Here is a 144,179-nt window from a genome sequence, read left to right as displayed (position 1 = left end):
CCAATGGCGGGCATGTCCTTTAAAAAGGAATATTTGAATGTACGCTTACATGCGGGCAGTGCTCTCCGCTAAGAAATGCATAGCAATATAGTTAAGAAAGGAACTGATCCATCCACCACAAAGTAGTGGCTTGTCACTTTCTCCTTGTGTTTTTTGATATATATATATATATATATATGGATGTGCTTTATATGAAGGAATATGTAAACCTGCCCTCTATTTTAAGCATGTTGAGCAATACACACCAGCTTACAATTCAATTCAAACCTAAGTGTTTAGGTAGTATGGAGCTTGAAGGTTAATTTGCAGCAGAAAGCGCCAGTAGCTAAATGCTGAAAGGAACATTAGTTTTTGCTTTCTCCTTCAGTGGGTACTAAGGAAAAGCCTGGCAGTTACATAAATTGGTTTTAGGGTGCAGATTCCAAATTTGGTGATTTTGGGTTCCATTCTTTTAGATTTAAGCATATTATACCAGACCTTGGAAACGTTCAACTGGTGCTGATTTATATATATAAGGATCAGGCTTGGGACACATAAGCATCCTAACTTGTACAAATTCCACTCTATGAAACAGTTATCATCAGTTCCTATATTCCTGTGTGGACTAACTTTTGTTTTTCATAGTGCACTGCAGCTGAAGTGTAGTTCACAATTAACCCGAAGTCAGTTCTGAAAAACTGTTTTCACAAGTGAGGTTACTAAAGTTTGAGAGATACACAGGCATTTCGAAGTGGCCAGTAAATCCCTCACTGCATTTGAAAAATGCATTTGGTGCTTACTTCCTGTTAACATCCATGGAATTTGAGCTTGGTTTTGCTTCTAAAAAATCCCATGTGTATTTACATGCATCTTTACGCACTTAACATTCAGCCTGTTTACAGTTTTGAAAGTATCATCTGATGGCTAGCAAACTGGAGAGCTGATTAGTATTCCTATCCTGAATTTCACTGATTTCTAACGGGGTCTTATCCACTGGGCTGAACTTTTTCTTTTCATTTCTTTGAAGATTACTTTCTGGCAAACACCAATTCATTGATTTGTTATTTATTTTGCATTTACAGTATTTTTGCCACTGTGTTTTAAGGTGTTAGCTGCATGGGACAGAAGGGATTTCTGGGCCTGGAAGTTCAAGGCATGCAATGGAACACAGTGTTTACATATGCAGTTCCTGTTGCATTGAGCAAATTCTCACAAAACCAAAATCTGACCTTTAGAGTTGACAGAACTGTATTAGATGTGCTTGCAATGTAGTTGGAGCATTCACTGATTTTTATTTTAGCTTTTAATATCTGACAGAGTCTTATTACCAGGAGATCTTGCCAACAGCAATCTGAACCAGAGATGGAAAGGAAAAGATGTACAGGAATCTGCCTTCACTGTTCCTAGAAAATCTGTATGAATGGAAATACAAGAAATATCCCTAGATTGAGAGATTTGTAACTTTTTTATAGAGAGCCAGCTCACACATGTCAAAATAGTATTCAGATCTTTCTTTTCTAAAGGTCAAGTAAATGACTTCATAAGGCAAAATCCACCCTGCTTTTCAAGTGTAGCAGCAAAGAAACCCACAGATCATAAGTCATCCAGCAAAACTGAGTTGAACTTGGGTGATTAATGAAAGTTACAGACAGGCTAATTTATTCATTCAGTGCTGGGAATAAGTAGTGGGCATGACCGTTTGTCTTGCTGCAATGACACTTTGCATGAACAGGCAGCCAAAGCAGAACGGGCAATTGCAGCTGACCCTGGCTGTGTGGTGAAGGAGCTCAGGTGGGTTTTAGCTCTCTGGGTAAAGTTTGCTTTCTGCAGTTTGATGCCCAGAAATGCTTTGAGATGGCAAAGCTTCAGTAGGAAATGTAAAGTCTCAAACATAGCAAATGGAGGAAGACATCACCTGATCTCCTACTAGCCTTTCTAACAGGGAAGTTCTGGAGGCCTTGGAGCACAACAGAGCAGTTTTTGTGCCCGTGCTTTATCTGATCACAAGGTCACCCAAGCTTTTATTATTATTGGCCTTTTGGCCTAGATTGTCATGTCTCTTCTTGTCTCTTTAATATCTGACAAGTCTCTGCTGTGAGTACGTCCTACTAAATAGCACTTTGGAGCTGGGTTATGGCCTGTGGCTTGCTCCGTCTTCCCCCTGCACCAAAACCTGTTAGAGCACTGCTTTCCCATATGTTCTCCCACCCTCCAACAGTTTGCAGGTCACGAATTTCCTTAACCAATGGTGTTATCCTTGTGGTTAGCTCTTGATGGAATCTAATATTAATTTTATCTCTTTGAGAAGCTAAGGAATACATGTGGTAATTAAGAAAAATATCTTGTGCTGGCTTTTTCCCTGGCCCTCAGTGGACTGCCGAATTGCAGTGCTCAGAAACATCTGGGTTTTAGGAGCTGACAGGAGCAAGCTTGAAGATGAATTGTACTATCTGTCAGAGGCTGTCAAGGACCAGAGGAGTGGATGGGAGGGAGCTGCCTCTAAAACACAGTGTGGCCTGGCAGGTCTGCCTTTGAAGACTGCAATCCCAAGGACTGGTTGCAGCAGAGCTGCCAGTTTATAAAATTACATGTGGCATGAAGCAAGAAGTGAGCCAGTGGTACACAAGATAGCTGTGAGTAATGGGAAGAGTGTGTGAGGATTGTGGACAAGCAAAAAGGCAAGAAGTGGAAGCTGGGTCGCCTGTTACCTGGAAAGAAAACTTGAATGGAAAAAGGAAAAAAAAAAAAAAAAAAGCGTATCTGATGGATCCCACATCAGGCAGTGTTGCTGATTGAAATGAGGGGAAGTTATTTGGCTTCAGAGATCAGTAAGTCTGTATGAATACAGAAAAACAGTGCTGGAAATGGAATTTCTGCCAAATTCAAAATTAGCAAATGTGAGTGACAGTTGTTAACAGATGTCAGATTTCTATTTGTTTGTTTGTTTTCTGGAATATTTATAGGTTTCATTTGCATCTTTTTTTGTATGTTCTTTCTGTTTTCTGAGGTGAAAAGAATTTGTATACTATCTCTGCAATGTGGCAACAATGTGACAATCTCTGGATGAGATTATACATGACAAGAAAAAATCTTTTTATGTTTATTGCTGCTGTAGATCTTATTTGGTTACAGAGTGGAATGTTATTAAACAACCCAGGTGATAGCAGAATAACCCCTCTACCCTCTTTGGACTAGTGTAGACCCTCATCACCCACCTAGTCTCTTTGCAGAGCCTGCTGATAAAATTTGTCCCTTCATTACCTCCAAAAGCTAAATAACTGTCAGAAAAGCCTGGGCCCTAGCATGACAATGGCAAAACCAGTCCCCTTTCCTGGAAGAGCCGGGGACTTTGAAGAACTTGCAACTTAAACATGTCACTGAGCTGCAGCAGCTCTGTGCTTCTGGATCCTTCCTGCAAGCTGACAGCTGCAGTGCAGTTCCAGAACTCTGCTTGGTGTCTCTACTGATTCTCCACATTTTCAAGGAAAGCACCAAGGGAAAAAGAAGAGCTGTATAGTTTTGCGTCCAAGGTAGTCCTTTCAGTCCTGGCTGTTGACACCGTACTTGGTGCAAAGAACACTGCAGAAATCCGTGCTAGCGGCTGTTTTCCCTATCAAAGCATTTTCCTTTGATGAAAGTGTCAGCTGGCTGAAAACTGTCTCCAGCTGTTAGACTTTCCACAGGGGAAGGGAAGGTGGTGTTACTTTTATCACCAACAAAATTTGAGAGCCTTCGGATGTGGTACTTAACTGGCTTCCTGACACATCCTAGTAACATTTCCAACAGCTTTTTTTTTTTTTGTGAGCGTCAGCTTAACTCTAATCTCCTAAGTTTTCTGTGCAGGGAAATAATACAATACAAGGTGAAGGGTGGATTTTAATGTGCTTCTTCCCCAAAAGGGCAGATAGTGTGTGCCCAGGGAGGGGGAAATGGAATGGGAAACAAGCTTACTTGTCTGTAGATTCAAAGGAAATTTGAAAATTGGTTCTCCATTTATGTGCAATTTCCTTGTGTAGGCAACTAGACCCTTGGCAAGGACATGTGCTTCGCTTCAGGACTCTGGAGAATTTTACTTGACTCTCTGGTTTCCTTCCTGGAAATTTCATAGATGGGGAGAAGAGTAGTATACATGGATACTGACCAGAGAGTTTTCTTTCCATTTTAGAAATATATGGCAGAGGGTGTTGAGACAAAATGGTGGAATTAACATTTAATAAATCTCTTCTTCCATCCAAGCAAGACCGCACAAGATCTATCAAAGACTTGACTGAGAGAGGAGCTTACCTTTTGCAGTAAGATTTAAATCCGAAGAAGAAATCTGGACTTGAGGCTTCAAGCCACTGTCTGCAGCTACGGCTTATTCTGCTTAGTCAATGCTCTAGTATTTTGCAGAAACTGGAAGATAGTCACACATTTTTCAGTGTACAGATACTCAAAAGCCTGTCTTCATTTCAGTGCTGAATTTCTCTCAGCTGTGTGCAGGCAGGGGTGCCTTGCATAGTGCTGACTGCACCTGGCCACAGAACCGCATTTTCCATGTGTGCTGTCAGGCTGCTCTGCTTAGTTGACTCTGGAGGTTTCAGTGGCCTCCAGTGAGTTACGACAGAGATGGACTTTGTCCAGGGATTCAGCCTTAATTTTAATTTACCACCTCCACTTCCAGAAGCTAGACTCCAAGGTTATTTTAGGAGTGTCTATGAATGTGTGATAATTCCTGTGTGTTTGTCTCAACAGGGTCTGACAGGCTTTTTTTTTCCCCTCCCTATCTTTGGCATAATGAATTGGAGTCACGATCGCATAAAGCTATCTACTAGCTAACTTTTTCCAATGGTGACTTTGTTTTTCCAAAAGGTCATGAACTACGCTGCTGCTTGCTGTTTACTTAAAGCAAAAGAATGTAGTCGCATATGTTCACAGATGTAAACCATAACTGGTCTGATACTGTACTGTGTACGACACTTTTTTTAAAATAACTGAAAACAGACTAGCACACATCACTTCAAAAGTTGAGTGTACAATGAGGAGGAAAAAAGCTGAGATACTTAAAGAAAAAAAAAAAGACAACTTTTACCAAGCTTTGCGAGTAGTGTAAAGCAAATAAATGGATAACTTGTGTGAAGGTTCTGCCCAGCCAGGGCATGGCTAATTGATAAAGCTGAAACCCTGTTGTAAACATTTTGAAAGAGAAGCATACTGACATGAGGTCCCCTGATACAGTGTAACTGGAGCATATCTACAGCCAGTGCTTCTGGAAAAGGCAGGAATGACTTTACAAAGTTCTGCTTAGTTGGTGATTCTTGAAGAAAATAGATCAGATTCTTGATGGTTGTCTTGTTTAAGCAGCCTGTAGTGGCTGAAGATAATTTCAATATGTAGCTGAATGGGGTCTGTCTTCCTGCCAGAGGAGGCATGGCTTTCAAATTAGAGTGAATCACACCAGTAAGTGTTTTCTGAGGTCCAGTTATGACAACTCTGTTCCAAAGGCTGAGGAGCACAAGACACTTCCAACCATCCAGCTTTCACTCCAGAACTGTCAAGTAATTTGGATAGTGTGGTTTCAGGGACCTGGATGAAGTTTCTGTTTAAAACCTGCAGCAATCACTTTTTTTTTTTGTTTGAATTGCAGGACTGTGCTGAAAAACATCAGATTCTGGAGAAGACACTGAGCAGACAAGGTGTGGAGGAAAATAAGCTGTGAAACATTGTAAAAGAGTAACATAGGCTAAACCTGGGAAGTAACGTGGGAAGAAAATACTGTGGTGATCTTTGCCTACCTTCAACAGAACATTGGTGTTGAGATATCAGAGCCTGACCCTGCATTTTAGCAGCAGTTTACTCCACGCATTGTGTAATGCTCAAGGGGACATAAACCATGTAACCCCAGGATACATGTGTTTTTTGCGAAGGCTTCTGAAATGTCTGGCTCCTCTTCTGGTAATTCACAAATTGTCTGCACATGCAGATCTTGCTGCTTACATCATATTTTTTTGAGTGAACTCTTCTTGTGTACTATCAGAAGGACATGATTTCACCTTTGAGCATACGAAATGAGGTTTACAGGAGGAAATAGGAGACCTAGTACAGGCCAGTGATTAACTTCCATTTCTGTTTTTCCTAGGTTTATTAAAGATACTTGTATGTTGAGATAAGCTAGGTACATAGGTGTTGTTGCAAGTGAATATAACAGCATATCAATGACCATAGAAGTATGCAAAAATTCTCCACTCACTGTTGAGAATGCACATCACTAGGACCATTTCCCCTGGCAGTAACGTACATTTCCTGCTAAATTATGTCCTGCTTATGTCCGTATTTACCTACGTGGCTTAGTGTTTGCTTTGAAGCTATGGGGTTGCATTTGCAATTGTTTCCCTGGACAAATATTATGTGTTAGACTTGTTTGACAGGCAAACCAGCTCATTAACAAAGTGTACTGAAGAGAAGTTGGCACATTGATGTCCTCTGAGCACTCATCTTCCTCTAGATTGAAGGGCTGTGCTGTTAATAGTGAAGACATGTAAGGAAAGAGAATGATTAGCTACAAATCAGCTTGGAGTAACTTATAAGATGTAAGAATGCTGTGCTTTGATGTTATTTAATGATAAACAGAGAGGAGTCTGTTGTTGGACTAAAAACTATGCAAAGAAGCTTGCTAGATGTGAAAGATGTGAACTGCCTTTCCTCTGGGGGGTGCCTATGACCAGACTGAACTAAAACTTTTTCTTCTTCTGAAGACCTGAGATCAGGATGAGTAATTAGCATAGGATTCTTAAAAATACCAGAGAAGAACTAATAAAAAAAATTAAAAAAAAAATACCAGAGAAGAACTTTAGATAACCCTCAAAACTTGTTGAAGGACAAAGGGCCCTTTAACAGAGCAAGACCCAAACTATTGAATTCCATGAAAAATAGTTTCCACCATAGCTGCTGCCACAGGTCTGTGCTGTAGGGCTCTGTAAGATACTTGTTTATTTTGTTCTTCTCCTGATTTATACGCTGTACTTTCCTCTCGAGTGTTTATTTTAAGTCGTCCATCACACAGAATTCTTTGTGACTAAATAAAATAGATTGAGGCTCCTTTGGAGCTCTTGGCTGTCTCTCTGACCATAAGGGAATTAATTGAAAAATTAGGCCCATCAAGCCTCAACCTTTCTTTCTCCGGCCCCAGAACTTTTGTTCTCTTCTGGTCACTCTGCTTGGCAAAAGTATTCTTGTGGTGTTTTTTAAGGTATTTCAAGGAGGGTTTCAAACCAAGGACTTTTCTTAAAATAAATAAATAATATACTTACAAAGCAGTTCCTTCACTCTGCTGTGAATGTTATGTCATTGAGTGTAGCAAGAAAAATATTTGTCCATTTAGGGAAGTAAAAAAGAAAAGCATTTAGCAGGAATCCATTTGAACTTAGAAGAAAATAGAAGGAATTTCTGCTTTGAAACAGGGATAATTGTGCTGACAGAGAGAGGCTGACTTATTATGCCTGACTGGCTATTGTGATTGCATTACTCTATAAAATCTATTTCACAACTGTATGCAGTATAATGCTGCAAATGCAATCTGTTAGTTTCTATATGCAGTGTACTTAGCGGCATCAAAAAATGCAGCAGATTTCATGCGAAATAGAGAATAAGTAGAAGACTAAACAACGCTCACAGTGTCATCCAAAGTCCACTGAATTTAATATCATGATTTGTATCAGACCCCAAAGTAAGTAACTTAAATTTATAGATGATCAGCATGTTAATTTTCATACTGGGTTTCTAATAGAGTAGTAGATTTTTCCAACAGAGCTGAAAACTGACCTCATTGTTTTCCTCACAAGGGGGGGAGGGAAGAACCTCAGGTTGCACGTTAATTTCTATATCCATGATGCTACGTAGTCATTTGAAATTACTAAATATTTTCCATAGGAAAAGTGCCATTCATATGTTTAGAAAGTAAGGCATTTCTAAAGATAATTTAACTGCTGTCAAGTTTAAAGAAGAAATCCACAAATGTTGCCTGTGAAAAAATAAACAGTGGATGAAAAACACTTTATAAGTACATTATTCCTATTCCAAATCATGAGCTATAGTTGGAAAAGACTACTAAAACAAATGTGATTTCTGTAAATGTAAACCAGCCGTCTCACAAAACATTTTTCAACTGCAGTTTGTAACCTATTCTTAGGCACAGTTAAGAGACTGATTTAATAGTAATGTAACTAAGGTTACACCATATGTGTGTACATAGGCACTAGATTTGTAGTAATCTGTGCTACATACTACAGCATGAATTACTGTGAATTTAGCAGCTATGAGGAATCTAGCTTAAAATAGAAGTGCAAGCATTGTACTGGGTATGTGCATCCGTGACCTTTGCGACAGTTTTGCTGGAGGACAGTGAATTGTTCAGCTGCTGTAAATCCACTGCGTTCCAAAACAGTCAGTGGATACACATTCTTTCGCACAAGCTGATGCTCTCAGAGGATATTGTATTCTCTTATCATAATACTAATAGCAAAAGCATGTAAGTTGATTTATGAAGGGGAGTAGACTCATGAAAAGAACTGCTGGATCCCATTCTGTGAAATGAACTTCAGTTTAACTGGAAAAAAAATAGGTCATTGTTTGCCAAAGAGGGTGCTTAGCAATAGATTCTGATATTCATATTTGGGTGCCTCTGTGAAAGAGGTACCTCTGTGAAAGAAGATCTTGATAACTGGATTGTCCTACTCATACTTGTGATCTGATTTGCAAATTTCTACCAGGCCATCCAAAAGAGTGCACGACTTTCAAGACAAATAAGAACTGGACTCTCTCAGTCAGTGTAAATCCTTAAGTTTAATTCATTCTCCTGACATAATAGGACAACTGCTGAAGATTTCCATTTGCTTGGACTTGCAGCTTGTAGAAAAGAGGTGAAAGGAATAAAGAATTTGCGTAGGATTGAGTCTGTGGAAACACAAGTGTCCAGAACGCACACATCCCTGGGAGCAATGGTGCTAATCAGCAGCCTGTCCTTGCACTGGCCTCTGCTTGTAGCAGCAGGTCGGTGGTACATTTCCTGCTATTTACCTCGGCTGGTCAGGGATCCTGTGCCACTCGTGTATGTTTATGCTACAGAGAGACCATGTGCTTTCCTATGTGCTTTTACATACTGACACGATGTAGGATCTGGCCAGTGGTACATCAGAGATGCAGTTTGATGTTTTATGTAGCCATTTGGACTCTGGTGTGACACAAACTTTCACTCATCTCAAGAATGATAGGAAAATATTTTGCTTATTGAGGAGACCCTGCTTTTCCCTTGTGCATATGTTCTCCCTTTTCCCCCCTGCCCCATGGCAGTTTCAGTGCCAAGGCATTACACTGTGAATAGTTTGTTTATGCTGTGGGAAGCATGGGGCAGCAAGTCATTCAGGTATTTGTATTCTTGTTCTACTAGCATTAGTCATGGTGTCAAGTCATTTCACATTCACGTGAAATAACACGTAGTTCTACAAGAAGTACCAAGTGTCTTATGCTACTGTGAACTGCAGCCTGTGAATCTGAGCCTGATACCTGAAGCAGGAATGTGGTAGGAATTTGAGAAGCACTGAATAATGGATAGTTTATGCTGCGGTGAAACAAGGAAAGTACTCCTGACTCTGTCATCAAAGGGAGCTTTGTCTGCATAAGCAGCCCTGAATCCTTTTGTATGGGATTTGGTGCTCTTTGCTGCAGTGGAAAGGCAGCAATATTAGCCCTTTCAACAGCAGACTTCAGCCAAGTCTATGACTTCCTCCAAAGCTGATTCCTCCCTTGTAATTTTTCACTGAGAAATTTCCCAGAATATTGTAGTCTTTCTTGCCCAAGGAGTACTTTGAACTACTATTTATTTAATCACATTTTTTAATCACTTAAAAGTAACCTTGAGTGGCTTCGTGGTGTTGTGCTGAAAGTAAGTTGATGCGCTTTTTCTACCTGCACATTGCAAGCCATGTTGCAACAGAGGTAAAACCAATGTGCCATGAAGACAAATTAAAGTACTGCAATAGGGTATAACACTTGCTGAAAAAGGACTAAAAACATTTGCTGCAACTATGTTTTCTGTTCTGAAATCTCATTAGCCAATAGGACTTTCAGAAAATATCGCACCAAGCTATGTTTAGCCCACCCATTGTGCCCTGGCCTGAGAGCACCAGTGGTTCAATGAGCAGAGCAGTCAGCTATGAAATACAAAGCTTTTCTGTTTGAATGTGGTCTGTGTTGACAGGCAGGATGTGCATGCTGTAAAGTAATCCACTGGTAAGCAGTTCTGCTGAAGTGTTTACAAACATTATGGTGTTCTCCTATCAGCCAGGTATGTAGAGACTCCATCACTAGGAGCTGGAGCATGCAGAAGGAGTGACCCTATGTGAGAACAAAGTTACTGTACTGGAAAATAGAAAGATAGTCTGGTTATGAAATGATGTGAGTTGTTGGGATATGAGAAGATTTGCATAATCATTCACAGTGACATCAATTCTATCTGTAGTAGATTGCAATTACAAAATATTCTCATTTTGATTTATGTATTTTTAATATATAAAATTCATTTGGTTTATGTCATAAGTACCTCTCCAGGAGTATCTGCATATTCCATTACAATTCATAGTTTTCCACTAAGATAGCCCCAAAGTAATCAGAGCTTTACAAGCTAATCATCTCATACTGTCACAAGTGGCATAATGCAAGTAATTATGCTTTAATTCAACTTCTAAACAAGGAGGAGAAAAAATCAGGTTGAACAAAACCAAGCTTATCGTGAGCTCATGAATTGATAATGATGATTAACAGAGGATCTCTGGGAGAAGATGTGGTTAGATCTCTTGCCTGTCACGCTTTCATTGGGCATGGTGGAAGAATGAGCACGCATGCTCCTGTGGTTTGTTGACCTCGCCAGCAGCCAAGCTGCCACACAGCTGCTTGCTCATTTGTGCACCTTCACCCCAGGGGGATATGGGATGAAAATAAGAACAAAATCAAGAAAACTTGTGGGTTGAGATAAAAACAACTCAGTAAGTAAAGAGGGGAAAAAAACAAGCTTCGCGAGGGAAATCACTCACCACCTCCAACAGGCAGACCAATGCAGGTCCTGCATCCTCTCCTAATCAAATCTGTTTTCATATCCGTGTATTCAAAAATATTTTCTATCTGAGGCAATCTCACTATTAAATGTGTCCTGTTTTTCTATGTATTATGCACACATTTGTAAGGGAATGGACAATGTTTATCTAAAAGTATATAATAACAGTGAGCTATGATTGCCACGTTACCTTTTTCACTGCTACTGGCTTATGGTAAATGTATGGACAACAATTGTTTAATATTTAAATGGAGATATGGAAGGGGAGATAACATAAGCACAACATAGTTTTGCTAGAGAAGCTACCTTTTAGTAGAGATTTATTTTAGAAAAATGCTTCTGTAATTTGGCTGACAGTTCAACCAGACTGAAGGAGAAAATCTCTATAACTTTGCCAGTCAAGCCAGGTGAGAGAGGAACATTTGAAAGTAAAGGAAAGTAGTAAAAGCTCCACCACTGTGTTATAAATCGATAAAATTGATGATATAGTGCCTACTCTATGTCAGATATCACAAACCAAGCAGACTCGTTTCCCTGGAAGGTACAAGAATATCAAGGCCAAAGTACCCCTTTATTTAACACAGGTATAAATTATTTCTAAGATGTGTCCATTAGGCTACTTAGAAGGCAGTCACTAATTCTGTTGAATTAAAATTTGTTTCAGGAATAGATGTGTTAGGTTTCACTCGTATATTTGATTTTGCTGTTCTGCAGAAATAGTGAAGGGCTTAAAAAAGGTAAATTGGGATAAGACTCAGGTGCACGCAGTCTGCTCAGCTCTGCAGTTTAACTTCCTTGGAAATGAAATTGAGATCTAATGTGCCAGAAGAGAGCACATCTGGGTTGTAAATGCACACACTTTCCTATTGCTCTGGACAGAGCCTATTGTAATACCAGGATTTCTCCCTATTCCAAGAAATTCTGAATGCTACAGGACTTTTAAATCTTACTATTTTTAGGTATTTACCTAGTCTGTAAATTAAAAGAAAAGAACTGTAGATGAGGCTGAATATATCTATATACAATATAGATATTTTAAATCAGTAAAAGTATGCTTTTATATACTACATAGTGTCCTTTGGCAATGAGTTCCATCAGTATAAGTCCCAGACATTAACAAGATATAAAAATCATTAAAACTGTTACAGAAGCTTTTTAAGAGTAGGTTATATACTCCTGGATTTTTAGCTGGAGGATATGAGAAGAAGTATCAGGTCTCCAGTGAAACCAACTGCTAGCTAAATGTACTAGAAATGGGAGAACTTGGTTTGTTCTTCAGGAGTTGGCAATTTACAATCTGAATATGAAATGTGCTCTCTAACGTGCTGCAGAACTGAACACCAGCCTCTGTTTGCTGCGTTAGTCAAACAGCTGTAGGCTGGCCCAGGGTGCCAAATGGATGTGACCTATATTAGCAGCCTGAAAACATTTGCTGAAATGAAATGTAAGATATTGAATATTTTCACAAGGGTTTATTTGAGAGTATTATATATTCTTTTGAGAGTGTTATATGCTCTCAAAGAAGGAAAATGGTAAAACATGCATTACTTCTCAGTCTCCTACTATTTAAAGGATTTATTACTGTTTGATACCTTTCCCCCCCTTCTTTAAATCTTCCACTCTGTCTTTTTTCTTCCCCTTTTTGTTGCCAAATATTTATCTGTTTAAAGTATAAATACTGTATTTCTTCCTTCTCAGCACTAAAAGAATCCCTGGTGGCTCTCAACCATGTCATACTGTGTTATTCTTGTTATAAATGTTTTTCCTTCAATTGGGTCATCGTAAAGAACTTTGATTGCATGTGAAGGACATGAGCTACATTGCTGAGATATTTTTGATATCTTATTAGTCTTTCTATATTTGTGGATTCCCTTATTTTCCTTCTATACGAGTGATGCACTCATTGTTTTTATGGAGAATATGTGAAGCTAGATGCACCACTGGAGAATAATTTGTTTTGCTGATTTATCTCTCAGAGTTTTATAATAGGCATATGTGTAGGTGAAATGCTCCTAAAATTGCGCAGTATGGGATGTTGAAGGATTCTTGGAAATGGGTGAAGAAAAATCCAGGCAGGTTCCCTTCTACGTATAGTGATGGTTGCAGGTCTGGGTAGTTGGAGTAAATACAGACACTATTTTATTTATTTATTTATTTTTGAGAAAAAGCTCGGTTAAATAAAATACTAAAGAGAAAATAAGAAGAACAAAATCATGAAAACTCATGGATCAAGATAAAAACAGTTTAACAGGTGAAGGAAAGAATGGGAAGAAAAAAAAATCAAAGAAAATCACTCACCACCTCGCACAGGCAGATCAATGCCCAGCCAGTCTCTGAACAGCAGCCAGCTTGGAAGCCCCACCCTTCTTCTGCTACTGCAGTTTTTACTGCAGAGTTTGATGGTACTTGGCATGGAATATTCCTTTGGCCAGCTTGGGTCAGCTGTTCCAACTTTGTCCCTTTGCATTTCTCTTACCCACCTCCAGCCTAGTTGCTGTGGGGGCAGAGTGGAAAAACAAGAGCCCTGACATTGCAAGCAATAGCCAAAACAGTGGTGTGTTATCAGCACTCTTCTAGCCATAAACCCAAAACACAGCACCGGATGGGCTGCTATGAAGAAAGTTAACTCCATCCCAGCCAGACTAAATACAGCCCTGAATCATACTGCTTTTTATTTTAGTTTATCTTTGTGTATCTGAGTTTACAAACTACAATTTCCTGTTTCCTTTGGGATAATTTTCTTGCTGCAAAGGCATTGAATGCTCAGTTTTCCATAGGTGATAACCACATCTCATTGCTGCTGTTATTCCTTGGCCTATTCACTTGCCATATTTATGTTTCTATACTGTTTTCCTCTAGCGTGCTGGGGCTTTTATTTTCTTATGTTAGCAGCCAAATTTGTTTTGCTCAAACTGGCTTACTTTCTTCTTGTTGTACGTGATAGCTCTTCACAGCTGCTTCAAAACTGGTCATTTAGGGCCAGTAGGAAGGGTTACTAGTACTTCCCTTAGTTTTATTCAGTCCCCAAATGTCTCTTAAATCTGTCTCCTTTATGGTTGCTTATCTGTCCAGCATCTCCAAATGATCTCCTTTAAAACAGACGCAGGCCTGTGGCTTGGCTTGGGCTTACAGGCATAGAGAATATGCTCACGCTATGCTACTTGTCAAAATCATTATTATGAGATTCTGTGACGATGTTGCATCCCCATTCAAGTTTGCTACCAGACAAGGTGTGTCTGTTTTTTAATCAAGATGACATGTATAATGTCTAGCTCTAGACTTTGTTTTGTTGTATGGTTTGCATGTCCTCATTTTTCTTGGGGCATTTGTAAGCAACTAACTTTTGCCTTCACTGTCATATTTCCCCATGACTGGAACCCACTTAATTCCTTCAGTTTCTTGATGTCTTTATTTAAAAGGACAGCCGACGTCCATGGTCATCTTTGCACAGCAATTCTTTCAGATTACTGGTTTTAGCAGCTGGATACCAATTTCACTCTCTAATTCACAGTACCAAGAAGTATTTGTAACCTTTATTTGCCTGTGAGAACGGCCCCAACCTTGCATTGACCCACTTGTACCTATTGCTCTGACAAGTTCTCCTTTCCCAGCTTCAGATGTTTTCATAGCTCTCAAAGCGACAGTTGATTCCTTGTTCTCAGGTCAGTTACAAACTTCTCTGCAGCTTTTCTCCTTTTACTTTCTTTTTATACTTTTAGGTTAGAAAGATTTATGTTCCATTTTACATAGATTGGAAATAGTCATAGAATTTGCACCGTTCTCCTGCATTGACTGAAAGATACTGTATTCAGGGAATCTGCAAAGAGGCAATCTTTAATCTGTTTTCCTTTCCTCAGCATCCAGGATTTTGAGCTACTCCCTGGGCTTCTCTCCGAGGGGAAAACATTTAGGTTTGTTTCAAATTTCATCACCTTTATGAGAAAATGAAATGTTCCAGTTACTTTACAATGTTTAAAATTCAAAGCTGCTATTGAACCTGTGCATGGTTTTTGTATGTTGTCTTAAGTGTTGAAGGTGCATTACAGAATAGACATCAATGAATTTCCTACCCCAAATCTGGTTGGAAAAAATACTGCAGTACAGATAAAACATTGTTGTAGAGGGATCGTGAATCTTTTGGCAATGAGGCTGTTGATTGATAAGTTAATTTATTTATTTAATGTTGTGGTATCGTTTGTAGGTGCACTTTTATGGGTATTCATATATAAAGCAAGTCACAAGATTTTGTGAGAACTCTGTAGAGAACCTGAGCCTGTGGAAACTGAGATGATAATGAAAGCTAAAAAAAAATACTGCTTATGAGATAAAGTGGGGGAGGGCAACTTTTTAGTCCAGGAAAGAAAAAGCTGAGTGAAGATAAACATTAAAATATTAGAATCATTCGAAGGAGAACAGTGATAAGTTGTCCTTGTCCACTGGACATGGGGAAATTAGTTTAATATACAGGAAGGAAAATGGAAGTCTGGTATGAGAAAAGATCATCTAATTTTGCAGGCTTTGAAATGCTGGAGTATCCAGAGAGGCTGAGCAACTTCCCTCAGCGATGTTGGACAAAGACATGCCAGGATAGACCAGACCTGTTCCGGGAGCCCATTCTGCCTCCCATCTCTCCAAGTCTGTTATTGTTCTCTTTTCATACTGACACGACTTGTAATGCTACACTATAAGCAACATTATTCCTGTTAGTTTTTGCTCTTACACAAAGCTGATTCTTAATATAATTATTCTTTGAATAATAACAACAGTATAAATCTTCTGTTTTTTTTAATTTGCCTAATTTTATTATTATTTATTTTTGGATGCCTAGCTTGGGGATACTCATTTCTTTGTTGTTGTTGTTCAGCTGATTTTTTTCCTGAAATTTTGTCACAATTCATTCTCGCAATTTATTTTGACTTTTGCAGTATCTTGTATTGTTATTCAAGTTCCAGCTCCTGGCAGCATATGATCAAGTGAAAATACTGCTTCTGATTTTTCTAAACTAGCATTTTTATTTCTTGTGGTGGTACTGTGAATCACAATGAAGATTCAAAAAGCAAAATCAAAGGTAAACAAATTATTTTTAAAACGTATTATGGTCTGAAGGCAATCTCACAGTTTTGACTGTGCTCACATCATGATTTTGATGTAGACAGTGCTGAGCCTGTTTAGGCTATGCTCAGAGTTATTTTGATGTATTTTCCCAGTGTTTCAGATAGGAGAGCTGATGTGCATATATGTGAGTTCTTGTTTCAGTTCCTATGTAGCAAACAGGAAATTCTCTCATTTGTGCAAATGGCAAATGTGCGTGCTTTTGTTAAGCAAAACAAAAGATTGTCAGGACAAGGATTTTGCAGATGGAAATAACTTCATACTGATACAAGTTGCTTTCGTTGAAATCTGCTGAAAGTTGCTCTGCATTTGATTTACATCATTTGGCTTTTTAAGTTGGACTGTTTGTTTGCAGCATACTGTCTCTTCTAAGGAGCATTCTCAGTGGATAAATAGCAGAACTGGATTAGAACTCCCTCTGCTATATTGGGGTTTCATTTTAGGGGGAAGAAAAATGGGAGAATACCATGTTTTATATATGTATAGCAAATTGTTATGAAATATTTCTGCCTTGCATATGAGAAAAAAAAAACACCTCATATATTCAGCTCTTTCCCTGGAATTTGGATATGTAATAGTTGTAATTTTTTTCTTTATTTCTGTCTGTCCATATTTTAGGTTGAAATAGAAAAGCATTTCTCCCATTCATTTATCTCATACTCAGAACAACAATTTTTCTGATTCATTTTACTGGTGGTTTTAAAAACAGGTATTTTCTTGTGCGCAGAATATTCTGAGCCTCAAACTTCTTGTCCCTCAAATCTGAATTCCAAAAAACCAATGCAACAGATTATTATTCATTAATTATTAAATATTTAGTGTGTTCAAGAATTAGGGATCAACTTATCCCCTATTAGAGTCACTTGCCTTCAAAGGGGTTAGATTTGATCTAAGAAGCTGGGTTATTTCCTTTCCGTGGATTGGACAGAGAATGTTTTCCCCATACATTTTATTTACCATAGGCCGAAATATTATAATACCTGTGTAAAACCTTGTTAAAGTTCTCCTGAGATCTGCAGAAGTCGAATGAAATAAGATCTCCAGAGTTTGGCTCAGTATTTCTCCAGAATACACCTTTGGGTAAAGATGTCTTTTGTAAACAGTGAGAATGTAACACAGTCTAGGTTCGCCGTCTCTCATGTTGTGGCAACCTCAGAGCAAAATCAGTCAAGATTGAAAAACATGCCTGTCTTCTCATTGTCTCTCAACCTTTAATTTTTCAGTTCTGCAAGTGGTATAGGAGTCTGGCCTTGACCCAGGCAACTTTTTGGGCTTTGTGAGTTGTCACCTGTATAAACACTCAGGTATGGTTTGGCATTTCCTGTGTTCAAACTCTGAAACATTAAGATCTTGCTCATAATCATTTCTACTATACCAGAAAAAAAGGTGCCTAAGCTGAAAATTTCTGGAAACTGAAAAGGCGTTTTTTTTTTTTTTTTTTTTTTTTGGAAAAGCACCTCACTCTTGCTCTCTCATCATGTGATTTCTTAACCATCAGTTACTGACTGTGACTGAGAGATGGACCTGTGACCTGACCTTGTACCACTGACGTTAAAAACTTCAGGCACTCTTTTTCTGGCTGAAATGTCACTTCCTCAGCTGACAGGAGCAAGTCTTTCCATCTTCAAAATCTAGAAATGAGTATGTAGCATACTTTACCTTACCAAGCAAATAATTTCTGAAAACCACGAGGCTGTCAAATATACCTTTAGTCTTGGTGTAGCAAACTGCCAGGTTTCCAGCACACAGAGTAAAATCCTGGTGGCACTAATGCCAGTGGCTCCATGAATTTATCTTTATTATTTTCACGGGATTAAGTGTTTTAGTTAGGTTCAAAATTTTAGTGTCTTGCTTGTCTCTAAATTCAATCAATTCCAAATGATAAGTAGGAAACAAATACTTCGATAAACAAATTGTAAAGGAGATAGGAAATAATAAGAGATCTACTCATATTAATACAAGGAAATCTCTCATTGCTTTAAACCACTTGAGTATATTTAATGGCAGTGCCATATCTGATATGATGGGAAAGGATCTCAGTGACACCTTAAAAATGTTGTTGGTATACACACAGTTAATATTCTTAGGATATGTGTTTTCTTCCGGAGTTCATTTCTGGAGTGATCATGGTAATTATTGTTAAATACAGTCAAGAACTAACAGTAATTGTAACTGTAATGAAGGATTGTTTCAAGAACTCTCATAGAAACTTCCCAGTTCACTCCACTAGAGATGAGCAGGTTGGCTGGCAGTAAATCACACTTTTTAAGTAAGGGTTGAATACCTTTTATTTGTAATGATATTTAATCAGGTAAGAGTAAAAAAAGTCAGAGAACATTACATTTGATTGATACGTCAAATGATTAATAATGGATGAAATTCGGAGGTTCTTACTGGGTTTTTGATTCAGTGCTCCACTTCGGTGGAAGTTTGCCTGAATAAACATTAAGTAACAACTGATCCTGAACCTCAAAATGTGACCCAGTAATACTTACCACTTGTCTGGTGCTTTAAACTTGCAGAGTTCTTCTGTGGGTCAGATCTTGAACACAAAGGGGCTATTGAAGTGAGTCTAATTTGTTCAGTTAACCTGTTAAATCTGTGCATGCAAGGCAGTCAGAGGCCCACTGTGGTTTTGGAGAGGGGTTACTCAGATCCAGCAATTTACAGTATGTTGAGAATCCCATGGAGTTTATGTCCAAGCAGGGTACTTGTTGGACCCCTACTCCGTATGGAATAATAAATCACATGGTGCTATTTCAACTGGAAAAATGTATTAACATGTCCGCTGCTCCAGCTGGAGAGAATAAAATCATAATGAATTGTGATAAATTGCTTATATTTCCATTTGTTAAAATACCATTTGTGAAATGTTTTTTCCTCTCAAGTTGAAACCCCAATGACACTTGGGAAGGGCTCTTTATAATGCACCATCTATGCAAACTGGAGGAATATTAAAGGTCTAATTAAAAGTATAAGTCACTAAAGTTGATTAGAATGGAAACTAGGCCTAATTTCATGCAGGATCCATTAAAGGCGGCCAAGGTTGTAGCAGAGACAAAAAGGCTGAAGAGCTGCTATATTTAGATGGGGGGAAAAAAAGGTACACTAAAGCAAGAGTACCATGGAAAGGAGGTAAAGCGTGAAAATGACAAAGGGAAGAGGAAGCAGGAACTAAAGAGGGGATTACTGTTTCTGGATTCCTGTCACATTGAAGACTTCTCTGAGGTGGGGGTAAGCTAAGCAGGGTTTGCCCAGAATCATGGTGAGTGATGCATTGATCCTGTTTTCATGGAGGCAAAAGTGCCAGATGGCTTCTGCAACGATGATTCAAGTAGTTCTCTCACACCCTGTCTAGGAGGCAAGATGGAGCCCGGGTGCTACCAGTGGCCCCAAGCAAAATCGATTTTGCATGACAGTGGTATTCTTATTGTCCACCTGGGAAGGCAGTTTTCAGTTAGTTTGAACTGCCCAGCAGGCTGATTCTTCTGCCTGGCACTCCCATCCTGAACGTCACCTTGAGACTGTAGCTGCCTGGCTAGTTCCTGTGAAAGCAGTAGGGGCAGAGCAGAGATGGGGCAATTGCTCCCATTGCTCTGTATGGACTGGGAATGGAAATTTGTTGTTCTGCCCATACCAGGTGAAGAGATGTGTAGAGCTCTGCACACCTTTTTTTTGAATTGCAAGCAGCAAGCCTAAATATTTCTCCTTCAAAAATCAGTGACACAATTGGGTTTGTTTTCAATATCTCTTTTGATATCATTCCAGTATTACTGTTATTGACAGCTATCATGCTGTTTTCCCCTTCATCCAGAGATTTCTACATGCTGACAGCAGCTTCACATATTAATTCCTAGCAGCATCCCTGCAGCCAGCTCTGTCGTCACAATTGCTCAGCCATTTGACTTGCTGTGGTTATTGGTTTGATGGATTACAATCAGGATTTTGATCTCAGAGCAGCTTTGCAATAGCAATGCTGAGCATGACAAATGATATCTTCCTGAACCCACAATCTGGAAAACTGCTAGCATTTCATCTTACTTGACCATTGTGCAGCTTTCTATTTTGTTAATCACAACACTTTGATAAAGTGATTGTAGCCAATTGATGGTATTCCCAGAACAAGTACCAGAACTGCATTTTACTGTACCTCAAAGTCCTACCTTAGATTTTATTCTAAATCTGGTGTTTTATCCTTTCATAGAGATATTTTTGAAGAAATATGTGTAAGCCTCTCTTTTTTCTCATTGCTTCTCTTGTTTGGGATTTTGTTTTTGAAAATGCAGCTTATTCCATTACATAATTTAGTTGAAGTTAACTGCTTCCTAGCCTGCTTCAGTACAGTTCAATACTTCTTGGACTTAGGGCTTGGTATCGCACAAAGTTTGCAATCCGTAATTTATATCTGTTGCTTACAGAAACACAAATACACAGCAGGCATTTGGTGTGGTCCTTTTCATCATTTGTTAATGTACAGTACACACAAATCTCTTATTTCTCGTTTGGAAGATAAAACTTCAGCAATTCTGACATAGATTTAACAAATCTACAGAGTCCTGGAGATCTCATAGGCAACAAGGGTGAACCCTTTAAGTACTGAAGCAAGATCTACATAGGAGAAAAAGAACAGTGAAGTCCTCCCATTGTTCCCTGTGGACGTTACCCATCATTTTGAGAGGTCTGTTAGAAATGCCTCCTATTGTTCAATTTTCTGTTTTTAACAAAATAATAGATTATGTGGATTTGATTTGCGAAGTTGCCAAACCTCTTCAGGTGTCTCAAGTATGGAACTTTTGCAGACTTACACTCTGATGAGAAAGTTATTTGCACTTCTGCTTTGTATTTATAGTCTAATTACGTGAGGTGTAGGAGGCAGAAGAATGGTGACTGCTTTGAAACTCAGCTTGGCAGCCACAGCATTTATTTATTCACAATGGCATGTTCTCTTCTGTAGTTCTTAAAGATCGTGTTGACAAGTAAAGTTCACAAAGATAGTACATTGATTTTTTTTTTCTGTAGTTAAGTCAGACTTGTTAGTTGTGGAGTTATACCACTGATCCCGTGGTTTTTGGGGATCAAGATAAAGTTTCTGAACTATGCCTGCAAAACACTGTCAGCTGTTACTGTAATGCTACTGCTGCTGCTAATAAGTGTTGAATGCAGCGTGGGAGCTGTAGGAATGTTGGGGGTCTGCACATAAATTTTCCAGTATTTTTTTTGATACTGAATATCCAGTTTAGAGTTCAAGTGGAGTCATTTTTGCAACCATAAACAATGATGCATACTGAAAAGCAGTTTATTTTAACATAAAAAACCTGTTCCACTTCAAAGGGCGTATTTAAAGCTGGGAATTGAATGACGTAACTGCTGCAGCTTGCAGCTTCCTTATGTCTCCTCCTGGCTCACTTTCTCTCTTTCTCTCCCTGTTTCTACTGGGTGATTAACTCTTACTTTGCTGTAGACAAAACACAGATTGTCTGGTGTTGTGACATAGTGGGGAGAAATAGCTAAATACTTTGTTATTGTGTGGCAAATGCAGCAGGGTAAACTCACATGACATGATGAGTTTTACAAGAGGGATCAGGCCATTCAGGTAACTGTTTCCTCCAAGACCTACATGAGCAAACTACACTCACTGTTGGATAGAAAAGACCATCTAGGTCCATCCAGATCTTTTATGATGCTCCTACACCCACAAAGGCTTCACAGTACCACCAGGCATGGTGATACCACTAAACCTTCTGGGGTATATTGTGGATAGGGCAAGGGGCCCTTTTCCTTCCCCTCCCAATAACTCTTTTTTTCCCTTAGATGATTTGATTTTGCTTTGGGGCAGACTTACCCTGGTTAAGGCATCTCTGTTTTGCTCTAGCCATGTTTTACTCCTGCAAATACTTGTTCTAAGTTTTGTCTGATTATTTTTATGCGTGTTATAGTGCAAACAGTGTAATCAGCCTCTTAATGTGCAGGTGATCTTACCAAAGGACAGCCTTTTGTTCCACCTTTCCTTTTCATTAAACTTCATATGAGATTCAGCATGTAGGACACAATGAAAAATCTGGCCTCAAACATTCATATCTGTTAGGATTCTGAGTTTGAAAGCTGATTGGCAGCTTTGCTGGTGGATGAATGGGGCAGAACAGAATGGTCTTTGCATCTGTCTCTGCAGTAGTAATGGCAGTGAAGAGCTGAAGTAACGTGCACGTCTCTGTGAGTTACCTCCTTACATATCCTTCATGGAGAAATACGCTAGAGTATAATAATATCTTTCTCCTAGACTTTTGAAGCCAGCCTAATCATTTTAATAAATACATTTATTCTTGTACAATGAAATGTGTCATAAATAGGACATGTTAATTACCTTCTAGTAGATTTGTGGAGCATGACTACAGAATTGTTGTCTGAATTCTGTTACATGGACAGCACCTGTATGAAGAATGACCCACAACTTTTATTTTTTTGTAATGTGTAAAAATATATATACACACACATATGTCCCTTTGTCAGTTTTGTCCTCTTTGTCTTCAGCCTTGTTTTCCTTTAGTGTCAGCTCTGTCATCTCCTTAGCCCATAAGCTGTGCTTTCTGGTCTTTGAAAGCAGCAAGCAGTGTTTGTGCATTAAATCAAATAATTGCATAGAGACAAATTTTGTTCTTGTTTTAGCCAGAGTGCTGTGCTAAGCAGATTCAATATTGTGTAACTTTCAGCAGCTGTTACAAGGTAGGTTCCTGTGTTCAGCCTTTAGTTCTCACACAGCTTTTCTATGCAGATGTCTTTGAGGCACTTTCTGAGGTGGGACTCCCTCACTTTTAAATAGAGGTACTGTTTTTCTGTTGCTCAGAGGTGTGGGGACACTTTATTTTTGAGGAATCTACCTGTTGAGCTTCACTCGAGTCTCTTCAGAGACAGGATCAAAATCTGTGTTTGCCTTAAGTGACCTTGGTCGTTTCTGGATCACACTGCTGACGTTTTCTGTCATGATCATTGTACTTCTGAAGAATGCTGTTTATTGATAAAACCTTGTTTCCCCTTGTCTTTTTAACACCTTGTAGTTCTTTCTGACGTTATTACATTATTAATTTTTTACCACTTTCCTTTAATTCACTGCCCATTGTGTAGCAACACTAGAACTCTAATCCTTGCATATGTTGTTTTTTTACAACTTAATTATGTGTTTCCACCTGTTGGTCAACCCTTCTTTAAATACTACATCAGACATATCACTGTGTCAACAATAGCCTGAACCACTAAACTCCTCAAACTCCTGACTGCAGTAGTCAAATCATTATTTAAATGTGCCACTTCCATTATTAGTTTTGCTTCCCAGATAAGTTTCATGTTCAGTTTCCTGAGCTGAAACCACACTCCAAAGCACTGAATATCTTTGCTCTTCACTTTTTCCTTCTGGCTAGGATTATCTTGTGCAGATGACTTTTTTTTTTTTTTTAATGTGAAGGAGACCAGATTAACATCCATATGCAAAGCCAGTCCTCAAGTGGAGTCCCTACTTTGTGTTTCCCTGTTACACACATTCATCTCCTACTAATGTGTCAGTTAAACTCCCATACATCTCCAAGTTGGCAATGGAATACTTTAGTAAAATAGCCTCTGTGGTAAAAACTTCCAACTTTTGTAAATCATGCTTGTTAGCAGAAAAGGGAGGGTAAGGGCTAACGTACCATTTTGTACACCTGCTAGGACAGAACTCTTATGTAGGAATCAGAATTGCAATACTTCTTGTAGAACTTTTTGTTTTTTCCAGTTGTATGGGAGGAAGGATTGTAAATAGTTTCTTCTATAGATCATCTTGCATTGCAAAATTTGGAAGCAGATTATATCTTTTAGATGTCAAGTTTTTTTCATCTGCTTCTGCCTTTAGCTCCCATGTGAGATCTGTCAGGCACCAGGCCTCAAGCCAATTCAGAGAATTAGGACAAGATTTAACATATGTATGTATTAATTAAGAAGTCCTGATACACAAGTTAAAGATTTTCACAGAGCTACAGCATTTATATACCATGTCTTCAAAGCTGGAGTAGTTTGCTCAGTGGTCTATGATGCAATACTCACTTTGCATGTTTTGGAGTTGCAGTGATGTGAAACAGAAGGACTTCTTTTACTAAATTTTGTTCAGTCAATGTGTTTGCTGTACCATTAACACTCTTTAGTTGGCTGTGCATTTTGTTAAGCTGAAAGGGAAAGAGCCACCTCTGTGTCAAAACAGTCAGCTCCCACAACACCTCACATATTTGTGCCTGGACAGACTGAGCTGTTTGCTCTAAAATGGAGACTGTAAGGTTCAAATGCTCTCATCTACCATATGAACAATTAGATTTTTCTGCTCACAGTATCAAGTCCAGATAGAGGACAGCAATACAGTAGTGCTACTAGGTAATGGATGTCCCCTGTTCTTTTCTAGCTGGAGCTTTAGGGGTAGGCCAAGCCCTTTTGGAACAAAGCAGTAAGCTCCTGGAGTACAGACAGTGACATCTGGGTTACTGAGGGTAGTTTTCCTCACAGTCAAGTGCTACAGGAAAGTAACAGAAGTAACACTGAATGTTTAGGTCATCCCTGCGTTGGGGTTTTTAACAGTCTAACTTAAGGTACCTAACTCTGGTGCTTACAGGGCTGAAGGCTCCTGTAGAGTCAGTGGGACAGCTGTGCTTCCATGACAATCCAGGGTACTGAGGCTTCTCGCTTAGGCACCCAAGTTGAATGCCTAAAGCTAAATAGTGAGACTGTCAGGGTCTAGTCCAACCACAGAGCAAAAATCTACCACTGCTGCTAACTAAAGGAAGTACCTCTCCAGCTGTTCCTTTAGAGAGCACATACCAGCATCCTGAGTGCATGGTGGAACTCATCAGATGAGCATTTAAACTGACACAGCACCAGTGTCCTGGGACTGTAAGCCGTTATCAGAAACTCTTCCAGCCAACCACAGCCATTTGGGGGGTCAGCTAGTGTCATGGAGGGCTGTTTCTATATCTTTTCCCTCCTGTTTGGATGTCCCCACAGGACCAGGAAGACTGTGGTCTCAAACAATTCCATCTAGAGCTACAGAACATTTTTTTCTTTGTATGCCTTTACCTTCTTATGAATTAAGAACTTGTGCTGAAAAAAAAAAAAAAGGGGGGGGGGGGCGTGGACCAAAGATATCAAGCCTAGTCTGTTCACACACTGCTACAGCCCAGAATCTGCTGCTGTGCAGAGTGCCCCTGTCTGGAGTCCTGGGAACCACAGTCAGGAACGAGGATGAGGTTGCTTGCCCTATACGTGGCGTGAGCAAGAATAGGTGCCAAAGTCAGAGTCAGAATCCGAGGACCTGATATAGCGTATTGTTAGCTGTGTTTGTTTTGGGGGCGGGGATAGTAATTTTTCCTCTAGGTTTTTGTCTCTATTTAATTACATTTTCATGACTGATTTCCTGACTTAATCTGAATGTGCATAAATCTCCACCATATATTTATCATCTCTATAGAAAGTGCTTTCAGAATGGTTGTGCAGCTTCCCAGAAAAGGGACGCTGTTGGAAAATGAAGCTTTCAGATTCAACAATAAGCCTATTATTATGCTGATTTCTGCCAAGCTTTTCCTCACTTCTTTTCCATTTAATACAAGAGTGAGCTCAAGGCTCCTTTTTGTTTCTTTTTGAACTTCATTCTTAAGTGTTTACCACCCTGCTCAAGTCCACTCAGTCTGAAACACTGGACACCAAAAGATACTGCTGCATTGTTTCTGGAATCAGAAAATGCTCCTGTTAGGTTCTTTTTTCTTTTTTTTTCTTTTTTTTTTTTAACTGCTTCTTTCTTTGAACATTTTAACCAAACAGTCAGTTTCTCAATCTTTTTAAAAAAATACTCTCTTAGAGATTATACTTTGTCACAGTCACTTGAGGACATTGTATTTTCAAATAAATGTGAGATCTCAGAGCAGCACTTTCACTTATCTGTGATATAAATATTCTCATTGCAAAACGGATTTTTGTTTATATAGTATATAGTCTGCGTGCTCATAAGCATTTAGTCAAATTCAGGCCTTGTCTGAGCAAACATAATGGCCGAACTTGTGTGTGGGTTGCAAATTATCCTTTCTAAATTTGACCCGTAGCTTTAGGAGCCAAAAAAGCCAACTTCCTTGTTTTTTTGCTTGGGATCGCACATGCAAACACAGAAGCTTTTCTATTTACAAAATTCTTCTAAATGCTGAATACAGGTTTCTGCTGATAACGTGTAGGAAGCCAGCCTCTAGGATTTTGGTCCAGTGTGACTGACTGTCAGAATTTGCTGTAGCTATCATGAATCTTCATTTTCCTCTTTCTGTGTTGTTACTCTATATAACGCTCCTTAGGACTCCACACAGGTCCTTGAAAGGACCTTCTGCCTTTTCATTGCTTGGCAGCTCTCTCCGTAGCTGAGCATGTAAACAGCTATCTCCTGAAGACTTATCTCTGGTAATCGCTTCTGGTGTCTCTTTGAACTTTTTTTTTTTTTTTTCCGTTAAGATTGCAAATTTTCACTGCAGTTAACTAAAGCCAGGATAAAATGTTATCATCAGCCCTTCTCCTGGTTTAAAAGACCCATGTTACATTTATGCCCCAGATTAGCAACTGTTTTACAACATGAGCTATGTAATTTGCCATTTTCCATATCTTCACCCTTAGATCCCCTGCCAGACTGCTGTGATTGCATCAGTTTACTTCCAAATTTCTGTGTTGAATCAATTTCTCCCTCTTGCGAGCCAGAAACAGTTGTGTGTCAGGGGAATTTCAATTGATTAAATTTCTTCCCAATTAACAAACTTAATTACTGATTCTGGTATTGAAAAAATCAAACACTTGTAGAGGCACAACTCAGCTCCCTTCTAGACACTTTTCCTGCTCCCCAGTCCCTTTGCCTTTCAGTGAGGCAAAGGGCAGTGTGGGAGACCGGGATCGGTGTATGGTGGTTCCTCCTCTGTTTGCAGTCCCCTTCCAGTTGTACCTCATCCTCAGTTTTCTCTGTGCTCATGCTCAAGGTGGCTAGTTTTATTCCTGCTCTTGCAGGAGCAGCTAGTTTATTTTTTGTTGTTGTTTGTTTTTTTTCCCCTAGCTTTTGTCCTGTTCTCATGTCCCTACTGCCCTGGCGTCTCTTGTATCTTCTGCATGTCTCCTCTTACTTTAATATGTTTTTGCAGAGGCAGTAGAAACTGCTCTGACTGGCTCACTTTTGGCACTTGGTGGGTCTGGTTTGTCTGTTGCAGAGCCATCTGCAACTGTCACAGGGGAGTCTCTGAGCACATCCCACAGAGGTCACACCCCTTACCCCCACTACCAGACCCCTGCCGATTGTGCACAATACATTCCACCCCTCACCTCTGTGAAGCACATACTTAAAAACCATTATATGAATATACATTTTATGAATATACATTTATTACAAACTCTACCTTTAGCATAATCAGGTGATAGTTCTGCTCTTTCCTGGTGGTTTCCTCAAGGCTACCCATAATATTGGACCCTCCATATTATCCTGGCTCTTGCTGCTAATCTCAGGTCGACTTTCCAGGATGCGGTACAGTGCATATAGCTTGCCACTTGATCAATAGGACGTCCCTTTGTCAGATGGTATCAGGACAGTGTTAATAACTGTCCCTAGCCATTGGAGTTTTCAGGCCACAGGATCAGTGGTCGCTGCCTTTTCAGGGTCCCTTCCTCCTTGTGTGCAAACACCCCTCAGCCATCCAAGCAATTGCAGCCAATTACCTCCTTCTTCCCAGTCTTTCTGTGGGGTTATCTTGTTTACACGGTCAGAAGGATCAGGTCCTTGCTCTATGTAACCCAGAAGCTCCAGCTTCCCAACAGCACCAGAGACATTGCAAGGGCACCTCAGCGAGGCAGTAGCTGTAGACATTCGTCATTCTTAATAATTCCTCAGGGATGGGAACAGGTGCCCCAGGGCAGTAGTTATGGCACCAAGCCTGTCAGAGTTCAGTAGGCATCTGGACAACGCTCTCAGACACATGGTCTGAATTTTGGGTGGTCCTTTGTGGAGGCAGGAATTGGACTTGATGATCCTTGTGGGTCCCTTCCAACTGAGGATATTCTGTGATTCTAACTGAGGATTTAATGCAAAATCCCAAGTCAGAGCTCTGACCAGTAGGCCATCTCACTTCTAATAGAGCCCAAAGGTTCCTGCTGGGATGTTTGTTACTGTCTATCATTCTACTTTTACTTGTGAATAAACTTTATGTCGGAGCCAAATGCTGCAACATGTGTGGACCATAATGTTCACACTGCTATTTGGCATAAACAGGAGATGAGAACTAAGCGCTGGGCAGCTGGCATCCTCTTTTAGACAATGTAGGCTCACCATACAGCCATATATACTGCAAGTCAATGTAGATCTGCACATTTGCTGCAAAAAGTGGAAAGCTAGTAAGAGTAGTGCTAAAACACCTTCAACATGGATGTATATAATCTGTGACACCTTTGTGTGGAGATCAGCTTCTGGTGTTGGCTTTTTAGTCCCTGAAAAGCAGTTGGCAGCTGTTGCATCAGTCTCCGTTGAAGAGCTCCTGTTCCCTGAAAATTTGTTTGAGGTGGTCATTCATAAACCTCACTGCAGAGCATTTATGATTTCTTCTCTGTTCTCATTCTAGCCTCTACTTTCAGTTGCTGTGGGTGGCAATTTCCTTGTGCCAGCTTTCGCGTGCACCTGCGGACTTCCCAAAGCTTTATTCTTTGTTTTCCCATTTGTTTTTTTCCTCACTTGTGTTTAGTACCTAGACACCTCAACCTCAGAACTGTCCAAATACACCATTTCTCACCAGCAGCGTTGGATTTCCCTGCCCAAAACCACAAAAAAACAACAACCAGGAATTGTTACAGGAAGTAATTTCAATGTACACAGGGTAAAAAAACTTTATTGGCAAATACATAAAAAGAAGACCATTTGATTTTGATTTAACTTTTCTATATAAATTTATATAGTTCATTTCAAATGATTAACTTTCTTTTAGCCACTACTTTTTAAAAAGTCAAAAGTAAAGATATGTAATGAAGTTACCACTTGGGTTTTTCTGACCACTGCATTGTCATGGAAAAACCTAAACTATTTCTGGCTGTTCTGAAGTTGTTCTTCATATACCATCTACGGCCATTGAAATTAATGAGAAAATAAAAGAAGTGACCTTTGACTGAGCACATACAGTTTATGCGTGAGCTAAACAGCAGGATCCTTTTTCATTCTTCTTTTTCCCACATTCTCCCTGCTCTCTCCCATCCAAATACAATTTGCAAAGCCTTCAGAGCCTTTCATCCTATGTGTTTTCACTGTGTTCCTTTAGATGAGTCTCAGCTTCATGATTCACATCTATTATCTTGTGTGGAAAGCTCAGCAGCACCTTTGTTTTATGAATATAATGCACTATTTTCTTGAACTTGAGAATCATTTCCACAACTCACAGACAAAATTCATACAGTTCAGGGTGCAGATAAATGTCCGTGGTACTTTAGTGAGAGTACTCTGAGTGCAAATACAAACCTGGACATTCAAAGTTAAGCTGTTTAAAATAAACCAACATTTACTGCAGATCTGAACAGTTTTGAAGATGCAATTCCAAAAGAAAAGTTAATTCTGAACTTGTGGCCACACCGTATCATTGAGCATTTAATTTGTGCCCAGCTCTCTGAAGGAGGTGGGCGAACCCATCCGCTACATGAAGCAACTGCACCCAACCAGAGTAGAAGGGAGCTTCTCTGGGACACCACCGCCACCAAAAACCGCGTGCTGTAATGCCGCGCTGGTCCCCTGCTAAACCACTGACCCGCCGTGAGGAGGCACACCGCCTGGTTTGGAGGATGGGTTGGGCCCCTGCTCGTGACAAATCCCGCCTTGAGTTATTTTCCACGCCAAGGTCTGGGAACCTTTGGCTGAAAACAGTGAGGACCCAGTGCTGCCTCCAAGCTGGGCTTGGCAGTGTAAGCAGTTAATTTTCTTGCCGAGGGTGGAAAGATAAAGTAGAGGTGTGTTAAAGCCAAGGGAGCCTCCTCTCCATTTGCAGAAAAAGAGGCAGGTAAAGATTTTTAGAGGAAGCGCTACGATTTTCCAGTCCTTGGGGCTCGTGTTGCTAGCAAAGATGAGAACTGGTATGTGTTTGGGTCGAGGGTACCGCCGGTGATGGTGTAAGACACCAATACTGACAGTAAATCCAGATTACAGTTGTTTATGGAAAATTTGCTGTAGTTTTCTTTAGTTCCAAGCGTGCGGCTGTATCTGCATGTTCTAGTGTTTAAATTTAAGGGAATAGTTATTTATTGCTCCTGTACCATTGGGTTAACAACCCAGACTATGCATTTGTGCTTTTAGGCAGTATTTTAAAACATCGATTCCTGAAAAAACGGAGATGATTTTTTATTTTTATCTCCGGGGAGCTTGCCAAGGAGCCTTCTCGGACGGGAAGCTTCAGGGGCTGGCAGCTCTCGGTGACGCTTGCTTCGCCGTGCTCAGCGAGGGGCTCCGGGGAACCTCCTCACCACGGGCCCGCCGTCAGGGAGCTGGGCCGGTGGAAGGCCGTTGCTGGGGACGGCGGCCGTTGCGGCCGTTGGCGAGGCGGGCCCGGGGCGGGGCGTGGGGCGTTTCCCGGCGGGCTGCCGGCCCTGCCACCGCCGCGCCCCGCTGCCGCCCTCCCGGCCTCTACCGCGGCGGCACGGCGTCGCTGCGGCCCGGCGGCTCTGAGGTAAGGCGCCGCCCTGCCCTGCCCTCTCCTCCGCACCGCACCTGCGCCGGAACCCCCGGGAGGGTGAGGAGCCCTGCAGGGGCAGGGAAGTCTCTGTGGCGGTGGGGGAGGCCGGCCGCTTCCCTAACGCTTCGCGACCCTGAGGCGGGCGGGCCCCTCCGGCAGCACGGGGAGCGCGGCCCTGGCCCCGCAGCCCCGGGCCGGGGTGCCCGGGGAGCCGCTCTGCAGTCGATCGCCATTGCCCGCGGTTCCGCCGGCCCCTAGGCGCTGCTGGAGCCCTGTTGGGCTGCGCTGCTCCAGGCTGTTCAGTAACAGCTTCGGGCATAAATGATTAACGGGATGGGAGCTGGCGCTGTGCCGGTGCAGCCCTTCATCCCCGCCTGGCTTCGCAGCCAAACGCGCTGAGCCAGCGCTGCGTTTGCTCCTGAAATGTTGCCTCACGTTTCTGTATGGGCTGTGGAGCGCTGCTGCGAGCCCTGACCTACTGTACTGCAAGGTAGGGACAAAGGTTGCTGTGCCCTAGCTCCTGTTCCTGCACAAGTGCACCCGTTTAAGGATTTAATTTGTCTGTGCCACGGTAAAAGACTGCTGAGGTGATAGGGCTTTTTCTTTTTTTTTTAACGTTTGTTGTCTTTCTCACAGTGAATGCAAAACATAATCATTAGGTGTGGAATTTGTCGGTAAGCAGAGAACTGGCAATGTTTTTTTATTTTCTATCATTATGCAATGCTTCTATTGTTGAGCTATAAATGAATAGTATAAGTTTCCTCCTCAGCCTTGTCATCATGCAGTCTGAATCACTTTTACTTGTTTTCTTTAGGAGAGATAAGAGGTACCTCAGGAACTCCATCAGTTTCATTCCAGGTCACATTCTCCTGCATTGGTTTGGTTGATTCCAGCTTGAACATGTACAAAAGCTTTACATGCTTCAAGGCAACTAATATTCTTCTGTGGGAATTCCTTTCTGTTAACTTCTTTATTTGAATTACCAGTGTATGTTATGAAACATCTTTCTCCTGTTTCTTTGGGCTCCTGATGCAACCATAAAATGCCATCCAAAACATGATTATTCAAGGAAGGCCAGCTAAAGACTTTGTACGTTGAAAGTGGAAAGGAGTGTTGCATCTAAAATGCCAGGGCTAACCAGGAACATATTTGCACTAGCCATGCAAGAAGCCCTTCTGGGAGGTAACCTGTTGAATGCCACTAGTTAGAGTCTTTAAACTGCTGTGGGCTGGACACTGTGTCCTGCCACAATTGTTTCTGTGGATGCAGTCAAACTGTGTAAACATGGAATGGTTTCCAGGTTAGAATCGGCTGAGTTTTATGAGGCTTCATCAGAGCCTGCTGAAGCTGAATGCTGCTGCTGGGTTTTGAGTGTTCTGCTAATTGCATTAAGGGAGTTGAAGAAATTTGGCAATTTAGGAGAACAGCAGGATCTGTTAAATGTAATGAGACACCAATCAAGATAAGGATTGTACTGTGTCAGGTGCTTTATAAGCATGAAACAAGGTAAGGTCACAACTCTGGGAATTGTACTGTATAAGAAAAGTGTTATGATTAAGATGAAGGAAATTAAACGTCCTTCAAAGTGTTTACAGGACTGCCCTTAACTGAAGGGTCTGCTTCCACAGTCCTTACCCAGGCAGTTGCTTCTGAACTTAATGGACCCTGAGAAGGAACGTGTGCTGGAGTCTGTTTTGTTTGGCATTTAGTAATAAGCCTAAAAATTGAACACAAGCATCTCCAAGTACTTTCTATGTTGAGGAAGTTTGGGTTCTGAATCTAGATCAGTTTTTCTTACCTATGCTTTCTCAAAGAAAGGGAAACAAGGCAATGTCAGGATACCTTCTTACCATTTCTGAAATTTTAAGGGCATACTTGTCCAGAACTGAAACTTACGGTTTGGGTCTACTTTTAAGAGAAAGCACAAGATTCCAGTGGCCTGAAAAATGTTTTATGTTTTACGTTCTCTCCTAGCAGTGGTGGAAGTACCAAAGCCATGCCTGTCAGTAGTTACAGCTAACCTGTGTTTGGTGGTAATTCCCCTACATCATTATATTTGTGTTCTGTTTTGTCCACGTGTTGCCTCCATTGTCGTTCTAGGGACTGTATTTTCCAGTATGTTTTCAGGGCTCAAATCTTAAAGGTCTTTGCACACTGTTAAGTAATATTAGTTATGCAGAATACAAAAAAAAAATAAATCCTCAAGCACTTCCTCAGAACAATCTGAAGTGGTGCTTTACGCATCCAAAGGAAAGGTCAAACTCCACTTTTCACTGTGCACTGGAGGATTTTAAAAGTAAAGCTACATAACAGTTTGGAGCAGAAGACTCAGGCAGTGAGGCTTTGCACAGAGATCAAGGGAAGAAAAACAACTTGTAGGTGATTGTAAATTGTAATTAACTTGTTGTTAATATTAAGGATTTTATTGTCTGTGCTGCTCTGGGGGAATACGACCTCATACCTATTGCTGTTGCTATTGTCCCCTATGTCCTTACTAGTTTTGTGTGCTTTCCCTATCCTTGTGTTTCTATCTCCTTCTTTCTGCCCTTTCTTCTCTCCCCAGATGGTTCATGAGTTTTCTCGTCAAGTTTTCTCCTTCATGTACAAAAGTGAAGAGTTGCAAAATAGTTAACTTTGATAGCAAAGTGTCTATTTTAGTCTAGACTTTTGGCATCCTAGTCCATCGCCTTCCCCCTGTTAAGAGTTACTTGTAAGCATCATTGTGTAGCGTTATTATATCAAAAAATTTGGCCTTGAACTTCACTGATGTTAGCAGGGGGCTGCAGAGTTCACACCTCTTTGCCCTGTTTGTTTCTGAGCACCTCAAGCTCAGGTAATGCCGTCTTGTAATACACCAAAGCCCAGCTCCATGCCTGATGTGATTTGATAGGATGGTCAGAAGAGCTAAATCCAGTTCATACCTGGTGTCTTGGCCAGTAGTGTGCACAAAATATATTGCTCCATTTCAGAAAGGGTTGTAGGATCACAAGGAATACGAACTCTGGGATGCTGGAGAGTGAAAACTGGCATTTTTGACTGTTTAGTTTCACAGTATGTGGGTGGAACAGATGGACGAATAGGGCAAGCTGTGACTTTTGTTTCTGAATGGAAGTGCAGTAATTTCCCTAGTTTTGGATATGGATTAGAAGAAATCAGGTTTTGCTTATTAGCCTCCACTGTCTTTCCTGCTGAATGTTTGTCTGTGTGAAGCTTATTTAGAAACTCCATAATGAATTCCTGTGTGCAAATCCCATTTGGGTGTGTGTGCATTTGCATGTAAAACCTCATAACCAAAAGTGTGACTGGGGCTGGGGAGAAGCGAAACATTTTCCTACTTTTCAGAAGTCAGCAGACATAATTGACGTTTTTTGTGAGAGACTTCAGGAACAAACTTAAAAATTAGTTAAGAGCCAAATGCTGGTTTCTGGATTATAAAAATCTTTTTTTATGAAGAGGCCACTGTACACTTCATACGTAATAGCAAATTTCCTCAATTACTAAGTGATTATTAAGCAACAGTCACAATGCTTTCAGCTGTTATCCCAGTGTGATTACACTTACACTAGATCTCTAACTAAAAAAAAGCTTCCAGTGATTTTATGTTTAGACAAGGCAAATAGTGCTTCAGACCCTAATTAGGGATTTGGAATAAAGTCAAAACTCTGCATGCATTTTCAACTTATCTTGTAAAACAACTAATATAGAATGCCTGTCTGTCTTTTAGTAATATGAAAGAAGCAATCCAAAAAATATGCTTGGCATATACATAGTAGGAAAGGGTTGTGGCATAATGTTTTCAAAGCCAGTTCTTTTCTGGGTTTGCTCTTAACTGAAGCTATACAGTTTCTTCAAGAGCATGAGTTACAAATGAATCTGTGGTACTTTGTGACTCCTTGTCCTTTTCCTTCAGACAAAAGGCCCTTTCAATCCATTGTGGAATGGTCACTGATTTTCATGTGGTCATTCAAGAAAAGGATAGTGATTGGCCTTCGTAATAGGCCTTTCAGTAATCTCTCTAGTGGTTTGCTGACTGAAAAAAAAAAATGAGTATGGTTGTGTACTGTATCCAGTGCTTAAATTACTGGTAAATCTAATCTTTCAAGTATTGAAAAGGTAAGAGTTCAAAGAAGCTTCACCTGTTTGTGAATATCAACGTGCTGCTGCTCACAGTTGGAGACAGATTTTGGTCTGTGTCAACTGGTATGTTTTTTAGTTTAATGTTCGTTGGTGAAAGGTCTGTTCCTTTTCTTTTTTTCCCCCCTAAGTGTTAGGAAAATTAAACCTGATGTTTCCATGAACTGTGTTCTTTTGAGGTGGTTGATGCTGTTCTGTGTCCTCAGTGGTGTGGAGCAATGTTATCTGCTTGTGCTGTGTGTGGCCAAGTGGACAGTGAGTGATTTCTTGGAAATGTGATTATCCTGTAAAGTTGTGGGTATGTTTTGAGTTAGCGCTAAAGAAGCTCTGTTATGACTGTTGTATCAGCAGTACAGTCTCACTGAGTTGTTATCCTTCAGTGCTGATGAGGCCAACCTGCCTGGCAGCACTTTAAAATAAACACACGCCCCCATTCGGGCAGTTAGCCTGGTATTTGTTGTCCTATCCTTGTGCAAAATCTGTGCAAGGATTTATGGTGTTCTGAATCTTATCTGGAACAGCACCAAAAGATAGTGTTTGTGTTAGATTTTTCTCAAGGTTGGTAGCTCTTCTGGATCCTGGTTGATTTGTGTTAGAAGCATGTGCACAGCTTGCCCTGAAGCTTCAACACCAGGACATCTGCCTGAGTACTCTCTGTGGTGCAGAGAAACACACTGCTTTTTATTGCTGCTGAAGGCTGATGCATGCTGGCAGCTGAAGGGGGGGTAGATCAGAACTTGAGACTTCCTTATGAATTTAGATAAAACTGCCAAGAAAGTGTTTGGGCTTCAGATGACTCTAAGCTCAAGCATGTACTGAAATGGTCATTTCAGACTGAATTACTACTTCATAATGTGTAAATAAGAAAAGCTTTCAGTATATACTGGCTTACACACGTGTCCAATGTGTGGCTTCCACTTCTGCGTTACACTTAAGCCATCCACTTTTAATGTTTAAAACGAGTGTCCTGTGTGAGTATAACTAAAGGCACTAAAAACCCTACATGTGCAATCTTGGTATGGTAGTACTCAGATTGAGTGGAAATGTGTTCAGAGACTGTGGTTTATGCTAGCCATGGAAAAACTTACAAGTCTCAAAATGTCATCACTGTGGGACTCCTCCTTACTGTATTGATGGAGGGAATAACTATCTTATGCAGTAATACTAGCCTGTACAGAATTTGATTTAGTGATCTTTAGGACTCAGTCAGAATAAAGTGTTGCCTTTTTTGCTAGTTGTGTTTTCCAATAATAACTTAGTGCTGGCTGCAAATTGTTTTGAGCTGGCTGGTCTGTTAAGCTGTTGGAATGAATTTGTGCTTTCGTGTTAGGATGAGAGCTTGTGTTCCTTGCTCTGGAGCTGATGAGGAGTGCGATAGCATGGAGGCAGAGTGCTTGCACAGCACTTGGGTGGAGAGGCTTCCACAACTCCTGAGGGTTCCCATGTACTGCAGCTGCTTTGCTACTGCACTGGAAGAGGGAAACATATTTCTCATGAAAATCTGTGAAGAACTTGAGGGTTTTCTTCTTTCACTACAGCCAAATTACATTGGTAACAAACATGGTAGAAGCCAGAAAGGAATGAATGATACATCTGGCCAACAGAGGCAGACAGGTTGAAAGATAAGGACAAGAACAACGGAAAGGAGGTGGAAGATCAGCTGGAGTATTGGATGCATGGAGCTGTAGCATGGGTAGGACAAGAGAAGGATCTGCCAGTGGTGCCCTGAAGAGGTCTGCTAAGTGAGGGAAGTGCATGTGAACTAGAGCAGCTGCTGTGTAAGAAGAGTGCCTGGATGCCTTTGTGTGAAGAGAGCAGAAGATGGTGGTTGGAAAGAGCCCTGGTGAGAGTGGAAGATCTGCGGGCTAGAAGGAGCACTGGCAGTCAGAGGACACGAGGTTTTCAACCTTATATGTTTAGATACTCCAGTGGAAATGAAAGCTTGTGAGGTGAGAGGAAGAGGGGGGGGGATTACAGGGAAGATCTTTTCTGTGTATTGGTAGTACAAGATCAGGGTTTGTCTGGCTATAATGGGAGTGAGTGACAGATAAGGATCTTCCTCAGGTATGGCCACATGGTTAAGGATCTAATGGAAATGATGGTCTTGCACTGATTCATATGTCTGATAGTGAGCCCAGTTCTCTTGGGGCTTATGCTCACTGAAATCCACAAGGCAAGTTTGCCCCACTATCATTGCTTTCTTGTTGCTCAACAAAAAGTTTTTCACTTGTTCTCTGTTGCTAAAACTGCACACCTGTCTTTAATGTCCATTCTCTTGTGCCTTACTGACCTACACATGCTGATTTGTTACCAGATTGCTGGTGGGTCAGAAGGCTAGAGAACACAGCGTAGAGTTGATTACAGTAGATGCAATGAGATTTTTTTATGTGGCAAAAAATATTTTATCCTAAAAGAGGTAAAATAACCTTCTGAACAGTGGTGTATTGGGAAACATTGGGCTGAACAGACAAGCAGCTTTACAGTAGAAGATCTCTGACTTGCTAATGTTTATCTCTGTGTGAAAGGGGACTGTGGATAGTGTCATAACTTGTCTGGCACATGCTTCAGTCAGGAAATTGACACCAGTGAAGTTGCACTTTTGTGATACTGGTGTAAATTTTGTATCTTATGATCTTTTTAGTTTTTTATTAAATTCTGCTAATTTTTTGTTATGCAGTTACTTTTTAGTACGAGATGGTTCTAACCCTCAAAGTATCAATGATGTATTGGGTCTGCAGCACAGCACAGCATGTAACCTCTCAATTCTTTCCTGTCATGAGAAGCTGAAGCCCTTCTTCTGTCTGAAATAAGTGAAATTTAGGTCCTCTGCAGATTAGTTCCTGGGGAAACATTTCACACTAAGGCTCTGTCAGTGCTCCACATATGTTAGCAGTTCTGCAGCCCTTCTGATGTGAGGGGGGGGTTGAGCACTATGTCCTTCCCCAGGAGTACTGCACAAGAGGCAGCTGTGGAGCAGGTTGCAGCAGCGTGCTGCCTCTCACTCGAGTGCTCTGGTGCTTACGCAGTGCTTGGTCCTGAAACTTCTGTCAGCTCTGTGAGTGTGTTTGCAGTCCACAGAGTGTGTTGCAATGAAAGGTGCTCTATAATGTGAAGAATAATATTTTATTTGTAATGAAGAAGCCTACAAAAACAAGGAAATTCTGAACAAGGGCAGACAGTTTGGCATTCTGGAAAGTCACTCTGCTGTTGCCTAACCTGGCAACAGATGGTCATATATGTAAATTCATCTATTACACTGCCATCAGCTGACAAAGAATGATGGGTTGCCTTTCTCTTCGCTAATGGGATGAGCTAAGATTCCTGTGGTAGCATTTTAACATGATTTCCTTCTCTGAAGTTACACTGTATCTGACCCTGATTATTTTTACTTACTCTGCACATAATCCAGTAGGAAAGGTGGGAAGCTTCTAATTGCTGTCCTGGTGCTGGATTTTCAGAGATGTTGAGCACAAAGTTTTAATTTTGAATTGTGTTTAATCAGGTCCTCCAAAAATCAGACTGCAGGTGAATGGTGTTACCTTCCAATGCATTTTAATGAGTTGCCAAAGGGAAAACCAGATTACTTAAGCTATTGCAAGGGACATATTAAATGGAAGAGGAATCATCTTGCAGTTGAAAGGTCTATAAAACTGTAAAAGGTTAGTTATTACTATTGTTGCATCTTATTAAAGGAATAAGGCAAAGTAAATGCAATTCTTAATAAAACTGATAGCGCACTTAAGATACCACTTAATATTTTAGTTGTTTTCTCTTGAAAATAGTATTTTCTTTTTAGATAGCAGCTGAGCCTGATATTAAAGATTCTGTAAACTAAAAGAAAAGTCTCAAGATTACTGTTACTTATGACAAAAAATGGGCATCTTGTTCTAGGGTGAACTCTGACTATCAGGCTCTGCATCATCACTGAGCTGCCTGAGGTTTCTTCAGTAGTGATTTAATAGAGGGAAATGGTCAAACAGCACCATAGCAAGTACCATGTTCTGTGATAACAAAAGACCTGTGTGAAGACAACTCATTTTGAAATCTTGGACTGTAAGGTAGGAGTGTGGTGAAGCGTCTTCATCACACGTGTATGGGAGAAAGGCTCTTGCAGAGCTGCATTTCTCCTGCAAGCCTTATGGCAAGCATGGGAAAACCACTGGAGCTGGCACCAGCTGGCAGCCAATGTGCTTTGGAATGACTGTTGCCGAGCGTGCTGTTTTTTATTTTTTTTTTAATGAACTTGGTACCAGACTCCTAAAAAGCCTTTTCTTTTTTGCAAGTTTAAAGTCTTCTGCCATGGTCTTCATGGGTTTTCACTGCATTTTCAGACAATTTCAGATTGTAGTACTGACATGGAAAAAAGCTTTGGGAAAGAACTCGCTGTTAATTGAAATGGAAAATACAGAGTTGCATGGGCTCTTGAACAGCAGATGGACTACTTAAGATAGAAGACATCAATTATTAAGTGACCATGTTAATGCAGATGTAGAAAGGTACTTGATCAGGGGTGAAAGTTGTTTTCTGTTGTTTTTTAAAACATGCAAAACCACACACATATACAAAAAAAAAAGCATATGTATACAAATAAACTGTGTAGTCAAAGGAAATGTTTGTTGAGCAGTCATGATAGGAACAAGGTAGAAATGTATCAGCTGCTCGTTTTCAGCCCTCCCTGGAATCTGCTAGGTAAGATTTCAGTACACGTGATACAAGGAAGTCTAAAGGAAGTGTGTGTATGATCTGTACTGTTGTACATCAGGAATGAAACAAAGATGGTGGGATTTACTCCAGTCTGACACTAGATGCTTTTTTTACATTAGTTTCAAATTTTGTGTGGTTTCTTTATTAAAAGGGTCAAGCAGATTTATCATCACACAGCTTGATCCTGCATCAGGTTCAATAGAAAGAAATGGGACCCAGCCCTTGCCTTTCCTAGCTGTTTCCCAAGATTGTTTGGAATGCCGTTTCCATACTTGGAGCATACGCTGAAATTTCAAGCCATCCAGGAGTCTGGCTGCTTTTGATGAGAATCCAGGATTTTTGTTGTTGTTTTTAAAACAAAATAAGAGTAACTCAGAAGTTGGCAATTTTGACTCAAAGTGGCTAAATGAATTCAGGTTGATAATTTGTAAAAAAGATTCAGCCTGAAGTCGCATGAAGTAATCAAGTTCTCATAATTCCTTGAAAGGAGAAGCCAAGAACTGCTCCTAGGGTCCTAACGAGTACATGTTAGCAGCCATATGATAACATTCATGCGATTACTGACAGATGTGAGCATTCCTCTGTGAGAAACATAAGCAGCTTAAGTGCATTGAGCATCCAACGATCGTTCCACCAAAATGACAAGCCACCAGAAAAGAACTACTTGTATAAAGCATCTTTCAAAGCTGTTACAAAAATGTCTGTGTAACTCCGTTTCATATGCAATATGTGTATATAAATGGTAGGGCCAAAGCAATACCTAGATCTCAGCAACGCACCCAAGTTTGCAGAAAATTTTTAGTTTCTTAATTTTTTCTGTGACGTTAAAGCTGTGGGATTCAATTTCCAGTTGTGCAGGTACTGATTTGCCAGTTTCTGAGTTTGTCACTTAGGTGAAACAAGAAGAAGGTGGGGAGGAAAAAAAGACCAAGCAGCTCTCTGTTCTATTGGTTTAAGTAATGCTTGTTAAGCAACCTAGCCCAAGGATCTTGTCCAGCCATGGCTACATTGCCTTTCATGTGGGCTCCCTCCAGGGCTCTGCCTTGGTCAGTTTCTGAATTACCATTTAGAATCATTTTGTTCTTTTTTTTTTTTTTAATTCATGGCTCTATCCCTTACCCTCCCATGATGATATAGTAGTAAAATTGAGGTCAAAGTAGTATCCTTAGGAAAGGCTATATTTCCAGAAATCTCTTCTTACTTAAATGTCAGGTGTGTACAGACTAGTTAATGGTATTTCTGATAATTGGTTGGATTTTACATCCTATTAGAATACTATGTTTTGTCTTGAGGCTTTTAATTATTTTGACTTATTTTTTTATATAATATATTATAGATATATTTAGGAATACCCTACGCTTGAAGGTTTTCCTTAAATTTCTGTTACTTAACCATAAGGCATCAGTGCTGAAGGAAAACCCATCAGAGGTTTCACGTTTGTTTCTTAGAAGACTAATGTTATGTACTGTGCTCTATTATAGTTCATATTTCTTTTTTGCATTTGCATTACATTTGTTTTTGGGTTGGGGAGGGACAGGTCAGTTGCGGCAGAAGACTGCACTCTTGAGTTTTTCCTTTTCTTCCTTGAGCTGGAAGTTTTGACATTGATAATAGGGAATTGGTGACAAACAAATTAATATGGCCTAATGCAATGATGAATGGCAGTCCTGTTGCTACTATTTTTAGATATGAGAGATTAAAATAATTGCCTCCCTCCTACCTACACCCCACATAAAATGCCTTTTCCATACAGAATGTTTGTAGTGCATTAAAAAAAATAGAAGAAAATCGTGTTTCTTCTCCCTTCTTTATTTTAGAGAAAATATAATTAAAGTAACTAAAGTGTATAAAGTTTCAATTCTTAGAGTGCAGGACTTTAAAACATAAAAAAAAAAAAAAAAAAAAAACTGTTTTCCTTTTTTCTACCTTTTAAACTCATTCCTGGAAATCGTGTTACCAACAGGCTCCATAGTCCCATGCAACCATCTCTGCCTTTATATTTAGAGGAGGGGATGTGGTCCTGCAGCAACAGTGGCAACCACAAGATGGAAACGGCTGTAATATGTTATATTCAGCACATGCACAAATCACATGGAAATCTTGCACTATAAACACTCCAAAAGTGATCAAATTCTAGTGCAAAGTGAGCTACAAGGTGAAATTTGGGGGTTCAGTTTTTCTGATGCATGCATGAAGCTGAATTGTTGCTGTCCTTCTCATGTTAAAGTGTGGATGGGAATGGGGTAGAGAATTGTTTATAAAATGATTTGCAAAACTGAATAAAAATATAAATGAGATTATTTCAGTGGTTACCTAAATCATACAGTTTTGGTGTTTAAGCCTGGCCTGTCCAAGGTTGTAATAAGGACCTCTTATCCCAGAACCAATGTACTCTGATGGCTCAGGCACTAGTCTAGTAATCCATCTATTTTTCTCCCATCTCTGCTCTTGATACATTGCATTACCTTTTGTTCCTTCCTTGCCAGCCTGCATTTCCTTTACTGTTTTTAAGTATTGCATGTCAGATATCCAAAATGCACCTAATGCAATTAATCATAACTCTTCCTGCAGATACTGAGTTTACCTGCCCCCTAGAGATGAGTTTCTGACATGAGTTTCTAAGTCCTTAGTATCATGATACTGCATCATTTTATTTTGAAGGTCTGGGTCTGTGAAGAACGGAGCACTCTTGCCCACTTTCTGAGTTTCTGATCAGTCTCTGATCAGCCTGTCGCTCAGTTATAGGTATTTTTGTTGTTGTTCTCTCACCTGTCCCCTCTGTACTTTGCATGTGGATTTCAGCCATTTGCAGATCAGGTAGAGATTGTTTCACTCCTTTGGCAATTCTGTAGCTTTAAGTATAGGTTTAATGCTGAGTGACAGCAGTTGTATATTTTAACTAATGAAAAATACGTGTATCACTGTATTTTAACTCAAAATCTGTTTTAATTGGAAACTTGAAACAAATTCATAGCACTGTTCAGAAAAGTTGAATGAGTCTTACTGTACTGTTTGCTGAAACTATTGTACCTGAACACACGGAAGGAAAAAGCTCTTCTAAAAATGCCCCAACCACAAATGGCTTCTGACCCTGAGGCCAATCATAAACTTCCAGGAGCAATACAAATCAGGGTCCTGTGAAAGCCAGGAGTATTGTTTCCCTGGATAAAACGATCTGAATCTTGTAAATAGTAAAGGTAAGAACTGAGACTCAAGACCGGATATCCTGATGCATACTTTTCTGAACATCTCATCAATATAATGAGATATCTTGTTTTGATTAAAAGCTGATGAAGGCACCTCATTTTTTTTTCTCTATCCAAACTGGCACTGTATTAACATCTGTGGCTAATATAAAGCATCATACATGTTGCCATGGAAGGTCTTCGTGGCCATGGGAGCAGGGATGAAGAGCCAGGAGACTCCTCCACGTTGTGGAGATACTATGCAAGGGGAAATACAGGGAGCAGTTCACAAGCTGAGGGTGACAGTGTCTTTCTGCAAGTCTTACAGCTTCACTGTGAAATGGATTAGGGCTAGACATGCAACAGCTTTCCATGGCTATCAAATGCTGTTGACTCAACAGCTCCTGATGGTTTCCTCCCACTGCAACAAGTGGTTTGGATTGTGCAGCAGCCCATGTGCCTGTCCTCCTCTACTGTGAGTCACCTGGTAGCACCTTGATTCACTGCTCTTAATATTCTGCATGCATAGTAGCATGTACCTAAAACACTATTTCTCATCTAGAGGGTCTCACAGGCCTTTAGGAACCCTAATCAGATACTGCAGGAAATAATGATGAAGAGTGGCAACAATGGACTTTCAGTCATTGATTACTAACAGTTTGATGTTAGTATGTTTTGTGTTAAACGAAGCATTTGATTATATACAAGATGTGAAAAGATGTAGGCATTTCACTCCTGTTTTGTACCTTGGTTAATTCTACTTTTACAGTGTGCTGTAGTCCTGAACACACACCAGGAGTTGCTTGTATGGCTCATCAAATTCATTGGCTCTAGTAATTCACTTGGAGAACAGAAGCATACTTCAGAACTGAAGGTGAAAAACACTAATGTGGCTGAGGTAAATTTTGGTTTTTAGCATATTGGCCCATTGAGGTCGATGCAAGGTGGTCAGGCAGCATGTGTGTCTGAAATCTGCTTGAAATGTTAATAGATTTACTGATATATGAAAGCCTCATTTACTCATACTGAGAACAGTGGTTAAAAGGATTACGTTGAGTTCATTTCATCGGTGATGTGAGCAGAGAATATCCATGCAGCTCCGTCTAGGAAAGTTAAGAGACCATAGAAACAAGAAAGGTAGGTTGTAGGTATACTTGTTTCTATTGTGCTCCTCCCCTATTCTATATAAACAAGCAACAATTTTAGGACATAAAATGGAAAAACATGTAGCATCAATATACTTCGTACGTCAATGTACTATGAGTTTAGAAATCTGAAATAAGTGGAAGTGTAATAGTTCTTAAAGCCAAGGTTGGATTAGAGATGGTAGCTTGGCCACGTTGCATGCATATAAGTGTCTTCCAAACAACTTTGTCATTAAACGTAGCATGTCATTTCTTTTTATTCAGTGTACCATAAAGTATGCAGACTATGTCTTGTGGATATTGCTGGAACAAACTTCACATTTGTTATACCAAAGACACTTAGAGCAGATGTGCCAAGTTATAAGCCAGTTGCTGAGGTAGGGTCAACAGTAAATATGTGTTTGCTTCTAGGAAAGTAAGTACAGACTGGAATTCTGAATCAGTGATCCATACAGAGGGTGCTATGCCAATAAACTCAGCCAAGCTATGATTCCCTTTAGCATAGGGTGGATCTGAGTTCACTGGAGACATTCCAGATTTGTACCAGTACTTACTTTTATCCAAGCTCATTTGCAGAAAAGAAAGCTGTATTTTTGCTTTATATTAGCAAAAATCCTTCATAAGTAAAGGACTGACACAAGCATTTCAGCTGACGCCCAGGCCAACACACTTTAATCAAAGAAACAATAAGTTCCAATATGAACATTTTGCTCCAAAACTTTAGAGGTTATTTTGTTATTCGTACGTCATTCCCATGAAATGGCATGAGTTAGTGTTTCATGGATCCTTGGGTCTCAGGGCTGTGAGAGCTCTGCATGCTTTCCTACGTGATCTGAAATACCACACAGGAATGAGATCTCATTATACTCATGACTGAATTTGGCCAAGATCCCCTGGGTAATTTTGCTCCTCCTTCCTATTAAAACTTAAAAAGGATCTAAAGCTATATTTGTAAATTGATTTTGTTATGCATTTTTTCATTATGGTCCCATTCTTAGAATTTGTATGCAACAAGAAAAGAGGGTATTTTCCCATTCTACATGGAGGGAAGTCAAGAGTGGACTTTTATGTTAGAAGGAGTGTATCTAATCCCAGGTGCTCTATAATATAAAACCCAGGGCACATGCTTCATGGTTCTGTTCAGCTCTTTGTCGGAAGGAAAGAGTGGTGTGAAACAGCTTAGAGGACATCTGGCTGGGAGTTCTCAGTCCTCCTCCTTTCCAGAAATCAGGATGGAGTGAGGTGGAGCAGACTGGAGGGATCCCATTGGCTCCTGAGCAGAGTGGGTGCTCTCAGAGCAGGACGCGGTGCTTGCTCCCAAGGGTGATGCTGTGTGCATCTCTCTTCTGGGTGTCCTGTCAGTAGGGATTGCCAGGTGCAATCCCTACTCCTCCTTTGTGCTTCATGTCCTGTTAGGTTGTTAGAAAAGTGGACTCTCAACACTGTAGATGTGACGTGATTTAGTATCAATGAAAGGTTCTGCTCTTCCTGTTCCTGATGTGATGTTTCTCACAAATACAGCAAGGGTGGTGGCAGTAGACCAAGTTTCTTGAAGCCACCCTCTCTCTGTGTCCCGGTGTAACTTGGATGGGACGTTTCTAGGTGCAGTCTCTAGTTGGGTCATTTAGGTGTATTTTGGTCACTTAGTTGGTAGCAGACAGTAAAACCCAGTATCAGCTGGGTGTTAGCATCAGGAAAAGTTGTAGATCTGTTCCTCAGGATTGAGCTTTCTGCTCATCTGCATATTCCATGTGTTAAGCACACCTGCTGTACCTATATTATGTTGCTGTTAGTGCTGATCTCACTGTCATACCTGTGCCATTTAATTTCTGTAATGCTATCTACTAAATTGCACCGTAAGCTCACCGTTCACAGCACTGATACATTATCCACCTTGCACTGATTATGTTCAGTAGGTGCCTTTTTTGTGTCCTGAAATTGTACCTCATTCTGTGAAAAGCACGTTCTCAAATACATTTTGACTGCCTACTGTTTATTTAGATGAGCAATTCACCAACTTTTTAAAAGCATCTTGTATGTATTATTTTCTTTGTCAGATTATGATTGTCTTGAAATACATATATATACCAAAACATACACACTGGTGTTGTTAGTAATAAAATGTTTACTTTGGTTTTGGGTCAGTTGAAAAAAAAAATGCTTCATAAAGTGCTGGAAAAAAAATATTTGAGACAGAGGGCATGATTGATTTCACTTGAGTGTGCAAAATATGAAGTACTAATCCTTTCATAAGCTCCTGTTCTCCTATTGGAAGGTTGAAGACAGATTACATGGTGGATGTGCCAATTTGAAAACAGTGGTGATAGTATGGTAATTGAGAATGAGGTATTCCAGCTGTCATTAATCGTGGAAGTTGTAAAATGCTTAATTGTTCTGATTTAGTAGAGATGAATGGGAGGATAGTTTCTGCCCAGAAAATGACACTGGATTTTTTTTGAACTTAGTTGTGTTTTTTTATCATCTTTTAGAATTAATTATAAGATTATTTTGTGTAAGCTAACGTACATATATTTACAGGGGTCTGCACTGAATATTCTAATAAATCTGTGGAGCTTATTTTTAACTTGTCACCACTTATGCAGAGACATTATTTTTGAGTTGCCTAACCTCTATAAAAGCAAGTTTTTCTGGCAGCTTGGCCTTTCAGTGTGCAAAATTGGCAAGTAAAACTCACAATGGACTCGAAGTGGCAGCAGAATTCAATTAAGAGGAGAGGCAGTTTTCACACAGGTGTGGGAGATGTGTAGAGTCCACAGAGTGTATGGACTCTTTCTCAGTTGTCTTAAGATCTGTGGAGGCCCCTGAAGTGTATAAAAATGGAGCTCCCAAAGCTCCTCTAGGCATATCCTGGCTCATCAGGGTATCAGTGATGGCCTTAACCAGGGCTCTCCAGCTTTGTGATGTTGCTTGGTTACCATCATTCCCACAACTCTCAAATAAAGCAAAGCAAATGTGTTTTGTTCTGTTTTTTTTCTTTAAAAAGTTCCAGTTTATGGACTGGTCTACTGTATAGATCCAAAAAAAACAAAACTGTAAATCCTCTGCAGCTTCTTTAATGATCATTTTTTTCCTCAAGTATTTCACTTGGCTACTCACAAAAGCTTTCTATTTAAAATATGTTTTTGTCAGTATATTGGACTAATTCTAGGATTCTGCACAAACTCATTAAGTTCAGAAGCTAGAATCATGGCTAAAAGTATAGAATAACAAATAATGGTTTGTGCCATCAAGTAGACTTATCTGTCTTGCTAGCTGCAGCTGGTATACTGCCTTGTAGATATACTTTACGTGCATCCTTTGAGGGTAGGGAAAAGGCCACAGCTTAGCTTGGAATGCATTAGAGAATATTTCATTTATTAATGATGATAATGAAGAACTGTCATAACTGTTGGCTGATGATCTCATGTCATTTTGAGTATTTCTGAATGTAGCCTCAGAAGTCCTGTCCTTAGGAGGATAATTTTGACTCATGGGCTCATGTGCTTCAGTGAAAATCCTCATCTCAAATCCAGTTAGCCAATCTTGACAAAGTATATGGACACTGGGAACTGAATATAGCATAAGTGCCTGGGTAGCTGTTCTGTTGTCATCCCTGTCTCATGGAAGAATCTCTGTGAAATGAAAAATATCTTTTTTTAGTCACCCTCAGGCTGAAAGAGAAAAAATTTGAGATGGCCATTCTGTTGATATCTTACAAATGAATGTAAGTGTTGGGGGTTGTTTCTGTTTTTTTTTTTTTTTTTTTAAATGAAGTTAATTCCCAAGATAAGGTTTTTCTGGAAACTTTACATGTGGATGAGTTTCTTCATAAGCAGTAAAAAGCTTTCATAAGTCTGCTAGAGTCATTAACTGCGTGCCTAGAGTGAGTTACAGAATTCCTCTTACTGTTTCTGAGAGCAGAAAAGGCTAAAATAATTGGAGATACCTGAGATCACCCAGAGATTGAGGAGGAAAAAACCCACATCTATGTAAACAAACTGGAAGGATCTATCAAAAGTATGGACATGGTAGGAAGCAGGCAGCAATTCTTGTGGGAAGCAGAAAAGCATTGCCTGATGCTAGCTGTCTGAGTGCTAGTGCTTTAGCAGTGCCTACAACTCAGTCCTCTCTATTTTGCATTTACAGAGTGTCTGGTGGTTTAGACAGTGAACTTCTGAGAGAGGTTTCCCATCTAGTGAGATGCAATGTGTTTAACTGTGTGGTGTTAAGTTTCTAGTGCCATATGGTTCATGTATGTCTGTGTTACAGGTCCATTCCAGCCGAAGTTTGGTCAGTAGCAAATGGATCAGGCCCGTAATGCATTGAGAAGAAAATACTGGCTGGCATTGAGATAGCAGGAATAATGGACTGAAATAATGACAGGTCACTGTTAGGGGAGTAAAGATACTTAAAGACTTTTTACCTGTGGACCTGTTTTAAAAAACTTCTTTGTAAAGAGTCTGATGACTATCTTGATGCTTTAGCTCATCCATCATAGAGCCAGAAGAGTTTATATCAGGTAGAAGAAGTGAATTATTGATATTCAGGTCCTTTAAGACTTATAGCAAACACAGTTTTCTTTTTTAAACCATGCTATTTCATGCTGGCTGAAACTGAAGCAGTGCCAGTTGTATGTCTGATTGCGTTGTATGCTCCTGCTGTGAGAGCCTTGAAGAACAATTTTTCTCTTTGACAAGACCACACAGCATTTATAGGTTTTCTTCCTCACTGCAGCTGTTCTTCATTTACTGTAGTTCCCTCCTGGATCGGTGTTGAACATGGATCCTATCCTTTGCCCTACTGTGGTATTATTCCATTTGTGTCACTGGACAGAAATCTGGCATAGGAGGTGAGCTGGTCCAGTCCTGAAGCTTTTATTTGGTTGTTTCCCAATCCTAAAGTCAACAGACTTTTTGCTATAAAATCTTTGGCAAATATCAGATAGAAGATGGTTTTAGTCAAGAAGCTTGCGCTGCGTTCTGATTGTATGCTCTTTTGTTGTAGTAAGAAATGCACATTGTAAGCATCTGTATGAACTGTCCTCTGAAAGCTGGATCCTGCTGGCTATCCTTAACACTGCCTTCCCTGGCAGGAGCTAGAAACTGCAGCAAACAAAATGAAACGTCCTGGCTGAGCAGTAAAGACAGGCAGAGTTCAGCCTTGGGAGGACCTTACTAAATGGCTAGGTACTGAGGTGCAAAACAGCAATTCTGCAATTATGTTGAAGTTGAGCAGTGATAAACAAGTAGCACTGCTTACATTGACTACATCAGAGCTCCCAGTCTGCCTGTGTTGGGCGTAAGGTTGAGGCTTGATGTCTTAAGGTTTGACTAATTATAAAAGACACTGAAGTTTGTTTTCCATGTGCTAAATAACTGTGCACTGGCAGCTAGGGAAGTGTGATTGACTCACTAGCTTAGGCCAAAATCTGAAAACAAAAAAGGTCCAAAAAAAACCTAGTACCAAAATTCTCAACCAAGTCTTGCTGTTTTTGTGTAACAGCCGATGCTAAATAGCCTCTGCATCCAGTCACGTCAGCTGTAGACTCTGGTTCTCACACTGTGTTCCTTCAGTAACTCATGGCTTCTGATTAAATTCAGAGTTCTGTTGGGTGCTACCAGCTATGTTTTAAGTTGGGGTTTTGATATAAGACTGGAGGACTTTATTGCTTGCTTCCACAAGGTTGTGAGTTAGATACAGTCAGGTAATTTTCAGTTATTTTTAGTGCTGATTTTTGTCCCTAGGCCATACTTTAAACTCTATTTTGGCCTATGTTTAGGATATTTCCTCAGGAATGGAGGTGTCAAAGGTTATATTTACTGTTAGGATCTAGAAGACTCACAGGGCTGCAGTGGATTTAGCAGAGTGCAGCGTTTGAGCTCTCCTGTGTGACAGGTGGATTGTGAAACCTCAGGTGAAGGTTGGGGTCAGGACTAGGCATCAGAAGAGAAGTGGTCAGAGAAGAGAAGTGGTCAGAGAGCTTGTTTTGCTCGTTAAAAGTGTAAAGCAAGATCGCATAGGATAAAGACTCCTATCCAGAGTTAGAAAGTTTGGGCCTGCTCTCTAAACTAGTTACAGCACACATCCCTAGGGACAGCTGTTGTGATCTAGATTGCATCTTAGCAGCTGGTTCTAGTGCTCATGTGTGTCATGTGTCATATTTATACCAGGATTAGGGAGCTGTTAAAAAGATCAGAGTTCAAGGTGGAGATTTAAGCGCTTGGTTTATTTGTATATTCTCCAAGGCTGTAGAGCTGTGATAAGATGAAAATGTAATAGGAATCACTGCTCATGTTCAGTTTTGGTGCTGTTACTTGTCACTGAGTTCTCTTTGATGTAAGGTTTGGGGATGTGATGTCTGAATATCTGCTTTTTTCTTTGTGTCCCATTGGAAGGTACAGTGGTTGAAGGTTCTGAGAGGGTGTTTAATGGTGTTTCTTCCACACACAATGTTTTCATCAGCCATAGATTTGCCAAAACGGGATATGGGCTGCTGTTTTTAAAGTGTTAAAATATGCAGAGTTGCAGCACAGTTTCCTACTTCAGGGTCTTTTTCTGTCTGAAAATACAAAATCACTTGACCTGTGGTTGCAAGAAATGACTTTTCATTATGATGGGAAATTACCTTAAATATTTGCAGACTGTAAGCTACAGTATTTCACTTTTATATTATCAAAGAAAATAAATTTCCTTTTAATTGTTGTATATTTACTCTTGATTTCCTTTCTCCTCCCTTGAGTCATTATTTCCTGCATAATGTTTTCTTTAATAATATGCCATGGAACACTGAGGACAAAATGGTGAGTCAGGAAGGTAATCAAATTATGGAGGGTTGTCCCATATGAATTCATATATTTTCTTGAAGGTATTGCATCTTACTTGGTCAAACTTGATAGAAGTGGTAACGTTTGGGAGGAAAGCAGCTTTACAACATCCAATAAAACATTCTTTTTGTAATTTTTTCATATGGTTTATAGTTGTCTTGGTTACCTGCTTTGTCTTTTTTACTGTACAGTGGTGCAAAGCAAAGGCTTCTGACTTCAATTTTGTGCTTGTGTTCTGCTCTCAAAGTACAAGAATTACAATTCTAACTTAAATTATTTTATACCAGTGACCTTATTTCATACCGGAGGCCACATCAAAAATGGGCTTCTAAGATTACCTGTCAATTTGATCATCAATATTTCATGAAGTTCAAGAGAACAAAAGTAGTTGAAAGAACTCATGTAGCAGGGGGGAAAAATACATTTTTTGAAGTTGTAAAACTCTTCTATTTTTTGTTGTTGTTTTAGAGTGTGATTTTTTTTAAGATCTTAATTTTCTTCAAGTTCAAAAACAATCGCTCTCGACTTGTCTTGAAGGATCAAAACTGAGGTTTAGCAGGTAGTGTATTATGCTGGGGAAAACACAATCGCTAGTGTCTCAGTACAATAATGTGCATAATCTGATCTGCTTAAATGCTAAAAATACCACCTGCAGACTACAGATAGTACTGTAAGGAGATAGGGGCCCATATTTTGGCATAAGAAATGCAGTAACTGCTAGGCATCTTACTGTCTTGTTCAGTCTCAGTTTAGGTGCCTGTTAGACAAAAGGGAAGATTTCACAGTCTTTCTTGTTCTCAGCCCTTCCTTGTATCCCTTTAGAAGGGAATAAAGAGCCAAATCTTGTCTTTGTCTGCATCAAAGACCAAAATTCTGGTAAAGCCACAGCATGGGTATTCTGCCCAAAGGCATGCAAGTGAGTATGTTTATCTCACCAGGTTTCCAGCCTTTCTGTTGAGCTCTCAAATCTGCACCTGTTGTGTGGATTCCAACACCAAGGGTTGCTCTTTAACACTGTGACATGTGTGAGTGCTTGTATTTCTTCATTGAAGTATCACATTTTAAATTGCTCCATTCATTCCTTTGATTTTGAGCATCACTGAGTCTCAGCAAGCCATGTCGAAATCCATGTTTAGATTGCAGTGAACTTTGGGACCCAAGCTGTCAGAGCCTTTGTTGTGGGAGGCTTTGCTTCAGGGAATACCTGGGTGTTCCAGATGCAGATGCAATTAAGAACTTTGTACTTTGCTTTAAAGTGAAACCTGCACTTTTAATAGGACTTATGTGCTCCAAAGCTTCACTGGAGTCTTTGGGAAAAGATACAGTTTAAATAAGCAAAAACTGGCTAAAATAGGACAGCAATCACGTTTCTAATCTGTTAGAGTGAATGTTTTGTAATGCAGAAGGAAAAATATTCCTGCAAAGACAAACCAGTTGTACTGGCTTAGGAGAGGCTGATTTCAGCAATCGGGATGTTCAGAAATGTCAAGTAATACTTCTAGGGTTAGCTAGGGGATTGTTGAATAGATCTTATTCCCAAGCAAACAAGGATCAGTACTCACTTAAGTGGCAATTAGGAAGGAATAATTCATGTCTTGCACACATGGCTAAATTGTAAGCTAGTCCGTGACTGCCTTCTCCTTGCTGCAGAATCAAAACTTACCTATTACTTCTTTTCATTATTTTATTTTTCCTCTTCCAATGAAATCAGTTTCTGTCCATTCTTGTATGGATGTGGACACACAACTGTGGTTATATGTTCTTAACTTCGGGGATAATTACTCTGAAATTTCTATGCAGACCAGCAAAGGCATTGTCACATGGCCAAAATGCTAGTGTAATTCTGGACTTGCTTTTGTTTCAACTGAATTGGTGCTCTCGAGATAATGTTGCTTACTGGAGTATGATCACACTGAAATTACACTGGTGCTGTTCAGCGGGATTGAATTAGTAACTGCTGAGTTAGTGTATCTGTTGCACCTGCAGCCCTCTTGTATTAATGGCTAGAACAGTTTGTATTATTTAAGGTTTATCTTTCTGTATATCCCAATGTGCTGGCTAGATTGAGTTTAAAATGAGTTATTTTTTTAAAACAGGCTTGTTTTAACTGGGAGTATTGTATGTGCGGTCAAGAATGGGTCTAACAAGTCTTAGGCAATTGCCCAAGCTTCCGTGGCAGTGAAAATAAGCCCTGTAAAAACCGTTTAAGGGTATCTGTCAGCACCCCCATGTGTTGACCAGAGCAGAGAAGGGAATGAGGGATGGTTTTTCACAAAACATACTCCTATAAGGAAAGCGCACCAAAGTAAATCAAAAATAAATTAATTGACAATTTTCTTTTTAACTTCCATCTGTTTTTGCAGGAGATCCAGTCCATTGGAGAAGACAGAAAAATAAGAACAGAAACTGGAGTCATTCACAGTCGTAAGATACCTTTTATATTTGTCTTTGCAAGTCATTCTGACTAGCATGTAAGCAAGCTCAGAAACTGAAGTCACGCTTTCAGCCTATCCTTTACAGCCTTGAGTTGGCGACCTTGAGTTGGTCGTGTTTCTTGAGCTGTCCTGCAAAAACTGATCATGGTGCCATGTGCCACTGTGATCATAACAGAAGGGGGGAAAAACAAATAGCGAGAATTGGAAGAATACTTGATTCATTCTCTGTAGCTTTGACTTCTTACTTATCCACTAATTCTGTATCTTTGTATGCTCACTTTCGCAGTGCACGTTAGTGTTATAAATAACAAATGTAAAGTCTGTTTATTTATAGCTTTTATCAGTGTAGGAACAGGAACTTTAGGGGGTTCTTTTGCCATGGCAGTGCAGCCTATTTGAACGTCTTGGAAGCTGCTTTGGTTCCTGTTTTGTTTGTGGAGTCTATCTTTCACCTTTCCAGATAAATTCCTTTCCTTTACCTTCTTTCTACGTGTCACTAAGTTGACAATCTCTTACTATAGTGTCCTACTGCTTTCCCTCATCCTTTTCAAATTGAACCTCTGTGAAGATATGTCATGATTTGTGACTGAAGGTTCTGCTGAACTGGTATTTGGAAGTTACCTCTCATGAAGTAATATCTAAGGTAATGTTCAGAGGATGGTGGGAAGAGGCAGCTTCATAGTAATAATAATAATAAAAAAAAAGGTAAACTTACAGAATAAAATACTGAGAAATTGGGTCTCTGCAATTGCTTCAATTCAGAGGTGGCCTGAATCTAGTACTTTTTGACACTTGTTTTGAAGGAAATAATTATATCAAGTAATTCCTTTTACTATTGTGTTTGAAAGTAGTTGGTGTCTGTCTGTTCAGCATGTTTAAAAAAAGCATAAGCTGCAGCCCGTTCCAAGTCTAACAAGGGGACTAATGTCTTCGTCCTTCTGTTTTTCAAATGTCTTCAAGGTTCTCCTGTTTACTTGTAACTTAGGATATCTGGATAGCATTCCTTATGAATTGCTTCCTGGGAAGTCTTCAATTATTCTTATTCACTTATTACTTCATTTTTGTATCAGTGAAATGATGTAACAATACTATTCTTCTGCACTTGAGCATGGATTTTGGGAGGATAAATAGATCATGTGTTGATGCTCATGAAATACTCAGATGTTATCGTAACAGGCAGGAGGAGGACTCATTTGCACACATCCTAGATTGCACATAACCGTATTTCTGTGGTATTTCACCTTTCTTAAAGATTTCAATTTTTAAGAACAGTTGCTACATGTCAAAATGCCGAAGTGTTTGGTGATGGAAGGTTTATAGGCAGTGGCTGAATAGATTCAGTCTGTTAATTGTTTAGCACTTCAGACTCAGTAGCTGTGAGCAGTGTGGCTTCCTCAAAGGAAAGAAGATAGATAGATATGGGTGCCCAAAGTGGTTCTTGCATATCTGCTGATCCTGAGTGTGGCCAAATACATGGTGAAATATTGCTTGTCTGACTATAAGCTCTATCTGTTACAACTAAGTGAATCACTGGGTCAGTTCCCAACCAGACCTCAAGCTGTCAGAAACAGATGGCCTGTCTAGAGAGTGGGATACCTTGGAAGCATCTTCACCCTTGCCAGAAGTGTCAGTACAACACAGGAATTTCTCAGAAGAGCAGAGCTGGCTTTCAATGACTTCAATTAAAAGGTGATAATTTCTCAGCAGTGTTTGGTCTTCTGCATCAGAATAATAGCCTGTGGCTCTGAAAATGGGGAAACTGTTGCTGGTAAGTAACTGGAGGGCCAAATTTGTATACCAGATCATGTACTTGGAGGGGAAGGAGTAGCGAGGGGTCAGTATAGCCCTCAGGCTGATAAAAGGCTGGTTTTCTAGCTCTGAGAAACCTTCAGGTCACTATTAGAAGATGGCAGGTGTCTGTAAATCCTAGAAATAAGGCTGATATCTTTAATCAATACTGAAAATGTTTTTCTATACTTTCTTTTTACTTCAATATCCATCAGTAAAATAATTTTAATAATAGTAACTCTGTACAGCTCAGGTGCTTGGATGTACAGTGCCATACAAATATCTACAGAAATAGTAGAATATTGCAGATACTGAATGCTGGGGGCAAGTTTAACGTCAGAATCTGAGAAGAGTATAGTACACAAATGTGACATGGGTTTTCTGTATGACTTGCTGTGGAGGGTTTGCCTCGTACAACAGCCAAGCACCCACATAGCAGCTTGCTGACTCCCCCACCCTACACCAGTGGGACGGGAGAAAACAGAAGGAACGAAAGTGACAAGTTCTGTTTGACAAGCTCATGGTTTGAGGTACTGTTTAATATGTGAAGGAAAAAGGGTGGGGGGGGAAGGAGTGGAAATAACACAAGCAAAGGGAGTTGATTCACTACCACCTGCCACATGCGGACTGATGCTCTGCAAGTCTCTGAACAGCCACCTTGTAAACAACAGCAACAAAAGCCTCTCCCCTAGCTTTTATTGTTGAGCTTGAAGATACATGGCATGGAATATCCCTCTGGCTAGTTTGGGTCAGCTCTTCCAGATGTCTCCTCCTAACCTCTTGCCTACCCCCAGCCTACTCACTGTGGGCACAGGGGAGCATCGACACTGTGTAAGAACTACTCAGCAATAGCCAAAACACTGGTATGTTATCAGCGTTATTGTAGCCTCAAATCCAAAACATAGCACCATATGGGCTGCTGTGAAGAAAATTAACTCCATCCCAGCAAGACTCAGTACAATTTTTAATGGAATGTAGCTCTGAAAGAATTACTTAAAGAACAAAATCCTGTTGTAATATTTTCAGAACATAATTTTCTTGATTAAAAGTGTTGCCTAGGCACACATCTTGTTGTAGTTTATATAAATATGTAATATTCTGCCTTAAAATAATCAATGCTTTCGCTTCTCTGAGTTTATCATGAGACTAGACAGATAAAATGCTTTCAGTATTAAAACATTAAGATTTAAAATTGCAAGATTACCCTAGGAAATTGCAAAAGAAAAAATCTGATGAATGAAATCTTTGTTCAATTCTGATGAAAATTGTAGTGAATCACTGTCAGTGTCTCTGTTCTTTGCTGCATCCCTTTATTTTTGATTAGATACACTGTTGTCAGTGGAAAAATAACTGGTTGCTGTTTGAAAACAGCTCAAGAAATATTTCAGGTTAGATTTCATTGATCACACCAATATCAAAGTCTGAAACTGAAAGCAGGTTGAGCTTTCACAGAATTTTCATAAAGATTAAAGGAGACGAGCTCTTGAACAGGTACTTTTATTTTTAGGATATGTGGACTGCTCTGTTACTGCTAGCCCTTTATTCCATTTCTGCTAATATTAAGATGGATAAGGACTTGTTACTGGTGGTGAAAAGCATCACAAAATCTTGGACAAACATGTAGCAGTGTGATGTGTGTAAATGGAAGAGTTCAAGGTCTCCATCTTAAGTCTCTTGCTGGACTTTTCAGCTGGTGCTAACCACTTCAAGGAGAAATGTGATGTTACATGCTTACTGTGTCACCTTCATAGGTAGCATAGGAATTATGGGTAAGCATACAATACACGGTGAATCTTCAAAGAAAAGCATCTGTGCAATTGCTCATGGCTTTTCAATATTGAAACATAGGTTTGAATGAAGGTTTCCATGAATGGTTGGGAAGGGTGAACACACTCATAAAAAGACACTGTGCAGGGAAGGTAAGACAGAATTGCCCCCTCTCCAGTATGTTCTGAAACCATCCGTGCTTGAAAAGGTAACTTTTCTTGGGCACAGGTAGCTTGCATTTTTGTTCTGTCTTTGGAGGGTGCAGTCTGAATAGGCTGGAAGAATTCTTTATCCCCTGCTGCAGAGGAACAAACACCTTCTTTGAGGGTAATAGGATGGAGTGGATGTCCTGCTAGAAGGGAGGACCAAGGCTGTGATTTGTGCCTTGTCCAAAAGCAGGGTGTACGTGGGGATAAGGTGGTGAAAGGCTTCTTGTGTTTTTCCTCCAGCTCCACAATTCAGACAGACTAAAAGGAGCCAAAGCATTCCCTGTTTGCTGTGCTCTGATTGCAAACAAGGTGGTTAGACTGTCTGGTCTCAGTTAATGACCAGAACCCCAAGGAAAATAATGATGGATAAAATTAGCTCTCCCTATGTCAACGTTATTGAGAACTCTGCATATGTAAGGAAGACATCTAGTGGAGCAGAATCTTTTCCTATGGAAGTTGCTTCTCATACATGGGTCTCATTTTCATTTTTGGAGTGGAGAGTCCAAATACTGAGTTACTGTGGAGTGAGCACACTTCAGCCAAACCCTTGGTTGTGTGGAAGCCAGCAGTAAAACTCTGTTAACCACAAAAATCTAATCGCAGCTCCCATCTGTGGGAGCCTGCTCATTTTGATACGTGGCTAAATCAGAGACGAGCGTTTGTGGCAGTTCTGACTGTATGGTTTGTTTGCAGTTAGTCTTTCTGAATGACTGGCATGACTGCTATTCATGAATGAAGATGCTAACTTTATGTAAGGCTTCGCAAAAATAGTCACACTCTGTCCCATCCCATCCCCCCCCCCCAAAGGGGAAAAAAAAAAAGCTGTTTGGGGTCACTTGTGCCATTACTTGGGGGGGGGGCTCTAGGAGAATGAAGGGAAGACATGACTGATATAGGGCCTTACTTGACAGTAAGCACTGTCATCAGCTCTTCCCTGAGTACACAAACCGCAGTAACTTCCTGCTTTGATATGATGAACTTCGCTCATCCCGAGTTTTGCTGTGATTTGGGCTCTGTGGGGAAGGATAACTGGCTCACAGGGAATTCAAATAGCTTTTATGGAGAAGTTTTGTTCAGCAGATGTTTCTGAGAAATGTTCCAGTTGTGATGAAGTAATTCTTTTTTCCAATAAAAACCCTGTTTGATTGGAAAATTCCTAGCCAGCCCAATTTGTCTGCTAGTTCTTACTACTTACAGGATGGTTCGAGCAAGTTGAGAAACTGAAAATTCAGCTTGTTTAGTGTGTTAACTCTGTGAACTGGCACTGTTTCTTTGACAGTGCCTACATACAGTATATAGGAGCTTGTAAGTGCTGTTGTAACATTGGTAACTAACAGATTTAAAAGATAAGGCATGCTTTTCTGTGCACTGCTTACCTGAAAAGTGCTGGTACCAATGTTTGCCCAAGAAACGTGGGTATGGTACCCTTCAGTACATGGACGTTTGAACAGGTAGGGAGGCCATAGCTGGTAGCTGCAAATCAGAGCTCCATCTAATGCTTTTGAACACTAGTAAGGTGAATATTATGTGTGTTTTTTTTTTTTTTTAGCCTAATATTTAAGCCTCTTAAATATTTAATTGTAGAAGTTCTGGATAGAAGCAAAGTAAAGGTCTGTATGATGTGCTACTCATTTCATCAATTCATGGGTTATGGCATGCTGAAGATCACCTCTGGTGAACTGCCAAAAAAAACAGGCAAATCAAGAAGTGTTCTAGAGCATGTGTCCCAGAGCTGTACAGTGTAGCTGATTTACCTGTCTTTGAGAAAAGTGCCATCAAGGTAGGATATAGATTTATTTCTTTGAATATGATCCTCAGTGGATGAACAAAATATCTTTTTTATTTTGTTGATAAAGTTGCTCCATTAGCTGTCCATGCCACGTTCATTTCCTTGGCTAGTCAAACAGCTTTCTTCATCAGGATTGTCACTGGCCAATTAAGAAGTCAGTGTTTTTTTTTTTTAAAGCCGCTTATATTCCTGGCTAACCCAGGGCTTCAGTTCGTGCATGACAGGCAGTGCTTCCTATGCTACTGACCTTAAGCAGCAGAAAGATTTTCTGACATTAGCTCATTGTCCCCTTTTTGCCAGGGGCAAAACTGGTTAAGGTGCCTTTGCATCTTTTTGGCAATATACAATCTGCATTGATTGACTGTACTTCTACATTATTTTTGATGTACCTGTGAACAGCAATACCTAGGTAGTGTTTGTTTCAGCTGGAAAGAATAATTGGCTTATTTTGTTTCTCTAAAAATGTGCAGTTCAAAGTCCAGTAAACACTATTAGACACATATTTTAATGTGCAATAACAAGTAGGTTGAAAGCCTGTTTGAACAATAAGTAATTATAGGTTAGCTTATTTAATGTTTTTGTTGTTGTTTCCAGGAATACCTTTTGTTAACATAGGAAATCAGGGTTTTCCTTGGGGGTAGGAAGGTGGGGGAGGAGAGGCAGGCCAGCATTTGTTGTAAATCTAGGAATAGCAAAACATCAATGGTATTGCTTTCAGTGCAGCGTGTGACTGTGGATACTGTTAGCAGGGGAACGGTGTTGGGTCTGTGTCTGTTTATCGTGCATCAGGTCACTTTAATAGAGAAATTTATAAGCATTTCTTAGTGTTTTTGTGTTGTGTGTATATATGTGCAATTTAAAAATACTGTTCAAGGAAAAACTTGCATCTTCAAAGGGCAGCTGCTTCATATGGGGTGAAAATGAAAGGCTGCATTTCAAGGCTCGGTTTTGCAAGGTTCAGACTGCTCTGACACATTTAGATAAGTAATATGCATAACTCAGAGTATGTTTACATATGCTTTGAACATACTTTCGTCATCTGAGACCTAGCTGTGTAAGACTTAAGACTTTCTTGCCCTCATTTGAGTATTTGGCTTCATCAGTATTCATCAAACATGTTTCAGGGAGTACTTTCAGAGCTCTTTTAAAGTTCTTGCTTTCCCAGAGCTCACCATAAGCTTGCCAGCTGCTGTCATGAGTGCAGTGCTTCCTCATGCTCAGCCAGGGCAGCTCCAACAACTGCATTCAAAGCTCTCTGCCCAGAGGTTTTTTTGTCTCTGCAGCTATGAGGGTGGGCTCTGCTGTGCTTTCCCGTGGTCCCAACAGGCAGCTGATGAAAGTCTGCATAGATCATTGAGTTCAAAGGAATTGCTGCAACCTGTTTTTGCTGAAAATCAGCCCTGCACATCTAGCAATGGTAAACTGGCTCTTCAGAGACCTCTGAACTGGAGAGAAGGAAAGAGCGTGGGCTTAGAACACTTAACAGAAAGAAGGCTGAAATTTGAGTAGGTCCATTCCTTTGAACTTAAGATTTATTCCAAGATAAGAATTTATTCTAATGATCACACTGTACCAGTCTTCTGGTTGAAACTTGATTTCTTGTGATAATTTTATTTCTTAACATCTAAAATCAGCATCTATTTGGAGACTTCCTAACATTCACTTTTGTTCTTCTGTTTGTACTGTTTAGACACAGGACTGACTGAGGCAAGATATACTACTACATTAGATACTCTGGTGTTATCATTCCCATGCCATACTCTTCTGGCAGGCCACATTTGGACAACAACAGAAACAAATTAGCTTACACTGTTTCCTGGTATGCCATTCTGAGCTGAAATAGGAGCTGACATAAACGACTTAATGACTCAAGCACCTGGCAAAAATGACTTAAAAGATAATAAGCAGTCTGTAAAGACTGAAAGTCAACTTTTTTTTGTTGTTTTGTAGGGGTTTCATGGAAGTGTTGAATTCAAACAGATCATATTTTACAACTTCACTTTTCTTTATCAGTGTGTTTGGCAAGATTCCTTCAGGCATTTGAGGAAGAGCAAGACTGTAATGTTTACTTTGGCAAGCATTGCTGTGGAAAGTGAGTTTTCTCAATCTGAAATATTTCCAGATTCCCCCATCCATCTATCCTGCATATCAGAGAGGAACACTTTACTGGCAATGTAGCTGAAGCCCGCTATTCTGAACTGGACTTGGTTCTACCAGTGAGATATATGTAGTAAGCCTCGGAATTTTAGACATCTTCAGTTTATCCTGGATCAGAGTGATGCTCTTGGATGTTCCACTAGGATGCCAGTCAGCAGAACACAGCCCCTAGGCCCTCTGCAGTGTTTCCAGCCCCACAGTAGTGTGATCCATTCACCACTGTTGTGGAGTGGTAAGGGTACAGAGCCCCTTGGCACAGTCTCCTGTAGTGGAGAGCAGCAGGAGCCAGGCAAGTTGCTACGTTATCCTGAGCAGTTGTTAGCAGTGGTGCTGGGGTTCTTGTCTTTGGAGCCCTGAAGTGGGGAAATGCCTTCTAGTGTGTTTTTTTTAATTTATTGTTGCTTCTTAATGTATAGTAGTGTTGGCCATTGGTGAGTGTTTCCTTAGGTAACAGGGCTGTATATGAGTCGAAAAGAAGGGCAATGGGAAGCACTGCCACTTCAGTTTTGAATTGTGACTTCATTCCACCACCCCCACATACCTGATAGTTGGTATAAACCTCGTGGTGGTTCAGATAAAATCAGATCACATACCTCAGCTGGGATTTAAAACCAAATGAATATGGAGTTCGAGTACGTGATGATATGTACACCATAAAGAATCAGTGGGGAAAACCTCCTGGCTTCAGGTTCCTGGCTCTCGGCTTCAAATGGTGTATAGTCATACAGCTGTAGTGAGGAGCTGGCTTGGAAATAAGTATTTGCCTGTTAATCAGTATGGTAAAGAGGATGGGAGGAATTTGCAGAGATTGTGCCTAAGTTGCTTGGCTGTTCGCTAGGAAACAGCTTTTATATGATGTGAATACCCTTCCACAGGAAGGTCCAAGTACTGTATAACAAGACTCCATTCCAAAAATCTGATGGTGTTTTTAGAATTTGAACTCCATTTTTTAAAGACAGTGTTGCATGTGTTTTGTGGATGTCCTCCAGTGTTTAGAATGCTGTTTATTTGTTAAGTAATTGTGCTCATTATGTAACTTGAAGTTTTGTTTTACTTTAAAGTATGATTAATTCATAATGTACTTTATTGCACTCATTGTTTCCACATACTGCTGAAGAAACTAACATGGGTTCTTAGAACATTCAAATTAGTGGACACTAGAAGTTGAGTTACTTAGCAAAGACTAAATTAGTTTTTCTATAGTAGGGTATTTTATGAATTGGCACAGTTTGGACATCCTTGTAGCTTTATGTCATAACATTGGCAAAATCAAAGATAACCTTTAGTTTTTAATTCATGATATTGTTAGAAGTATTAATGGTTGAATTTAAACGCAATTTAATGCAAGTTTGTCAAATAACAGAGAAGAGAAAAGGAATTGCATGAGAACTCTGTAGGTCTCTGGACTTGTAGCCTCACCCACCATGCAAAGAGATCGGGGTTTACTAACCTTGTTGTCACTCCTAGAGTAGACAATTGTCATCCTCTGGTCTCAGTGAGCGATTGTAACAGGCCACAGAAAATTAGTCTGTTTGAATATTTGTGTTGTGCACTTTTTAATGCACAGGTGTAGAATGTGAGGTAGTGAATCAACAACTAATTTTTATGGATGGAAGGCACGTAGCCATCAGAGGAAGGAGCGGTGTTCATATTTCCTGGAAGCAAGCAGTTGTTTACTCACCGTGTTTAGCACGGGAGGTGACCACAGATGTAAGAATGTAAGTGTGTAGTTACGGAATATATGTAAGTGCCATTAGAAGAAAAACCTTGTATTCTAATGAGAGGGTAGCTAGACAGCAGAGGCAGATGTGTGTTTTCTGATGACAGTGATACTGTGATTCTGGCAGGTGATTAAAAAAAAAATGGGTATATGTATAAATCTTGGCTCAGGGGTGAAAGTGTCCCAGAACCAACTTAGCATAAACAGTGTTTCTAGGAACATACATGTGCCTGCTTCTCTATCTCAGCAGGTGCAGAATATCTGCATTGTACCGGTCTGCAGCTGCTGCAGCATGGACACCTTACCATGTACAGTGCTTCTATGTGGCCTGTGCAGTGGCCTGGTTCTTCGTTCTGATAATTTGCTATGATTAACACAGAGCTGGCCTTTGTCAGTGTTGTGATACAGGTAACTCCTATGGCAGAGCTTTTATTTGTTTCAGTACAAAGATGGTAAGAGTGGAGGCCAACGTTTTGCAATGGCTAGAAGAGGTGGCTTTAGAATTTAGCCTGACGCATCAGTTAAACAAAAAAAGAAACTTCTGATGTTTGGTATTCTAGAGCACAGTAAACATACGTTAAACTTCTTCTTGAACAAATTACTCAGAACATTCAAATTACTTAGAAGTTCAAGAAGTGATCAGTAAAATGTTACCACATATTTCTTATTAGTAGTATTGCAAATGCAGGCATCTATTTTGCATTTGGCTGGATTCAGGTGTTCTCCTGAATGTTCTGGCCTTGTGAGACAGAAGCTATGAGAATCCCTTTAATGACTTACTGCAGTGTAATGCTGCCTATGTTGTATTTACAGGCAAACAGTATTCGCTCTGTGAAGGCTGATTCCAAAGGTACCAAAATCTACACTTTGTTAGGCTTTTTAGGAAAGAAAATTGATCTCTATTACTCATGCAGGATGGTGTTAATGACCTAAATATAAGTGACTGTTCAGATCCTTTTCAGCACAAGGTACATTCTACGAAGGTGCAGTCTGTAAGGCCATATCTCTGAGACATCTGCTCCTTTCTCAGATTCTAACGTCAGTCACTTCAGGAATCCCCAGGCAGAAGGTGATAAACAGTGGAGGAGAATAATCCTGTTTTCTGTAGGAATCCAGACTTGCACGTGGAATCAGTGAGACATCTTATTTCCTGTATCCTGTTTACAGCTCTGCAGCCAGTGGATTTCAGGCAGTGTGGTGACCATCAGGGAATCAGGCTGTGGTAGCCGAGAAGAAGGGAGAATGCAGAGGCAACTGCTGTGGTTGAGATGAGCATGACTAAGGCATGGTAACAGGACTGGGCTCTGCAAGTGGAGAATGCTCTGCAATGTGTGTACTTCAGTACATATCTTTAAAGGAGAGGATACTAAAAGCCTTAGATATCAAAATTATCCAGAGGCACTTAACCAGCCTGAAGTGGCTAATCTCAGACTTCTGAAAACCAGGAAATAAACAATGAACGTGTGTACTGTTTCTGGGTGTGATCTTTAAAAAGGCTCAAGACAGTATAGGAAAAATATGAGCTCTTTGTTAATTACCTTTTGTGTTTTTTTTTCCCTGTATGTCTTCTTTTAGAAAGATAAAGCTAAAAGGGCAGCTGGGAGGATGCTTGTTAATGTCATAGATATTCTTGATGCTCGTTACATTTCTGCATTTATTTTTTAATTATTCTATTTACCTTTAGACTCTAGACTACAGCAAATAGACAAATCATACCTATTGCTGATTTCAAGATAGTGAAGACAAGTATCAATCTCAGTGCTATGTCCTGTATTTTGCCACTACAATAGCACAGTTTTGTGCACAACTAAGGACAAAGTAAGGTTTTGTAACTTAGTCATGTGTGTGCTAATGTTTGGCTTTTGATGTGGTAAGAGATTTTTTTCTTCTGCCATTTAAATAGTCTGAGTGAAAACCAGAATTCCTTTCTGAAATACTTGATTTTTGTGAGTCTTCCTTTAATTTAAAAATGCATTAGAAAAGGTGTGTTTATCTCAGCATTTATCTGCTGTTCTCTGACCGATAACATCAGAGATAACATCTCTGTGATAGTCAGAGAAAGTCAAGTATGGAACAAAGGCCATGTGTCTCTGATTCTGATGTTTTTGTCTTAGAGCATGTGGATGTCTGCGGGCAAGACAGTGTAATATAATACACATGGGATAGATAGGAATCCCATTTAAAAATGAGATCTAATTCTGTAGAGAAAGTAGGTGTGTAGAAGATGAAAGCATAGCACAGGCTGCTGCAATCTCATTAGATACACTTAGCATTTACATCTTCTTTTTGGAAGTTGGTTCTAAAATTGTGATTGTTGTGTTCTGTCTGTACCTCACATCAGCTTTTTGGAACTGGGGAGTTTTGACAGAACTAATTGGAAATGAGTAAATGATCCTTAATTAAAAATAAAATAAAAAGCCCATGTTCAAGCATTGATCTACTTCATCAGCATATTTGAGTGATAAAATTGTAAACTCCAGCTTCTCTGCTAACAGTGAAAGCTTACACAGTGACTGTGTATAGCCATGCTTGGCTGGGCTGATAAGTTCATCAAGCAATAGTATAGTGCCTTGTATCTGTCTCCTGCCTCTTGTTGCTGTACTGTGACCCAAAGAATCTGTACTCATGGGATCACCTGTCTAGTACGGGGGAAGAAGGGAAGAGGAGGGCTGTACAAAAAAAAAAAGGCTGCTTTTGGGGTGCTGTGTAGAACTTGGAAAATGTTAGTCACAGGACATTTGTAAGAAATTAGCATTGTGGAAGGAAGGGCTGGGTTAGTACGAGATGCGGCAGATGACTGCAGAAGCAGATAGGGACTTGAAAAGCATGGAGAAGGGTCAAGTCAGTCAGACCTAGGATTCCTGTTGTATAGGGGAGGCATTAAAATAGGAAATGGTTGTGGTGGGCTAATGAGGAAGTACATCATTTTAGAGGTACAGGAGACTTTATTCATCCATAAACACAGAGATGGGAAAACCTTCCCAAAATATTTTGTGGGGAATTTTCTGTTTGCTGTTGCCAAAGATAAGTTGTGTGTTCAGATGTCAGAAGCGGTGGAACAGCTGCAACAATCTCCTCAGCTCTGATGGAAGTTACTTCTGGGCTGCTTTCACAGAACACATCTGCCTGGCAACATTGGCACTTTCATAAGCTCCTTTCTTCTCTCTGTATTTGTGGGAAGATTCTTTTGGTTTTGATTGAAAGAGGCACATTTCTTCTTTTTCTGATACTGCTTTTAAGTTTGAAGTTTAAATGTACCATGTGGTAGTAGACAGATTTTTGCAGGAGAGGCAGGACACAGACTCTTGTTTCCTGCTTCTCTGATGCTTGAGATGTTGGCAATCTCCTACCCATGCAAAACGTTTCACAAAATTAAGTGTGGCACCTTTACCCCAAGGCCTGCTTAGCTGGAGAAATTTTGCCGGTCAGACATCCGGTGCTAGTTGGAAGGTGGCAGGTGTTCCTTGGAGGATGAACACAGCAGCGGTGGGATATCAGAGCTGCTTGGAGACAGGAAAGAAACGACTGTAAATGCTGGGCAGGCAGACTCATACTAAAGACAGTGACAGGTGAGCTCAGGCATGTTCTGCTGCAGTAGTTAAAGGCTATACCTGCATGTCTGTTCTGCTGGATGTTGCTACTTGCAATAAAGTCAGGGGGCCAGAACACGTGTGAGCACCTCAGTTTGCTCCAGTTCAGTTTAACCTTAGCTTAAACCTGTGTAGAGCAGTATGAATCGCTTAATTTGGTAGGGGAGAAAAATAAGGCTCTGCCAAACTTAATTCACTCTGCTCTGCAGCACTCCATTAAAGTGCCTCTACTTGTATTTTTCTCTTTTTGTTGTATTGAAAGGCAAGGCATACTCTCTCATTTGGAAGTATGTAATTGGTATAGAAATAATGTGCCTCTGTCAGTATTTGAGGTCAGGAAGTAACAAGCAACTCAGAGTGATCTCCTATTTCTTTCATTACATTCCTTTTTCACAAAAGCCCTGTTGAGGTGACATACATTAACATTTCAGGAGCACAAGTATGAGCAAGAGATGTGGAGAAAGACAAAACATTTAAGCTGATACTCAAGCTGAGAATCCTTCATACAGTATGTTTTGTGCATAATACATTCGGTGCTTGTTTTAACTTAAAAGTCTTAGCCTCTGCAGCAAATCTGTAAAAGACCTTTCTCCAACCATTTTCTGTGCACACATTGACATGCAAAGCACTGCTCTGCGGTGGTTTTAGGACTCAGTTGTGGGCCATATTCTGATCTTCCACAGCTCAGGCAGGAAGAAGCTTCTATAAAGAATTAGGGATCAGAATGGAGCTGTTCAAAGTTAGATTTAAGCCTCCAGCAAAAGCTCTTAAACTTCATTGGGACCATTTTGTGCATAAAATTATTTCTGTGTTACAGTCTTTCGTCATAGGATTTAGAAATGCAGCAATCTTTCAATACAGGGATTAAAAAAATCATTAGAGGAAAAAAATCAATAAATCAGTTTGCTACAATGAGAAAACTGAATAGCTGTTAAGTATAGTGGTAAAGGATAATTTTAAAGATCAGCACTACTCTGACATTTTCCTTCTAATGTATATAGTTTGTATTTTATATAACAAGTATTGCTGGACTGTGAGTTATATAAATGAGCAAGTGTCTTATGCAGGTTATTTCAGTTATCTGCCCTTGTAGAAGGTGAACAGAAAATAGCTCCAACTCAATTTTAGCATCATCATTTTGACAGCTCTGATATGCATATTAATAAAAAGTCTGAAGTGTAGAGGAATGAGCCCATTTGCAGAAGCTGGTGTTCTCTTAGTTCATGATCTTGAGGGAGGAGGCGGGGGAAAGCAGGAAGTAAAGGGGGGGGGGAATTAAAAAGAGAAACCCTCTTTTTTGAGGGGTGTTCTTTATGGCTTGCCAAGTCTTCTTGAAGCAGCATGCAGTGCTGATTCAGCTAGCCTGCAATCATCAGTAGAAGACTATTATCATGTAATACCTGGAGCATGCAGCAAAGTAGAGACAAGTAAATCTGGAGAGGTGTTGTATGACATTTTTACATCTGGTTTTAAAGCGAGTCAGAGCATTGTTACAAAGAGTAAATTTGGCTAAGTGCTGTAGCATGGTTAAATCAGCAAATTTAAATTGGGCACATTATTTAGCTACTGTCTTTGAAGTTACATAAACAGAGGGTTGGGTTTTTCACTAAATAAGGTCACTGATTAATTTGCTTCATACAAAATGCAGTTTTACCAGTTTTGGTATAGTTTTGTTACATAATTAGTAAAATGCTGAAAAAGCAGAACTTGGATATTTCAGATGGCAGATATTTTCCCATTATTTATTTATTTGTTTTATGTATTAATAGATTTTTAAGGTCAGAAGGGTTTGTTAGCTATAAACCTTATTGTACTTGGTTTCTGTGGCATGTTCAGTTCAAGAAAATTTTCCTAGCTTTTCTTCATTATGGTTACTACAAGGTGTGGATCAGTTTGTGTTTAAATCCCATATGCAGGAGGACAGGCTTCCATTCAGTTCTGTAACATTACTGGAGCTGCTAGACAGTAGATATAAGGGTGAACTAGTCAGATAACCATTCCTTAAAATGCAGTTGTCTTAGAACAGAGAAGAATATCAGTCCAGCACAGTTTTGATGTCAATAGGTAGAATGCATTCTTTTCTGAAAAGCTGTAAGGGCTAATGAAGAGTTAGGGTAGTTTTAGAGCTAGGTTTTCCAGTCTGCATGGGAAATTTGATGTACTATATCTCACGCTCTGTGCCCATTTGGCATGAGAAATAGCTGATGGCAAAATAAAAGTACAACAGAAGTACAGGAAAAATGTCTTATAGGGACTACTGACTACAGCTAAGTTCACACACTAAATATTGGAGTTGCCCCAACCTCACATTAGATGTGATCTTCCTACCTGCTTTCTCCAGACACTTTATAACTACTGTTAGCCATTGAGTGGGTTTGACAAAGAAACTAACTTGAGCTCTTTCATCCTTGATTTATAAGTGTTGGGGGGAGGCTTCTGATCTGAGATACTTTCTTCAGCAGACAGTAAAACATTCAGAGTGTCCCAGTTGCCGGGAAGAAGTCTTATGAGATACATAATGTAGACTCCATCTCTGTCTTGGCAAAGTGGCTGAGCCACTGAATAAAGACAGCTACAAGGTATGTGAATTTTTATAGACGGATGTTATCCATTGACAGCACAGTAAAACAAAGATGGCAGAAGGAATCTTACTCATTTCAAGCATATATTTTTTTTTAATAACTAGTAATGGAAAGGGTTACTTCTTTTTTTCCTCTTCTGGCACCTTTTTTTGTGAGCTTGCATAATTTGGTGTCTGCTCTTCATCATACCAAAACTCAAAAATGCATTCCCTTTTCTTCTTCCTGCACTGTCTTTCCCACTTACCAAAAGTAATGTTATGTTTGAAAATGTACTTCCTTGAATCTTGTCTTTTTAATTAGAAAACACATGCATACAAAACTGAATAAATATATTTGAGTGGTATTAGTAAATAGTGTAATAGAAGCATTAGGAGTTTGAACTCCACCAAAGCGCGATGTTTCAAAGCTGGAGTTGAGGGAGGATTTTTCTTTAAGTGCATTAAAAGAGATTTAGAAGAATTATGGGAACTCTTATCAGTCCAGATAGCAGAGGGATCAAATGGGAAAAAGAAGGAAGTGTTGCAGTTTAAGAAGTTGGAAAGAACTAAGATTTTATTCTTGTTTATGTACAGCAATACATTCCTTTCAGTGTACAATGGAATTAAAATTTGGTGGCCAAACCTTTATATCTTTTGACTTAAGTCCTCTATCTAATTCTTTGTGTGTGACTTAATTTTAAAATGTTTTTTTAAAAAGAATTTTAAAGTTCAAGTCTGTTCCTTACTGAACTCTAAGGTAATGGGTTTTGATGGAAGCTGGATTATACAACTGGACTACTTTCTCTGTATTAACTCTTCATCATGGGATGCAGTGTCTGTTACAACTGAAAATAAAAAGCATATAGAGTTTCTTAATCACATGCAAACTCCATTCATGTGCCCAAGTTCAGGATAGACTTGGAAATTTAACCATACAGGCTTTATTACCTTTAAAAGGAGGTGTGTGATTAAAAACTTTAATTCAGTTTAAAAAAAAAAAAAAAACAGTTGTGCAGCACTTGTCTGCCTCATGGTACTTCTAGCTGCTTTTTACGATGGGATCTTCAGATGGGATCTTTCTTCTGGCAAAAAGTAAGATTTCTGGTGATTGAGAAAACAGGAGCTGTTGAGTTCATCTTAGGCATTCCTCCTCCTCCTCAAATTTCAAAGATATCAAGTAATAATGAATAGGATCTAATCGAAGAGACATGTCTGGGAGAAGCATGATACTCCTCCTGTTCTGATTCATAACTATAAGGCATTTTTGAAATGTGCTTGCAGAACTAATCAGGGGAAGGTGTGAGATTTGAACTTGTTCTGCTTTTTTGCAAAATTGAGTAGTGCTGTGCAGGAAACTAACTGTTCTCATGCTTCTCTGGTGCTTATATGTAAGCACATTCAATTAGTCTTTATGTACCTGTGACATGTTGCAATTAAAACCTCCAAATGAATCTTTAATTTTTTTTCTCTTTTCACAGACAATATTCTCACCGGAAGAGAGATGGCAGAAATCAGTTCTCCTGTAAATATCAAGGAAAAGGTAGGCTCAAGTAACAGTGCAGTGCAAACCAAAATGTTTGTAACACACATTTCATCTCTGCTTCTTCAAGCACTACTCACATACTTAACTTCAATATAAGTTGACTTTGTGCATAAAGTTAAGTACACTGATGAGTATTGATAGGTTTAGAATATTAATCTTGGCTGAGAAACACATTTTTGCTTTTCTGCAAGGAGATAATGTTCTGTCAGATACAGTTCTCTTATTTTCTTGTGGTTCCTGTGCATGCTGATGCTATGGAGAGTAGCACTTTGTGATGGTTGCTGATGCACAAAATTCACCCTGTGAGGAAATGTACCCTTTTGAAATCATTTTTTTCTGACCAAGAATGTTGTACTGGAATACTTGAAGGTAATTTCTGAAATTAGAGCCTTAAAAGCGTTATTTTTCCTCCTACCTTAGTATCTCTGATAGACACTAAGGGCCAGCATCCAGTTCTGTTGGTGGGCCCAAGTTTTTTTTGGGTATCAATGAAAAGTTGATTAGGTGTATTCACTTCATGAAAGTTGCACAAGGAGAAAGGATCAAATCTGTTTGATCAAATATGTTGTATCAAGGAAATACAGAAAAGTGAAGGCAATGTGAAACTGAGAAATATAGTCATCGCCCACTGTATCATAAGACCGGCCTGTGGCACGTGGGGCAAAAGGCATATGAAATAGTCTCTTCTCTCTAGGCCTGTCAATGGAAAGGGCAAGAAAAGAAAATTATGAATAGTTTCTTGGTTTGACTTTTTTCCCAACTGACAGGAAATATTTTCCAGTACATAAAGATTTGCCGTAGTTCAGTTTTGCAATTAGGTGGACCAGTAACAGGGAAAATCATTTTGCATGAGGAGCATGTGCAAGATCCTGTAAACGTGGCTTTCCAGACTAGAGAAGTCTCAGTAAGAGATAGAGCCTTAAGATAAAATGTAATGCAACACCATGTCACAGAGAAAGGAATTAGCTGTGAACTACAGTTCAGTAATCAAATTTTAATTAACTTGCTGTTTTACTTCTGAGTTTACAAATAAAATAATGAGCCTTACAGTCAGGTAATGTATTTCTCAGAACTGATCGTAAGTTAATGGCTTAGACGCTTCATTTAGTTTATAAAGACCTCAGGAACCAACAACTACTTATTCTGAAACTAGGTTTCCTCAAGTTTCAGATTAATGATGTTTCATGAAAGAACAGTTACAAATTGTTGCCTGCCCAGTTACTGAAGAAGCAGAACAGCAAGTGATGATCTATATTAGCTAGTTCAGGTGGGTGTGAGTTTTGTTCAGATTGTTGTGTCCATCTTTCTATACTTACTCACTTTGCTTTCAAAAGGTTGTAGAACCTTTTTGCTTTATTCTTTGAGGAAACAATTCCTTACGCAATGCCTTGTCCAGGTGCCTTTTTTTGAGTTGTTTTTCTTCATATTCATTGTAAACTGCTAGATTGCTCATTGTCGTTGAGAATTTGCATGTCAACATGAATCCATATTTTGGCGATGAGTAATCTTCCTTAGTCCATAATAACAGCCCAGGGTTTAAATACTGAGTAGCTCGATTGATTTTTGCAGTAGACGGTAACATCACCAAATCTCATTCCCTGGTGCCAGAGTGCTGCAAGGCAGATTAGAATAATTCTCAAAATATAACTCCAGTAAATCAATTCAAGTTTTACTTATTTACTGTGTATCTTAAATTCTTTCCTTAATTTAGTTAGTTTTACAAGTGTAGGGCTTTATAAATTGACTGTTTGTCTCTTGCTAGTTTAAGAACGAAGAAGTGCAACAGGCTCTTATTCACAATGTAATATTTGTTATGCCAAGTCCAACATTTCTTTGAGGTATCTAAAGTTAAATGTTTATGAGCATATACCTTTTAAAGAAGGAAAATAATTGGATCAATATCCACTCACTTATAATAGTTCTTCTTTTTATTCTAGTATTTTCCACCAGTATTTAGTGCCACTAAATCTCTCTGCCATGGTTAAAACCTAGGTTATCAGCAGCAAAGTTGCTGTTTTTTTAATTCTGAAAAAATACAGGCTAATAAACTGCTGAATAAAGGCTTAGCAATAAATGCATAAAATGCATAAATTTCAAAATCTGCCTATGTTGAAGAGCTAGCATGCTCAGTTTGCTGTTTCACCTGGGCAAGTCTGTCTTGTTTTAAAGTGAGATTGCCATGGCATGGCACAGAACATCCATTTGACATCTGTTCGTTTTACAGTATGGTGGCTCTTTCCATCAGAGGGTTCTAAAGGTGCATTCAGGATATTGCTAAGTCATACACTAGAAATACAAGAGAAGGGATGAATGGATATGCCCTGCTCAGTTGGCTTCAACTGTATTTGCCCACACACCAGACTGCTAAAACGTAAGGACCTTGTGTACTTCTGAAAAGCAGACACTTACTGTACCCTGGTAAGAGTGCAAATCAAATCCCTTTCTCACTTAAAACTTACATGGGTAGAGCAAGACAGTCATGCTACAAAGTCTAAAAGCAGTGAGTTCAGTGTTTATTTTTATTCATTTTCTTTGGTGAGTATTTCTGAGAAACAAAAATAAGTTTTATAAATTTAATTACTTTTGCTGAGCTCCACAAACACACTGTTATCAATACAAATATGAGCAGGCCTTGTTAAATAGAACAGAATGGAATACAGTTTCTTCCCAAGTCTCCATCTTTCTTACCTCTGTGCTTGCAAATCATAGTATACTTAAGATTTTGATCCTGCTAGGACTTGAATGAAGCCAAAAGAGCTGTACGTCACATCTGCACACATACTTATTGCTGTAAGTTTTTTTGGTGAAAACAGAACTCAAATTTCTACTTAAGCTGGACATCGCTTCGCTGAAACAAAAATGTACAGAGCCCATGAAGTTTTGGCATAATGTGTTTATTGCTTTGTTTTTAAATTGTTGCATCTCCCCATGTTTTCTCCATGATCAGCATCTAGTACTTCAAGGAAATAAAATTTCTGCCACTGTTTTAATGGTAATGTAAGGCTGAGGCAGACGTTTCAAGTGTTACTAACTACAGTTAGGATGCTCACACATGCAAGTTTTCTAAGACCTTACCACTAGCTTGAGTCCCAAGAGAATGCTACTGTAGTACTGGTACTTGTATAATTTATTCATAGTATTTCAGTTGAAATAGTTCATAAAGTCAGTAGGATAAGCATTCTATTTTATATTTTTATATCTATTTTCTTTTTTTCCCCCTGAGAGATTCACATAAATGTTGGCCTGCAATGTCAGAAAGCTTAATGGAAGTTTCTAAAGTTGGCAGAGGCTTCTGCAGCTGTGATACTCATGTGGGGAGCAAGGAGAGTTGTGATTACCATATTTTCATGCATATAATCCAGAGATTTTCTGGAATACCGTAAGCCTACATTTCAGCAGCAGCAGGGGTTGCATGCTTGTATAGGTAGTACAAGGAGTTTACCATCAGGATCTCTCTTGGAATAATTCCTTTTGCCCTGACCCTTGCTATAGCCTTCATTCACTATGCTGTTGTCCTCTTTGCCCCCTGATTATCCTCATCTGTATCTAAAAACAATGTATATCTGAGGACTTGTTTTCTGTTATCAAGATCTTTAAAAACTAAGAGTTATACATAGTTCAGATCATGCACATACAAGTGCAAACATTCTGTGGATTAAGGGATAAAACTGGTCAAACTCATTGGTTTAAATCCCCCTAAATTCCATAAAATTAATGAAACTATTCAAGCATTAACCAAGTACATCACCAGAAGAGGTGCTGAGATTCTGAACGACAGGGCCTCTAGATAAGAAGCAATTGGAGTGAGGAATGCAAACAGTTTGTCATCTTCTGCAACAATTTAAATCTCTAGTTTTAACAAGAGGAGAATGAATGCAAGGCACTTCCCAGGATAGCCATTCAGCTCTGGCACGTGGCTTTTGGTTTTGATTTAAAGAAATACCAGGAATTGTTCAAACTTCAGGACTTACTGTTGGGCCTATCTTTTTCTATTGTGTGTCTGGTCATGTTTGAAAAAGATTTGGTGTCAGCTGGAATAAACAAAATACTCAAATGAAAATATTCTTGGGATTATGTTGGGGGTGAAGTTTTGCTGAATTTCCACAGAAGCATTTGCTTCTTCATTTCATTGTTATTTCAAATGTCAGGGCTGTAGGAGTAGATGGGCAGGTTTGTTCTATTAACTGCAAGAAGGAAATGTTATCCAGATGTATGCTGAAGGATTTCAGTTTTGTTTACGTTACACCGTAACTGCGGTTTTCATAAGTGATGGTCAGCATGCAAAGAAATAATAGGACTCATTGTGGAAGGAATGGAAATAGTATCTACATTTTAAAACTCTCGTTACAAAAAGCAGATAGTTTACAATCTATGATTTCACTAGGTCTCCTTAAGGTTGACCTTTTCAGCTGTTCCATACCCATGCATTGATGTAGATGGATTTAGTCCAAAGACCAGCAAAGTTAATCAGAATGCACTTTTGTCATTTGAAGAACCATTTAACTTGAGATTATTATAGATACATGTCTGTAAATAGTGCCGCCATTATTTAAGTGAAACAAGTTTTACTGAGTCAAACTCTGTTTATGTATACTTTTTAAAAATATGTTCTTTCAGGAATCCTGAAATGTCTGTTTTCCATTTCATTAGTTTAAAAAATTGAGCAGAGGAGGGGGTGGAACATTGTAAATCCAAGATGTTTGCCCAAACTAGATTACTGTAACAAGTAGAATTTGCTTTGTGCTTACAGGGATAAGTGATCTGAAGGTATTGGTGTGGTGAATAGGGTATATAGTGAACAGAGAGGTGCAGACCTGGTCAAAGCTGTTATTTTGCTCAAAGGGCATATTAAGAATATTTGTTCGGTGTGTCATGAACTCATATAGTTAGTAAGGCCTTTGGAAAAAATGTCTCCTACATAAATAATAGGCTGTTAATACAAAAAATTCAAATTGTATTTATGAAATATATTAGTATTGGAGTTTTTTAAACCTTGAACAATTCTGCCATGAAGTGTTTTGAAAACAAACTTTTCTGTTTAAATAGCCTGGGGATCTGCTAAAGATAAACTTACAAATTATAGAAACCAGCAGAGTTCTGTAGACAAACCTCCTGCCCTGGTCCTCTTGAAGGATTTGGGTTGACCCCAGTTGGAGCTGTAATCTAGCTGAACATGGCATACACTGCTACCTGTCCTCAGTTGCTGTGGGTGTATGCAGTATATATGTGGACGTAAAGATCTGCTACTGACACATCGTAGAAATAAGCAGGGTGGGAAAAGGTCTGTATTTGTTGATAACCATATTTTAGAAATAAATTTAGCTCATTACTTAAAGGAAATCTGATGAGCTTGATGTTTCATACCAAGTGAAGGTGGATATGGGTTAGTGTTTCTAACCAAACATGTGAGAGAAAGTACTTTTAAATGAATAAGGGACTGTAATAGTAACTTTAAGGTGATTAGAGCAGCTGTGTTCAGGGGTTTTTGAACAGCCGTGAGCTTTCAGAAAAGAAGTTTAATTTGTCACTATGTCACGAATATTTAAACAAATTCTCTGAAGCCCGGATATGTTACTTATTCACCAGAAACATCCCCTTTGAGATGATGCCTGGGGGAGCAGATGGAGTAGAGCAGCAAACAGGCAAGGACTGATTCCATGTTGTTACAGTTGCCTGGGAACCATTTGAAACTTGACAGGAAACCTAAAGGACTCAGATGAATACGCAGAAATGTCAGCTTGGTTCTGGGTGCAGAGTTAGCTGATCTGCTGTCACAACTTCCTTTTTACAACTTTCAGGCAGGCTGTTTTTCTTTTTAAGCCTTACATGTCAGGGATCTCTCAGGAGGTAAAGTTTGTAACAACTTCAAGCGTGTAGGGTACCATGAGAGGTTAGAATTTGTCCTCCTCTCCTCTCTTAGGCTTCTCTGAAGTAACCTATTACTAAATATTTTTTTAGATAAACCAAAGATTTGTCCAAAGTGAGATTACATGTAGTAGAACATGTAAGCCTCAGAAAAATAGTCAAGTATGTCTGAACAGACAGAACAAAGGGTTCTGCTTTTCATGTTCTTGAGCATACACAGTTGCTTTCAAGAACAAGGCTTTGTATTTTAGATGTCTGATACCTTTAATGTAGTTTTTATAAGGTTAATTTTTGAAAAAGTCTTATCAACATTAAACTAATAAGGAGAATTGCAAATTAAAAGCTTTGATCAGGTCTGCGACTCTGTTCACTATACTCCCATTTCCGAGGGAAAGCCCAGGAAGGTAACTGCTGTCAGTGACAGCATCTCAGCTAGTGATGACATTAGCAGCACAATTATCTGTGGTTCTGAAGGTACATTACTGAATTCTCTTGATGTCTCAGAATGCTTGTCTGGCATCCAAAATGATGACACAAATTGACTGGGAAGCTACACGGAATATAAAGACATGATGATTCACAGAATTGTTAGAATAGTTGACTTCCCTGTAGTCTCTGTTGTTCTTCCTAAGATCAGGTTTCACCATGGAGGAGAAAGTTCTGTTCTCTCCCACATACACAGGGAAATAAATTTAATGTTGTGAGTTTGTCCTTGCAAACTGTTAGGTATCAATGTAGTATCATTGCATGATAGGAGATTCTTTGTCTCTTGTACTTTTTTTTCTTGACGTTGATAAATGTTCTTAGAAAGGAATTTGTTTATTGGTGAAAAGTCATGAAATACTGGATGATTGCAGTTCTACAGTCTGTGTTGCTTACATGTTGAAAAGATGGATGTTCTTGGTAAGTTTGATTACTGTAAGTTTAGAGAAAGAGAGTTGGGTTTTATCTCCAGCCTTGGGATAACAACATCCAACCCTTTAGAAAAATGAGCTCTATACAGTTTTCTGGACTGAAAAGTGACAGACCTCTCGAGCAGCTGGAGACTTGTAAGCAGTTGAGCTATGTAGCAGTACTGGTAAAAGGGCAGGTGTGTCACCCGAACCAGCAGGTGAGCCAGTATAGCTGTGCTGCATAGATCCAGCTTACATCCAACACTACCCTACATATTTCACTTGTCATCTTGTATTTGTCAAGCATTCTTAGAGCTTTGCTGAACCTCCATTCATCACAGCTGATGATGGGTTTCTTATGACTTTCAGCTGTGTAAGTGCATTTGCATTAGGCTTATGCTGTCAGGAAGGTTGTCCACCTCTCCCTTTGGTGTTTTATTGTATTTCGTTTTCTTGGTTTTCATGCCCCTTTCCAGAAATACATGGGACATGTTTTGCATGTAGAAACAGACCTCAGCTTCAAACATAGAAAGCTATGTTTATTTTGAAGCTAAAATAAAAAGACTAAAAGGTAGAATATCAGAATGTTTGCATTTCTTGGTTAAGGCTGTCGTATGGCCTTGTCTGCCTCAGCATGTCTTTGTCTTTCTCTCAGATGCACTCTCAGGTCAGAATTTGTTACTTGCAGCCATTTGTCTATTATTTTTGGATGTCCAGAAATCACTGACTTTCTCCATTGCATGTATACAACAATTCCAGTTTGTTTTGACTGAAAACGAGTCAATGCGTATGTTGAAAACCTGATGTCTGACACACACACATCTGCCTGTCTTTGAAATTCTGGGAAAAAAATATATTTTTTTAAAAAATGGCAACTTTATTTCATTTTGTTCCTGAATGTTTTTAAGACATGTTAATTTCACAGCAAAACCTTTTAGGATTTCTCTGCTGTTGGAATTCTAGTTTTGTGTGTTTTTGTTGTTTCTGAATAGAGCAGTGTATGTATGTATTTTTTTCTTAATGTTGTAACTAGAATTTCCAACCTGTATTATTACATCTATCTTATCCTGAGTAAGTCACTGCAGAAATCTGGAAAGCAGAAACGCTAGTGATTGAATGGGGATCCTGGCTATCAATAACATAAGTGCACAAGGGAAACAGATTAACAATGTGTTAATCAACTTCTGGTTTAGAATTTCTGAAGTCCTGAATGCTTTGCAATCTGATACTCGTTTGCTGAGGAAGCTTCTCATGAGATTTCTTAAGTTTTTATTTTCTAAAGAAAAGATAAATGTATGTATTCTATAACAATCAACAAAGGCTGTTGTTTTTTGGCAGTAAAACAATTGAGCTCTGCAGTACATAAACATCCCCTAAGGTGAATTTAGTCCAACTACAACAGGACTGTGTCCACAGTGTTGGTCATATGCACAGTCTTTTTTTTTTTTTCTCTGCATTGGTGAGTGTTCTTCCCTAAGAGCATCGTTTTGCTTTTTTGGGGTTATCTCTGCAAATAGGACATTTCCATACCCTTTTTGTACTTAGTCATAATACTACTGAGATGAAGCACAGTTTAGCTTTTAATTCTGTTAATCAAAAATTTCTTAACAGTTAAAGACTATACGATGCAAACAGACTTCAGTAGATTCTGTAGTCTAAAACGTAATCTGCCTGGTTGAGTTCTTGTGCCACAATGTTCTCCACTCAACAGATGTTCTTCTTAATGCCTCTAAGAAGTTTGCACTGTATGGCAAGTTGCCTGGTCCATCTTGTGGTCTTGGCCTTAGTTTGTATTTTCCAGATGCTTCTTGAGGCTTTCAGACCTTTCATAGTACAGGATGACCTAGAAGCCATGTGAAATTCTCATGCTTATGTTTCGAGAGAGTTAGAATACACTAAATATTTCCTTTTACTATTTTGCATGTGAGCAGTTGCCACAAAGATTCTACAATTCTGAGTGGGCGGGGAGAAGATCCACATGATTATGAAAGAAGCAGGGAGGTTTTTGTGAGAATAAGATACAGTCCATGTGGTGGAAATATTTGGTAACTACCAGCTTGAATATAAAGTAGACTGCAGTTTGTGGCCTGCTCTAGCCCCGTTGTCTGTTTGCCAGTTTTTGTTATCATGGAGCCAGCTCAGTTCATGCTTATTGCAGCTTTATCAGTAAATAGCATGCCTGTGCCCATAATCAGGGAATGAATAAACCTTGTTTTTCTTGGGATTTCTCTGCACATCCTGTTCACTTGGGGTGATTTTCACCTAGAATGCCTGCAGTGCATGAAGGGCTATACTCACCCAGGCTGTCTAAACTTCCAACACAGTATTTGTTAACTAGAAGCTCCAAGGCATCTAATGCTTGGGTTGGGAGCGTGGCTTGTGGGCAAACCTTGATCAGCCATAGGGTGGGAGCAGTAGGCATAGGATTAGATGGGCCTTTGGGAAGGGTTCTTGGAGAAGGAGATAAGCAATTTGACTCCTGTGCTGCATCCTAGCTGCTAATTTTGAGACTCTATAAATAATGGCTGTGGCCTGAGTTGTCCAAGGCTAAACTTGCTACTTGAAATGTATTGTGGGAATTGTTCCCAATTGTAAATGGGAAGCTGCAAAGAGATGAGTTACAGGATGGTGGACAGGAGCAGAGTAAATTGTATTAAGTAGAGACGCTAAATTTGTCTGCTGAAGTCAGAGAATGGCCTTCTTTACACAGTGAAAGAGATTAGCTCATCTAGAAAACTTGATCCCATGTGGATTGAGCTGAAGCAAGCATCAGCCTTCTGCTGTGCTGAAGCTAAATCCAGCAGGAATCATGAATAAGAGCCTTTAGTCACTGTGTATTAACAGAACTGTAAATGAGTCATGGCTTACGTTGGTGTACAGGAAACACAGTGGCTGAGGAGTGGAGTTGACCTAAAACAGCAAAATAAGACTTTGGTCATAAATTGGAGCACTTAAGGGGTCTGAATCCACTGCTAGAGACACCATAAAAGGAATGTAGATTGTTCTTACCTCAGGATTTAACTGGACAGCTGGGTCAAGGTAATGTGAATGCTTTTATCACGTAAGCCAGCTTAGTTCCTTTATGTGCAACAGAGCTATCTTCATGTGTTTGTTTTCACAATTACATTTCAAAATATGGTGAATAGACAATCAGTGTTTTACAAACAGAAATTAGCAAAATGACAATGTGATGCGCTAAACAAAGTACACAAGGATGTATTCCAAGAAGCAAAGAAAGGTGCCAGTTAAACATTTTCAGTGCAACAAGTTCTTAATAGTAAATACGTGCTGGAGAGTTTAAAAAGTTTAGAAAGCTGATTGAGAGCAACTATACTGGTTTGGGCACTGATTCTCATGTTTTTTTCAAACTACTATCAGTTTTTTGTTAGTTTTGCTAGTTACAATTAACCAAGTCTTTTTTTGTTTTGTTTTTGTTTTTTGTTTTTGTGGTACTACCTAGTAAAGCTTGTCTGGTATTAAAACAATGTAATCATTAAGTTTCATGTAATTTTATTTATTTTCAGGCAGATTACATGAGAAAGTAAACCATCAACATGATTCCATCAGTAATGTTGTATTTAAAATGCAGTGGGTTGAATGACTATTTGCTGTAAAAGAGTAATGAAGACCATACAACAGTAGGAAACGTTGTGAAATTGAAGTATAGTGTGTCAGAATCATCTGTGGATATAATAGATGATCAATACAGTTTTCTCAAGGAAGTGTTTGTCTTTTTTCAGAATTTTGGTGCACAAGCTTCCTGGTCACATGTACATGGAACAGCAGACCAAAATTATGCTGACAAGATACTAGAACTTTTTACAAATAATGCTGCTTCCTTTTAGCCTGTGACTTTTTTTCATGTATATCACTACTTTCCAAATGTTAAAAAAGCACCAGGCATGTTGAAATGTCAATGTAGCAAGGCCTTACAACAGCCTTGAAGTAGTTAAATATCCTAAGATTTCATAGGTGATATGATTTGTTAAGTTGCATGACTGCAGAACATTTGAGAAAGAAACCTACGGCCAAATTCTGTCAGTTTAGTTAAACTAGTTCTCCAGGTGTGACTGAGGGTAGGATTTAGCTTCAGGCTTACTGGATACCAGTCATTTGGTTGGTCTCTTGAAATTGTTTCCATTAATTGCATGGGCCAGGTAAGGAGAATGTATCAGTATAAAACAGTATCGATGGATATGGTAAGCATTTATATAAGCATGCATTTGCACAGTTACCACGTTTTCTAAGTGATTTTGATAAACCTGCATATTACTGTCTTCCTTTTTTTCCTTCCAGATCAATGCAATCCGATCAATTGTTCCGAACAAAAGCAATAATGAAATAGTTTTAGTGTTACAGCAGTTTGATAACAATGTAGACAAGGCTGTTCAGGCTTTTATGGATGGTGAGTATAGTGTACTTTTTTCACTAAGGCATGAGACATAACTACATGCTAAAGTGTTCACTGCTTGTAGTGGGTCAAAATCTATTTTGTTCTGTTGAAACTCAGATGACTGTGACCTTGCCAGATAACTTTTTTTGTAATTGATCTCGCTGTCTGCATCTTTGTTTCTTCACAATATGAGTTTGACCTGGATGTTTCTGTTCTCTCTGATGTTGCCATTTTTGGGTGCCATTCTTGTTGCCAACCTTCTTTGTTCTGTGTGAAAGCTAATGTTCTTTAAAGTGAATATGTTGGAATATGATTTACTGCTGAAGATAGACTACTAATACAAATTGGGGATGGTTCTGAAGCAGATAACTGGATCCCTAAACCTCTGAACTTGATGCATATGTTGACATTCAAACCTCAAAGTGAATTTTGCAAATAGCCTTGATATTTGTAATGGCTGAGCCAAGTCTCCATTGCACATTTGAGATGCTCTAAATCTGTATCTGGCTTTTGCGTTTTGCACCATGAAACCGTCTCTTGTAAAGGGTCACTTGTATTTAAATAACACTTTTCTGATAACTACGTAATGGCAAGGATTTTGAACATTCCCTGCAGCCTGCAAGAAACTCTTTGCAGGAATTATAGCATAACACCAGGAAATCCTCTTGAAATTCTTGTGTCTGAGGGATGCTTAAAAAGTACTAGAAGTTCAGTAGTCTCAAAAGCCCTGTATATTTTAAAAAGCAAATGGACACTGAGGCTGCGCATACAGCTTGGTGATAGTGAAACTTACAGAATCATTATGGGTATTTCACCAAATTGCTTATCTATTGTAATTCAGGGTAGTTTTGATTTTGGTTTGGATTAATTTACTGAAATGTAGCAGTCAAAAACATTGTGTACTTGGAATCACAAAGATATGCAGAAATCAGGTGCAGGCAAACTGGACTATTCACAAATGCACCAAATCTATATGGTGCCTCTTGATTCAGGCAGTGCTTTTATTTGCTGTGTTAGTATTTACCTAAACGGGTATAAGCAGAAGTTCTGTTCAGCTCCTTTGTAGATATGTTCAAGAAAATATTCTGGTGTTTACCTAGTGTTATAGAAGGTTACTGAGATGTCTTCCTTTTAGGCAAGAAATTTGAGCTTTTTTTTTTTTTCTGAAGCTTATGCTAGTGCTTCAAGTTAGGCACCCGCTTAATTACTTTGTGAAATGAAGAGCATAAAAAGCAGTAGTGTCAAGTGGTCTGTCCACTATGCATAGTGTAATCAGCTAAAACTGGTAAGTAAAAAGGAGAGGCAGCAGTTCTCATTTTGTTCTCCCAACATGAGAAAACTTGCAACAACACATGGAAATGCTGCCCAGGTAGGAGACTAGAAATTGTTCCTGAACATGTTAATTCTTTTTCATAGCTGAGCTGTTGTTGAAATGTTTTATCTTTTCTTTCCCTAGGCAGTGCAACTCAGGTTCTAAAAGAATGGAATATGACAGGGAAAAAGAAGGTAAGATCTTGCTCTTGAGAAACAAAACATTTGGACTACTTATCAGCCATCTGTAGCTAAATGTAGTAGTTTTATTTTGGCCAATACTTTGTCTGCCTTTGCTAACATAGGTGACTTCATCCATGCTTGTATTCAGAATACTTGAAAGCAAATGTGTGCATTATTTCTAATCTTGTTCATCTGTTGCTGTCTCTCTTGCTCAGTGTTCTGAGTTTCTTGGACAGCATGTGTTTGTGGAAGCCAGACTCTAGACAAGTACAGAATGAATCTGAAAACAGCTTAAGTGCACCACAACCACTTCTAATATGCTATTGTATCCTGCAGAGTAACAGCCAGTTAGTGCTAGAGGTTTTTCTGCTAGGTGTAAGAATAATGTATGCATAATAGTCATCAATTAGAGGTCATGTATTAGGGAAGCTCTCAAGTCAGATACTTCAAGTATATGTTTAGGATATACATCCTGAGCTGTGCCAGGAGGCTGTCCTGTGAGTCGCAGTCCTGGAGGCTCCACTTTATGACTTGGAGAACTACAGTATCGGTGGCTAACCTGTCCTCTGGTCACATTATACTTCTGTATTTGGTTTACTTGGCAAGGGCTTGGTAGCAGGGTGGCTGCAGGGGTGGCCTCTGTGAGCAGAGCCCAGCAGCTGCCCCACATCAGATCAGAGCCAGCTCCAGCTGTCTCCAAAAGGGACATGCTGCTGGCCAGAGCTGAGCCAGTGAGTGACGCTGGTTGGGCTTCTGTGAGCAGATTTAAGAAAGGGCGGGGGGCGTGGGAAACTGCTGCACAACAGCAGCTAGGGGAGTGAGAAACAGCCTTGCAGACACCAAGGTCAGTGCAGAAGGAAGGCAGGAGGTGCTCCAGGTCCCTGCAGCCTGTGGAGAAGGCCCCTGGTGGGGCAGGCTGTCCCCCTGCAGCCCATGGGTCCCACATGGAGCAGATCTCCACACTGCAGCTCATAGAGGAGCCCCCAGTGGAGCAGGTGGATGTGGCCTGGAGGAGGCTGTGGCCCATGGAGAGCCCCCGCAGGAGCAGGCCCCAGGCCAGAGCTGCAGCCCGTGGAGAGGAGCCCACACAGGAGCAGGGGGTCTGGGGGGAGCTGCCGCCTGTGGGGGACCCATGCTGGAGCAGTTTGCTCCTGACAGGTGGACCCTGTGTTACAGATCCATGTGGGAGCACTTCTTGAAGAGCTGCTGCCTGTGGTATCCTCCTGCAGGGTAGGATGGCATCTTGTGGGAGGGACCCCACGTGGAGCAGGGGCAGAGAGTGACCATGAAGGAGTGGCGGAGATGAAGTGTCAGGGACTGACCACAGCCCCCATTCCCCTGCACCACTCAGGGGGAAGGTGTAGAAAAGGATTGTATGGGAGAAGGTGGTTTTAGTTTGATTTTTAGTTTCTCACTGTTCTAGTCCACTGGTGATAGGCAATATATTAATCTCCCTGTGCTGAGTCTGTTTTGCCCATGAAAATAATTGGTGAGTGATCTCCCTGTCCTTATCTTAACCCTTGAGCCCTTTCCATCATATTTTCTCTCACTTTTTCTTTGAGGAGGGGAGTTAGAGAGCAGCTATGGTGGAGCTCAGCTGCCCAGCAGGGTAAAGCCACCGTAATTTGACTAGACAGATGCCTTCAGAGATTGTCCGTGTTACTGAGTGGATGTGCCCTTTGTGGTTAGAAACTGTTTGTCCAAGTTGACTGTAAACATTTTGAGCATCATCTTAGCACAGTCTCTGTTACTATTTTGCACTGTAATTGTTCTGTGTAGAAGGAGGAGGAAAAACAGTTTGGGTCTTCAGTTTTTATTTGAAGCCATTCATATTTTCAGCTAAACAGATACAATGTATTATGTAGCACCAATGGGCTGTAAATAGCATTACACCGAATGCCACTTGTATGACATTTTAAGAGTATTGATGATTTTGTTTATATGGACTATTTTATATGTTGAGTTGATAGGAGCTGCACTGTGTAATGTCTGTTCTTGCAATATTTCTCAATTTTAGAACAATAGGAGAAAAAGAAGCAAATCTAAGCAGCACCAGGGCAATAAGGATCCTAAAAATAAGAATGATGGGCCTGAGAAGGCATCTCAAGAGCCCCAGGGAGTATATGGCTGCAATCTGAATGGATGCTCTAAGGACAACTTTTGCAGCGGTTCTGCCAATGAGAAACTGGAAGCTGCTTCTCTTGAGAACAAAGGCTCAAGATTTGTAGCATCAGTGCCGGTCTGTCCAGAAATTACAGGTTAGTTCATCTGGCACAAGACACCTTTTAAATTGGCAAGAGAAAAGCCCATTTACATAAATATCATAGTTTTTTTTTTTATTGCCACAAAGTAGAACATAATGAAAAGAAATCAGAGATGTTTGTGTAAAGTGTATTTATTAATTAAAGTCATACAAGTAGATCCGGGCACAGTAGGCCTTGCAACATGTATCCTTGCAAAAAATGTTTCATTGTTTGTTTTTTAAAGGGAAAAGGTCCAAATTGTAATTAGAGAGGCCCAGCTGATGCAGACTATTATGATATAAATACAGAAGAGTATAGGGTTAGAAAACGTCTTGAGTGTTAGATGGTGACAGAAGTGATCAGGTCCCTTATCTGGGACAATAATTTTTAGGCCATATGGGTCTGATGCATATTACAGAATTTCTTTATTGCCTTGTCCAGACGAGTTCATTTTTTTCTTACCTTCCCTGAATTGACTAGTCACAGTGGATCTCCACTGGCTTTCCCTAATAGGGAAAGGAAGGCCTTAGTATTGAGAGAAGACACTCTGATAGCCTCTAAGTACGTATGTGTTTCTGCGAGGGTCTAGATGCTGATTCTGAAGCTCTGTGGGACGGTAACAAAGAACGTTCTTCCTTGCTGGGCTCCAGTAGATGCAGAGTTATGATTACAGTAATACCAATGAAAACAAACCTTTTCTGAGTGAAAAACTCTGAAAGCTTTTGCTTTTAAGTGTCCTTTTGTAAATCTCATAATTCCTTTAATTGCCGTCAGTACTCATAATGGTGTTTCAGCTCTTCACATTTCAAACTTCTGACACCTAGGGGTGTCAGATTAATGCTGTTGTATTTTCTTCCTATGTCTGAAGCAGTACATAAGACTGCATTAAAAGAACTTTCCTTGAAATCCCTTTTTCCATGATAGCAATACAGCTATTGAAACTCATCTTAAGGCAACGTCCCAAATAGATAATTGTCCTGAAATGAATTCTCTGCTGCTTCCAGAGGACCTTGGGGGTGTCAACCTCTGTACAATTAAATAAACACTCTGTAACACATAGAAGCCAAATTGCAGAACTACTTACCAAGAATTTTGTCCTAAGAACTGGGTGGAAGGTCAGAGAGATACTCCCTACCCTTGCTAAAAACTCATACTTACTTTGGATAGAATATGCCATAAGCAAAAAAATTCTGCATTTCCATAATATTAAAAGTATTCTTACAACTTATTCTGCAACATGTAAACATTTGTTTGCTCTCTTCCTCCATATTATGTGATAATTATATACAATCCATCTGCCATGTCAGATTTCTTAGAGGTGCTTTTTTAAATGACAAATGCATCAATAAAGATGCCTAGATTGAATTGTCCATGCACGTGAAGTGTTTTTTAGGGCGTAACAGACCTGAATGCAAGAACTCACATACCCGTGTTGTCAGTGATCTTTTTCTGTAGCATTGGGGTTGTCTTCCTTCTTTTCCTCTTTGATTTGATGCAGTCCAGATTTATACGTACAAAGAGCAAGAAGAGCCTCAGAATTTTTCTCGTTTTTACAGTTGATAAAGATAATACATATTACCATAACTTTATTTTTTATAAACTTTTAGGCATATGTGAAAACTAGTAACTGACCATTCTATAAACAGAGAATGAAAGATTAGGGAGGTGGAAAGAGAGAACGGAAGGGAAATTGAGAGAAAGAGGTGAAATTTTAATATTTTGGAAGCTTACCTTGCAGAAGTAAAACAAATTCCTGGGAATTTGTGTAGTGTAGATAAGAAAGGAGTTTCTTCAACGCTTTCAGTTATGCTAGAATTCTGGTCTTGCAGCTAGTTTAAGGACAAAAGTAACCTATATATATAGTGAAATGTACACAGAACTAAATAGACTAGAAGGGTGAACGGGATCCCTTGGAGGCCAGAAGCAGTGCCTTCATAGTTTTTGAGCAAATCAAACACTGTGCTAAAGCCATTTGAAATGTTGAAGTGAGTCCAAAGAATACCTGTCTCACATTGCTCCCTTTGGTGTTGTAATCTCCTTTGTTTTGTCATTGTCAGTCATATTTGTTTTCATTCCTTCCCTATCAAGTTAATGTTACTGTCAGCATTTCACTGTTGCTTTCAGACAGCTCACAGCATAGAAGGATCACAGCCAGGTCTCTGCTGACAGCCCGTTATGCTTTCTTCCCCATGAGGAACATGCGGCTGAAGCCTTGCTAATGCCACCTCACAGTCTGTGAGATGAGGTCCTTCAGAGATACAGAATCTTGGCTGTGTGGAAGGGACTTCAGGGACCAGAAAGGAGGAATGCAGAAAAGCTGGTGTTTCCTTCTAATGCCCTAAAAATTACAGGGGAGGATATGTGGTTTTATTACATTTAATTTAGTTCTACCTCTTTCTTGCCATTATTCCATCTTTCTCTGTCTTGAACATCTTCAGTTGCTGCTTTTTGTGTGATATTTTTCTACAGGGAGTCAAGACCTGCTAGAGAATCTTGTTAACTCCCTTTCTTGTACCTTAATGTTCTATTGCAGACAAAGAACATGAACAGCAGAAAGTATCTGTAGAATTAAGCCCAAAGACTATGAATGGAGTAGAACAGCACAAGCCTCTTCAGTCAACAGTTCAACTCCAGAGTAACCTAGGCAGGCCAAAGTCAAAATCTTCCTCAGTTAAATCATCCAATGCTACAACCCAACCTGAAACAAAGCCAGATGATTCAGTCAAAAAAAGAGGTAAAGCAAGTCCATCTGTTCAGTCGTTGTGTACTAAGGTGATCAGAAAGCTGGTGCCTCTAAGAAAAAGGCAAATGTGAAGAAGAGATGTGTTGGAAAGTGAGAGTAAAATTGTTTGAACTGTCGTGGCTATTTTAACAGTTACATGGTTTGGGGGAATGAATATGAACGTACATGTTTAAGAATTGAAGAACACCAAAGAACTATGGAAAATCTGCGCTCATGGACTTCATCTTACTGTGGGCAAAAAACATGTTGAACTACTCATTCTTCCTCATTCAGAAAAGTCAAAAACACCTTTCTGACTTTGTGCTGTTTTTGTTTTCTATTTTAGGGCCAAACATTGAGAAATCAGTAAAGGACTTGCAGCGTTGCACTGTTTCTCTAACTAGATATCGCATGACGATCAAAGAGGAAGTAGATAATTCAGTGAAGAAGATCAAAGCTGCTTTTGCAGAATTACACAGCTGGTAAGTAAATCAGCTTGAGATCCACCAGCACCACCTGAGAATAAGGGGCTCATGCAGGTCACTGTTATTGGTGGTTTTACACTCTGTTTGCATTGGTTGGTTTCATTAAAAAAAAAAAAATAGTGCCATTAAGAAATTCCTCAGCAACCAGACAGTAATACATTCATGTGTGCGTGTTTACATACACAAAGGCAGACAAAACTGCAGTGCTTAGGAAGAAAAAAAACATAGTGGGATTTTTTTCAATGTGATCCATCTTGAGCTAATACTTTTATATTCAGTGATTTATTTTCAGATTTTATATTCATTTTATATTCAGTGGCAGCATAGCTAAGCAAATTAAACTTTTCCAAAAATTCTGTCTGTGGGACTTTTTGTAGTATCTCTTCTTTAAAACTCTTTTGTAGAGGTATTCTCTTGGGATTTTAGAAATCTTATATTTACTATTTATGCTGGCAGCTCTGGCATTTTGTCTGAGTATACTGATAGCTGGGTCTCGTTTGCTGTATAGTTTCCACTTGCCCTCAATTTTTCTGTGCGTGTTAAAAACATAACGTCATATGTCTAATCTTGTTTTCAGACAGTAACAGTTCATTAGATCTTTAAATGATAGTTACTTGGGTTGTGGAATAGGCTTATAGTACTCTATCCTGATTTAAGAATGCATGGGGAGAGGCTATATTATTATATTCAGAACTGAAATTGTTCATTTTCTAAAAGTTCATGTTTTAGCCTGAAAAATACTAAAATGTATTGCCTGGTACTAAAATGTTACTTAAAATGTTACTTAGTAGGAGAGGTTAATGGCAAGGGAGGTGGGGAATGACCTCAAAAGTGTGTGTAAATCCAAATAGACCTAAAATGATGAAAAATAGCCTGAAATTTTTTCGAATAGGCTTCATTTAATTCCTTCTCCTACCAACATTAGTGCCTAAATTGCTGGAGCATAGTATACCAGAAGTTCTAGAATGTAATGGATCTGTGCTCCGAATAGTCAGGCCTCACAAAGCCATTTTGTGCACATAGCACGGCATTACATACAACAAGGAGAGTATAATGTCAAGACATGTTTATGGAAATCTCCACCTGGGCTATGTTGCCTTTTACAGCTCTTTAGTCTAATATTGAAATTTTTCTTTGAATTTATAAAGGGAAAATTTGGTTTGAACAGCAAAATGTGTAACTTAACACCTTTGGTAAAATTAAAAACAGTTCTAGGATATTTAACACGATCTGGTGACACAATCTCTGAAAAAGATGTGAAGAGCTGTCTCTAGTGCTTAATTAACAAAAACTTGCTGCCAGCTGTTGTAAATTCACTGCATTTGAGTAGCAATCACCAGAGTCAATGATACTATACCTTCAGACCTCATTTGGTCAATGCGCTGTGTTCCTGGGCTAGAAGGTTTTATTTGTGTTATTTACAAAGCAGCTTCATTACTTAAAAGTTGAACAAAGCATCACTAGTGGTAGTGGGAGAATAAGGTAATTAAGTGACCGCTCAGTCGCTTGGATTTTTATCCCCTTTATTGAACATGGGAGTTTTACTGTGGCACAGTCAACCTATCTGTCAAGGGAAAATGAAGAAATTCAGCTAAACTGTTCTTCCAATAAGGCAGTAGGCTAAGAGAGTAACCAAAGGGTTGTTAGAGGCTAGGGAGGAGTGCCAGCATGGCAATGATATCCGATCTCTTTTGTGACAGTGATTCTAAAGCTTCTCCCGAGTTCTTGGGGAAACCTGCAACCCCCAGTTACTGCTGGAGTGTGGGCTGGTTGGCGTGTATAACAACAGATCAATGTACAACAGCAACTAAGTGCTTTCTGTGCTCAGAACTGCAGGGATGACTTGAATGGGCTCCATACTGCAAACTGGATGAGAATATAACTAGTTCCTGTTACAGCTGTCACCAACCACCTGAGAAGTTTCAGTGAAGCTGTGCAGTCAAGCTTTAGTCTTGTGTTGCAGCTGAATGCTGAAATGCACACTACCTTTTGTCGTCTCTCTTGGGCTTGTTTTTGGTTTTCTTCATTTTGACAGTAGGATAAAAGCCCCTTTTTGTGACATTTTTGCTTTTAGTACTGACTCCTGTATTTCAGGAGTCAGTAATATTTTTAGATTGTCTATTGAATCTTCATTTTTTATCCTTGACATGGTTTTGCCAGTCACAGATGGTGAAGAATTGCAAAGATGACATGTCTTCCACCTACCTCCAGGTATCACATGGAAGTATTAATATGGAGATAAATGAATACCACATGTGGCCTAAGACATCCTGAAAACTTCAGCAGAGAGAGCCTCAAAAAATTCTCCTTTTAGCAGCAGAAACTGTTGAGTGACAGTTGCCAGTGGAAGTTCCTGTCTCTGTCTCAGTATTTCACAGTTTGACCTGACCAATAGAAGGAAATTACTTGTGAACACACACAGTCAGTACTGTGCTGCTTTTTAAAAAGTCACCTATTTGGCAAAACAGTGCATACTACCTTCCCACAATCTAAAAAAGGAGTGGTAGGGAGCACATGTGCTGTGAACCTCTGTAAGCAGTTGAAAAAAAAATGCAATGCTTGCTTCCCAATTTAGCTTTTTAAAGAAATGGAGCCAAAAAAACAATCCCAGAGAGAAGTTTGTTTAAAAATACTGCAGTGGGCTTTCTCTTTCTTGAAGAGCCTTTCAAGAGTTTCTGCCAACTGCAGTAATTCTATCTGCATGCCCAGAAGTGATAATGACTTGCTTTTAATGCACTGCTTCTTGTGCCAGAAGATATCAAAGCATTTTACAGACCGTGGGCTAGACTGGACAGGTGCCCCACTCTCTCAGACATCTTCTGCAGTATCATGTGCATGTGCTTCTGCTGTGACCTAGTGTCCTCTTAACCCCTGTTCTTGCAGAGCCTGCTATGGCATTGATTTCCCCAAGGCTAAGAGAGCTGGGCAGAGCAACCTGAAGGGGCACTCTTTCCTGGACTACCGTGTGCACCTGAAAGTTATGAGAAACAGTACTAACAGTTCTGCCTGAGTCAGTATTTCTGCTCATTACATCCAGCTGTGGGGCATGGCTATTGGGCATACTTCTGTGTGAGAACATAAACTGCTCCAGTATTGTAATATTTTGCTTGGATGCAAAATCTGTCTGAGCATAGCCATGTCACACAGTAGTGTAGGGCAAGGAAAGGGAGAATACTAAACACTGTTTAAGATGCAGGGGAAGGTCAGTAAAGCTAGGTGAACTCCCTTTTCACTAGTGCATTTAAGGTATTTGTTGCCAAGGTTGAAACCCATGTGCTATAATTGTTCTCACTTTTCTACAGAGGCTGAGTAGTGATCTTAGGGATAAAAAGAGAGCCCCATGAAATCTGAGAGAAATGTGTAAAGCACAAAAGGAGCCACGGTTCCTCATAGCACCTCTTGGCAGCAAATCATTTTCACATATTGGGTGTCCACACAGTCATATGGAGAACTGAAAAGAAACAGCTGCTACTTGCCCATAAAGTCTGCTTCCAACCACAAATGGAAAAATGGAAAGTACCCTGTAGTAGTAGGGGCCAGGTTTAATTAACACTGTGCGCAGAACTGGACAAACAAAGACTAGCTGCCTCTACTCTTTGCATCTTAAACACTTTGGTATGTCCAATGCTTTATAAAAAGCATGAAAACCAGCATACACAGTGAACAAAAAGCACTCGAAAGCTTCAACATACTTGGGGTAAAACATTGACATAATGCTGGTAATGGACTTGTGCTGAATGTTTGGGGAAGATAAAGCAGACTTTCAATTGTTCTCTAATTTGAAATCAAAGCAAAGCAGTGGTTAAATGGCGGAAGGACTCATTTAAAAGAACATATTTGTACCTGTAGTAACTCAGTGCCGGGTGATGAGCAATACTGCCAGTGCTCACAGTTGGAGAGCTGAGTGAACATAGGCATCCCCTTACTGGGATTCCTACTTGGTAAACCGGAAAGACAATAGTTTTCTCTTTCCCGTAGTCCAGATTCAGTGGTACTAAACGCAGAGCTTCCTTTGTTAGAGACGTGATAGATAGAGTATGGTCAGATGTCTGGAAACGCCAGGACTGCTATTGCTTTACACTGAGCAGAGTTCCTGTGCTGCTTCTCTCTGCATTTCCAGGCAGTCCTCATTAGCTTTCTGTCTACGTGTCTGTTTGCCAGCTGACCTTTTGTAGACCTTATGCCTCTAAGGAGCAGATTTACAAATCCTCTTGAGGTTTGTTCTAATATTTGTTTGCCTGTCAGTCACACGATCCAGTCCATAACCTTGTTAGTGCACAGAAAAAGTGTTCTATCAAAAGTTAAGGTTTCCTGGGGCCCAGCGTTGTTTTCAGGTACCTTCAAAGAGCAGCATTTCTGCCTAGGCCGCCAGGCCTTGCCCTTACTTCTAGAGGGTCCAGGAGGACCTAAGCAAACAGCTCTGGTCTCAGGCTGGCTACTTGGCTGCATAGCTGCAACACCAGGAGAGGAGCCTGTGCTTGCTTTCTTCTCGCTGCCTCCAGCAGTTTGGAATTACCCTAGCTGAGTATTAGTGGAAGAAGCAGGTGCATCTCATGAAAATGGGGGGAATTTCGTGAAACAATGAGATGCATAGTTCCCCCTTCTGGCCCCTTTGTCTTTTACAGATACTTGCTTCATTCTCATATTTTTTACTAAGCTTGCAAAGGTGGATTCCAGAGCTTTCTAAAGGTAGATTCCACTGTCTCATAGTCGTCTTTGGTTTTGGAGGCCATGCAGGTAGATCGTTGCTTTTGTATGTTATTTTGAAAGAAAAATAAATATGCCCTTTCTGATTTTAGTGTTGCCAGATTAAGGAGAAATTGTTTATTAAACACACAAAGGGGATAATCTTAAAACTTTTAACAGATCTCAGGAGCAAAGACCCAGACTCTGCTCTCTTTGTGGCCACTTTCCAGGGTGCTTTTGGGAAAGTTACCTCTCCTCTGTATCAGGAGCACTACAACAGGAAGAGCCATGGTCTTCTGCCTTAGTAGAGTGTGTTTAGTCTAACTATAAAACTAGTAAGATTCTCAGATACCACTAAGTAGATCATAACTGAGACTCAGATAAGAAAGAAATCTTTTACAGATTTATGTAAAAGCGTGCAGGATTGTAACAAGCCATGGTGCAACTCATACAATTACTAAAGTTTAGCCAAATCCTAAGGTCTTCATTTGTAAGTAAAATTATGAAGCCTTTTTTCAGGAAAAGGCATATCAGTTTTCAGCTCTAAACAAGTTTTTATGATCAAGTAATAAATTCCTAGTTGTTTGTGAAGAGATCTACCAAGAAAAATGCGAATAGATACTTAACTCTAAGGGCTTTACCCTTAGTCCCCCTGCGTTAGCTGGCTGTTAGAGAGAACAGTGTTAGCAAAGATAGATACAGAGCAAAACATAATAAACTTGAATAATTTAAATAATTAAAAGCCTTTTTTTTTTTTTAGTATTACCAGATGGTGCTCTGTGGAGGGGAAGAACTTCAGTGAAATTGATTTACTCTTTTGTTTATCTGCTTACCATCAGATTGTATTTGCAGTCAGAATGAAAATTCATGTAATCTGTTTTGCTGTGTAAATCCTGTAAAACTCCTGATGAATTTGCATGTAATCTCAGCTTGGATATCGTAGAGACAAGGACAGTACTTACTTGCCTCATACTTTTCTACAACTTGCTTGTGTTGTTGGCAAATCATTAACCAGCTCAACTTTAGGGAGATACAGGGGTCTGTTCCAAAGACAGAGCAAAGTCACTGGAGAACAGTGTTGTATTTTTTTTGAAGCCTAAGCTGTCAGATTCTAATAGTATCCTATGACTGTGTGTTTGCTGCTCCATGTCACGTTCCCTTCCTCATGAGAAAAAGGGCTCAAAATGTATAATGGTATGTCAGTATTTGAGCTTATCACCTGCTGAACCAGAGCCCCAGTGGGTGCTGAGGAAGAAATAGCTTTTTTTTTTTTTTTTTTAACCTCCTGGATGAAACGCTCTGCTTCAGTCCTTCACAGTGCCACAGTTGACTCTTTCTTCCTCAGTCCCCAAAACAACGTTAATTGTCAAACTATGTATATAGTTGTTGTTTTTGAATTTCTTAGTCGTTTAAGAAAAGACTGGTGCTTAGTAAATGCCTCAAGGAGAAAATTGACATTTTTATGGGGCTTAGAAGGATTTTGAAAGGACTAATTTGAATTACACCTTTAACAGTAAACTCTGTGCCATTCGTCTGTGGCTACCCTTGTGAGTGCATGAGCATGTTTGCCTCATTGTCAGCTTGGTCCCTGTCTCTTCAGGACCAATAGGTTTAGCATAATGTCTAGAAGAGGCAACAGCGAAGAAGATTCTGGTCATCGTGAACCCTTCTAATTGTTATCAGTAAGGCTATAAATCTGGCAATCTGAAGCATCTTTTCTGAAGCGGAACTAATAGCTGGTCATATTAGTGGAATCTTGAGGCATTAAACTAGAGAGATTAATTTGTTTCCACTAACATCAGAACAAATTTAGAACAAAATTAGAATTTGATCTGAGCATGAAACTGAAATGAAGCATCTGTCAACATAACTTACCCCTATCATTGTTGTGCTGACACCTTACTGCAGTTTGGTGTTTGCAGCTCTTTTGCTGTGGTATGCTATTGTGACTTCTAACAGCCTATGTAAGCCCAGGCACAATCACTGTCCGTTTGACCAAGAGTAGGGCACTTCGGCTCTTGCCTTCAGAATCTCGTAGTTAAAATGAGTTCTAGTCAGCTGCTATTTTTCCAGGCTCATTTCATATCTTTACAGCACAAGCACTGTTTCTGTCCTGGCCTCATTTGCATGTCATCTATGTTAAGTCTATACTTTGCTATGTTCCTTCGACAAACTTCTCTCCTTCCTGAAGCCCACCTCAAAATCACCTGGATACTAAAATCAAACAGAGCTTAATCCTGTGCTCCAAACTACAGATACTCACCTGTGGTGAGCAATGACACCACAAAGTGAGGATGCTGTTTGTGGATAGAAAGGAATCAGTTTGATTCCTTTCTGTTTGTTAATAATTGACACTTAAATGAGATGAGAAGAAATGTAGCACTTCCTAGACCTGGTTGACTTTTGACATTTCTAAGGAAACATTAACTTCCCATGTTATTCTGTGATACATGGTAGTTTGATTTCCAAGCTGTGAAATGTGGCTGTTTTCTTCCAGATGAGAATTAGTATGTTCCATTCCTTATGTGGAGAGAGATAAGAGTCCATTTCCTCAGCTAGTGTAAGTTAGTGCAGATGCCTTGTCTTCAGAGAAGGACATCCCCATGAAGATCTGTATGTTAAAGAAACTTAAGTTTATTATGTTAACTAGTTTGATACTGACAAAGGTACTGAGCACAGTTTCTTTTTTCTTTAGTTTTTCAATGTCAGTTTGTAGCTACAAGGAAAATGCTGATTTTGTTGCTGTCTGTCAGTCACCACAATCCTGGCCTTTACTACTGCAACATCCAAATGCTTTCCTGAAGGGTACATCAGACACAAACAACACTAGAACATCAGGATTGGAAAATATGAGAAACATTGAACCACTATGACATTATTCTCATTCTAGTACTAAAAGTGTTTTTACTTGGCATCAAAATAAAATGTTAGTGGTCAAGCAGTTTAGTCAGGATCTCTTGATGGAGTAGAGGGAGGACAGTCATAGAATCACCTGGGCCAAAATACAATTCTAATGAGCTCTGCTATTGTGAGCTTGCTGCTTGAATATCTTTTTCCAGCCAAAAGTTCGTATAACCTGCAGTGTACACTAGGGAGGCACTTTTGTAACAGAAATAGCAAAAGCAAAAATGTACAGACTTTTTGAAGGTATTGGGAAGTACTGAATAGTATTTTTAAAAAAATGTGGAGAGTAGAAACAGGTGAGAACTTGCAAGACTCACTTCAGTCACCTGCTGTGAAAGCCAAGGCAGTTTATTATACCATGTAGTTACAAAAAGTAACAGAAAATAGATTAATTTTAGAAAGCTACCACAATTCAGATTAAAAAGCCTGACTCTTACCACCTGACTCTTTGGAGTCCAAGCTTAATGCTTATGCCTGGTGAATATTGAGGTCCAACTGGAGTAAACATGTTTTTTCATTGTAGGAGTAAGTTTCATAACTGATTTGCTCTACTGTATAAAAAAAACATGCTGTTTTATTTCCCCTGATATGTATGTCACACCAAATTGATCTGGCAGGGCAAAATTACATTTTTACTTGTTATATGTATGGAACAAAAGTGTGATATGCTGCAATTTTTTTCCTTGCTGTGTGATTTGCCAACAGCCAGGCTGTTTCTGTCACTCTGGCTTTTGGGAGCCAGTGTGAAGATGGTGGCCTCTGCACTAAAGGTAGTGTGGCTGATTGTTAAAAGCTGAGGGTAGGACTCTGCAGAACTTTGGTTGTAAACCTCCTGTATGAGCTTGGTTAATTTATGGGAAGGTTTTCAAGAAGGCTGTGTGGTACTTGAAGATGATCTAGCTGGTAAATTTCTGGCTGAGTCAGCTGTGTATCTGCCATGTGTTGCTGATACTGCCTGCTCCTTAATCTTTCCCTGTTTTAGTTGTCAACATGAGTCCTTCTCTCCTCTGTAAGTTTTCATCTTTGCTCCCTACTGAATTCCATAGGATTTTTCCTTTCTTGCTAAGGGTGTTCTAGACAAATGTTTTAATTCTAAGTTTTCTATAACATCATCTTTCTGATGGAAACTATTTCACATGAATGGAAAAAAATGAGACAACTTTGCATGTGAATTATTAATCTGAACAGCTCCTGTGTGGATCCACCATGCTAAATGGGAGTGTGCTCGGGATGTGTGCAGCTTATTGCTATTTTACTGTTAAAATGCCAGGTGTGAAAAGACAAGAACCTGGGTGCTCTTGTTGTTAGATACAAGTATTTAAGGCTTGAGGAGACAAAGGTGGCTGTTGTAGCCTGCTGCCCCACAACTTGTTTTTGCATGTTCTTGTACCATTTCCCCCACTGAGAAGGGGTGAGGTGTGTGCAGAGAAGTGAGTTTTAGGGCACTGCTTCACCTCCCTTGGCAGCACTGCTGCAAGAATGCCTTTTCTCTGACTCCCCCTTCTGACCCATCCCTTACCTATCCCTTTGTGTATGTTATAGCAGGAAATCTTGACACACCTATCCATCTTTCAAAATACAAGAAAGTGACTCGAGCCTGTTTCAGGTGCAGCATAAGGGAACTGCAGATCCTTGGATCCCAGGAGCAAAGATCACAGAGTCATCTAGGTTGGAAGAGACCTCCAAGATCACTGAGTCCAACCTCTCACCTAACACTAACAAGTCCTCCACTAAACCATATCACTAAGCTCTTCATCTAAACGTCTTTTGAAGACCTCCAGGGATGGTGACTCAACCACTTCCCTGGGCAGCCTATTCCAGTGCCTAACCACCCTTTCAGTAAAGAAGTTCTTCCTAATATCCAACCTAAACCTCCCCTGGTGCAACTTTAGCCCATTCCCCCTCGTCCTGTCACCAGGCACGTGGGAGAATAGACCAACCCCTACCTCGCTACAGCCTCCTTTAAGGTACCTGTAGAGAGCGATAAGGTCGCCCCTGAGCCTCCTCTTCTCCAGACTGAACAATCCCAGCTCCCTCAGCCGCTCCTCGTAAGACTTGTTCTCCAGACCCCTCACCAGCTTCATTGCCCTTCTCTGGACTTGCTCGAGGGGCCCTTCTCTGGACTCTTGTAATGAGGGGCCCAAAACTGAACACAGTACTCGAGGTGCGGCCTCACCAGAGCCGAGTACAGGGCAGGGGGACAATCACTTCCCTAGACCTGCTGGCCACACTGTTTCTGATGCAAACCAGGATGCTGTTGGCCACCTTGGCCACCTGAGCACACTGCTGGCTCATATTCAGCCGACTATCAACCAGTACTCCCAGGTCCTTCTCTGCCAGGCAGCTTTCCAGCCACTCATCTCCCAGCCTGTAGCACTGCTTGGGGTTGTTGTGCCCCAGGTGCAGGACCCAGCACTTGGCCTTGTTGAACCTCATACAGTTGACCTCAGCCCATCGGTCCAGCCTATCCAGATCCTCCTGCAGAGCCTTCCTACCCTCGAGCAGATCGACACACGCACCTAACTTGGTGTTGTCTGCAAACTTACTGAGGGTGCACTCGATCCCCTCATCCAGATCATCGATAAAGATATTAAAGAGGACTGGCCCCAGTACTGAGCGCTGGGGGACTCCACTAGTGACCGGCCTCCAACTGGATTTGACTCCATTCACCACAACTCTTTGGGCCCAGCTACCCAGCCAGCTTCTAACCCAACGAAGTGTACGCCAGTCCAAGCCAAGAGCAGCCAGTTTCTCGAGGAGAATGCTGTGGGAAACAGTGTCAAAAGCCTTACTGAAGTCAAGGTAGACCACATCCACAGCCTTTCCCTCATCCACCAGGCGCGTCACTTTGTCATAGAAGGAGATCAGGGTCGTCAAGCAGGACCTGCCTTTCATAAATCCATGCTGACTGGGCCTCATCGCCTGCTTGCCCTGCAAGTGCCGCGTGATGACACTCAAGATAATCTGCTCCATGAGTTTCCCTGGCACTGAGGTCAAACTAACAGACCTATAGTTTCCCAGGTCTACCTTCTGGCCCTTCTTGTAGATGGGCGTCACATTTGCTAGCCGCCAGTCGACTGGGACCTCCCCTGATAGCCAGGACTGCTGAGAAGAGACCTGTGAGCAACTGAGGGTTGGGGTTATAGCCTGAGCAAAGAGAAAGTTTCATCCTTGTTCACAGCTCTTCAAAAACCTAGAGCCTGCTTAAAAATCCATAGACTGCTTAATTTTCTCTCAATCTTCCCATTCTCTCACCCACCTGAATGCGATCAGCTCGTACCTCAACCCTCATCCCACTGATCCTCAGAAGCCCTCTGTGTTCACAAGTGCACACTGTGCCATCTTGAAGTTCAGATTAGATGCTGCAGGGTCTGTGGTATGGCAATGTTGTGTGTGATTTAGGGTGCTGAGAAATCTTGAGCCAGCTCTACCTGCCATGCTCATGTCAGATTTCAGTATGTTCTGGAGATACAGTGCAGTTTGTCTCAGAAAGCAAGCCAAATTTCCTGTGGCTGTTTTTAGGTCCTGATGTCCTGGTGTCTTCCACTGGGTTCAAAAGCTTGTTGAGAATTCCGCTGTTCTCTCGAGTGCATGCCTAGATTTACTTGTGGTGTTTGACTGGCTTTTCGCAATTTCTCCCTAGCTGCTTGAGTTTACTCGCGCAAACAGCACCGTTAACATTGGTGGTGTTTATTAAATATGAATGTGACTAAGAATAATCCTGTGAGGGGGAAGCTGGAGCGGCATACCAGAGCATTGCCCACTGGAGAGCATTCTGCAGTTTTGTTATTTCACTGAATAATGTTGCTGGCTTGGTGATAAGAACGTTTTACCAGACCCCCTATCTGCCCTCAGTAGATCCGCCTGATCAGTTTGCACTTTGATAAAAACTTTGATCAGTTTGCTGTCAGGGATTGCACACCAGAGAGTTGTGAAAGGAAAAGCTTGTGAGATCTTCAGAAAGGTCCTGTGAAAGGGGAACCGATCCTTTCCAGACTTTGGTGGTTGAGTAAGCTGACCTCTCTCAAGGCTTATTCACATCACGTCTGTGATTTTTTTTTTCTTTTACCCTGACGTATTTTGCAAGGATATCTGTATAGGAAGAGAAGGAGCTCTTTTTTCCACATGGCTTTAATCCTGTTTTATTCTCAGTACAGCACTGAAAACTAAGTTGTATTAACTTGGGTACCAAGCAACAGTGGTATATCTGGCTTAATTAGAAAAGAGACTGTTTAGTCATTTGAGAACTGCTGTGCCTAGGCAGTGCGGGAGAAGCATATCAGAGTGACCTCCACATTTCTGCAGATAAATGGGCAGACCAGTGAAATGTTTGTTTAAATTAACACATGCTGATTATAACTAATTTTATAGTGAGTTTGCCTAGCTGTTTTGTAGTCTTCCATTTCTTTAAAATCTTACTAATTTCAAAGCTGCCATAACTAGTATCTGAAAGCCTTTCTTTAGTTATAGCTTTTGATTTTGGTGGAGATCTAGCATGGATTAAATTGCGGTCTTCTTTTTTTTTCCTTTTTCAGCATCATAGACAAAGAAGTGTCATTAATGGCAGAAATTGATAAAGTTAAAGAAGAAGCCAGTAAGTACAAAGCGTGTCAGGGAACTTCTGGTATAGTTATGGAAAAAATTGTTTTGTTTGGCAGGAAATTTACACAATACATCAATTCAGTTAGCAGTGTTCCCGTATCTTTCATTGTACACATATTCTTAGGTGTTCTGGTATAGTTTCTCTGTAGTTTCTATCTGTAAGGATTATGCATCAAAGTTTCAGTATCATGACATTAAGGTAAACCAAAAGTTTGCATGAAGTTAGATTAAAATTACTTATTCATTCTGTTTACTTATCAGAGCTTTTGATCACATTTTCACCTCATTTCTATGGTTTGTTGAGTACTTCATTTTTATTTCTTATTTGATGTGTTTGCTTGCTTATATATATGAGTTAGAATGCTGGAAGTTACTGAGGAACAGGTTGTTCTGGCTTTGCATAGCTGTCATGAATTAGACCAAGAAAAATCAAAATACAGATGTTTACTGGAATCTGTTTTCTTAATAATCTTTGGGAGTTTGTCTCTTTTCAGTCTTTCGTGTCGTCTCTGTTTCTTTTGTAGGGTGTGTGTGTGTGTATTGTGGGGTGGGGGGGGGCAATTTGACACATGCATCAGGATACCACAGTATCTGTCGTATACCCTATCAGAGATATGGTATTCGCGGACCTGTAGTCAATGGAATGTGTTTCAATAGAGATAAGTGAAGAACTACAGAATAACCCAAGTATTGTTAGAATGATTCTTTGCCTGATAGATGAAATACCACTGCCATGCATGCATATAATCTTTCATTGATTTGTGAGATTAAGACCCTTCCGGGTGCGGGGGGGAGGGGTTCAAATGCATGCAACATTCATGAATGCTTTATCTGCATTTAGAACTCTCCTTCAGTTCACAAGCATATATTAGTTAGAGATTAAAAAAAAAATCCTCTGTTGCCAGTTAAGTCTCTTGCAGTTGTATATGCACAGGTACTAAAAAGTATGAGTTGTTGCTGCAACAATTGGCATTAGTTTGTTTTGAATTTTATATGCTAACTTCTCTAATGCCAACGTGCTGTAAATGTGGATTTGGAGTTCTGTGCTGTTCTGTGGAGGAGCTGCGGATGGAAACGTGTCAGTAGCTTTTTACCTGCAAAGGCTGACATAATTGGCTACAGGGCGTGCTCAGTCCCAGGAAAACCAATGGAAAAACACCCATTGACGTCAGCAAACAGGAATCCACGCCCTAACTGCATAAACAAAAATACATTTTGCAAATTCACAGTCCAGGGATGATGGTATCATAGGACCACTTCATTAATCTTGCCTGGGGACAACAGTCATTTTTTTTGAAAGTAAAGCTTATTCTTGTTTACAGGCATGCTAAGTGCTGTGTTCGTGCATGGCAGGTTCAGCTTCCCTACTTTTGTACTAACTCCACGTATGACATTAGATGTTCTCCTTACCTGTCTTTTAGCTGCGTTATTTCTGCTGTCTCTCAATGCTGTTGTAGGCCTGTAGGCCTTCAGAACTTGAGGTAGAAAGTTGTTGTAGGACTATAACATGCTAACCAAGATTTACATTATTATTTATTTTCACATCTCTTTGCTGCACTGGAGGACTATTTTAATGTGGGTAATCTTCCTCTTACTGTCAATACTGAGAAAACTTACAAAATGATCATTTCAGTTTTCGTGAAAATGGATACTTGGCTGGCATCTCATGTTGAGATAAGTGCCAGTAGGAAATGAGATCATATGGTTTGGGCAGTAACTTCAGCAAAGGTGGTGCTGACCTTGGGGAGAAATGATATTAGCATCGCTTGGAATAAGCAATGAAACTATTGGGGAAAGAAAAACAGCTAGTGAATTCTTCGTTTAATCTGATAAAAGTTTCTCAGACTTGTAGACCATGTTCTACAAAAAGGAATTGAAAAGGTCAGTTAGAGAAACAGATAAATGCCTGTCGTTAGGATAAGTAGGTAATGTAGGCACAGGTTAACCAACAGGTCTGAGGAAACTCTAGCCACCCCTTGCCTTTCTGTAAACCCTGCCCTGTGTAACACACACTCTTCTATTGCAGTGTGGTTGCTCCCATACAGTTGTACAGACACCACTCTCCCCTGCACCTGCTGGACCATGCTGTATTTTCAAAAGAAGCTCCCATGCAATTAAATATAGTGGGTTGAGAAATAAGCTCTGAAATACCATTAATTCTCTCTTAAAAAAAAAAAAAAAAAAAGGTGTTACAAAGTATGAGCTGGTTAAGAGACTTATCAGGACCACTCTGGAATTCTGTGGCAAAGGAAGGAAGTCAAAGAAGCCCAAGTCTCAACATCAGTAATGAAATCCGTGGCCTTATGAAGCTTTACAGCAGCAGCCACCCCCTTACCATGATTGTTCGCATGAGCTCTAGACAAAAGACTATAATTGCTTATTGTTTTACATTTAGACACTGTCTTCTCTGCCATAAGTGATGATCCCACCAGCCAATCAGTCATTTGTTCCTTTTACATTAAGTCACCATGTAGGTAGCAGTATTTGCATATAGTTAATTTTCTACCAAAACTGTAATATATCACATCATCCTGAATGTAAATGGACTGTGATTTTGTGACTCACAGTTAATCTTTTCTTTTTAAGTGTAGCTATTCACCACTTCCTTATAAAAAACATATGAGACGGGCAGTATTGAATAATTATTTTTTCATTAAGAGTGGTGGCCTTTGTAATAGTGCTTTGACCTAGAAATGGCAACTGTGTATATTCTGTGCTTAAAAGTAAAATTGCAGTGCCTGTGATTTAAACATAAACCATATATGAACAGATTTTTTTCAGGGAAGCTAAAAAGCCCCTGTATTCATAAAATACAGCATGTCTTCAGAAACAGGCTGCTGTCTCAGCAAATGTACTGCTTCTTTCCATGTCTAAATGAAAGGCTTCCTGAATTTGTACCTAATTAGGCACTGGAAAATTGAAAACAACATGTTTCTGCCCCAGTTTATCTAAACATTACCTTTTACTTTGTGATAGCTATCCTATTTTGAGATCATTTCAACATCGGGCGGTTCAGTTAAATAAACTGCACAAGCAGCATCATATTCTGCTGAGTTCAAGTGTGGTGTGTGTGTTTGCCTCGTGATGTAGTGTTAATGCCAAAAAAGAAATGAATTATGGACCAATTTAACATCCTAGCAATAATTACTGACTACTGGTATTTGGCAGTGGAAATTCTGACTGCCCGGCAGAAGAAAGCTGAAGAGCTGAAGAGACTGACGGACCTAGCCAGTCAGATGGCTGAAGCACAACTGTCAGAACTCAGGGCCGAAATTAAGGTCAGGCATTTGCTTCTGTTTGGATATGTTAGCTGTTTGTGCAAATGTGAAGAAAGCACTGTATTGTTAAAATGCCCAGTCTGCTCATTCCTACCTACTATGGACCAAAGGGTAACTAGCTTTCTGGGGGGGAAACATACCTTCTTAAAGCATTATAGGACATCTGAGCAGTCTGCATATGCTGTCAGAGAAGTGTAAGCTATCCCCTTCAGAAGTAGACCTGTTTGTGTATCATTTATCAGACCCAGTTAACAAGTAAACCCGATAGCTTCAGGTTCAGTGATCAAATGAAATGACCCACTTTCCATATGCGGGACTACTCCACTCATCACTGGGCTGTGAGAATTGTCATTTGGTAAGGATGTGAAAATATTTGGTTCTGCATAAAGATCCTGCCTACAGGACAATGTCAAGAGATTGCTGAGCCTTAAAGTGATCTTAAGATGAGTATTGATTGGTTTCTGTACCATCCATATGGTCTTTTGATCAGAATGCAAATTACTGTTAACTTGCCTGTATTTTTGCAGCACTTTGTGAGTGAACGGAAATATGATGAAGAGCTGGGTAGGTCTGCACGATTTTCCTGTGATACAGAACAACTGAAGACCCAGATTCAGCTCTGTGGAGAGAGTAAGTGCTGGTGATATATCACACCCGAGTTCTCAATGTCATGTCCCACATACCTATCCAGGAAATGCTGAGCAGAAATAATGGCATGTGTAATGCCAGCGCATGTGTGTGTAGTAAGTCTGATGGAATGGTATGCAGCAGTCTTACTGAATATACACAGGGCACTTTTACAGTATGCAATATGCTAAGCTCACTGTACATGTGTTGAGCAAAGCATCTGCACAGTTGCCCTCTTTGTCAGAGATTTCCCAGTATTACTGAGGTCAGTTGGAGTTTTCCATCTAAAAAGCAATTCAGCTGTGGGGAACTTTCAAATTTGGTAGTTACTTATGATTAATTAATAAATTGGAGGCTTCTCTGTGTGACCACAGTATTATGAGACCAATTCACATATCTCCTGCTAAGAAGCAGGTTCCCAACTTTATAGCAGTATTTATTGGGTTTTTCAGGAGCCAAATACTACTTTTTGGAAACCACCTCCTGTTCTGCTTGGAAATTCATGTTCGTTTTCTATTCTAAATATCATGTTCCTGCTGTAAAATGTGAGATAGCTTATTTCTCATCTTTGTTGTGCTTTTTTTTCCCCCTCCAGAAAAGTAAATGCTGTAGTGCTTAAACCCAACTGTCACTCAGTTCTATGATATCCTATCAGCGCCACCACTCAGGAAGAAAACTATTAACACAATACTGAACTAGTGCATCTTGGTGAAAGGAAAACATTTTTAGGAAGAAAAGAAACGTTTTCAAGGAGTTACTAGAAATAGAAAAAAGGAAAACATCTTGGTCTGCTAATGCGGTTTTGTGATTGCACAGCTAAAAAAGTGACTCCTTTGAGGCATAATCAGTTTTATTCATTAGACCGTAAGAATTGCTTTTGCAGAACACTTTGAAGATCCATCTAAGCCTGTATCCTGTCTCTCATTGTAGCCAACTCAGGATGTTTCAAAGGAAGGCATAAACTTCCCAGCAATGCATCTAATTGTTCAGTGACCTCATAGCACCCATCTCATACCCTGAAGGAACAAAAGTAATTGGACTGACATACATCCAGAATGTCTGATGATGGGTTCTACCCATTGCACATCTTTTCTGTCAAAAATAGATCTTTATGACAAGCAACTGGATTTTTATATGTGCTTCCATGTGAGGCAGTCTGGTTTAGGGAAGAGAGAACAGTAGCATTCAATAACAGCTGACCTCACTGACCTTACAGAAAATTCATTTCATTGTGCAAATGATTGCATTGTTTTTCTGAAGAGGACACCTATTGAGAGAAATATTTGGTGTTAGCGTAAGTGAGTAGGAGCCTTTAAAAAACAAACAAACAACAACAAAAAACAGATGGTGCTCAGTTGCTAAAATTACTGTCCTAAAAGTAGAAAAATAGAAGTACCTATTAGATAAAAAAAATCAGGTGTCTCACAGAAAATGCTCTTTCTAGTTTGTGTCATCTGTGCTAGAGGGGAACAAGGAAATTCTGTAATCAGAAAAATCAAAACAGCAAATTAAGGTTGAGAACTTTACATCAATAGCCTCAGAGTTCTTTTTGAGACTACCCAGGAGCCATTACACAGAAGCAGACATCTTGAATTGCTTGTGGAAATGCAGAGAGGGAGGAGTAAAGGATTTGTATGGTGCACTTCACATCTAGCTGTGGAAGTGGTTAAGAAATCCTTGTGTCTCAAAATACTAAGAAGCAGGGAGCAGAAATATGAGATGAGCAATAGTGGTTTCTGATAGTGCTGACTGTACCATGGTCTATACATTGGAGATTAGTGCATTGCATTCAGTTCCAGTTTGATAGATAACCATGGTAAACATGTCTACCATGGTAGACAAGCATTGTTAACCACTTCTTTAGAAAGAGCAACAGGCATTAGACTATTTTTTTTTTCTTAAAAATATTTAGGCATACTAAGGAAGCTTTCATGGCTATTACCTGTGTTGCAGCTAGTATGTATGTAGCCTGCAAGCTCCAAGCTCTTCAGTTTTCCATGATCAGTGAATGATCTGGAATCAAATTAGTGCATGGTGTCTAAAGGCACAACTTCCTTTGACCTCAAACAGTAGAGAGTTACTGGCATACCACTTGCTTCCTTCCAATGTTTCTCCATTTAGGAGGAATAATGATCCAATTAGGAGCATTACTGATAGAACACCAGTGTGAGGGGCAGTCCAGCAGGATGTGGGTTCAGCCCAACTGGTTAAAATTTGCAAGCAAACCAGAAGCTGCAAGGAATTTTGAAGTTTTCTTGGATAACCAAAAGCGTGGGTTGGCAGTCAGTGGGGCTTTCATACTCATCATTGACAAAAAAAAGTTTGCTGAAGTACACTTACGTGATTTGTATTTGAGTTGAAAATACTTAGTAGGATAGGCAATGGGTCCATTTTAACTGTTGGTTTCATGGGCTTTGAGACAACTGTGATCTTTGTACAATTCATTTTTAAACAGTGCTAAAATAACAGACTGTCTCCTAAGCCCTCTGGTATAGTCACAAGCTAGTCTGTTTTCTAACTAGCAAGGTAGCTCCCGAGGCTCTTTTTTTATTTTTGGTCAACCTTCAGGCAGGTGCCCTGAGGAAAATGGTTCCTCACATTTACAGTACAAACAGAATTGTTCTAGTTTTAGTGTGGTTCTACCATACTGGCTTTTTTGTCTCCATAAACCCTTAATGAGGAGGCAGTTTCAAAGAATTAAAACAGTATGATCTAATTCTTACCCTAGTTATCTCACTTACTTTGTTATCTAAAGTAAGGCTAGAATGATGCTACAAAAAGTAACTGTAAGCAGGATGAAAATACAGCCTTATGTTTAGATGTTGATTATTTAACTGGTAATACAGAATACTTTTTTTTTATTTTCATAGTTTCTCACCCAAAGAACAACTATTCCTCAAGAACACCATGTAGTTCAGTGCTGTCTTCAGTGACCTCACATGCAACAACTGGCAAGCAAAATACACTCACTCGAAAGTCCTCTAGTAATGCCAAGAACTTTGATAACAAAACACCCAACACTAAAGTACAAAGTTATCATTCTTCCACTCCTACAGAATCTTCCCAAGGAATACCAACAAATAAGCAGGTAAGAAACCAGTTATGAACTAAGCTAAATGATGTCAAAAAAATCAGATTAACATCTAGTACTGGGAGTCGTTAGTACAAAATCAAATACTGGTTTGTATCAAAAATATGCAAATGTATGTGAGTATGTCTTTTCCAGATTCATTTTCAAGGCAGTATGAAGGCAGTTCATACAGTTCTTGTGCTGTTGTGCTTACTCAGGTAAAGCTACCACTAAAGCTGGTCTGAATTTTGTTTCAGCTTTTTTGAGGCTTAAAAACGTGTGTGAAGGGAAACATAGGAGCAACACACAATGTCAGTGCATGTATGGCATCAGCTGTCCTGGTAGCTATGCAAATAATGTAATACATCCGTTTCCTACTACTGACCAAAACTTTCTCTGAGCAAGATATCACAATGGACATCTCTCCCAACATGTGGTTTCTTAACTTGACTAATTTACATGTTAATTTCTGTTCTTCCTGCAGTCTTGCAGTCTTTAGGCAGTACTTCTCACTAGACAAGGTATTTTAGGAAAACGAAGGGAAAAAAACAGTCAGTGATAATTTCTTCAGTGCCTCTTAGTTGCTGCTGTTGAGAAGCCAAGTACTTCATCTCTTTTCCATTTTTTCTTGAATCGTGGCAGATTTTAATTTGGCATCTCTGGTGAACTTTCCACATATGTTTCCAGGCTACTCAGATGTAGTATGTTACTCATAGTTCAGTCTTTGTGTTGTATCAAAATTGTTTTCCCTCTCTAGTTATACTGAGAATTTTTTCAGAAATTTCTGTTAATTCTGATTGCTGTATTTCTTGTCCTGTAGAAGGTTGCAGATGATCTAACAGTTATTTTCAATAATTTCAATTTCTTTCTGGGTAGAATGGGCCTTCTAGTCAGAGACGAAGATTCAACCCACAGCACCAAAACATCCGTCTCAATGGATCTCTTAAGTCGCAAGGTGCCTGGAATGAGGCAGATCAAAATAATATAAAAAGTGGTTCCAGGTCTGAACACAGAAGACAGCAGCATAACAACTTCAGACCTAAAAATAAAGGAGCTGTGAAAAATCAAGAGCAGTCCGCAACTGCAAGGACCACAGAGAATCTGACACATTCGGAAAAGACACGACGGAAGCATCATACAGCAGACACCACAGATCACAGGCCTTTCCGAGGCAGTGTTGGCAGGGTGTCACAATGCAATTTATGCCCTGCAAGGATGGAGGTTTCTGCTGATGCCACTGTTCTTTCGGTGCCAGCTGTGACTTTGGTGGCTTAAAATGTCACAGTGAAGGCAGGCAGAAAAATTTTAATCTCTTCAATTTAGTTTCTTGCTCAAGATGCTTGTTGGTGAAGAAAATAAGTCAGAACATAGTCATTTTAAATCTGTTGCTGCTTAAAACTTGTTGGTATCTTTACTACTTACTAATTATTAAAATTATACTTTCAAAGCTTTGCCCAATATCTTCACCATTACTTTGTCATGACAGTACAGAATCTTACCAAAGCAGCATTTACTTCTTAGAAGAATAAAATCTAAATTGGAAAAATAAATTGAGAATTAATGTCACAATAGCAAAAGACCTGTTGTAGATACGTGGTTATACCAGTCAACATTGTTGTGGTTTTTTTTTTGAGCAGCCTGTGTTAGAAGGATCCCAGGACAGCTGTGTGCTGCAGTCTGCAATGAAATCAAATAATCTTACAGAATTTTTCTGCAATCTCTATACACCTTTTTCTTTCTGTGCATGTATCTGTGTGCATGTATACACACACATACATGCATGCACACTGTATACACACAATATGGCTATATACGAAAAAATTTGAAAAGGCAGTACATTGGATTTTAGCTTATTATTCCATAAACTGACATCTTTAAATGTAGCTATAAATTGTATTAAACGTATTACATATTGGTATTTTTCATTGACAAACTATTTTTATGAAAATGCTCATTTCATTCAAGTTTGGATTGTATATAGTCATGGCTATTCACATGCACAGCCCTTTTCTCCATACTTATCAGCCACTTTTCGATGACTAGTTGGATTTATTTTTTTGCATGTGAAAAGTCACAGGTGTTCTAGACTTGAATCCAAATTATTTTTCTATATTTTTGCTGTAGGAACCATCTGTCCATAATGAGCTATGATTAATAAATTTGTTACAGCAATGTGCAGCAGAATGTGGAGGTACACATTTAAGCAGATATTACATCTTTCTGAGTTTTCTATTAAAATAAATATCTTAGTGTTAATGTTATGATTCTGTATTTCAGAAAACTTGTTTCTTCAAAAAAATTAAAATCTCCTTTCTAAAATATTCTGGTGCTTCCTGCCTTGCACTACCTAACCACTTGTCATCTTATTCAAATTGTTTGATTAATTCAGCTGATATCAGCTGGGAGGCTTTCAGTTTGAATTTGGATTGGAACAGGCTTTTGCTGTTAGCTAGATTCCAGTGCCAGAAGTGCACAGAAGAGCACCTTCCCGTAAGAATAGAGTTGATCCTGGACAATCTTACATTAGAAGTTATTTAACATAGCAAGGTGTCAGAATCGAGACCCAGCATCAAGTGAACTAGAGGCCTGAGGGTCAGAATCAGAAAGGTGTAAAAGGGTCTGTTTTCCACTGAGGTCAGTAAGAGCAGGACACTTGAGTATCTTTAAAAGTTTATTCCTATGTTACTGTTTGCTATTGCTTTATGCCAGTTTCCTCTGCCTAATTTCTGTTAGCTGACTGCACGCTTCCTTACTACTTTCACTTTTCCTGTGTAGCCCTCAAAAAATAATCACAAAACAGAAAGCAAGCTGCATTGCTTATGGATAATTTTATTATTTCTCTTGATATCTGTGTACTTTTTTTTCCATGTGAACATTGGTAAAACCTTGTTCTACAAAGCAAACAGCTCATCTTCACTTGGAATAGTTGTAAGAGAAAAATTAATATTTGTAGGTAAACTCTGGCTTTTCTTAGCCTTGCAAAAAACCTTCTTTTAATTACCTATCAAGTTAATTACCTATCAAGTTTTTAGTCTGAATGCTTTGAGTAAATGGAACTGAAATTCCAGAATCTGTGCTGTGCACACCCATCAGAAAAGCAACTTTTCAAAATTTGTCTGCTGCTGTACAGCTTGACCTGTAACCTCACAGTGAGAGATGTAATGACAGTTTTTGTACAGCTCTTACACAGGAATCTTACTATATTGTGCTTACATCATTTGTGAAACTTATTGGTATCTCTCTTTGTACTCTATCCTGAAAGAAATCTGACATATCTGTAATTACTTTTACTCCTTCATCATAGCTTCTCCACTTAACAGGATTATTGAAAGTTATTTTATTCCATAAGTCAACATCCTTACAGGCAGCCTTCCACAAAATAAATGAAATTTGTGACATAATAATACAACAGGATGACCTTGCACTCTTCAGTACCACTAATCTTTGATGTGCTACAGGCTCAATGCATGACAGATCCAGGATTAACAGGTGAGAGACAGCATTTCTCATCAGACTATGATGCAAACACGTATTTGTTGATGAGAAAGAAAAGCGTGGAGTTGGTCAGGCTGGAGAGGTGGGCTGGTTCTGGGAACTCTGCAGTCTTGATGCATCAAATATGCTTTAGTTTTGCAGTACACATTTTAACTATGTTGCACGGCTGGGCTATGAAACAGCTCTGTCAGTGTTATTGCTTTGTCTTCCAGTTCTTATGTCTCTGTGGCTGCAATTGTATTTGCCAGTTTCGAGGGGTGTCTTGCTGCTCGCCATACTCATAAGTAGTTAATAAGTGGGCTTATCTTCAACAGAACTCTTGTAATCTTCAAAGTTTGTCTTAGGTACATGTAGTCAAAGCCAATTACGTGTGATACTCCTTTTAATGTAATGGATTTGTAGAGGGGTCAGGGAGAGAAGCAAGGGGCGGACGACACTTGACTTTCAGACTTTCAGGCCAGCAAGCCTTTTTTAAATAAAAAAAAAAAAAAATCCCCTGCTTTGCAAAGTAAATACAGTTGTTTGTCATCACTGAAATCATGGAATTCCCATTGCATTTTGTGTGCTCTTCGGAAATGTGTCCAAAAGGGCAGTATTTAAAAGCAGGTTTGAACTTTTTGTTTTTTATGTATGATTAAATTGAGACTAACACTAGAACTCAGCAAAATAAAAGACCAAATATGTGCTTGGAAAACTAGAAAGAGAATGTAATTCAACATAGCCAGGTTATACTAAGCCAAACTTAAACAACTTTATCATGTTTTGTTTTTTTTTTTTTAATAACTTAATGTCATTGAAAAACTCACTCTAAAACTGAAACTAATAATTCTGGAAAGGAAAAGTTAATCCTCTGGTTTTCATACCACTTTCCTGGACCCTGCTGTTACAAGAGACCACCTGGTCTGAGTTTGTATGGATGGCAGTTCCTATAGTGGGTCTATTTCGCAGCGTAGAGACTGGGATGCATCAGGATTTTATAAATCAACTATACTCTTCACTTTCATACACTTGTGACTCCAGCAGAAGCACCATGGGCCGTAGAGGTCCCATGCTTCAGTACCACTGCCAGTTACCCACTTCAACGTGTAATAGAAATTTGCCAGAAACTTGAGATAATACAGCTATTTTAGTATGGCAAACAACTAAAACAAGCTGTAACAAAACATTCATGGATGTTGTACCAGAAATTAGAATGATTTAAAAGATATATACAGGAAAGGGGCAACTTAGAAAATGGCCATGTTCTTCATGTAAACTGTGGGCATGCTACACAGCTGATGACGTGGCCTAGTGAATTTGCAAAGCAATTTCCAGCCAAGAGTGGTAATTTCTGGTATAAGCAGACGGATTTTGGGGGGGCAAAATAAAATTCTGTAAGAAGAAATACCCCAAAAGCTCAGAAAAGAACAAAGATTTGTAACAGCTGTGTTTCTACTGATTAACCTTTTGTTAAAAGCTGTTGGCCATATTGAATCTAGCCTTTTGTGGGGCTTTGCTGCTGCAAAGTATTTACGGAGTTTTATTTCTAACCGCACTTTGGCTCTTTAACTGCAGCTAAGGAACAGGCAGCTTGACACTCAAGTTTCTGATAGCACAACTGCCTTCCTGTTTTTATCAGGTGAGAACTTCTTCATAGATTGAGAAGAATTAAGTAGATGAAATCTTACTCCTGGGTAGTATTGGTATGTCTTCTTAGCCATAGTAAGATTTGTACCACATGATGTTTGTTATCTAAGCAATTTAATTAAAGTAGGTTTAAAAGAGTACTTTTCTGCTTGGGAAGAGCTGGCAGGCTAAATAACAGTTTGAAAGAAAAAAGAGTTAGCTTCATTAGGAGCAATACTGTATGTGAAGTCAATACTGTCTTGAGAGAAATGTGAATTTTTATTTACTAGTATTTATATATTTGAACTGTATTTTGTAGACAAGCATCCCTGAGTTAACACTTAGTTCACAGAGGCTTATTTAATTGCATTGTATTTACATGGCCCTTTACCTGTAAACAAGCCTGATGAAAACTCTCCCTGAGCATCAGTGTTAACATGTGCCTAACACATGAAATAATATCTGCTTGCTTACTTCACGTACAAATGAGTTCTTGATACTCTGAAACATACAGATAGAATTACATCTATTTGAAACACATCTTGGTGGTAATAGGCCTTTTGCATCACAGTCTTAATCCCAGAGGAGTAATTTTCTAGAGATTAATTTGGAATGTGCTTTTTTTTTTTCGTTTTAATCTCCTTGGCCTATATCACAGATAATTTGGAAAGACAATGTGAAAGTGTGGACTAATCTGGAAGTTTAGATAGTGTTCATGAGAAAAAAAAATGCATCAAAATACATTGGTGATGGAAATGTCAGCCTTTAGAGCGCAGCTAGTTGATTACTAGGTTGAACTAACTTTATGCATGTGGTCTCTTCTATAACGAGTGATGATTTCACAAAGATGCAAAGTAAGCCATTGTCACGCCAGTTGACAAAGTGTCTAATCCCAACTGTTAAAAAAAAAAAAAATGTAGCTGTATTAGTTTCCCCAGTCAAACTGTCTGCTATGTACGTACAGTATATCAGAGTTACTCAGCGCAGATGCAGTACCAGCTGGTACCTCTTTGATTGAGTTGGACAAGTGAAACATTACCTAAACTGCAGACTTCCAATAAACTTGGGAATGTACATTTTCGAGGAATGTTTAACCTGCAGGAAACTCTCAGACTTGAAGAATTTCTGCTCTTTGTTCCAGGCCTCAAAAAACAGTCTGTTAGCCAGTTTAAGGGATGACTAATCCTAGGACTGGCAAATTTCATTTATTTTGAGCTAATCCCTAGAGAGATTAAATGCTATTTAACTTCTACAATTTAAAAGGTTTGGGATGTATATAGACAAAGCTATTTTTATAGAGAAAGTCACCTTGAAGGGTAATTCTATTCAACTGTCATAAAACTGTTTAACATCAGTCCATCAGTCACAAGAAACTATTAGCAAACTTCATAGTGATTAAAAAAAAAGATGAAAGTACTCCCTCAGATGAGTTTAAATAAACATGTTTACATCTCATCCTACTAAAAAATCAAGTCCCCAAAAAAGTAAAAAAATCTTGCTCTACCTCCTCACCACAGCCACTTTCATTCAGTGTTTCATCTACTCAAATTAAAGGGAGTGGTTTTTACTTTTTTCTAACCACAAGCCAGTATGTCTACAAAGATGATACTCATTGAAGCCCCTGTAATGCAAATAACATGAATGCTACATAAAAAATACTGTGCTACCAGAATGATTACACAAACACTGAGCTAGTGCAGACTCAGGAAGTCTGACAGGATTATTATTAAAACTTCCTTTTACACATGTAAAAGTCCGTACTTTTTGTGAGCTTTTGCATGATGTTTACAGAAGCCTACAAATTCATCACAAGTTGAAAAGGAAGGAAATCTGCTTTAGGAAGCATTGTAAAAAGACAAAGTTACATGTTAAAGGGCTCAGCTATTCAGTAAATACTGAAATAAAAGTCACATGCAAGACAGGTATTTAAAAACTGTCTTTCAGTCAGAGCGTTTTGTATTTCATCAATGATGAGTTGCACACTCAACAGATTACAGTGTTAGTATCTTTCTGTAATTTTTGCTTTTTCTGGTCTTCAAGACAGGAAGAGCCTTGGGACTGTTGCTTTTTAGGTTTATTGTTTAAGGAAAAAAACTATAGATTTTAAAGGTAAGCTGGTCTTGAATATATATATATATATATCTACGCATATCTATACCAATCGCAGAAAGTTACAGTACTGCTTTCTTTTACAGTAACCATTGTATGTGGCAAAATGCCTCCTTAAAACTGTTAGTATATGAGTTTATTTTTCTTTTTTACTTTTGCAAATGAAATTTCAAGTCCTTATGGTTATGATGAAAAGCCTGGAACTGTGATTTTTTCTAAATGACTGTAAAAATAAAACACTTAAATAACCCTCCCGTAATTCTAATAGTCTCTGAAATTTTAAGAACATTTCATTTTGGCAATGTGATAGGACTTCTCAACGCTTAAGGCCAGCTGTATTTACTGTGTTTCAACAGCAGTACCAACAACAAAAACCCAACCACAACAAACAAGGACATAAAATGAAGACAAGTTTGGAAAATTTAAACAGTGGTGGTTTAAACAACCAGAAGGACTTTTTAAAAACAAGTGAGCTAAATTCTGCTTTCCTTTGTTGATTGAAACATACAGCAGCTCGTCACTTCAGTATCGTTGCTCAAAATTGACCCTAGTACCACTGAGGACAAGAAACCCAGCATCTTCTCCATCCTGCTCTGGAGGAAGGAAGGATTCTTCTATCTTTCTTCAAACCAGACCACATCTGTTAACACTGCTTTGCTGCACAGAAATTGAGATTGTCCCCTGCTCATTTAAAAGGACATGCAGAAGGACAAAGGAACACAAGCTGCAACTCAGACCTGTAAGCTTCCCTGCAGTTGTAGAAAATACATCCAACAGCAGTGTAATATAGAACACAAAGGCTGCACCACTGCCTGCAGCAGCCTTGAACCAGTGGCAGATGACACCCCTGTAGGAAAACAGTACGCGTAGTTTTCAGGTCTATGGAAAAAACTGCCTTATTGCTCCCTAGCCATGCTCTTCCTTCACTGTATTTATGAATTTTCTCACAGTGTACAAGCAAAGAGGGTCCCTTTAATTGCTCTTGATAATATAATGGTGACTTACCCTCATAAAAAGTACCAGTAATTGTGCATTCAACTTAAAAAATAAATCTTCACAGTACTCAGTATCTTGCATACTTGTGACAAACTTGTATCTAATAACTGGTACTCATGGTTATCTACTTTTCACCCAAGTCAAATATATGGATTAAGGAAATTAGCCCTAGTTAATGTTACCTGTAGTTAAAGTTAATAAACAGGTCATCTTTTATGCTTTGCACGTACTCCCTTTAAAAAAAGTCAGTTGTACTAGTACAGCCTGACAGAAATACAAATGTGAGATACCATAATATTACATGTCACATGTTGTGTTTCTTAGCCCATGTTTCTTCCTCCCAACTTCTAAAAAATAATTAGAAATAAAGCAGAAAATACAATTCACTGCTCATGTAAAGCCATTTCTCTCTATGCTCTTGATTAACTTTTTCACCATGATTTTCTACCAAATCTTTGAATACATGACAACATGAGATGATGAGCTCTTCTTTGACTAGATGATGCCAAGCTGTCCAGCCTATCAGGCTGACTCAAACATTATCCATCCACTTTATCACTCTTAATACTCTCTGCTAATACAGCTGGTTCTTTCTTGTTTAGTACCACAGAAGTAGTAGGAATTTCAACAGCAGCATTGTCCTGTTCACTTGTTTTACTGGACACAGAAGATGATGACTGAGATGGTGTTGCAAGAAAAAGTGGAGTTCGCTTCAGCTTTACTACATGGCTGCTTACACAGCACAACATGGCTGCTTACTACTACTACACAGCACAACATGGCTGCTTACATGGCTGCTTACACTACATGGCTGCTTACACAGCGCAACACAGGCTTTCTAGACACTGAGATCTTCAAAGTCATTTGACATGGTGTTCCATAATCAGCACTCTGCCTTCCACAGGGCAACTGGGAATTGCTGGGCTCTGATGTGCATGTTGTGGATTCAGTTTTAGAAGCTACTTTGTGCAGCATCAAACTTTCACTATTGGGTTGTTTAAGAGTTACTGCAGAACGTGAAACATTGCAAGCAGCTACCTTTAATGAAGCTGAATTCTTAACTTTGATGTGTGATGTGTTTTGAATTCTTAACTTTGATGTGTGTACTTGTTGAAGGACCTGAGAATCTAATTGGCTTGGGACCCACTTTACATGGTAAATAGTTTTCCTCTTCAGTGAAGTCAATTAGTCTGTAAAACAAAGGACTTAAATTGAAGAAACAAACTATGTATTTTAGTTATTCTTCTTGTGACATCATGACAAAATAGACAATGCTCAAATCTGAAATTCTATTCATTTTTGCTTGTTACAGTATCATTTATGGTTCTCAGCTGTTCATCACTGCAGTCAAGCTTGCCTTTGTGTCACTAGTACCATCGCTATCTTCTACCTGTGTAATACGACACATTAAAAATGGTAAAAGATATGGTACACAAACTGCTAAGTGAAAATAAATGAGAAAGAAAGCAGTAGTTACTGAAAGAAAATATTACAATAAAGTACAGTTTCTATCTGATAGAAAATTCACTAGACATTAATCCGGTAAGTTTTAAAATATCTGCAAAAATTTCAGAGCCAACTGCACAGGAACTGTAGATTTAGAGTTTTATGGTATGTAATTTGAGAAAAGAAGAAGAAAGATACCCCTTCTTTCTTCCTCCCCCCTCTCTTTCCAATGTAAATTATTATGAATAATCAATCTTTCAAGAGAAAATGATAAGAAAAGCTACATAAGAAAGCCTATGGAGTCTCATGACAACTCTAACTGGCGTAAGTAGAAAGCAATTTTTAAGTAACTAACTGTGAAGGCCATTAAAGAACAGAGTAAGGTACACTACAATAGCATTGATATTCTTCAGGGTACTTGTATTTTGGATTTTAAAAGATCTCTGAAATACTACAGGAATTCATACCCAAAAAGTAAACAATATGAAAGAGTAATATTTCTTATAAAAGTGGTATATGGTGACCTTGTTCAAACAGAAAGCCTGCAAATGACTTAGTGCTTATAATGAGCCTAAGGAGGTTTTCCTCAGAGCTCTAAAGTAAGAACATAATCTCATCATCTGCACATCCTAGATCAAAAGAACCACTAAAATAAAAAGGAAAGCTTAAGCATTCAAAGACTTGGTGTTTTAACAGCAGCAGTGAAGTACAGGTAAAATATCAGTAACCAGGTTAAATTACAATATTTCAAGATGGTATATGCTCTCACCAGGATTACTGAAGATAATGGATATAGCTTTTTGAGGGTACAGAATAACTAGAAGACAAAGCAGAGAGATGTGAGATGAAGTAGCCAATGGGATTAGTGGAGCATTCAGGAACATATTTGGCAATCAGTCCACTGATCCTACTTCTTCCTATTTGAACTATGAAAAGCAAAGAATGCAGTATCCAAAAAAATGGGGAGGATGGGGAGAGGAATTTTCAGTTGGACCACTGTGCTGATATGTCTGTATGGCTGCTGCTGAAATGACAGCATGGCCAGAGACAGAGAAAGGTCATCAGGATCCTCCCCTCCTATTTAGCAGCAAAGTGGATGGTAGAGTGGCTCAGATCCAGCTGTGTAGCTGCACCCTGCAAAGGCTGTTCTTAGGTAATATATTGAGAATGGAGGCGTTGTCAGAAATATAACCGTAAAACTGAAAAGAAGAAATTCTAGTAAGAAAGGAAGGCATGTTACAAATGTGAAAATCACTTAACCTTTTAACATTTTCAGTTAGGATTTTTCAGTCCATTTAGCTAATACTGTTAGTACTTTTTGAAATTACTCCCTCCACTCTGAAATTATGTTTTGAAGACTGAAGTAGGAGGAGAGGAGAGAAGAGAAGAGAAAAGAGAAGAGTTTCAGCAGCCCAAAAAAGATAATCTATTTCTAGCAAGGTCAGTTCCACATTCAAGCTGTCAGTGATTATAAAGCATTTTATAAAAATGTTAATAGAAACAACAGAAAAAACATTCAAAGAACCTGAAATTATATTAAAAAAATAACTGTTGTTTTCTGTTTCATTCTAAGCCACTTGTGAAAATTAGCATACCTTTTATGAACTGGAGGCATATGATGTAAACTGCCTTTCAGAGAGCACTCTTCTAGAGTCCAACATTCAATCAACTCCTGAGGTACTCTCCAGTAGCTAACACCTGCGTTTCAAAGGGACATCATATTGATGAGCTGAGAGAACACAGCATTATGTATACATACAACTGACTACATGAACGCATGTATTTTATATGTAGCCTTTCAGTTTTGAAACTATGTTGACCTGTGGAGCACTTGTGCTTACAACCAGCATGCTTCTAGGGTTTCCACCAGAATACTCAATGCTGGTAGCTGATCACCTCTTGCATGCAGACGTAGTTCTCACTACATCTGTTAATTCATGTCAATTCATATCAGCTTGTTGGAATATTACTTGAGACTTTCCTTCCAAATAGCTACTCTGATGGCATTTTTACCTGTCAAATGGTGAATTGGTGAAAACATGCAGATTTTATTATAGTTAATTGGCAAATATTTTTTCTCATTTTTCTGTAGAAAAATACTACTACTGAAATAGAAGGAAAAAAATTAATTCTCTACCTCTTCCTTCCCAGGTGTCAAAAGCATCCATCATCTTTTTCAATTCAGCTACTGAGTAATAGCTCCAGATGTATTGGACATTATTTCCAGCTTCTCTAGAAATATTGATTTAAAGGTAACATCTTTGTGGTAAATCTAGCTAGGTCCTTAAAAATGTAGCACTGATGAAATAGAGTTATCTTTATAATACCTATCATTTCTTTTACCAAATTCTACCTATTAAAAAACTTATTAGTAAATATTTTGTACAAGGGGTAAGAAAATGTTACTTAGATTTCATTTTTGTTTGTATAAGAGGTTCCAAATAGCCATCCTCCTATGATATGCATGCCTGTGAACACCTATTGCTAAAAAGGGTATTCTGGCAAGAACGGATGTTCATGACAAAATAATTACTGAATTAATGGTGCAAAGTCTATTCTTCTAAATCTCAAGCATATTTTCAAAGGGAAAACACAGTAGGAGGACAAAGGCCTGATTTTCCCAGCCTAAATTTAGGAGAATATGCATCTTTACTATAAAGATGATGAAATATCGGAAGCAATATCTTAGTCATATTTCAAAAGGTTCATAGTGAATTACACTTATGAGACTGTACTGTGGAATCAAGAGAAAGGCAAATTGCTTTTAGACACTCAGAAGTACAGGTCTACTAATACCTTAAAAATACTATTGTAAAAATGCATTAATGTTATAGTTGAAATGTAAGTGTCCTTTAAAGAATTACAACCATTTCCTTTTATCTTCAGTTCTTTTCTATGTTAAATATTTCTTTCAGCTATCATAGCAGACTGCAAAATACAATTCCTTTAATCATTGCCAACCTTGTGAATGGTTTTCGAAAATTTTTCTGGATGGGGATTTGTTCATGATATTTAGTGTAAATATCCTAAATTATACAGTAATTATAAATGGTTGGGACATTTTAAAAATAGCAACTAAAACATTATGAGATCTCAGACCAATTGCATGCTAGCAACCTTCTGCGGATTCTCGAATTCTTGTACTTTGTTCTTAGTCTTTATTTTGTTAAATGCGAATATTGTCTTAGCTAGCTGTTTCCAAAGCAGTAAAAAATCTGATTCCTACCACTGATTTATAGTATAGTAATGTTATATGAACTACATAAAATAATATTTAGGTATTATCATGATATGTGTTTATAGTCTCACTTCATAGTACTTTCATGTATTTGAAATTCCTCTTACCTTTTGTAAATGTTTTTACTATGAATTTTTGTTCCTAGCTCCTTATTAATTGCATCAATCCCATAAGCTCTTGTGGCATACACACCAATAATTTTATTTTCACAGCTTGCCCCAGAGGTGCTGAGATAGTGCAGGACCCAAACTGTAGGCTTGGTGCAGACTAAATTATAAGAATCGCAAAAATCTAACAAAGCCTGGAAAAAAAAAACATAAAACACAAAAGTAGAAATATTAATAATTCATTATTTTTAGTTGAATAAGCTTTCATAGTGAAGTTTTCTTAACTGTACTGGTGAGCTCTTTTAAGTAGATCAAGGATGTAGTTTATCTAGAATACCGTGTGCGGTATTTCTTATCTGATGTTAACAGAATATCATACAACTAAAAGAAATTCATAGAGAGATAACATGAATACTTAAAAGACAGGACTAATCCCTAATTTGAAGAGAAACTGAAAAGTTTAGAAATGCTTTATGCTTTTCAAAAGGTGATGAATAAGGGAGAATCTAAAATACATGGAACAATAACTGTCTAAGAGAACATAAATGACTGTCAGTGTAGTACCAAACGGACAACATCAGGGTTAACACAGTCATACCTGGTAATTGAAGTTAATTTCCAATCAGTTAATTAGAATTAGCTTCTAAATTAGCATTTACACTAGAATAGACAGACCTTAAGATTTTAAATAATATATTAATTTTCTTCTCTACTTTCCTATTCTAAAAAAAATAGCAAGGTACATTTTATCTTTCAAGTTTTAGGATGTTTGTAAAACAGACAAAAACATGTTGAAGTAATCTCAAGCAAAATCTGAAGGCAAATAGAGAACTATGCAACATATTTCCTACTATGCAAGCTTTTACAGCAGACTTGCACGTAAATGAGAGTCAAATTTAAACTGTTGCTGTATTATAGTGATGGAAAAGCTGATATCCTTGATGACTATGACTGTATTATCAATATTACAATTTCTTATCCAAAAACTCTGAATTTGGTGGTGATTTGAAGTGGTGATTAAAAAGTGCTCACTTGTGCATACTTAGTTTTAGTATCTGATGCTAATGAATGTTGTAGCTTAGAATGTATCTTCAAAAATATAAGAAATGTCAAGACCTTTTTAAGCTCTATGTTTTACCTTAAAGAATACGTCTCCATTTCGTTGGCCAGATGGTCAGTCAGGCTGTAAGGATAAGGGATGCCGAAATAATCTGCTTCCTCCTGCAATGCAATTCAAATTTGTTCATCGTCAGGAATCCGAACTTCTCCATGGAGATAATCCAAAAGATATTTAAATAGGTTTCCATCTCGATCAATTAGATGAGCCCCTGAAATCATAAATACAATGATTTAAAAACACTGCTTCCAACAAGTGAAGACAGATTTGTCACATTCTACCAAATCACCAAGTAAAGCCTTTATAAAAAAATTGTTTACTTAGGAGGAATAAGTATATTTTGTCTATTCTTTTAAAACTACTACTTTGTTTCACTGGAATACATGAAGATAAAATTTATAGTGCAGTGAAGAACTCTATGTTTGGAATTTTTGGAAAAATACTACTGTAGTAGTATATTTGATAGTTTTTGACTGTGACAAGGAAGGGCTAAGCACTGTAAAAACACGTGTGTTTGCAAACAGGAAGTGTCCCACAGAATTCAGATGAATTACTCATAAAGTCATGCATGCATAATTGTTTTAAATCCTGGAATTCAACTAAACAACTGATGCTCAGCAGACTGGGAGAAGATATATACAATAAAATGCATATATAAATGCATATATTTGCCACAGAGCTCTCTAGGCAGAATGTTTTATGTGTAGCTTGAATATATTTACTAGATTCATCCATTTTCAGAGGAAAGCATCCACTAAACATGGAAGCTAGCATTGAATCCTTAAAGTGGCATAAAGACTCACGCCTGGCAGTATATAAACATCCTCGTACATTAAGTCGTAGAATACTCTGCCCATCTTCAGTCTTGCCATCTTCCATTGCATTTGCAGATAATAATGTTAATTATGAGCTATTCAAACCTGTAACAGATAAAAATAAAACTAATACTAGTTAAGACTGAACATACTGCACACAGATCTAAGTGTTAGCACTTACGGATTTTTTACATAATATTGTACAACAGCTTTGGAGACAGTTCTGGACATGTATTGGTGCCAAATGCCAAATAATCTACACCTTTACTTGAAGGTGTAACAGTATTTTATATTGCTAGGGAAATGCAAAGTTACTCTTTTGAGGCAAATGGGTAAGCAGGATTTTGTGGTTAGTATGTGTGAAAAGAGCACTGGAAGTGCAGTAAAAAAAAATGCATTCTGGGAACTCTTGCTCTGAGTGTAGTTCAAAGCACTAAAAGTACAATAATTTTGTACTAATAACAACTTGGCTTTTTAAAAATCCGATCTTTAATTAAGACTGCTTTAATTAGTGGTTGAAGCTGTCACATCACTAATGCCACATTTCCCATGCTTGCATCTGCCTTGAGCTCCCTGCAGGATGAGGGGTCCTGCGTGGACAGAAAATATTTGGCACATGAATCAGAAGAAAATCTTCAAAAGTTTGTTTTTTTTTTTTTTAGATCATGAACTCTAAGGAGCAGTTAACTCGCAGTACGCGCTTTCTTCCCGGCAACTGCTACTGCTTCACCAAAACCAGCTGATTTGACCGCAGCCCCTCGAGGAGGCCGATCGAAACCACTCGTTTAAAAGCTGCCCCCGCAGCAGGCTAGGGCTCTCCCCTCTTGTCTACGGGGAGCCGGCCTGCAGAACGGGAAAGCCCACCCCCGCTCGCCGGGGGCCGGGGGCCGGCCCAGAACAGGCCGGGCCTCAGCGCGCACGAGGCGGGGAGGGCAGCCCGTCAGCCCGCTGTGCGCCCAGGGCCGGCTGCCGGCCCGCGTTACCTGCGCCGCCGCGTCCCGCCTCCTCGGGCCTGACGGGACGGGACGGGCCGCTGCCGGGACTGCTCGGCTCCGCAAAATGGCGGCAGGAAGGGCCGGGCCGGAGGTGTGCGAGCGACGAGGGAAGCGGGGCAGCCCCTGTGGTGCTGGGCGGCCTCGGCGGCAGCTCCCGCCCGCGCTCTCTGCCGGCCGGCCCGGCCTCAAGGTGCGGGGAATAGGCGCCCCCTGCCTCCTCTGCCCCGGCGGGGGTCCCTCGGGCACGGTTTTGGTGTCCTCGCCCTCCGCTTCAGCCCAGTGTGGAAGCCCGGGTGATGGGTGCTTGTTTCGCCTGGGATGGCACATCCCCAATTGCAGCACTCACTGAGACAGGTGTTTTCACAAGGATAATGTGGTACTGATACATGATCTGAGCATGATGAAGGAAAAGTTCTGCTATGGTTAAAAGCAGAAAAATAATTTCAGGTCAGCCAGTCTTTTCTGGACTGCCTGAATGTGGTTGCTTGTCCCTTTGAGCAGGCCAACTTCCTTGCTTCAGGGACAGCAGCAGTCTGTTTAGCTTTAGATAACATATGTGAACACAGGCATTACAGATTTTATTTTGTTTTCCTGATGCTTGTGTGTGAAATCCTTTTTTATTTATTTTGTTCTGCTTCAGGCTTGCACAATTCGTGTTAAAAAATAAACCATTAATGCTTTAAAATAGCCCCAATAAGTAGAGGCTGCTAGGTGCTTCACCTATAGTCAATTTATAGTCATGGGTGCTTCACCCATACAGTCACTTTATAAAGACTTACTGTCCTTAAAAATGTCCTTTTAAAAGAAATTGTTTATGTCTGAAATATAGATGTTTGCTCACCAAAACGCATGCATGAACAGAAAGGTGAAATACTAGATTCTTATGCGCTTGTCTCAGCCTCCTTATGGAAAACATCAATAAATATGAAAAATACTTCTAAGATGCATCTTTAGTTTTTTAAAAATAGTTAAGGACAAACTAGACAATGTTATATTATGTAAGCAAATAAAGAAGAGCTTATTTTCTGCTGTACCATATGGTACCCATATGTGTAATTTGTATCATTATGGATACAAACGCTAAATAATTAGTAACTGTACAAAATTTAACAGTGACAAACTCCGTGGTTCTACAAACTTTCTGGAAAGTATGAGCTGACTGTGTAGAAAATAGAGTTAGAGGTAACAAAACCTAGACAATTAATAACATATTCTAATTGGTACCTGCAGCTTAGCAAGAATGCAGTTAACTTTACGCTCCATAAGAAATGTGCCCATATTGTATTTAAATAGTTTATCTGTTTACCTAGCAAATTAACTCAGTTATATATCAACAATTCATACTGATTTTTGTCCTTCATAGTCCTTTTTTAAATTATTATTCAACATTTTATTTTAGAAGTGTTTCGCCACGATATTTAAAGCATTTAAAATTTCAACCACAAGTTTATCTACCAAAGAACCGAATTAAAGGATGCATAACAAATAATTGCAGAACAACTACATTTCCCACTGCGCAGTTAGCTGTGTTAAAATAGTCTGGTCTATTACTACAGTTTGATTTTAAGAACACCAAAATATGTATATGTTACTGCAGTTTCAGTTATTTAGGGCCATAGTCTTATAATTCAGACTTTCCTCTAGTCACAAGTGAAGGACATTAAAGGAAAGAAGCGTCTAAGTCATGTTGTATCTGGCTGTAGTAGGAATATAATAAATTTTGTTTGAAATTGTGTTACTCAGATTTCCTGCTACTTAGAACTTGCTTCTTTTTGTCTTAATTCTGATTTTATTAGAATGTCAGAGCTACAGTAAATATTTCACATTTCCTTTTTTCTTAGCAACTCAGCATGCAACAGGTGCAGCAAAGGAAGAAAATACTATGTGGGGGCCATGGATCCTATGTGCTCTTTGAACATGACTTTGCTACAGAAGTACCCAGAAGCCAGGTCAGAACAGGTGCTTGAATTTCTGGCCTGTAGGTTCCTACCAGAAAGATGAAGGAAATTATGTTCTTTAATGTTTGGTGCCTAATTAATTAGTAAGCACACAAGTTACAACTTGACACTGAATTATGATACAGACTGATAATTGCTGGACGTTAGACTTCCTCTAAAATAAGTGGAAATATATATAATAGATTATTTCTGTAGAATAATGGTGTCTGTTCTAACTGTATCTTTAGAAAGGACATAGTGTGTGTTGTCCCATACTTACTGGGAATGGTTCATACACAGCATCTGCAATTTAAATGTATCCATCATTATCAAGTTGCAAAGTAATTTAAGTGACAGCATCCAGTCTTTCACACTCTTTAAAACATTCACCTTATTAAGATGTAGCTTCCCATGCTTGTTTATGTCTTCAGGCAGGCTTGTTTTTTTCCTCAGAAAGTCTGAGTGAGGTTCCTTCCAGTGTTTCTGAATTGAGAGTCCAGAACAGTATACATGCTTTCAGTTAATATACAAAAGCAATATACATGTGAATGTTAAGTTTTGGACCTCACATTTCACCGTTTGAAATATTTTTGCTGTTCAAGCTTAGAAATGCAAGTACTTGGTATAGAAGCATGCTGCACAAGCAAACTGCGTTTTGAGCTGCATGTTCTTGGTATACAAACATGGGGACTTTTTGTTTTTGACTACTTTCCAAAGGAAGCCAGACTAACAAATTCATCCTCTATATGTTTGCGTTTCAGTTTATCAATTTCGGTCAAATTTGACAGAGAAGAAGCATTAAGAAACAAATTTTCATTAAACTTTTGCAAGAAAGAATGTGATTAGAGGAAAATATTAATACAAAAATTTCAGGAAAAGCTGTAAGTGTGAGCTTGAGTCTTTTTGGACATCAGAAAATCTGCATGGGGACAAGCTGTTCTGAATAATCTTCCCCACAAAAGTTCTTTAGTCATAGCTCATGCTTTACTAGACCCCAGGGGATTAATTCCTCAACTAAGATCTTTCTCAGAGATGGATGTGTAGATATCTATTAAGATGCAAATTCAGTCCAACACTTCCCACATGGTTAGTACTTTTAAAACAGTTTTGTCTGCATCTGTCTCCTTTCTCCCTCTCATTTCTACTCAATTTAAAGGCTGGTCATAGGATCACAAATGACTGAAAATCAGACTTCAGCTCTTAATATATATTTAGGGTATAAAGGCTGTGAAACATGGCAGTTTCAGGCTCTTCCCCGTTTTGAGAAGCTGTCAATAAACTGGAGATTTTTAAATGTTAAATGTTACAGTGTGGGAGTTCCTCAGCAAAGTTCAAAGGAAAGTATGACCACAGGTGGAAACACAACTTTTGATGTTTTAAGTTTATTGTCAGCAGTTCTGACATAAATATCAACTGCAATCAAATTAGTGATTGCTTCTTTAGGAGTTGGAACTATGGTGCAACTGAATGAAATGTCATGACTGGATCCACAGGAAAACAATACCTTCTGGAAAGCAAAAGGAGGTAAATTATATTAATGTAATTGTCTTTCTGTTCTTAAAGTTACATAAGGTTGTTTTTTTCTATAATGCTACTGATACTTATTGTTTGATTCCTTTGATTTACTTCATAGCACATGGAATGTTAGCACATGATAATCTTTTTCGTGATAATTACTGGATCACAGAACCTTAATTATTCTCAATGTTACAATGTATATACGACAACTTTTTGGCCGGTAAGTTTGCCACCTGCTCTGGCTTCCATGTATCGTTTTATTCAGCTGTCATTCAATGATTCCATTCTAAATAACTCTTTATATCATACAGTGGTTGGGGGGTAAAACTGTGAGCACGGGTCAGCCTGCAGGCCGCCGTCACGCTGCTTATAGGCGGGGCCGTTTTCCAGCCGGCAGCGCCGCCAAGCGCTATCCCCGTACCCACACCTCCGTGGCGGTTGGGGGGGCGCGAGCGGCTCGGCCCAACGGCTGTCCGCCAACGGGGGCTCGCGCAGCCATTGGCGACCCCTGAGGCGAGGCGAGGCGAGGCGGGAGCGGGCGCGCAGCCCCTCAGCGGCGAGGACGAGGGAGCCCCGAGGGGCGGATGGCGGCGGGACCTGCCTCCAACAAGCGGTTTGCGGGGTCCTCTGGCCCTTTTCCGCCTGAGCTTGCGGATAGGTCCCTCTTGCTGTGTACTCAAATGTGTAATTTTTCTGACGCGGTTTGTTTAAAAGGTTGTGCTTAAAATTTGTCCTGGCAGAGGTGATTGTCAAGTGGTGGAACTTTTTTTTTTTTTTTTCTTTTAACCTCTACTTTTAAGCGTAAATTTGGATAGATAACTCGAGGGAATGGACAAAAACAAAAATCTGTCATCCTTTTAAGTTGTCATATTTGTTAGTTCGATTTTTTTGCCACTGTGATAATGTGACTTAAATCTTGTGGAACGAATTGTTAACTTGTTTGAATTCATTGAACAAAAGTGAAGTCTGAGGTGATTTTTCCTCAACTTTATAGATAATAAATCCTGATAAGAGATAATGCAACTTACTATTTAAATAGTATCACGTATCATTTGGGGATTCCTCTTGATAATGTGCAGGTTTATCTTTATGATGGATAAACAAGCAACTGCTAAGTTATCTACCACTTCAGATGCTGTTAAAGGCTGTATGAAGAGGGATAGAACATCACAAACTGCAAAACTGAATGCTGCTTTGGCATCTAAAATCAAAACTAAATTATTAAGTAAGTCCTGTTAAAATAAAACTGAAGCCATTTTACTATATTTAAAGTGTATGACTTCAAAAATAATAGCAATTGTATTTAATGTGATTTGCTGAATTGCTGCTGTTAAAAATGTATGTTGAGGATTTTAGGAGAGTCTGAAGGTTAAAACGTGATCGTATGTTGATTATTTATCTAATTCTCTGAATATTTTCAGTGTTTGCTCTTTGGTGTGTTAGCGTTTTATAAAGAACACACTCAAGTGCATTTCTAACATCCATGTTCTATTTATCTCTGACATCTAAAAACTGAGGTACCAAAAAGAGTAAGATCAATGACCTTACATAGTTGAAATAGTATAGTACATAAAATTCCCATTTGCAAAATGGGATTTATATAAAATTCTTCATTGAGGCACTTATAGAATCAAGGAAGACTATAAATACTAATTTTGATTGTTGGGTTACAGGTCACAGAAGTAATAGCATTAGACAATGAATAAAAGTAGCTGTAGCAGACTTCAAGCTAACCTTTCTCCTTTTGGTACTGTAAAACAGTATGGCCAGGCTTATCTCTGTCTTATTTCAGAGTTAAAGCTAACTCTGTGTATACTATGAACATGAGACAAAATGTTCATCTTGATAATATGCTGCATCACTGGAAAAAAAGTTCTTAAAAGGTTCAGTAATAGATATGAGTAGGCAGGTTTTCATTAGGACAGCAGGCAGTGTATTTCTAACTTAAAGCTTTTTTTCTGGCTGAAACGTTTTTGCTCAAAATGTTTGAACTTTTTAATTGTAAAATTATATACATATATGTATATTTAGAAAGCTGGAAATGTTGTCATGCCTGGAAAACTATCCATTTTAAAATTTTTTTCTTAAAATACCCTTGTTTTAATAAATAAATAAATAAATCCAGACCAGAACAGAATCCATGCATGAAATGAACTTGAAGTTGACACAGAGTAGTCTTCAGAATGACAGTTTTTGTTAAAAAGTGTCAGGTTTTGACATATAGATAAAAATATTATTCTATAGTGATAGTACGTAAAAAGAGGGCCTGGAAATGAAGCTGTTGAAAATGAAATTACCTGATTTTTTTTTCTCATATAGATAACTCATCAGTGTTTAAAGTATCTTTAAAACAAAATAATAAAGCATTAGCTCTGGCTTTGAGTGTGGAGAGAGAAAGTTCTCGGAAGTTGAAGAAGGAGAAGCTTTTTCTTCAGAAGGAAGTAGAAAAGCTGCAGCTTCATAATACCTTGCTTCATCGGAAACTAAGCTGTTTGGTATGCTACAAATAATATTTAAAGCTAGATCAGCTAAACCAAGCTTTCATCCTTTTTGGAAACATAATATTGCTCCTTAAAATGGTGATTTGAAACATTTACATCTCAGATTTATGAAGTTGTGTCATCTCATAGCAATTCATTGTTCATGTTTAATTTTTCTTTAATTTTTGTACTATTTTGTCAGTCAGTCATATCTTTGTCCTTAGCTATTATAGTGTCAGCTTCACTTTTGTATTTAAAGCTATTGAAAATTAGTTTTAGCCCTTAAATGAGCTTGAAAATTACAGCAAATATATTTACCCTTATATCTTTTCTTTAAGAAAGGAAGACATTTAAAATGCTTTCTTTGAATTACTTTTTCTTTTTGTATACAGAATAAAACTCTTGTAGAAATAGAAGCATTTTTGAATGATAACCTTTTAGCTGCAATAGAAATAAGCAGTCTTCCTGAGGTAAGGAATTTTTTGAACAATTTTTCCAGGATAATATTTTCAAAGTGTCTAAATGACTGCAATGTTGGAATCAGATTCATTTTAAAACATCTACCCTTGTTGTTTGCTTTGGGGTGCAGCAATGGTCCAGTTAAATCAATGGTGTTTAACTGTTGCAGGCATTAAGAATTTAGGAGTTAATCTTGTTTACAAAGAATCTAAAAGCTGTGTATCAGACCTGATGCAGTCACATAACTTTAAAAAAAAAAAAAAAAGTTGCATAGTACTTCAGTAGGTGGAATTCTTCAAGGAACTACTTGTCTTCATTGCTGAATGCTGGGATGAACTATGCTAGTCTAATAAAAACCTTGAATGTGGAAACCTTACCAGAAAACATAGACTATGATGGTCCTTGTATCATGGCAAAATTACAGTTATGTGATTATCTTCTGTTTTAGTATGGCTGTCTGGTATTAACAAACTATGTTTTTTATGATTTGTTCTAAAAAGTTGCATAGCATTAGCATTGTTGGATGCATCTATATACCTAATGCACTTTGTTGCATTAATTTTATCTGTATGAACAAAATCTATACATTGTTTTGGGGTGTGAGTAGGTTGAAGATTTTGATAAGTTTTGCTACAATTTTTTTTTTCTTTAGAGCTGTTGTGTGTGCTTGAAGAAATATGTTTTAGGTTATGCATATTTTTATACAAGTGTCTTATCTGAAAAAGTTATAATCAGGGAAACAGTGAATATCATGCACCTTTCAGCAGTACTTCTATTTTTCGCCTATTAATTTATATGTTTCCCGTGGATATTTCTAATAACACATAAGAGAATATTTAGCAGTTTCTACATCCTCACTGCTTTTCTTTTGAAAGAATCTTCAGAGTTTTCTTACTCTGACAGATGGTCCAAGTAACTGTACTGATGATCAGTTGAAGAGTACGTCTCAGTCAGCTAGGTAAGTTGTATTCAATATGGCAGCTCTGAAGTGTCTGTAGGTTTTTATTTTTATGTTTTTACAATTAATCTTTGTATGTTCTAGATATTTTTGAGGTAGTGAGAAATAATTTTGTCTCATTCAGAAATTACTATTTGCAACATGGAATGATTAGGGAAGATAGTGGTATGCAAACCTGTGTTTGAATAATTTGCTTCTTCATGGTATCTCACCAGCACAAAATGGATTCTGTATCATAAAAAATACAGTTGCCCCTTGGATAGTACCAGAAGCAAAGTGCATTTCATGCTTGAGTTCTTGTTTTCTGCTTCTATACATAACTAAAGGACTGTTTTAAACAATTGAATGTTATAGCATACAACATAATTAAATCTTCACAGTAAAATTCCCTCTTTTCAGATCTGTAGAATTGCCAGTGAAACTTCCTTTACTCACAGCTTCTACTGGAAAACAGCGGGGTAGCCCTTCTGTGTATGAAATAACAAATTCTTCTAAAAGTACCACTACTTTGTCAAAGGAAATGCATTCAGATCAGGTCAAGTTTGCATTATCATTGCCTTCTGATAAGAATAATCAAAAGATAAATGAAATAGACAAGGTGGAAACAAACAATGACAAAAATATAGTTTTAGAAGGTAAGATATATTTTCTATACAGGTAATTTTTTATTTTTTTTTTAGAGCTAACTGAGATTTAGTATTTAATAGTTCATAATTTGATGTATGATACAGAAGATAGAGTGAGATTCCTCAACTATAATAAACTAATCAAAAATAGAATGGTCACCCATAAATAGAGATGTCCTGACAATCTCTTGTAGAATAACACAGATTAAATTCATAGAATCATAGAATCATTTAGGGTGGAATAGACCTCTAAGATTGTCTAGTCCAACCTATAACAAAATTAATGTGAACAGGATAAAGTTTTGATAAGATAACAAAATAATAACTGCAGCACTCATAGAAAACAAATACATTTTTATTTATACCTAACTTCAAAATTCCAAGTCTGGTAAAATGGGAACCTAGCTGTAATTAACTGAATTTTTAAGGACCAACCACAGAGTGTGTGTATTCAGTAGAAAAATGCAGTTTGTCATTTTCCATGCTTGTAATGTATCTTATTCTGACAAATATATTCCTTCTTTCCCCAAGCTGCTGAAATTTCTGTTCTTCTTTGCAGAAAATCATTTACACGGAGAACTAAACTGCAATAGTGCATTCCTGACTCATATCAATAATACTCAATCTCTAAGACAGTCCGAGGAGGTTATAAAACAAAATAATGATATTTCATTGCCGTTCTGTGGAAATGTGCCTGAAAGAAGGAACCGTGCAGCACTTTATAGGTCAAAACCTCAACCTAATATAAAAGATTTTGATAAAAAATGTATCTCAGATATGCATCATCATGGTAGCAGCAGCAAAACCAATTACATGAATTTGCAGGAAAGCTCAAGTGACTTGTCTCACATTATTCCTTCACCTCTTGAATTTAACAGTGAAGGTAAGATAGAGTTTAAGTCAATGCTGCTTATTGACAAGGCTAAACCTGAGGAAACTGTATATGATGCTGATATGGACTTGACTGCCAGTGATGCAGGTGAGCTGCTCACAGTTACATCAAAAGACAAAGATAAATTACATCAAAATAAAAACAATAATGCCAATTCTGATAAAATATTGGGAAATTTCAGAAGAGTAAAATATTCTAAAAGTGATAAAGAGAAAATTAAAAGCAAGACTGAAGTCAGTTCAGATTTGTATGCAGAAGAAAGGCACGCCAGGGCTGACAAGAGCAAAGTTTCAAAAACTACTGAGTCACAAACTCAGCTATTCCAAAGTCAGACAGAACAGCAACCTACGAAGAAATCTTTACAGAAGCAGAGTTTGCCAAATACTAATGACTATTATGAAGTACAAAATTGTCCAAGTAAAACTGGAGATACTAGAAGGACATGCCTTGTTAAACTAGCGCATCCAAGAAAACAAGAAGAGAAAAATAAAGAAACTTTCTCAGAAACATCTGAAGAATTGGAAAGCAAAATAAAAGCAGACTCAGGTTCATCTAATAGCAAGATTCCACCTCAAGTTTATTGTGCTGAAAGTTTACTGTTTCAGGATAACACCTCTAATGTATTACCTTTGCAGCAGGAATTTCTAAGTGAAAATGAGAAGCATATCAGACCACAAATAAACAGGAAACCCCTTCAAAACCCTTCTAAAATAATCACAGCAAAATGCTGTGGAGTGGAAAATGGGCAGTATGGAGAATATGGTTCAAAAAAGTCTCAAATAGAGAGGTGCCAAGATGACAGCAAGAAAAAACAAGACCAGAAGAATATTATAAAGAGTAAATGCAACAAAAAGAGTAGTAACAGACAAAGAGAAAATAATAGTGTTCATAAAATTACTGAGAAAGCACACCGAAACAGTAGTAATTTTTCACCAGGCAGATTAAAACATACGTTGGCAAAGGCTAGCTGTAAAGCATATATAATGCCAACAAAAGATCTTACACAGTTCTCACTTTGCAAAAGTGAAGAATTAAAAAATAAGGATGCATTGTGCACACAGGCTGCTCATGGAAATAAAATAACTGAAACTCAGCAATCTCAGGTAGCTTTAATTACTCAGAATGGTGTAGCCATGAATATACCACAGGCTAAAGCCTCTACACAAGTTGATGACAATGTTAATGCATTAAAGGGGGTAGATTCCTCATCAGTGACATGCAAAACCCCTAACACTAGTAATTCTCCTGATAATCAAGTAAAGAACAAAGGGAGCTTTACTTCTGATATTACGGAGACCAGACCAGAAAAAAATTATTTCAGGCGTATTGATCAGGAACAGCTGAACATTTTGGATGACCGCGAAGTCCCTCATAAAATAGATTCCTTTATGAGCAGATTAAAGCCTACAGTTGAAAAATCAGAATATTTAAATTTCATACCTGTAGATTTTTCTAAGAATATGTCATTAAATACAGGAAGCCTATTCCAGGAAGATCTTTCCAATTTGGAGCTCCAAGCTCTTGATAACCCTAAATTCCATTCTTCCATCAACCTCTCTATGCTGAGAAACTCTGAAATTTTGGGGAAAAATAATCAAGATAAAGCACTGGATGTTGGGAAAGCAGAGCAAAAGTTGGATCATATTTCTAAAGAGACTTTTGAAAAGATTCTGACACCTGGTCATGGTAAGTACGTAAACGAGGGAAAAAAATGGTATTTTGAGTTAGTTTCTGTCTGGAATTGGGCCAAGATGCTCTCTCAATACTATCCTATTCTTATTTCTTGATTACAGTGGATAAAACAGGAGTGAAAAAGGGAAGGCTGAAAATCACTAAAATGATTCATTTATCAATCAAAATAGGTTTTAAAATTGTGGTAACTAATATTCCTATAATATACTGTAATATATTCCAAGATAGCATTTTGTCATACAGATAAGTTAGTCTGCATTCTTGAGGAGCAGTTATATTTGGAGCCTGTATTCATTTTGCAAGAGAATGTGGTAGGATTCAGAAAGGTAGGGATAAAAAGATAAAATAACTTGGTACTTTCATACAAGGGGAAGTAAGAGTGAAGTACATTGTTACTGTCATAAATGGAGAACAGATGCAAGAGCTGTTTTCATTAACTGGACTTACAGGTTTCATTTTTATTTCTTTAAAAATATTGCAAATCTACACGAATTTTGAGATCTTAAAAAAAAAAAAAAAGAAAAGCTTGGATCAGGTGTTCTCTAGAATCTACCTATGAGCATCTATCTATCTAATCTACCTATCTACCTATAACTTTCATCTGACAGCCTATTTATTTATTTTGAATAAGATGCATTTAGTTTGAATTATTTATTATTATTTATTATTATTATTTATTTTGAATAAGATGCATTTAGTTGAGGAAAAAAACCACCAACAACAAAAAACCACTTCAGTGTGGTCTGGAAGATAAGTTAGATTCTCTTGTCATACATGAAAGTACTGTAAAGGAGCTAAAGGAATGTATGACTATTTGGAGTTTAAATATGCTTTAAAATATAGCTTGGAAGTTTCCTAGTGTGAAGGGTCTATTTTATAAACTTTTTTTTCCTCTCAACAAATTCCTGTTTACTTCACTGTCCCTAAGAATGTCCCAACACATAGCCAGTTTCCTAGCTCAAATAAATAAATGGAATCCCAAGCCATTAAGCAAATCCTGCTTTTGCTTCATTTGAACCGTAGGATACTGGCTGAAAAAAAATCTCTTATTTTACATGACCCTAGAACAGGAGTACTGGCAGAATTAGAACACTGTGCAAGGTATTACTCCTGCTATTCTGCAGTTACAGCTTCTCATATTAAATTTCTTTGGAAGGTAGAAAAAGGATCCTGTATTTTTATTAGCTTTAATATTAGATTAGTAAACCCTTGTGATCAGTAGTATCAAAGACTACTGTCATAAAAAGAAGCAAGCTAATCGTTTGATCTTTGTCCATTTAAGCAGAGCTGAAAAAACAATTCATTCTTCATCCTACATACAAGACCATGTCTTGAATTAAAAGAAAGCCAGGAAATGCCATCAATTCTGATGCCAGCTCTTCTGCATCACTACTTTGTGCTGTACTTAAAAATATACCTTAAAAGTCTCCTGTAACGAAAGTCTTTGTACTGTTATGTATATGTGAACATGAATATTCACACTCAGAATCACAGAATCGTCTAGGTTGGAAGAGACCTCCAAGATCACCCAGTCTAACCTCTCACCTAATACTAACAAGTCCTCCACTAAACCATATCACTAAGTGCTACATCTAAACGTCTTTTGAAGACCTCCAGGGATGGTGACTCAACCACTTCCCTGGGCAGCCTATTCCAATGCCTAACAACCCTTTCAGTGAAGAAGTTCTTCCTAATATCCAACCTAAACCTCCCCTGGTGCAACTTTAGCCCATTCCCCCTCGTCCTGTCACCAAGCACGTGGGAGAATAGACCAACCCCTACCTCGCTACAGCCTCCTTTAAGGTACCTGTAGAGAGCGATAAGGTCGCCCCTGAGCCTCCTCTTCTCCAGACTGAACAATCCCAGCTCCCTCAGCCGCTCCTCGTAAGACTTGTTCTCCAGACCCCTCACCAGCCTCGTCGCCCTTCTCTGGACTCTCTCAAGCACCTTGATGTCCTTCTTGTAGCGAGGGGCCCAAAACTGAACACAGTACTCGAGGTGCGGCCTCACCAGAGCCGAGCACAGGGGGACAATCACTTCCCTAGACCTGCTGGCCACACTGCTTCTTTTGCAAGCCAGGATGCTGTTGGCCACCTTGGCCACCTGAACACACTGCTGGCTCATATTCAGCCGACTATCAACCAATACTCCCAGGTCCTTCTCTGCCAGGCAGCTTTCCAACCACTCATCTCCCAGCCTGTAGTGCTGCCTGGGGTTGTTGCGCCCCAGGTGCAGGACCTGGCACTTGGCCTTGTTGAACCTCATACAGTTGACCTCAGCCCATCGGTCCAGCCTATCCAGATCCTCCTGCAGAGCCTTCCTACCCTCGAGCAGATCGACACATGCACCTAACTTGGTGTTGTCTGCAAACTTACTGAGGGTGCACTCGATCCCCTCATCCAGATCATCAATAAAGATATTGAAGAGGACTGGCCCCAGTACTGAGCGCTGGGGGACTCCACTAGTGACCGGCCTCCAACTGGATTTGACTCCATTCACCACAACTCTTTTGGGCCCGGCTATCAAGTCAGTTTTTAACCTCAAAGGCATCCAGCTTGCCTAAATAATTTATATTCATAGATGTCTCAAAATTCTTCTGGTCATAAAGAAACTGAAATGATCTCTAACCTTAAGTTTTAGGAAAAGCTCAGAATAACATTTTACTTCCACTTTAAAACTAGTCCACATCAAGATTGATTTGAGGCAGCCAAACTCGAGATGTTTTTAATGGCTGGAGATCCCTCTCCTTTAAACTAGATGAACTTCCTTAATCAACTTAATTCCTTCAAAAGACAATGGTTTTCTTTTTGCTTTCATAAATCAGGAGGAACTTCCTGCAAGCAGCCCAAGTCAATTTAATATGTCTCATATACTTAGGAGAAAAATTAGCAGAAATCCAATAAAGAACCTTTGATTTTTGTGTCTCTACTTAATATATTTAAAAAAAAAATTTATAAAATGGTTGGTCTTCTCCACTGATATATTTCACTTGATCTCAGCAAAGAATTCTTCTACAGGACAATGGTAATTGAGTGGTATCAGCATGGCCATCAGTTCAGAGTTTGTGTGCTACAATGTACAAGATATTCAGTTGCTATTATACAAAATAAAATCTTCATTTTTTAGCAGGTATATATATATTCAGTGGTATAATTTACTAGTCTTAAGATAAGTACAACAGAAAAGTCATCATTATCTGGTGTTTTGAATTTCCTCTGTGTGATCAATAGCATGCATTTTCTGCATCAGAATTTAAGGTGAGTAAAGACTTCAAGCTCAAGAAGTAAAAATAAGAGAGTTTTCATTTCAGTCCCATTGAAAAACTGCATCCAATATGTTCTCATCTGGATGCAGTGAATTTAAGATTTGATCTGTATTAGTGGAGAATGTATGCTCTTGGAAGAACTTTTAAGGCATACAGATTAAGGTTGTATTGATTTTATCTTGGATTGATGTCTGCATTAAATCTTATTGCTTCTCAGGCTGTGAACTATGAATAGTTTAGAATTTTTCCATACATGGACTGATGTAATAACTTCAATATTTCTCCCAAGTTATCTAAATATTTGTCTCCAAATTAAGTATTGATGTTTAGTCTGGCATTCTGAGCTGATCTTAAAATATTACACAAAATTGACACAGTGCTTCTTCCGCCAAGGCTGGTTACTTCTTAATAGAGTATTCCTCTTTGACATGTGCAGTGATTCAAAATACAAGGCATTGTAGATAATTCTGTAGTATATAGTTTTGACAATAAGGATCCTCACTTAATCACCTTGCTGTGCTTATTTTGCACACATGTTCATAGAGCAGGAACAAAGTTGAAAAATGTAGTCACCCATAGATTACCCTTGTTCAGGTTGATCTTCAGGTTATACATGTATTCCCTCCCCCTGCATTAAAGGCCATGAGATGTGTGCAATTTTACTTTAACAACTTTGTGGAGTCTTAAGCAGCCAGCTGCATATTACAGTGTTTCTGGGATTTGAGTCTGTCCCTTGATTCTGTCCCAAGAGCCATGGTAGACCTCAAACAGCTCCAAAGTAGGGTAAGTTGAAAGCTGTTGTAGTTCCCTTTCCTTTGATCATGTACCATTCCTTGCAGAACATTTTCAGAGGAAGAACAGTGACCAAAATACCTGAATTAAGAAATAAAAACAAAAAATAATGATGAATTGAAAATGTACTTAATGATTCAGAAAATATTTGAAATGAAACATCTAAACGGCTATATTCACAGGGAGAACAGCTTTTCAAGATCTGACAAATACTAGTATATGTCCTCATACTTCTTTACCTACATGCCCTAAAGTTTTAGAAGAAAATTCAGCAGCACCAGTTAGACGAGGAGGACCCACTATTTGCTACAAAGAACCTGGTCTAAGATGGTAAGTATCTGTAAATTAGAGCAGGGGTTGTATTTACTTCTAGAACGTAACTTAATAAAGATTTGCTATTAAAACCCCCAAAATCTTTTAAAAAGAAAATTGTTTGCTAACTGGAGTGGAAGGATACTACATTGTTGATGTAAAATGTTTCCTGTTAGTGTGTCAGGGTTTTCAGGTGCTAGAGGCAACAATATATCCAGTTTATTATTTAACATTTTATTCTAGTAGCGAATAATGATGAATTCTTAATGTTTATAATGACATAAACCCATTTAGAGGTGTATAATTGTAAATCTTAAATATAAACTTTTGTCATAATAAAGTCCTTGTAGCATTGTCAAGTGGAAGATGTATGTACTAACATGGTATTCATTGATTTTGCTATAACTAAGTAAGAATATAGCTATGTCTGATGATACATATATAGTTATATCTAATGTAAGAAATCATTTGAGTTTAACATATTATAATTTGATAGTTAGTTACCTATATCAGTGTTCTTACTGAATTTAGTGGCACAATATTTCCAAGATTTTGAAAAGATATCACATATCTTCAGTTGGGATTTTAGATTTGTCTTCTATTTATGTTTTATTTTTAAGTGTTCTCTCCCATGTAGGTACTACTACATATTTGGTTTGTCCTTTTTTAGGTTTGTCTTCTGGGAGTTATGAGTATGCATGTTTATATGATACATACGACACATAACAAGACCAAGACTTTTAGCATTATTTTGAAAAATAGTATTTGTTTTCCAGATATTTAATTTCTTTAGTGTATTAAATTTTCAATGAGAGTATTTACCATTTGGAATTGTTATTATAATTGCATACATTTTTTGGTGATTTTTATATGGTGTTTTCTATTTCTTTTGTTTACAGCAAATTAAGGCGTGGGGATCAGTTTACAGATACACAACTTCTGCATTCCCCAGCTTATAAAGTAAAAAATAGAAGAAGTTTTAAAAGTAAATCAAAAATTATTTGAAGAAGACAGGAGAATTGCCTTTATGAACAGTACTTCTAAAATGGGTACTTTTTTTTTCAAAAAAAAAAAATAGTTCAGTAGTATAGAATGCTTACTTGGTTTTGATTGATAGAGGTAAAACAAAGCCTTCCAAAGTGAAATTTCTTGGAAAGGATTCCCTGTATAAAGGACACAGAATTCTTCACTAAGGAAAGCAAATGCAGGTTAGACTCCATTCTTGTGTTTTACTTTTTTGGTCTGTAATTTATAAACTGTTCAAAGGGTTTGCAGCACTTACTAATTTGTAAGAAAAGTGTAACTTTCTATGACAATAAAAATAAATCACATTTGGAAATTTTACTGTGATTTCTTCATATTTACCATGAGCAGAATCATTTCTCAATGCTAGCTGGATCAGACCAAGCATCCCAAGCTTTGATAAATCTGATGAAACTGATGGAAAAAGTTCTTTTGTGATAATTGTTTTGTTTTGCTTTTTGGCAGAATCATTAAAATTGGAATGAGTTCTTATTTTTAGGAACATTAGACAGAAACCCAGTGTCCTGCATATGTGTCAGAGGCAACTAGAAAGAATATAGCATTGCAGTAGAAATTCAGTAGTAAATAGCATTCAGACAAAGCAGTGCTGAGTTTCTAGTTGAGAGTGTGATAATGTGGCAAATACTACAACCACATTATATCATTCAGCTATCAGGTTTCTATATTATTTCCCTTCTGGTTCCTCATCAATCACTTCTGCATTTGGTAACATATTGTCATCAGACAAACAATTTTATGGGATTATCTGAGTTGTAGATGCAGTCAGCCACAGGTTGTAGCTCACAGTTTACACAACTTTTATGGATTACGTTGGATAAAGGTTCAGGTTCACTTCAGAACCAAAGTGGTTCCAAAGCTCATTTTTAATGAGATGCAAATAAATTATCTTCTTTGATTACAGAAAGTGGTCCTTCACACAATATGCAGTTAAACTGAGGAATTCCTTACAACAGGAGTAGATGTTGTTAGTTTACATGGGTTTAAATATTGATCACTCTAATTAACGGAAGAAAAATACATGAGGAATTACCAGAAATGCCATTTTATACCTTTTCTAAGGGTATTCACTATTGAAACCTTAAGAGACTGGCCATTTCTTTGATAAGTTAGACCTTTGATCTGATCTGGTATACCTCTAAGGAACTAGTACTCTTAAATTTATAATGCATACATTGCTTACTTAAAAAACAAACAAACAAACAAAAAAAAAAAAAAACAAGCAGTACTATTTCATTGTAGCTTCTGTTGGAACCTAGGTAGGTGATGGAGAAAATCCTCATGGAAACCATTTACATATATGTTAAAGACTCAAGATGTTGAGAGTATTCAGCATGGATTTATGTAGGGGGGATCTTGCTGAATTGATATAATGAGGTGATTAGCTTGATGTGTGAGAGGACAACAGTAAATTATTTTTACCTCAATTTTTTAGGGCTTTTGACAGCAATTTTTTTTCAGAATTCTCAGCAAACAGTCTTTTTCATTCTGAAATGTACCGTGTATGTCACTACATTAGCAAAATCATTTTGAAGAGGTGCAGAAATGGATGGAATGATAGATTCTGTCCCGATTCAATATTATTAAAGAAAGAATTACAATATTATACATTCTTTCCTTTTTTTTAATTGTTATTTTTTTCTTCACAGTTTATAATTGTTTCCTTTTTAATTGAAATACTTTTGCTAGCCTTCTCTCCATGTATCAACATCATTAGGTATGTCATGTTTTTTTTTAGAAATCCAAAGAAGTATCTGTTACAACTTGTGTACTTTGCTGGCAATGCAGCAGCAAAATGCAGTGTGTTTTTTTTTGTTATTTTTTATGGTTTTGTCTTTATTGTCTGTGGTTTGAGAGCTAGAAAAAGAAACACATGCTTTTTTTCTCTGGAAAAAAAAATCTTCTTGGAGATTGTCTCAATTCTTTTTTTCAGTGAAGGTCCTGCTGTTCTACATAGTCTCAGATACTACCAGCTAGACTGCTATAGTATTTCACGTAATTTTCAATAAAACTGTAAGGCCTAGACTTTATGCCTTAGTTTCTTTAATTCCGTTTAGTACAGATAACTTTCAGAATAACAAAAGATAAAGAAAGTGGACTGAAGATGAGCAGAAATTACTTGTAATTCTGAAGTCATATCACTGTTGCTTCTGTCCTTGTTTCATTGTTTCCTCCATCCCAACAGCTTTTGTTGCTCAAGTTGATGTTACATACAGGGATATCATTTACTCTGCTATCATCTAAGATCTGGTTCTTTTATTTGTTTTACAAAATGGTCACTCATTTTAGGCACTAGATAAATCGTTACATTGTCTGTTGAGTCTTCACTGAATGTGCTTCTTCTAGGTAAATGGATACATTAGAAGCTCTTGCTGGGAAAAATAGATGTTAAAACAGCTCATAATATTCCAGATTAAAACACCTCTGTACCTGTCACAGGAGTTAAGATTTTTGATGAGAATAGGGTACTTTAGACTTCTTTCTATAGCTTCAAAGTCATTTTTTTTCTCATGTTTATTTTATTTATTTATTTATTTTAGATTTAATAGTTTACCACTGAAAGATTTTGGTTGTTTCAAAATTTATTTAATCATTTCAATATATTTAAATTAAACAGGAAAAGGAAACTGATTCTATAAACCCTTATTGGTACAAGTATCCCTTACAAATGCCTACAACGTCTTGAAGTTACTGAAGACTATTTTGTGAGTGCAAGTTTATGCAAAACTTCCACTGGAGTTATGATTCCTATACTGTTGGAATTTATCACAATTTAAAATTGCCTTTGGAGACTTAATTGTTAGAAAGCAATAGCAGTTCGCATAGCTCATTTTGTTCTGCAGGAACACGTGTCCTTTAAAAAAGTAGGAGATATGTCTTACTGTTTGAATGTACCTTAACCAAATCAAGTAACTAAACTGTGTGATTAGCTCTAACCATCAAGAAAAAGCGACTAGTAACTTTGGGAGGGGATATATGCAGTACTAATTAAATGAATTTACATAGAATTCCCCTCATACATACAATGTAACTGAAAATATGTATGTAATATACTTCATGTATTTTCTTTTTCTGAGGAAAGTACAGTGCAAGAGGAAGACAATATGAACATTTCATAATTGAAAAAATACCAGGTATGTAATCAGCAAGTGGACTTAAATTCAAAACATTCTGTAGAGAAATAATACACTTTTAATATTATGCGGCAGTTAAAAATGTGTATTATTTACATACATTGTATAAAATAATTCAGTATCTTCAAAGGAATAAGTTTGTCTTTTCTCATGTGTTCTGGTCCCAGCATCCTACATTTAACAGTATATAATAATTTCAATGAAAGTTAGCAAGAAACATGTCATTGTAAGACAGAGGCCTGGCAAACTGTAATATACTGAAAAGTTTTGTCCCATGAAGTAGGTTATATTTCATTGTGCTAACTGTGAAGTAGGGCAGTAAATATTGTAAAGCATCACTTACTAGGGACTGAAACTAGGTGACGCATTATTCAATGCTTGTGCATGTAAAGCTTTATTTGGTATTGTTCAATATCAAGACTTCATAAAATCTTTTAGTTTCTATGGGATTTGAAAGTTCATTTTCAGAGGCTTTGTAATACTTGTAATATTTATAGAAGAAAACTAAATTTTATGAATCTGAATTTTCCAGAATATCAGTAAAAACTATCCATTAAAGAAGATAAGACCACCACAGAGGTGCTCATAAAGGTTTAGTGTATTCGCCACATATATGACTTTCTGCAACACTGAATGTTTAGAATACATGAATATAACAATATAGGTGGGAAGATGCAAGCCTGTGATGTCTTCTGAACATGAGTTTCATAACTGATGCTTCCTTTGTCTTAAGGGGAAATTCACTAGTTGCATCTATTTTACAGAAATCAAAATGCAGAGTCAGGCTGAAATAATAATAAACAACAAAGAAGCATCATTTTAAGATGTCCTACAGAGGGTGCATCCCATGTAACAACTAAAGTTACATAGTTCTTCAGTAACTCGTGGATGAATATGCTTGCTCATCAGAGGAATCAGGACCCTCTCCTTCCCTTAAATCTCTGTGCACTACCTCTGGCATCAATCTGAAATACCTGAGTTTTAATGAGAGACTGCTCTATTCAAGTAGAGTTGAATAGTAGTGGTTGTTTTTTTAAAAAATAACAATAAGTGTAACAGTCACCTCTTATCTGAACAATGTCTGATCATCTGTCCTGAACTCAGCCCAGCATGTGCGTGTTACTATGCTGAAGGACCCTGAACAGTTCAGGGAAGAAGAATCTGGCTGCAGTTTGTCCTCCCTTTGTTTTGCAGTTTTGCAGTTCATCCTCCCTTTGGTTCACAAGAGCATCTTCTTGTCCCTGCAATTCAGAATATGGAATATTCAGAATATGGAATATTCTTCAAGTTGGCTCCCTACAGTTCAAAATCCAAGACCTTACAGCATCATTACTTAAAACAAAGTCCTCCAGTTTATGCCTTATAGATGCCTTCTAGTCTCTTCTGTCTATTTCAGGTAAGAACGTGTTTTTTTTTTTTTTTTTTTTTTTATATATATATA

At 38.8% G+C, this 144,179-nt stretch overlaps 3 protein-coding genes across 6 annotated transcripts; 2 read left to right on the top strand and 1 right to left on the bottom strand.

Moving 5' to 3' along the window:
* Positions 1-30,771: 30,771 nt before the first annotated feature.
* On the top strand, positions 30,772-110,028 carry SPATS2L (spermatogenesis associated serine rich 2 like). Of its 4 annotated transcripts, none has more exons than XM_035537042.2 (13): positions 30,772-30,891; positions 53,253-53,313; positions 70,383-70,444; positions 81,502-81,610; positions 83,055-83,104; positions 85,110-85,350; positions 87,869-88,069; positions 88,404-88,539; positions 100,668-100,726; positions 103,903-104,012; positions 104,540-104,642; positions 107,510-107,727; positions 108,586-110,028. In XM_035537042.2, the coding sequence occupies exons 3-13, from the start codon at positions 70,406-70,408 to the stop codon at positions 108,982-108,984; spliced, it is 1,665 nt and encodes a 554-aa protein (XP_035392935.1). In that variant the 5' UTR covers positions 30,772-30,891; positions 53,253-53,313; positions 70,383-70,405; the 3' UTR covers positions 108,985-110,028. The 4 variants fall into 4 exon arrangements, with proteins under 4 accessions (XP_035392935.1, XP_035392938.1, XP_035392936.1 ...); XM_035537043.2 differs by lacking the exon at positions 30,772-30,891 and adding an exon at positions 31,304-31,387; XM_035537044.2 differs by lacking the exon at positions 30,772-30,891 and adding an exon at positions 71,612-71,714 and having other exon boundaries at positions 53,272-53,313.
* Positions 110,029-114,866: 4,838 nt separating this feature from the next.
* On the bottom strand, positions 114,867-123,859 carry KCTD18 (potassium channel tetramerization domain containing 18). The gene is given in 9 exon segments (XM_035537049.2): positions 114,867-116,646; positions 116,741-116,982; positions 117,014-117,104; positions 118,956-119,058; positions 119,498-119,592; positions 120,706-120,899; positions 121,822-122,033; positions 122,626-122,742; positions 123,621-123,859. Coding segments are annotated over 8 exon segments (1,206 nt in total). The 5' UTR covers positions 122,702-122,742; positions 123,621-123,859; the 3' UTR covers positions 114,867-116,453.
* Positions 123,860-125,485: 1,626 nt separating this feature from the next.
* SGO2 (shugoshin 2) lies at positions 125,486-139,853 on the top strand. Its single transcript, XM_035537038.2, has 10 exons — positions 125,486-125,581; positions 127,013-127,093; positions 127,203-127,307; positions 129,407-129,582; positions 129,960-130,037; positions 130,902-130,984; positions 131,384-131,619; positions 132,170-134,188; positions 138,434-138,581; positions 139,463-139,853. The coding sequence occupies exons 3-10, from the start codon at positions 127,274-127,276 to the stop codon at positions 139,566-139,568; spliced, it is 2,880 nt and encodes a 959-aa protein (XP_035392931.1). The 5' UTR covers positions 125,486-125,581; positions 127,013-127,093; positions 127,203-127,273; the 3' UTR covers positions 139,569-139,853.
* Positions 139,854-144,179: the final 4,326 nt, after the last annotated feature.

The sequence above is a fragment of the Cygnus atratus genome, chromosome 6 (genome assembly GCF_013377495.2).
Source record: "Cygnus atratus isolate AKBS03 ecotype Queensland, Australia chromosome 6, CAtr_DNAZoo_HiC_assembly, whole genome shotgun sequence".
Classification (NCBI taxonomy): Eukaryota; Metazoa; Chordata; class Aves; order Anseriformes; family Anatidae; genus Cygnus; species Cygnus atratus.
This window is presented reverse-complemented; position numbering and strand designations above follow the sequence as displayed.

Excerpts from the sequence above, each read along its gene's own strand:
- SPATS2L (XM_035537042.2), top strand. The coding sequence starts at position 70,406 with ATGGCAGAAATCAGTTCTCCTGTAAATATCAAGGAAAAG. Across the intron at positions 81,611-83,054 it reads TGTTCAGGCTTTTATGGATG|GCAGTGCAACTCAGGTTCTA; the intron begins GTGAGTATAGTG and ends TTCTTTCCCTAG. Across the intron at positions 107,728-108,585 it reads GAATACCAACAAATAAGCAG|AATGGGCCTTCTAGTCAGAG; the intron begins GTAAGAAACCAG and ends CTTTCTGGGTAG.
- SGO2 (XM_035537038.2), top strand. The coding sequence starts at position 127,274 with ATGTTACAATGTATATACGACAACTTTTTGGCCG. Across the intron at positions 127,308-129,406 it reads ATACGACAACTTTTTGGCCG|ATAACTCATCAGTGTTTAAA; the intron begins GTAAGTTTGCCA and ends TTTCTCATATAG. Across the intron at positions 129,583-129,959 it reads ATCGGAAACTAAGCTGTTTG|AATAAAACTCTTGTAGAAAT; the intron begins GTATGCTACAAA and ends TTTTGTATACAG.